Raw genomic sequence first — 144,179 nt, 5'->3', positions numbered from 1 at the left:
TTGTTGTTTTTCAGTCTGTAAATCAAATCTATGAAATGTTTCATTATGCCTTTGAAGAAGCTTGGTAGTTCAAGTTATAGACTGGGACAAGGTGATGATTCAGGGCTTATTCTCCCCTCTGCTAGATCTAAACCTTCACTGCCATCTTTTTTTAAATTGGTTTGACAAATTACATGATGGTTATGAGCTTCTGTCAGCTACTTGGATGATTTTCTGTCTTTAGAAACACCTTGGTTCACATTCATTCATTAACTCACATCTAGATATAGTTGTTTTTTGTTGTTTTGTTTTAATACTAGTCTATGAGTTTAACAGTCAAATGTTGGCATCTAAAATGCTCTACTGGGGTACATTTTGGTTCACACCCAATTTGACCAAGATTCACCAAATCTTCACTCACTATTTAATTTCCCCAGCTACTGAGATGCTGTCAACAGCAATACCTGCAATACCTTAGAGTCAGCATATCAGCCTGAGTACCTGGAGGTATAAAACTTCATGTAAAAGGAGATACTAAGCTCAGATGGTCTTCTGATTCAGTGTGTGCTAAATATTTATATTTTGTTGTCACCTGTGTGGACATTGCTCAAAACCTTGATTCATTTAGTCCTTCTCAAATTATGTCAACAAATGTCGCTGAGGCATAACATATGTTGTGTACCTCTAATTCACTGTAGTAGTTGCCTGTACTTGGTTCTACCTTGGCAGTGCTTCTTATGTTAGTCCTATTAGCACAGGGCTAGTATAATGCAGGGATCTCATTTGATTAATGAATTACTTTCCAACCTCTGGGTTTTGTGAAACACTGTGTGATAATGTAATCCGGTGCCATTCCTTGAGTGCCTCCATTTATAAAGACGGTGGAGAGGTACAAATGAGGTGTCCATGAGAGGAAGTGAAACTGTGAGACGTTTGTCAAGAGATGTTTGTCTTTGCCAAAATTAAATAGGTAACGTGAGTTCGAATTACAGGCAAAGCTGATTTGGACTGGATTAAAACCTCCAACAATCTCAATAGTCATTAGAAATCGCCACATGATTCCAGGTACTTCGTAATTGGTCCCGTGTGATTAGAGCTTATGTCAGATAAGCCAACAGTAGCTGAAGTCTCCAAATATCCCTGCTGCCAACTCCTGGATTCAGTCACTCACTCCCTTGGCGTGGCCAAATATTCGCTGAGCTGCAGCATTGGCCCTGCCTTGCAATGTCAACAAGTTCTTTACCAGGATAAGCAAGAGACTTTCCCACAGTAGGAAGCTAAAGAGACGGGGGAATGAAATCGAGATTTCATCACTACAACATAATTTCTGACTAGTATGCTGTCAAAAATGTTCGATTCTCAGATTTTTCCTTTAGCATAATAAATACATCAATACAAAAAAAATCTGATTATCTTGGAGCAAGTCCTCTGATTAGTGTGTTAAAAAATAAAGACCCAAGGCACTCTGACAATCTAGTAACAAGGCTCAATTTCCTTTTCCTGATTTTAACATGATTATGTAAAACCAAATAGAATAAAGGCTTTCAACACATTTCTCGAGAGCCTTGAATTTATTTTTTTATTCACAGAAACCTCAATGACTTGTTAATATCTCTCTGTACAGAAACAGACATATGCATGTTCCATTTGAATAACCAATTGGCAGAACTCTGTGTGTACTCACTCAAGTTTAAAGGAAAGCCTGCCAGTGTAAAGCAGATTGCAGGACTTTTAACACTGACTCGGGCTTTGGTGAAACATGTCACAGAGCCTACAGCAATGTCCAACCTGAAACTAATATGGATGGTGAACTCATCCTGCTTGTTAGATGGAGCTTTGGATGTTGGAAAATCATATAAGGAGACAGTGACCAGGGGTACTGACAGAGATAACGATAGATGGGATACCTTGCTCTCCGTGCATGTGTGTGTCCGTATGCCCTAACCCTAACCCTATGTTTGAGTTTCTTGCAGAAAGATCAGGAAGAGAGTTTTACTTGGCTGGACTTATAAGTAAGGGGTTTCGCACCAAAGCACTGGGCTAATTCTTTTGGGTGTTTAGGTCACATATTTACTATATTTCATAGTTAGGAAGGCCTTCACTACATGAAACCTAAATGCCTTCAAAATGTTTCATCCAAATTCAATTGCACATGTCAAAAGATCCTTTGGCTTGGATCTGCCCACTATCTGGTGTGTTTAACTTTGTGCAGAGAACACTATTCCTTAAAAAAGAAAAAATACCACCTACAGAACCCAGATCTCAGAGCTCTTATACTTTTTATGTTAAGAATGGATACAATTACTATGTGTATGTGAAAGGTCTTGCTAGTATTGAAAAATCTATAGATCAATATTGAGTCAGGTTACCTTGCAATGAGCCCTTCATATCTATATAGGGAGCGTGTCCCCTTCCACAGAGCCTGCCATGTTGCATCATCATGTTTCTACAGTAACTCAGAACAAACAAACCAAACACTGGCTTTAGAGAGGACCACCATATGTTCTTCTATGTTCTTGGAAGGAAGGTGCGGGGTGGATTGTCAGCTTGTTGCAATATGCAACCTCACTGATAGATGCCAAATCCTACACACTGTATCTTAAAAGTATTCTTCAAAATAAACAGAATCAATGCTTGAAAATGCCAGAAAACGCTAGAAAAGTAATGGATGCCTCATTTGCCCCACCAATTCATCTAGCAATGACTCTGCAGACATTCAACAACGTCACATTTCCATCTCCTGGGCCAGTAGTCAGCACATTCAGCTTTGAGAGGCATAAAAAACAACACAAGCAGACAGAAAGCAACATGTTGCCACAGCAGGGCTCCATCTAGAAAAGGAACTGTTGAAAGCACTATTGCCCTCATTCTGTTATAAACAGTGAGAGATACATGCTGTTGGCATTTGAATGTGATTTCATATCCAAAGAGCATGGATATCTCTGCCATGTCTGTGCCGAGCCACCCTTTGATGGTAATCATTTGCATCTTTTTATACTGTTGTTTTTATCATGAGATTACATTTCCCTGTGCTGCGGAACATCTGTGTGGTAGACAAACCTGAGATGAATATTGTACAACGACTTGCTAAATGTCACAGTTGGCACTCTGATAGCCTTAACACACCAAACCTATTGCGGCTAGGGCCCTGTGCTGTAGCTGTCATATATGGCGCATTGGACAAACGACGCCATTTATGAAATGACAGTGGAGATAGAAGAAATCAGAGGCATTTAAAGGGTACTCTATCAGCGAGTTACCGATCTGGGGCGATCATAATGTTCTTCTCTTTTCCTACTTTCCACGTTGAGATGACAATAAGATCATGTTAATTAATTCCTCCTATGTGTAGCTATAATGTGGTGTCATCTGTTCAGTGATATTGCCTCTCTGACAGCGGGGCTATCAGGCCGTGGACAAATCTCTCTGACGTACCACAAGGAACTAATGATGTTCCTCTTTCTAACTAGCTGTCATATCCTATTCTCTTGCTCACCACATGACTGATTTTATCCTTTTTCACAGGTTCAATTGAGTATTTAAAGGTTGAACTGTATTTTCTGAAGAATAGGAATAGGAGAAATCATTGGTAAATGTCAAAGTCAAGCTATCAGATTTTCTAATCAGCCAATACTGATCTTGATAGTGTTACTCATTGTTCGGGCCTAATGAAATGTTTTCGGTCAAATCCTGCCTTCACTCTACCCTGCTTATCATTTCATCTGACTGTCTTATATATATGCTGTATGATATCCTTATCTATTATAGATATCAGCTACATCCATATTTCATTAAAAGTGATGAAATGGAAACAGTGAACTACTTTGGTAAGCCATCTAAGTGTAGTCATTCAGTTGAAACAGGTTAGGGCTGAACAATCTGGTCTCTTAATTGAGGAATTGCATCAGTCATAACCAAAACTCTTTTCTGAAGTATTTTACTCTTCTGTGATAGAAAGACATGGCTCTGTTTGGTACAGAAGTGAGATTAGTTTCACTACTTGAAGCAGAGGATTAAAGGAAGCCTGGTCATAACCAATAACCTGAATACACTTGTTTACCATAACAGTTTCAAAATACTGTCACTTATGAATCATGTCAGTGCAGTTCATGGGTATTAGGACAGTAATTCATTTCAGTGCTTCCTCTTTGGGATGTCCTGGTGGCTTAGGGGTTTGAGGCCCTCATATGTCTTGTTTGAATCTGGCTGTGGACCTTTGGTGTATTTTTTGTTTATCTCTCATCCCTGAATTACTTTCAACCACATTCACTGTACCATTTACTTTTAATGCCCCCAAAATACCTTGAAAAAGACTTAAGTAAGTGTTCTGGTATTGGGTGCACTTTCTCCAAAACTCAATGAGCCTACACTTCCCATTTTTCATTGTCGTTAGGTTGTTATCGCTATGTTGTGTTCAGACAGAGATGGAAGCTGTTTGTGGACTCCAAGTTTGTTCACCACAAATAGCCAATGTACTAACTGTACTAACAGATGTTAGCTGTAAGCTAACGAGACACAGAAACTGTGTGTGGTAGCTCAGCCTCTAACTGGTCTCAGAACTCACCTGAAACTCCTGTTTTCTGTTATTTCCCTCCAGTCTCTCTCCTCTTTCCTCTTGTCTTTGGACGCTATTGAAAAAGATTCACAAAGTCTCTAGATAAATGTACTTTATTTGCTCATTTTGAAAGGTTTTTACTTCACTCAGATGTGTTTTCGCCACAGTTTGTGATGTCTGGCTGAATTTGTGTCACACTTGCATCTTTCCATGGACTGTATGTAATTATGCTGCCTCAAAAATTGACCTCATGCTCTGTCTCAACACATCTTCAACCTACACAACCTTGTAAATGCCCATATATTTCCAACTCAAAACCAAAAATGTGAAAAATTGTGTAACCTCACTGAAAATATTCATGCACAAATTTGAATAACACATACACAAAATATTTCTACAGCTAGAAAAACTTTATTATACATTCACAAACCATTTCACAAGCTCAAAATATTACTGGTCGTTATTGATTTTTTAAAAAAGAGCAAGAGGCTGGCCGCAGTCCTTTGGTATCAAATGTGTGTATGTCTGAGAGTCAGATTTCAAACAGTTGTTAACTACTAGTACTTTGAATATACATTTATTAATTTGTCAAGTTACTGTACTTACGGCACACTTTTTTGGGGGGAATAGGATTAGGGTTAGGGGGAATACAAAATTACTGTAATGTTCACCCATATGAATAAAAAAAAAAACCCAAATAAAACTTCTGCACTTTTACTTCATAATCATTATTCCAATTTATATTAAATGTGGTGGAGAACAGATCCAACTCAACAACATGTATCACTGTCCAAATACTCCACTATATGATGTGATTATGCCAGAACATCAGGCAGCTCACGGGCTGCTATGCTATGCATGTTGTTATATTGCACTTTCATGACAAGATAGCTAGGCACACACTCTCATTAAACATTCCTTCCAGCACAAAGAGCATCAACATTTTACCCATTAAAACTTTTGAATAGTTCAACTAACCACATATTACATCACAAATCACAGATTAAAATGCCACACACAGTTCCTACTCTTGAAGTCGGAAAAGTCTGCTAGGTATATTTTCATTTAATTTAAAGAATGAAAGGGAGAGAGAGAGAGACTGCTGCAGTCTCATAAATGCAGATGGGAGCTAGACAGTAGAAAAGCGTTGCTGTTAGCCTGTGGAAAACCCTGAGAACAAAAGCATGAGCATCCATCAGGCTGCCGTTGAATAGAGCTCCCTCTGGGGAGCCAGGGCAAACAGGCCTCTCTTCTCTCTGTCTCTGCTGCTGCAGCGCTCGCTACATAATAAGGATAAGCCCTCCTAGCTATCCGACTGTGCACGCAGAGTAAACAATTACGTCTCTTTTTCATGCTAGGCAAAGAGCTGGAAAGCTTCAGTTGGTATTCAGCTCCCACCTGGTATTGCTGTATTAAGAGAGAGAGAGGGAGAGAGAGTACTGGCATGTCACCCTGACCTTGCTGGCAGAGATCTCTGGAGCTCTTTCATGTCTCACGACAGAGAGAGTAACTATATCCATGTCACACAGTCATAGGCTAATTGTAGATTTGAATCTTGAGCCTGACCAAATGACACTCGGAGCTAGGAATACCAATTAAGTGTGCAGTGAGGACTGCAAAGGGAGGTGGAGCAGGAAGTGTTTGAGGAGCATTTGCTGAGCAGCTGTTAGGAATTGTGTTTGTTTATGCAATGAATAAGTCATGAATGATTACAGTGCAAAAAACAATGTGGAGGCGGATGGTGTGTTTGAGTCCTGACGACTTCTCGCCCCTAATAATAAATGAGCCGGTGAATGAGATTAGGACATAAGTTTGACATGCACACGAGCCTCAGCATGAGATGCATGCGTGAAAGATGGGAATAATATAAAAGGTTGAGTGAAGGTGGTTTAGTTATAAGCCCTACTGCTTTTCTCTTCACTCTACAGGGTGCTTCAGTGTTCAGAAAGAACATCTTATAAGCAAAAGGTCACAGGATCATTCTCTGTAGGAGCCAAAAAAGGCCTGTCACCAGCCAGTCATCAACAATGTGCTTGAGCAAAATGTTGAACCCCTACTTACTCTCTCTAATTGTAATTCTCTCAGGATAAGAACACTATCTAAGTGCTTAAAAGGAAAATCCACCCCTGGATACCCTTACACTCTTATAGTAGGCTTAGTGAAAGTTCAATCAGGAAAACGACTTCATTGATGAATTATACCTCTTCTGCTTTAATTCGCAAAAAGAACACAGGACTCCTCTGGCTTGCATCATCCAATCAGCTAAGCTTAGGCATATCCACTTCTTCTCCCTCACCCACTGGGGAATTAATCACAAATCAATGCACTCTTTATTACTTTAAACACACTAGTTCAATGCTTTGCCATCATTCAAGTTGTTTTCTATGACCTTAACCACATCATTGTGTTTGATCAAATTTTGGGGGATTTTTCAGCTGAGCAGTGCCTTTCATTTGAGTCTGGCACATTTTGATGATTTTGAATTAATAAGACTTCTTAAGGTTATAAATATTGTCCTACTGGATTGAACTAACTCTCAATCTTCAGCATTTTTTTTGAAGGGAATGAGTGTTTAGAAGTTATTTATAACCAAAAAGTTCAAATATATTGCTTTGTTTCTAAGATAAAATGCTACCTTGCATTGCTGTATTGTACTGAGGTCTTCAGAGGTTAGTTTTGACAAAAAATATGATCTCTTCCTCTTTGAACATACATATAGGCCTTTCCTTTGCTCTTTAACAGAATGTTTGACATTTGCAGTTGATGTTTTTCGACAGATAAAACATGGTTATAGCTGCAGTACAAATGTCTGTTAGGTCGGATAATTTAAGGTAGCTACCAAGGGATTTTAGGAAAATACATCATCAAACAATAAACTGAGCAAGGCAAAAGACCAAATATTGCTGTTAGCCGCTTTGTACTTTAGTTGCTCAGAGTGATTTTTACCTTGAAATATCAGCACATGTCTGTGTCATATTTGATTCCTTAGATAGATAAAAGATAAAATACTAGTGCCCTCTGTTCAGTTGCTCCCAAGATTTTATTTCAAGGTGGTGACAAATTGTTGTATCACTGTCTATGGTGTCTCTTTTCTGTTACTTCTGTTTGATGGCCTTGGTGTTCAGCTGAAAATATAACAGAACAGCACATGTGTGTTCTCATGAAAGGTTGACTTGTGAGGCACAGACTGTATTGTCTCCTGACTTCGGCAGGACTCCCATGGGTTTCCCATTATCTTCCCTAAGATGACGATTTCAAACCCAGTCAGTTCTGTAGCTCCAACTAGGCGGCTGACAATAAGACAAGAAACCAGGGGGGACGTGGGGGGTTGAAATGTGGTATCATCCAGAATCTCTCCTTTATTTCGTATTGAACTCAGTAACAACTCTGACCTTGTCAAAGACCAGTTATTTAAAATATTCTTTCCATGATTCTTGTGTGCTGTGGGAATGTGATGTTCTGTAGAGATGTTATTTTATTTGTGTGATGCTGAAAGAGAGAGAATTACCTCTTGCTCTTGTTGGCCATATACAAGTCAATAAATGACTGATTTATGGCTTTGGAAGTCATTTTGTGCACTCACACAAGCAAGGTTGGTTTAGTTCTGTCAAAATAACAAGGCCTTAGGCCCCAGGCTGCATGTTTCCCTGTTGAAAAAAAAACAAAGTCTGTGTTGAAGCTGTTTTTACCTAGATCTCAACATCAGAGTGTTGCACACAGGCCATGCTGAGAGACAGGGCATATTTCACCTTCGGCAATGAGGTAACTTGCCATCAGGAACATTTTCTTACAGGTATTATCGGAGATCTAACCACATGTCCGGGTTCATCCCAATGGAGTGAGGACCTGGGCATCCTCGGCTCTGTGCTGTATGAGTCATTATTCATTCAGCTGTACACTGTTATGAATGCTAACAGGTACTTAAGTTGATGCAGTGTCAAACAGGGTGGTGTTAAGTCAGACAAATTATTCTGCGTTATTAGTAAAAAAACCGAAGGATCTCAGGGATGAGAAGTGACCTTTACTGTTCTTTTTTTTTGAAACAGTTTGCCTGGACATGACTAGAGTTTCAAATAAAGTCTTCATGAGACAATTCACATCACCAAATTTACTTGCACCATGTCAAATGGCTCCAGATTTCATGGTTACACTATGGTGACGACTACGACTAATGCGAGTGTAGTCTTGCCAAGCACTCCCAACAAACCATCCTCACCAATAAAACAACAGCATTGGTCATTTGTTTAAACTAGGAATGAATTTAATATTTAGTTTGTTCTTTTGGCTGGAATTATGTGTTTTGATTTAACCACAGCATGGTGCTAAAATGTGTAAAGCACAGACAGACGACAATACAGGTGACACAAATGATAGATTGATTATTGACTGATATAATTATCCTATAGGATGCCTTGCAGAATTGTTTCTTTTTGGCTCCAGATGAGGGTGTATGTTAAAACATTTAGCATAGTGCTGTGCGATGCGATCAGCTAGAGAAAAGACTCATCACTCTGACAACAAAACTATTCACAATTGTACAGTGATGTTAGTCAGAGTTTCTTCCCTGACAAATGGTCTTTGGCCACTGGCTGCATGGAGCACTTTAATCAGACAATAGAAGAGTAATTCCAGCTGTCATGAAGTTACTCACAGAATTAACGCTAATTAGTGACAGCTGATATGATCTGCAGCTGGTGATGTTTGTCATTTTAACGAGAGGAAGCAACAGTCACTACCAGCTGAAATTGAAAAACTGCGACCTGAATATTGTGTATGCTTCTTTTTGCTAATAAAGAGAGGGGATATATGGAACTTGATCACAACCAATGATTTTCCTCCCTCTTTTCTTCCAGACATAGATTTTTTTAGTTTAAAAAAACAGATTACACCTGTTAGCCCTCACTAAATTACACTGTGGATTACAGGTAACTTAAATGGTAGCTATGCTGACTAAAGTTGCCTTTGTGTGATGGATGGAAATATATTGTATATGACTATAAAAATAAATAAATTAATGGTTACTTACTTTGATTATTTGTCTTGCAGAAAGCAGAAATCTGACAGCGGAGTCTTGTTTGAGCATTGCTCTCACGTGTACGTCATCAAGTCCATGACTGTCAATGTTCAATGTCACTGGCCTACATCCAGTCTCACGTTGGACAGTGAATACCACAATTGGATGATGAGATTGGAGTTCAGACCAATGATCCTGACCCAGTACAGCCTGTAAGGGATCACTGAAACACAGAGAACAAATTCACATTTTGTTGAGGAAAAATAGACCTGCCTAAAACAGAGCTTGTAGGTTGGAAATTCTTACATAGTTAGTGGCAGGAGATCTGGCAGAGCATGAGGATTTATAACATGTACAAAGTGTTTGAAGGAAGAAGGAATCTTTAAGTTTAAGAAACTGGAATGAGAGGAGACACACAGTCTGCAGAATGAACTGCAGTCAATGAGAGCATGACTGTGAATTCCTATCAATTAAGTTTTAGATCTGTTTAGAATTTTTTTCTGGTCTAAAAAAGTCTCTATTCTATCCTCTATCCTCTGATCATGACACACTGGTGAGACCTGAAAATGGCTGTAAAAGCCCACACTTTGAATTTAAATTGTTCCAAAAGTACAAAAGATAACACAACACAATCTGATAACTTTGAAAATTCAAAGAGTTGTGAGTGTTTTAAAATTTGAATGGGGTCTGTAGGCTAAGGGTAGTTGAGTCTCAAAGTGACAATTCCTCCCATATACTGCCATTATAAATTTAAATACTTATATAAAATAATTATATAATATTCAAAGCAACATGTTACAAACATGTCAAGAAATATACAAGCATACACATCCTGAAAGAGCTGCACAGTTTGACATTTAGTGGTTTTTATAGCACAAAGTATACAGCAGTTGAAAACGGCCTAATGTGCAGAATGTGCAATATGAAGAAGAATAAAGAGTGAGAAGAACAAAGTCTAATTGCTTTCAGCAATCTCAAAACTAAAGCACAGAAGAAAAACCAATGGCTCTGTAACATCCACCCAAGCTGATATCTCTGTCCCCACAGGAGTCTTACTTCTCATATTATGCAAATAGAGCAAAGCTCAAGGTCTTTTATTCGCAATCCTTTTGCATCAATCCTTTTGCACAATGTTGCATTGGTGCGGGGAAGTTTGGAGAATAAGCAAGAATGGTATTAAACAACAGAGCTCACTTGACCAAAGCTTCATCTCTGCAACTTTATCAACTCCAAGTATGCAGTTTGCATGCGCGGGTTTTGCAGCATTGTCAATAGAAGGATCATTGATCATAGCTTTGTCCCAAGAAGAGTCCCACTTCTTGCAAAAATTAAAGCAAAGCTCAAGGTCTTATTTAATTATAATTTAAATTGAGCTAAATCTAACTGTAGTTTGGTAAAGTGTGGTAAACATACATCGAATATGATTGGAATGATGATATGCACTAGGCTGTTATTATCCATGACCTATAGTTTATTGCATAATGTATCTTAAACCTGTGCTTAAACATTATTGGGCTGTAAGCCTTCTGTATCTTGGGCTAAAGGTTTAACAGCTGAGACTAAGGGAATGGTAATGAAGTCTTAACTTGTATTAATGGATACATATTTTCCTCATTTTATATGTACATAGCCACAGAGTAAACACATAGTAAAAACACAAAAAAAACCTGACACCCACACACAATATCCTGGCAAGTCAAAGTAACACTACAAACATACTTTTTTACCCAAAGATAACAATTCCCTTGTGTGGTTTGGTAAGTATCTGACTTGTCTGACTCATAAGACAATCTTTACACAGTATCATGACTCTAAAAACTAGATAAGGAATTGAGAGCGTCACAGGTATTAGACAAGTCAGACAAGTTGCGTTTGCCTTCAGGTTTGAATCTGATCAAAATGTATTTGTTGTTGAAGATAAGTTCTACAGCAGTTGTTTCCAAAGAGGCAAGGCTTACATAATTGGTTTACATAATTTTGTTTACATTATTATAATAAAGGCATCAGAGAGGAAAGAGAGTGCGAGAGAGAGAGGATGTGTCAGTTCCATAAACATACACATAATGAGGCAACAATTATTTAACTGTGAAGCAAATTAATCACATCAAAATAAATGGTTATTTCACAATTGAAGTGAGCGTAGACGTTGTTGCAAGAAGCAAATACCTGTCTGCAGGGTTACAGTTTAACGGTAGTCTGGCTTTTCTACCAGGCCTGAAAGAAGACATCAGTGGGAGACCAGAGAAAGACAAAACTAAGAGCATTAGCCTGTTGTCATGTTTTTGTTTCAGATAACAGGCTTACAAGCATGTTATTAGTAGTAGATAATTAGTGTAATACAACTGTAGTAACATGCCGGCTCTTTTTAATACATACAGTTTGCAGCTGCCTTCAAATAAAGATTCATACCTGAAAAAATTACAGGACTGTGCCATTTGTTGGACTTTATGGACTCACTGCCATTGCAGGACTCCGCTTATTTATAAATGTTGGTATTTGTAGCATTACTACATTAGTTATTTGCTCCATTTCAGGCAATGCTCAATCCGGTTTCAGTCACCTACAGTAACAGTAATATACTTGATGGCAGCCATTGTTAAGAAATGTCAGTCTTTCCATCAAGCCGTCTGAAAATACACAGGACTGCTTAGGGATCGTTGGGAATATTATTATGAATTGCTTATTTAAGGGCATTGAAATTAACAGGCTTTTAATTAAAAATTGGAAGCTGTTAAGTTATAGTATCCCTCTGATCTGCTGTTTAGCAATGAGCATAGTCTCGACAAAACAAAACAGCACATTTTGGACTATTAGACTGGAAAATGATGATTTGAATTGCTGTTCAGACTTCCACTATGAAGAGGAGGCAAGATTACAGCAAGTATAAATCCAAGATAGACTTCAGAAAATGAAAAATATCCTTTAATCTCAAGGGCAGGGCTTGAAATATATTGCAAAGAGAGACCAAATAGACCAAACAGAACTTCAACATTAGAGAATCTAAATACAAGGTTACCAGCCTGATTAATATTGTGATGGGTATCATATCAGTGTGTACAGAGGAACAAAAAAGGGACAGTGATTTATTTATATGTCCATGTGTATGTAAAATGATCTAGTTAAAGTGAAAGGACATTTAGTACAAGTTCTTGTTGCAGTGACTGTGAATACAATGTTAAATTTGACATGAAAACAAATACAAGATTGTCAAATGCATGTTTTTGTCATTTCAATATGATACTGATCTATTTTAAATCAGTGGTACCACAATTTCACATCACAGTCTTTGATGCCTCACAAATCAAACACTACATAACTTGTGCATGGGCTGAGGTATGTAAGCCAGTGGGAAATACACCCTCAAAACAAAGCAATTTCAGGGAGATCACATACAGGCAGCCAATTCCTTCGCACTAAATCTATTCAAGATGAATAGTTTGTGTTCGCCCAATTGGAAACATTGTGTAAGCTGATATAGTTTCAATGAAAGCAGGAAACAATGAATTTCTTTGGTTATTCTACCAAACAAACTCCTTTCCCGGCCTTCATTGATTGCCCATGCTGTACCAATCCAACTGAAATGTTTCCCTCTTGAATTTGGCTGCTCTGCTGAGTTGTTTTTGACCAATATTTTAGCTGGCCTGTATTTTAACATCCTAACAGCTGTGATTTTGTTTTCTCTGAAGGGGGAAAAAACAACAAGAGAAATTCCACCCACCGATGTAGGGCCTTATAATATAGTTAGGATATATCATCTCTTATATTAATGCACTACCATGTCAGCTGTATTAGAATGCTAGCCTGTTCTCATCATCATAATTACTCTGCTGTGGATAATATATGTGTCCTTTGCCCTTTTACTTTAGAGGAAGATAATATCATGCTTGATGCTCTGACTTTATTGGATCATGAATTTTGAGCTCTAATTGTGCATGGCCTTTTTTAATTAGCAAGTTATTATAGTAGGTCGCATTGCAGATGTGCATTGCACTCCTAGCCAGGCCACATAGTTAATGTATTTAGCACAGGGAATGACACCTCACACCTCCAGCTCGAGTGCCTATTTTGGTAGGCCAGCAATGACGACATACCTCTCTCCCCCATCCATGCACAGCCACTATGACAGGTCTGCTAATGTTCTGGCTGTGAGTGATGGGGTTTTTGTTAAGCAGATGAAAGACCATTTGACTGCAGTGGCTCACTAGCCTGCTAACTCACATAAAAACTCTGCTATGATCTCTGCCCAGTTAGCTTTACCTCACTTAAAAAAAATTCAAAAAAATAATAATATTTTTTTGGATTTTGGATATTTATGATTTTTCTTACAATTCACATGTATATTCCTTAAAACGTAATTTCACAAGCAACTCAGCTCCTAAAACATTTATTAAAATGAGCATAAACTCTAAAACAGCTTATGTGTGGGTGCAATTTGAATATGATAAGGCTCTACCAAGAAAGGGTTTTATGAGAATTGCATGAATTATACACAAGGTTAAGTTTCGGCAGTAATTACAGAGAAATCTTCATTCCACCCTTTAACAATTAACAAGCAAGTGAACTTGAGAAGAAAATGCATAAGAAACACCCCAACATACATAGTTCAAGTAGCCTAATAATGCTTACTGTACATTCATTTTTGAATAAAACATTTTCTTATGGCTTCTGTAGCATCTCAGAGGTTTTTTTTCTTCTTTTTTTTCTTTTATGCCCTATAGTGTTGTAGAGTACCTGAGGAGAGAGGAGTGCAGTCTGTCCACAGTAGTATTCAACCAAAAGTAGCACTTTTTAGCTGGGAATTACAGGCAAAATAATTCACTTTTTAACTCAATGTGGCCATTATTACTTCCCTCATTGACAGACAAAACCATTGATATTATACAATTCTGCGAAATTCAGATTCAATCCAAGAAGTTTATTATATAAATCCATTATACCAAAATCCTTGCTTTCCACAATATGTACATGTGGCAAATGCAGTACGGTTAGGGTTAGGCAGCTAAACCACTTGGATAAAGTCAGACACCTTTACTCTTATCTACAACATTGACCTCAGCACTCTCACTTTCCTTCCTTCCTTCCTTTCTCTCCTTCCTTCCTTCCTTCCTTCATTTCTAGGTGCACTTCTTTCTGCATTGACAGAGAACATAAATCGTAAGGTGTGGAATCATCCAATATAAATGCAAGTCTTATGGAAGCTGGGCTGCAGTGCTGATATGTGCACTGGCATTTACATTTTCCTGATACTCAGCAGTTCACTTACTTGCAGTGTATGTTGTATGTATGTAAGAATAGATATCATCCTACAGTGATTAAAAGTCACAAAGGCAAGCATTCACAAAGGCAAGTTTCCAAACCAGTGCAACTTTGACTGTGAGTATGCCTGGTTCTTAATATCCTCCATACTGAATCCATCTGATGAAGTGTTTCTATTTGCAGGACAAACGTGCAAAAGCAGCAGGCAAACAGATCTGCTAACCATCTGCTAATACCATGGTTAGCAATTAATACTACAGCAATCAGTGGTAATTTTAAGAACTTTTCAGGCACAAACAGTTCCTCCCTCTCATCCAATCACAGCATTGCATGTCATTGTAGCATGAGGGCGCAGAGATACTTGACTTCCAGCAGTTCAGTCTTTATAGTGAAAGCTAGCAGTGCTGCTGATGTTCAGTTTCAATCTAATTATTGTTTCAAGTAACATTAAATCCTCTTATGGTGAGAAGATGTGCTTGGATAGAGCCTTAAGATAACACAGGATATTGTAGACATAATTGGTGTTACAATCTAAAAGTGGGAGAGAATTATCAGATTGTGTTCTCATTTAAAATTCATGTTATGTTCCGCATGGCTGAACTCGTTTTGCATTCCTGTTAACCAGACGCGTTCAAATAGTAGTGATGTTAACACAAGGGATGCTGTTGTGCAGACAGACTCACATCAAGCAAACACCCCATGACACCTCAGAAACATGAGTACAAATGCTGCAGTGGCCTTTTTCCAGCTGAAAACCTGTGGAGAAGAGGCCTGTCACACTGTTTTTTTGGAGTCACCGGAATGAAGGGACACACACTCATGTTTGAAGAAAGCCAAAAAAGCAAATTTTTGGGCGGTCCTTTTGTGTTGTTTTTTTAAAAAATGTTTTTCTTTTCACTTTTTTAAAATGTGTTTCCTGAATTCACTGTTCTAAAAGCATTTTCATTTCTCAATCACATTAAACTTCACAATACATGAATGTCTGCCAAAAAGACTGAGACAACATACAACACTTTTTTTTTTTTTTAATTTAAAACTATTATCTATTTATTTAAGTGTTAGTGGGCATGTGTGTGTCTGTTTTTTTTTTCTTAACAGAGTTACTTCGATCTGGGTTCTCCACCCCCAATTATCACAGTCTTAATTGAATTGTCTCAACCTGTGACACACACAGATTAACACCTGTTATATCATATGTGATTGTGAAGACTGGTGGCAAAATCATGGCTGCTGATTAACTTGTCATCGCACATTATTTTTTAATCAATTGTTCTTTTTATAATTTCAGTCTTTAATTTACTACAAAGAGCAGTTTTTTTTATTTTATTGGTTTAACTTGTACCTGGTGATACAAATCCATCACAACAAACTGTTTATTGTTGTGACAGTGTTTACATGAACACATTGTACTTTTTCATTGCCCTTTAAATCCCGTCAGATGTGCAGCAGGGAGACGGATCCCTCTGATGGATAAATTAATCTCGACAACTCCCACATCAAAATGTCTCGATCTGACCAGCTTGTTGGCTCCCTAAAGAACAGCGCGCATGGCTTACATGAAAGCCTGGTGCTTCTTAATTCATGTGAAGGAATGAACCAAAGCTAAGAAAACACAGCGCATTAATTATTCAGACATGCTTAATTGGTTAATCATGATGGCAGACACCCGCATCTGCCTTAATAACCTTTTATATAGCGCTGCAGTGTGTTATAATGAAAGTATTAAGCAAATGACTCCTTATAAATCAACATCACCACTTTGCTGTTTCTATCCTTGATTGTGAAATATTCGAATCAACTTGACTTACGTGTTTAAATTGTTTGAATGAAACACCTGTTTCTCCTTGAATTAGCTTCGGTAGTTGCATCTGCTTGCAGGCTCAGCACTGGGCTGCAGTTTCAACAGTGCAATGCTGAAGGCATCCTAATTATATATTACACCCCGGCCAGGCTATTGCAAGTAACAAGCAGTCTGCAATTCAACATGATGAACATCAGAGCATTTCTCTCATTTACCAACACACAACATTTAATGCCTACTATCCCATGTATTATTTAAATGGTTGTGTGCTTGTGCTGGGCAATATTCCCAGTCATTAATTGTCATGCAGCTGTTCAGTCAAAACTAATGATAAAGTCAGTTCCTGTTAAGATCTCTCAGGGTGCGTTCACACCTACCTGACTGACTGTGGTTCAGACAAACCGTGCTGCTTTCGTCTAGTTGGTTCAGTTTTGTCAGCTGGTGTGAAGCTGTAATTCAGCCTCTGGTGCAGGCAAACACAGTGAGACCAGAGCCAGTCTGTTGCCAAGCAAAGTCTGGCATGGTTAATTTGTAGTTTGAAAACAGAGCGAACCAACCACAGGACTATTATAGAGTAGGTGTGTAATGATAATAATTTAGATTTTAAAACCATGTTATTACATTGACATGATCCATGATCAGGTAACATGCATGTCAGTACATGTGTATGGTATTGCATTTTCCCCAATAAGAAAATGGTTTAAAAATAGAAGTGTATTTTGGCTGTTTCTCATTAAAAAAGTTAGCTAAAGTGGTCACATTCTATTTGCAATAATGTATCCCCCATAATATTTTATTGTTCATACTTTATATTTATATGATTTATTAATGTATATTATTTTTGACATCATACTTTATATATACAGTAGATATTTATTAAATATGCAGCTCATACAATATCTGAATGTAGTCATGTATTTACATACATGCATTACATTTATGCACAGTGGTTTATGGTACTGTATATTGCTTTCCAACTTTAATATATTTGTCATGTGAATATATATTCATAAGACTATGTTATATGCTTATAACCTGTATCCTCTGGTCTTTTTTTCCTGCTGCAGTACTAAATTATTTTATCTTACCTCGTCCCTTTTGGTCTTATTACTACCTGTCAATCATCATTTATGCTGATGCAGTTGCAGTCATGGCTAATTGTCCTCATAATCATCTTTCTGAGCTCTTATGTCTTCCCAAGCTTTTTGTGACCTCCAGAGGAGATACATAAACACATATGCCACAGTGACTTGCTGTATGTCACTGTTCGATTCCTCCCTGATGATGCAGGATATCAAGCTGTCTAATGATTGATTACTGGATGTCATGATTACTTTATTCAACTGTGACCGTTTTATTTCTCCTTTGGTCCAGACCAAATAAACCAAACAGGTGTGAAGGCAACCTTATTTGAAACACATAACGCAAATCCATATTACTTAAAAAAAAAAAAAAAAAAAATCTTACTTCACCACAGTTCAAATGTGTGGAAGATCATTTTTGGTTATTTTAGCAGCTGTTTTCATTTAGTGTCAACCTAGAGATAATTTATATCTGTGATGGTGTAAATTGTGCCTTCCCACAACTGGCTGTCTGATTTGTGATAACTGATATGTCAAGTGGGCAATTTTCATCACCAAAATTTTTGACTCTATATACAATAAAAGGGCTCAGCTGTAAATTCAAACACCATGCCAAACCCCCCACACTTCCAGCCTCCAATCAGTAGGACGACTGAGTTCAACGGGCCACTGATTTTCTGGACTCTTGAGACTTACAGTTAGCCTCTCTGCCTCTTGACTCGATCTCTGCCACGGCTTCATTACCCAGTGACTACAAAGGATTTCTTCTCTCTGGTGACTCACAGTGTATGATCACCAGCCCCTGGTAGTCAATGTCTGTGTGTGTGTGTGTGTGTGTGTGTGTGCGTGTGTACGTGTCATGGCTTTATTGTCCTCACTGCTCATTAAAGCTCTCCTCTGAGGGATGCAATGGCAATAAACGCAGCAGCAGCAACAGCAGGCAAAACGCTGTCTTCCCTCTGCCGACCACCACAACGCCAGGATCGATGGTCTCCGTGGTCGGGGTGACGACCACAGGGTCACTCATCACATCAGGCAGGCGATAATGTGGGAGGATGCAATTGTGGTCGCCTGAATGGGTTTTTAATTCAAGCTTTTTATTGGAAACAGCACTGTGGCCCTCTGCAAAGTACCACTCAGCCTGTTTTAGATTGACCTTGGCGAACGGAGGTTGAAGTTTCTTCGTTGATTCTTTTCCAATTCCCACAGAGAAGCTCAGGATGTACAGTAATTGTTCGCCTCAAGTGCTATGACTCACATTTACAGAATTTTAATTTCAGCTGCCAGATCCACAGGGACATTGAGACGGTGTGAGTGAACTTGTAAACACATGCACAACAACTTTTGATAGAAAGAAAGCTCTTCAAATGTTATACAAGAAAATAGAAAAAAGTACTTATGATTAAATATGCAGGTCATTTTTTCCAGTATTTTGCAAGTTTCTTGATAGATCTCCATCATAAAATTGGATATAGATATGGACATGATTAACTGAATATGATTGTGTTGTTTGTGCATATCCAGGATGATTAGTGTGTCAGTAGGTACATTAAAGTGCAACTGTGACAATTTTTATTCATTGAGTTACTGTATATTTTTCTCAAACAAGAAACTGTCTTCATCAATAAGATATTTCATGGCAGTCCCAAAAAAATAAGGGTAAACAATGTTATGACATGTTGGCATTTTCCTGATCTTGATATATACTTTACCTCTCATTTTTTTGTATCCAACACAGTGCTTAAGGTGTAAAGTTGGAGGGAAGGCACAACTAGATTGGAATTGCATGCTAGTAAGGCAGCAGCACAAGGAAAGGTATTGATTTTTAGGTGAAAATTGGGTTTTTGACATTATGCTGAGGAGATGCCTGAAAACCAGGGTCACTACAGTCTACAGCCCAGGTTTTGGCTCTGTAGGCCTATAGTTAGACATAGCAGTGCTTCTCTAACATGCTCATGTTTAGCAGGTAAAATGTTAGGCATGTTCACTGTTTAGTTAACATTTACTAGCACTAATCACAAAGTCTAGCAGAGATCACTGGTCACTGGTGTTGTGATATACCGGTAATGACAATAACCATGATATGAAAATGAAATATTGATATCATGTTGATATAACACATATGTCATGTAAATAATCCAACACCTTAAATTATTTCTGTGTCTTTCCATTCATCTGGCACTCATTATCTCTTAGGTAAAAAAGTTTTCTTATTGTACACTAATTATACAGTTATGGTTACAGACTCTCTCTTTACCTCCCCACACTAGGTTTGAGTGTAATTCATTCCCCAGACAATAGACAAAACACATAATAAACAAAGTTAAAGATGATTCCATTTTATAATTAATTCTATAGATATCATGATAATATTGTTATCAATATCAATCCAATAGATTTTGAGATATTTCAGTCAGGTGGATCAACTGGCCGACAGATTCACATTGCTATCCTTAGAGCCAAACCGCCAATCTGGCAAAAAAGCTTCTTAAGGCAATGATGATCTTATTCCTGCTAGAATATAGTATAAGATTATTGAAGCTTTAAAAGATTTTGGGAAACAGGGCATATATCTGTTTTCAGCACAATTTCACCACTCTTCAACCAGCAAGCACAAAATGGAATAAGTGATGGAAATGTGAAGCAATTACATAATAATACAAAATGATCTGAATAAACACTTCCATTACCTATAGCTTTCTTTCCAGGGCCATTTGAAAAACATTGAAACAAAGCACATCACATCATTAGGCATAGTGGCACATGAAATCATACGGATCCAGAATATGCAGAGTACCACACAAATGATAATTTTCCACTGAAATAATAAAACACATTTTTAAAAACCTGCACTGTACTCTGTTGGGACAGCCAGGTTTAGAAACACAGTCAGCCATTCACTGTCACTGCTTACCATGAGCAGAGGACATCCTGTGAAAGAAAGAAGACATTTTGAACTTGAGGGCATATGTGTTATGTCACCTGAAAGCCCAGCTTAAGATGGTTATGCATAAAAAATGGCAGGCTAATCATTTCTACAGAAAGAACTGCATGTTTCTATGACACAGACTGGCTTTTATATGGAATCAGCCAATGATTAATTAATAAGTGGTTCAGCTTTTTCACCCATCAGCAGAGAACTCACAAGAAGAGGCACACAAAGAAACATATTTTAAATTACCCAATAATGTGTTTGGGCATAATCTTAAAATTGTATCTTTTCTTCTGTATCACAGAAGCTGTACACAGCAGTCCGCAACACGTTCTAATTCATCAGACAACAAGACAATAAATGAAAAGAAAGTTGCTTCCAACACTTTCAGTGACAAGACAAAATGTATGCACATAACAAATGTTGGAAATCAGTGAATGGTGATAGTAAATAATTATCTTGTGATTATACAGGCATATGAACAATGTTCCTGGGTGAACACATGTACCTCACATGTACTAAAGTGGAAATTGTTTGTACAGTGTTAGGAAATGGCTATTATTCCATCTCAATTATTTTTAAAGTTTCATGTGCAAAACTTTGAATATAGGGGAGAACATTTTCCAAGGGACGATGAAAACTTTGTAAAAGCACTGTACATAGGATTTATACATTATGAAGTAATTTATAGGTAAAGTAACAATCTTTTCCAAGACCTCTGGTCTAATGTCTTTGCTGTAACCATTGAATAGTCTGTCTGTACATTTAAATGGTCTTAATTATTCAAGGTGATTAAGCACTGTGAAAGGCTTTCCAAATGCAGTCATTATGGCACCTTCATCTCTACCACACATTCAGCCTACCAGCAAGCAGAGGCTATTATAGCCAGCATGGATTTTTATTACTGATTATATGCTTTGATGACTTCAAACCTCTCTCCTGCACCTTACTTCATGCATCTGGAAGGACGAAAAAAACACCTTTCATACCAATTCATTTATTGTTACTTCTCTCTTTTCATGTGCTGGATCAAATATCTCCTGTCAATCTAAGACTTTGTGGTAATGAACTGCATGGGGTTGTGCTTATTTTCTGCCAAGCAGAGCAGTCGTAATGTGTTGTGTCTATGATCTGGAGGAATACAAGGTGCAACTGGACATAATTTGCCAGCACAAGTGCCTGACTGTGAAAAAGAAAAATGGTAACATGAACCACAGGAGGAATGCGACCAAGTGTCATGCTGGACTCATCAGGATCGACCATTGCTATTCACATATAATGAATATTGACCTTGTTACTTTCGATATTGGTGTGAAGCCGATATAAGCACGGCATGGAAAGCCATCACAGGAAGAAAGTCATGGTCAGCCATAAGTGGTTTTCATGGTCCAGCAGAGTGCGATTTAGATAACTCTCCAGAAGTAATTCTATCAAAATACCTCATCTGAGGCAAGGCTGATTTTCACCTCACAGTTTTTACTGTATTTGATGAAACCAGCATGTAATACATTATTCCCATGTTAAAAGATCAAACTTTTACAATTGCAAACTGTGTCAATTACCTTCTGATCTAATCAAGAAAGATGTTAGAGGCTACCTTTCATATGGCACGATAACCTTCTTGGAAGGATAGACAAAGACACAGCTCTTATCAGTCACAGATACTTCAAGCCTTTATCTCTGTAACTCAGAAGCCCTGGTCGTCTAGATAGATTTGTAATAAAGGAATTTCATGCCAATTTAAAATTACTCTTGTCCTCATCTGCAGCATGTGAAGGTTATTTAGGTCTGACCGTGATAGAACAGCAGAAAAGAAGGACAATGTCAGTGTGCTGTGTGCTCCTCTGTAGATGTAGGCTAGCAACACACCGGGGCTCCAGCTGTGATAATGCAGCCTAAGCATAAAAGTGACCTAACATTATAGCCATTTTCTCCTGTCAGGACACACAGTTTCTGAATAGCACTTGTATAAGATACAATAAAGTGCAGTGACAAAGAGCTTGAGGAATCTATTCAAAAAATAGTGGGTGGTAATTATTTGCAAAAATGTGTGTGTCCTAATCTTATGTAATCTATGCTGCACTGCTACACAGCAGTTTGCTTTATCCCTGGCTTTAGTAGGCCCATATCGTGTTGTCGGAATCACATGGAAACAGGGAATGGAGTACACTGCGCTAATCCCATTTTTGCATTTAATTACCCACTACTTGAGAATGCTCCCTGCACCCTGGTTGCAGAAGTGTTTGCAAAAAACTAGGAAGTTGAAAACCACTCCGCAGCACACTCTCCCCAAGGGAGAAGGGCTTGGCTGGGCAATTGTTCATACTCCTCACATACACGTCACATTAGCATATCTGGCTGCCTGCACAGACATTAAATGCAGGTGAAGCACAACCAGGGTATTATCACTTTGTTTATAACACAAAAGGCAGTGTGTGCGTGTTCTTCCGCTCACTTCATTTCCCACAGACAACATCAGGCAGCATGCTTTGCATACTCGTGCTTTTAATTGCTTGGTAGTATTCAGGATTCTGACCCATAATCTCTATTCTCAGCTGCTTGTAAGCCATTTTTCTTTTGTGCCGTCCTTTATATAGATGTGTAGCTTTCCTTTTGCCCGTCAAAGCAGTCGCAGAACACCGTCTGCACGATGAACACAGATGTTTATATGCGTATCATGTTAATTTCAATGCTTAGTCAATTAAATTGAATGACTGATGAGTGAATAGTCTAAATGCTTTTGTGTATTCATTCTGAAGACTATATCTGATACAGTCTTTCATCACAAGCACAAAACCTATACCAGAGACATTATTCACATCCTGCATTTGTATCCTGTGAAAATAAGTAATTCACCTCCATGAAAAGTGTTTTTATGGATTTTGTGATTCCTTTGATTGTAAGAATTATCATGATTGTGCTGAAAACACAAAGGCGTGGAAATAATACAGAAAAGATACAGAAAGTATATTGACTCTAAAAGCAAATGGCTAATTTGACATTTGGAAAATTACCTCTTAGGACAACAAGGAGACCAAGAACTGGGATTCAATAACACATCAAATATGCACAGAAGTGATAGTTGCATTATAAATACCATTCTCATATCATACTCCAATTATATAGCCAACCAAGTGAGGAAGAGCAGTCACCTTGGGGCAATTATTAATTCAGGACAACATTTGAGAGAAAACTATGCCCCCTTTTCACACTGCATGTGTAAACACCAACTAATACCCATCTTTGCCAAAAAGAAGAGAGAAATGTTTTCTCTGCCTCCTTAAAACCAAAAGAAATTCACAACATTAGCAGTGTGATTAGGTTATTTACAATTCACAGCAGCAGCAGAATATACCAACAATTGAAGCTGGGAACATCTAATTAGCGGTGACACCTCTAAACACGGGCTGTGTGATAGCATGCTGATTACCAAACCATCAACATAGTTCAGTCAGGCTTCTCTCCTCCTGCTGTGTTACCTCTTTGACACTTACTTGATAATGCGATGAGTCATTCATTCATTCATAGTCTCTTCTAACACATGTAAACATCACAACATTGCCTCATGCTCCTTCCTCCTTACTTAGTCTGGTTTCACTCAGGTTAATCCATGAAGGCTTTTTTGTTGTGAAGCTACAAGCTTGTAATAGGATCTGTGAGAGTATCTGAATCTGCAGTAACACTGTGAGCTGTTACCTTGGATGAAACAGGGCGTACCTCGGCAAATCGTCTTAATGTGTAATGCTGGATGAAGAAAGACATTTTCATGTAAGGCTTCTACTGAAGGAAAATTGAATTTGACGGCGTGTGTTTTTCAACCCTTGGATTCTTTTAAAAAATGTATACTTGGATCTGTAATGTTCAGTGATAATCCAGGAGTTATGCGTTTTGTGATAAAGTGTTGTACTACTACAAATCCCAGAGACAAGCTGTGTATTGTATGTAGGCATGGGATAAGTTAATTCTAGGTGTATGAAGTGTATGATATGTATTTCATATACTTATTCAAACAGTAGCTGCCTTGCATTATGATCTTCTGAGGTTAGTGTATATTGGACAGACCGCTCTCCTCCTATTCCTCTCACTCAATCATCAATCTTCTTCCGTCTTTCTTCTCATCCTTTTGTTGGATAAATAACAAAGAATAAAAGAAAATTATTTTAAAGTAAATCCAATGTGTTTTATCTCACAGTCCAACTGAATGAATTCTGTCATAGCCTTGCTATTTTAGAAAGGGGGCATTGTACGGTGTACGTATCTATAATCTCAAAATGAAACAGTGAGTCATGTCACTGTGAAGTCCGTCTAAGCACATTAGCAGCATTTCTTTTTTTTTCATGACCAAAAGAAAAGGCTGTAGTCCAGGTGAAAGGTCCTATTGCACATGAACATTTTTCACTTGATGCATATAATCTCATCCTTTGTGTATGTAGGACTGGAGGCCCTGTTGCCATGGATTCTTGCATGGCAATATGTAAAGGACATCAAGGTAAACATTGCTCTCTGCCTGACCTAGCTCTCTCTCACACACTCACACACACATGGACACATACACAAGGATGACCCAATCAAATATACACACCGATAAATGGGTGGAAAAAACACGGGAAAAAAACACAGGAAAAAAATGTAAGCATTATAAACTCCATATTAAAACAAAAGTGAATTGCTCAATGATTTTATTTTTCAGTTCTGAAATTAGTATTGTTTGGAAATATACTGTATATGTGTAGAATAGTATTGCCATGGCTGAAGCCTTGCACAATACACATGTTCACACACAAGCACACCCAGAGTCACACATACATTTCTACCCCTCCCCATCTTGACTGCATAACATCATTGATCATTGGCGCCTGTACCTTGAGGCGTAGATTTCTCACCTTGCTTGCTTGTGCAACCTCTGCATCCGCCAGCCTTTGTACATTGTATGGTTTGCTAGGTTTATCAGTTAGGTTCAAATAAATGTCTAGACGAGGCCAGAAAGGCTCTGCAACATACCGACATTAATGACGTAATTATGCCTTAGATGGATAATGGCTTATGTACAAAACCCAGTCACTGGTGGGGTCACGTTCATTCCAGATAAAGCAATTTGCTTTGATAGACCCTCGGAAGCTGCTTGTGCATGCAAATGGCAGCACTCATTAATGTGTGACTGCTCTCTGCGTGGCATAGAGAGGCTATTACCACCAGACTTTGGGTGCCATTACCAGACAGAAGAAAGTGAGATAGATAGACCTTTCTCTTCACACTTTCCATGGTTGATATTAATTTAGGTCCTTGCCTGTGGGAGTGGTGTGTTTTTCTAACAACCCCCTCCTAGTTGGTAATTGGCAGGGACATGTAGTGCAGACAGGTTCTTCCGCTGAACTGTGATGTTTGGACTGTGCAGCCAGCATAGACGGGGCAGTCGTGAGCGATGTGTGATGGAGTGCTAGGAGTGCAAGCACACACAGTCAGTGTCGTTGACATGAGCTGAGATGGCCCCCAAGTTTCAATGACTCATTAATCACGGAGTGTGCTGAAAGTGGGATGACAGGCAGCTAAGAGTGTACACATGCAGAATCAACAGCATAATGACATAGAGTCCACAGGAAAGCCTTACCACTATGTGTTGTGGTTCATAATTTGGCAGCTGAAGTGCAAACAAGCTCACATCTACTGGATAACATCAGTGTCACCCTGGGGTTGACACCAGTGTCAGGACACACTCTCACTAATGATCTGATTTTCTTCACATATTCTGAAGTTGAGATACTGCATCATACTTGGTGTTCTGCTGTTGACAAGCTTCAAATGTTGTGATATGCTGTAATCAACATTCAGATAATGATCTGCGTGCAAAGGACTGTATATGCGCTCAGGTGAAGGTTAATTGACTTGGCAAAACAATAAACATGTCGGCCAACAAGGACTTAGAGACAGTCACTTCATGGTGAAGAATAGAAAATGTCAAAGAGATAGTGAATTCATTGAGTATAGTATAGTATTTCAGTAATAACAGTCAGGTGTAGAATCATCTAGTGACATTAGATTAGGGAGATGTACTGTATATATACCATATATCACAAACATGTTTTTGGCCGAGGTGGAAAAGTTGTATCAATAGCCATAAAATGCAATAAAGAGCCATGGAAACAGACTCAGTGAATAAACCATGACATACAGTACATGAAGCATGTGACTGAAATATCACTCAAGCTTTAACTTCACTGAAGAGACAAAATCATCAGTGTAGACTGATTACAAACCTGTAACGTTTCTCAAACAAATGCATGAAACAAACAGATGCCATATTTCCATTTCATTAGTTTTCCATCGTGTGAGATTTTAACTTCAGTCCTCTAATTAGCATCAATGACTGCTTCTCAAAAGCACATTCATTTGCATTTTCTTTTGTAAATTCTGTTAATATTTGCACCATATTTGGACTGTTGGCTGCAGCTTCAAGAGCAGAGTAAGTACCATGGACAGCTCCCTTGCCACTTGCAGATGTAGGAGCAGGACCTCGGTCAGCGCCACAGTGTGTGGTCCTGACAGTTACATTTTCGTACAAAACTCAGGCAAAATTGTATCCTTCCTTTACTTTAAACTTTCTCTCTCTGGAACTGTTCTGCCTTCTGGCTGTTCACCCTTTTGCCAGTTTATGTCTCTTGAATAATGAATAATGGCAAAGTATAAATGTTGCGTGTTAAGAAAAGGTTGGGACTATGTGCACTTTTTTTACACTGTCTTTCATCTCTGTTGTCTTTAGAAAATCATGCTCAGACTGACATTAGCAATGCATGTTACTTCTTCACTCATTTTAAATAAACTACTGAGCCATTTGAAATGCAGTTTTGGTCAGTAAATTATTTGAACCAGGCTCAACACAATGCAACCTTAATGGCAACACACGGCAGTGGCCAATTAAATAAGTAAAATTGCACAGACTGTAGGTGGATTACTTTGTAGTCTAGCTCCACTGTTTGCCACTGATATATTGAAACAAAGGATAAAGCTGTCTGTTACACACCCACACCATTGTAGCCCCTTGATTTTATTTCTTCCAAATATGGGTCTGAATGCCTACTAATTCTGTTACCACTGAATGCACATGGTAATTTATTGACTCTATGATTTATTGTTGTCATATTAAGGTCATGTTTTTCTCATTAGTTACAGTAATATCCATGCTACTTTCGAGGGAGTCCTTGGTACTGTAAAACAAACAAGAATAAAACAATATTTCACATCAGATAGGTAATGTTTGGATTCTAAAGCCTGTAGACATGTTTGGCTGCAGGGATTTTCCAGGAGATGTGGATCCCAACACTTCAAACCATATTGTTGTTTTTAAGTCATCCCATATGATGCACACTCCAGATTTGCCTGCATCATGACTGTCTCGGTGTTGTCATACTCACAGTGTCATCCGTGCCATTCCAGAAACTTGGACGATTATTTTGCAAATGAAGCGGGGCTTGTGAACACAAAACTCACTGTTGTTTGTTACTTTTAGTCCTGGCAATCTGTCATCCTGCCAGGTTGCAGGTTTAGTCGGCAGGGGTGTGTCACAACAAATCTGATTGCAGTTCCTGTAACTTCAGCTTAATGTGATGGAGTGTCTGTGCTCTTTGCTATAATTTACTTTCTCTGTGTTCATGCCAATTAAGAACACATTAATCAAAACTATGTTTGACCTTGGTTGATTTTGTTATGGAGACTTTACAGTCATGAGCAGCTGTTCAGTCATAAGATGTTCACATTTACTGTATATTAACCCTAAAACTCCTTCATGAATTTCATTTAGAAAATAAAAACACACATTTTGACATGTTGTCGAACATATAATGGAAAAAACTTTCTCTCCTGACATTTTCCTTACTTATTAAAATCAGTTGCTTATCAAACAAAAAAAAAAACATTCTCAAGATGAAATGAATGCCACTCAACACTTGGGCTTGCAATACATAATAATAACATATAATGATTGCTGATTCTTCATAAGCTGCTAAATAAAATATCAGAGGACAATGATGTTAGTGGTGGCCTGGTATTTTTACACTTGTTTCATCTGACAGTTAACACATGGAAAAAGTGCAACATTGCTACTGCCCTTTCCTACTCTTGTATAAAAAGCATTGTTCCATGTCTAAACATACTGTACTGTAGAAGTCAGCTTTCTCCAAGGACTGTGCAGGTGGGGAGCCAGACAGCTTTAGCTTTGCAGTCAGGGTGATAGAGGAGACAGAGGAGGAAGAGGTGTATGTGTATGTGAGAAATGGGTTGGAGGGGTGTACTTAAGAGAAAATGAGAGACACTCTTGCATGGGAGAAGATGGAAAAGACGGGTATCTGCAGACGGCAAGACCAAGAATGGATTGGGGTAGAACAGTAAAGAGGCAAAAAATAAGAGCCTACAAAACCAGAGGGGATATATAAAGGTGGTCAAGGGGAAAAAATAATAATGGGGAAAACTGTTGAGTAATTTCAAGAAAGGTCGGTGAAGCAGTAGTTATATATAGCCTTATCTTTGGCTGGTGAGAGGGAGAAAAAAAAGAAAGGAGAGACATGAGAATGGAGAAGAGAGCAGAGAGAGAGAGTTAAGAGAGGCAGGTGGGACAGAAAAATATACCTGTTTTGGAAAAGATCACAGCGCCAGACCTTGTCACTGGCAGCTAGTGTGCAGATGTTACAATGTACAAAAGGTCCCAGTCGCCCATGATCTCGAACAGCTTGACAATGGCTGCCAGGGCTCTCTATGGAATGGTCAGGTGGGCAAGAGACAGATATAATAAGATGGGCTATTGTGTTTGGATGGGACTGAGGCGAGCCAGGTCACTAAAGGTCTAATGAGACATCGTGTTCCTACAATCACACATAAATACAATACAATGCGGCCACCTGATCGCTGCAATTGCGCGCCCTGTCGAAATTAAACAGCCTGTCGGAAATAATGGAGCGTGGAAACCTCTGCCCTCTGATATAAATAACGATAGCATAAAAATAATATACAAAACACTGACAGAAGTAAATACTCCTGCCTTGTGTGTGTGTTTCTTTCAGTGGGTGGTTTACATCCTGCAACAAGCTGTATTGTTACTGTCATTTGACTAACATGATTTTAAAAATAGCTTTATGAATATCTAAATGAAAAGAAAGTACATTTAACATATTTGTTTACCATCAAAGATATATGCAGTGTGTTTTGATGAGAAAAAAAATGAATGTAAAAAGGGTAAGATGTTAGACTAACATGGTAGAAGAATAGATGAAAAGTGATTGCAGATGAAACTGATGTAAAAGTGAAGAAGAATCAATAATTGGTTTGATCATTTTAGTCTAAGACTATGGATGTCAGATCACTGGTTTTGCCTCATCACTTTGTGTATTGTGGATTATTTTGTTATCTTAAGGAGGCCCATTGCTCGTCTTTTAACTTGGCCCATGTCCAAATGAGGTAGAAAGCGTAGGGGACCTCAAGTAAGGTGTCAAGAAAAAATGTATGACGGGATGCTTTGGGGTTGTATGAGTGTAGGATGTGCATATGCATGTATGTTCTGCTCCGTGGTCATCTTCTATTGGGTAAAATCATATAGGCTGATATGTTTGAGCATCACAGATGATTTCTTTGTTCTCTTAGAAACTATAATAGTTTAGGCGTACTGTACTCGTTGAGATTAACTGTTCTGTCTCCTTATTGTACAATACTAATTGTTTAATCTTCAACCCAGCAGTGTTTGTGTATTATTTCATATTTGTGGTAAGTGTTGAGACAATTTCCACGACACTGACTTATATGTTCACATGTTGTATTGGTTTTTTTTTTTTCAATTAGCTTTTTAAACTCTTGAAAATGGACATGCAGTTTTTGTGTATGTTGTGTCTTTTATGTACTGCTTTGTACTGTTTTTACAGCTATGGCTGGGTTATTTAATCTGCTCTGTACTGTGTTTTTCGTTAGTTGTTTTCTATTACCTTTTATCTTATACTGTATAAGATTCTAGTGTCCCATTTCATTTTAAAATACGCATTATGATCTCTAGTTTACAACACAGACTGTGCAGCTCTTGGATGCAGGTGATCTGTCATGTGATGATGAGAGCAGGGCTCAAATGATTTATGCTCCTCCCATACCTCTCATCATAGCAGCACCATTAAGATGCTACATGTCACAAAGTGTGACCATAGGCCTTTTTCCATTTAAGTGCCTGGCTAGGAGTCACTGCCGGTATTTTCAATCTTGCTGCAATGAGGGCCCATGGGTATTTGAACACATTAGTGCTTTAGAGGGTAGCTCTAAGCTGTTACCATGCCACTATGTTTGAACTCAACAGAAGTAAGGTATTTCTTTCTTTGGTCATTATTGGGTCCATTTTCTTTATAGATATGGTAATACTTCAGGACCACACTGAGCTGTGGTGACTTCAAAGAGATATGATGGAATGTAAGGGTCAGGTTCAATGTCACAGTTATATCTCCAAGGATATAAAACAACACTTTGCATTGATGTCTCTTCAAGATCTCACTGCCACTTCCAGGAACAGCCATTTATGTTAAAGCTAAGTATTTACCACTTTATCCAATGTGCTTCTCTTGAGAGACTTACAATAAATAACTAGTTGAGTCTGTACTTCCACAGGACATTGCTGGAGGACTCATGACTAAGAGCTTCAGCCCACACACAGGTTATTTAAAAAAGCACAAGTGTTGTGCCAAAATGTTTAATTGTATTTTCTTTCCGTTATACATTAAAAATATGACAGGACAAGTTTGAAGGGAAAAAGTTCAAAAGCATTGGGCAAATAGCAGGTGAGCAGGCTGTTCTTTATTGCAGTACATTTTACCTGTGACAAATAACTGTGTTTTCTCAAATCATTTTCTAGTAACACGACAAAGCAAATAACTTGGTGAGGTTGACAAGGTAGTCTGGTTCAGAAGCTAAATTAAAAGGCTTTGGATAAGCTTCAATATCATCAGATGATACAACTGAAAAGATCAGCTTTATATTTTAAGAAAATATCAAGTACAATCACAAAACTCAATCATAGCAGTATTTTAAGACAAAAATAAAGAAAATGAACATACGTATAGTGGTGTTGATCATTTGAAAACATAAACACATCCAAACATTACAAAAGATTTAAAAACATGAATGAAATAGTAGTTTGAAATAGTTTTTTTATATTGTCATATGACATCCATTTAAATTCCCTCTACCAGCGGGCACTTTGTATTGACTGCTTTGTTACTTTTTATCATAGTATGTAATCTCTTTTTTCTGACAATGTATCAAGTCATAATTTCATCCCTCCTCATCTGCCCTTGTGTACATTGCCTCTGACATCTTGACCTGACCTCATCACCCGCTGCCTATAGCTGCTCCCCATTTGCTGTTAGTCTTAGTAATAGGTAAGACTACTCGCTCTCACTCTTGTCTCTGCTACTGTTGAATTCCAGCGTTCTTCATTAAATTCAGCCTCTGCCTGATTTTTGCCTCTTCTGACAACCTTCATAATATGTTAGGACTACATTGCAAAATCTGCTTTCGCCTGCATTTGAGTCTTAGCTAGTATTCAAAAATGTTGAATGTTGACCTTCATGCATTAAATGACTTAGGCGATGTGGTTTTGCTTTACATTTAGTCAACTATGATGGATAATGAATGCAGAAACTTTTAACACAAGTATAACTGTTGAGGTTGTTTTAATCCAAAGTTACTTATAGCACCATGCCATATGTTAAAAATTATGTACTTTTGTTTGAAGATCAAACCAAAAACCTTGACAGTTCTCACATCAAAACCAGAGAAGTACCAAACTATGGATATAAGGTGGGAACTGTATAGAAGCTGGGTGCAGTGTTGTACATCCAGATTTGTAGTTCAACATAAACCACCACTGAAATATTTCTGCACTGTTGTTGGATGAAATACAGCTTTAGTGTTTCTTGGTTTGTTTGTTTCTGGGATGCATTCACCCAACCATACATACAGTGTAGCTGTCACCACTGAACACCAGCTGTGAAATGTGGATGGTATTCATATAGCACAGATGGCAAGGTGTAGAACGCTCCCAGTCTTACTTAATGAATGTTGGCAGTAATAGATGAATCAGTTCTTTACATTTTCAGCCAGTGAAAATGTGTCAATATTCAAAAGAAACTGACATGTGGCCATCAACATGAGAAAAATAATGCATATATATACACACACTGTATATATGTATATCTTAGCATATAGATTGCTATAAATCCATTGTGTGATGGTAAAAGGGTCAACTTATTTGCTGATCATTACAGAGAAATATAACCATCAGTATGGATTACATCATAAAGACCTTGAACAGACTCTTATCCAATACAGCTGTCTGCAACTTCTGTGACCTTTCAACAGATAATGTCCATTTTCTGCTCAATAATAAATCAGATAAAACATTGTAAAACATAATAAAGCATCATATCACTGTTCCACCAGGACTTCATATTATGGATACAAAGGAAAGTATGGATTGTGATTGTTTCACTCCTTGTTGATATTTTCCTGCAGCATTGTGCTAAAAGATGTCATGTCCATTTTAACCTGGAGATCAGCTTCATGCTGCTACTTCTCTGTCATCCCTCTCTGTTGCATAAAACCCCGCTGTGAGCATGAAGACCAAGGCTCAGTTTATTTATTTTTTTAGGGACATGATTGAGGTTTTTTATATGCCCTTTGTGTTTTGACTGCTAGAGTGTTTACTGTCTAACAGGTTGTAATAGATTTTAAGGGATTCATGACAATAATTAAAGATGAATAAACAGATTTTAGAAGCTTAAAAAACAGACTTTAGAAGGTTTTTACAGACTTCTACTTGATAGACATGGCCAAAAGTATGTTGACGACCAAATGAAGTGTGTGGACACCTGAACATTGCAAAATCATTGGCATTAAAATGCCTCTATAACAGCCTCTACTCTTAGGGGAAGGCTTTTCACAATATTTTGGACCCGGGCTGCAGGAATTTGCTCCCATTCAGCCAAAAAAGCAATAGTGAAGTGGGTGATTTGTTGGATGGTGTTGAGGTCAGGACGCAGGCCAGTCAAGTTCTTCCACACCAAACTGGGAAAACCATTTCTTCATGGACCTGGCTTTGTGGTCATTGTCTTGTTGAAACAGAAAAGGGCCTTCACTAAACTGATAGAAAAGTAAAGTTAGAGGCACATTAAAGTGTATAATCTCATTGTATGCTGTAAAATTCAGATATTTTTTAATTGGAGCTAAGGAGTCACTCACATTATGAAAAAACAACAACACTTCTTCCAAAAAAAGTGGTTTTGTTTGCACATTTTTCACGGTTTTACTCCAGCATTGAAAAAACACATTGATTCAAACATATAGGGCATTTAATTCATGTTTTAAAATGTTCTTACAGTTAAAAAAAACAACTTATCTTACACTGGCTCTTTATGCAACCCCTCATTTCAGCATCTGTCTGTTTTTGATAATCTCTAATATTTTAGGTGCTCTTCTAATGAGTCCACCCTGTTGTGATTGGCTGCAGATCTCTGGCAGTTCAGAAAGGACTACTGTTTGTGAGCATGCATGAACAATCTAAGATCATCATGAAGAGGAAGTACAGTTATCACTGTGTACAAATTGTTCAGGAAAACCCTGTCTTTTGCAACTCAGAGAGTATTTTACACACAGTCACTCAAAGTTATAGAACTTTGGTCATGTTTAATACTGAAATGCAACAACATAACAATATAAAAATAACAGAACACCACAAAAAAATCCCTGTCACATGTAGCCCTCTGTGATGAATACAACAAATTACTTTTATGCAGATTTATTTTAGCTTTGTCAAGTGTCGAGAAACTATTGAGGAAACTGTCAAAGAAAGTATTTACGAGCCACCATTTTCCTGTTGGTGATACTGAATATCGTTTATTTCTCCACTGAATTAACTGATGAAGGCTGCACAGTGCTAAACAGGTTCATTCTAAATACTATGCAGATGTAGCTCAATCATATTTTCAGACATGGTATTTCAATTTTTGCACATGTTAAAACCCTTTCTCTGGCATCTGAATAGAGCTGAATGCGCTGCCTCAGCACATGTATTTGAGCGAGCTCAATGACAAATTTGTTTCTCAGACATGTAGAATTGTGAAGGATTCTGATTGGGAGGCTTCCATCCAGAAGTAGAGGTATCATCCAGCAGAGGAAATAGCTTTGCCTCCTAATGAAGTAATCAGACCAGGGAAAGATGTTTATCACTCAAGCAATCACACAATCTGAAATCCACTGAAAGACAGAAAGTTTCAGATGGTATGCCTGGCTGTTTCATGTAATTCATCTGACTTGAATAAGCTTTTTTATCAGTCAGGATTCATCAGTGTTTTTTTCTTGTAGCTTCCTTTTGATGTTATGCTTGCTTTAAAAAAAAACAACTGTAGTCAAGATTTTATAACTCGGAATGCAGGCCTTGAATTTTACATTGAAAATGATGAAATAAGAAAGTTAACAGTTGCACTGCAGATTCTTTTTCAACAAAAGAAATCATAAAATATACACTCAATGACAATTTCCAGAAGACATTACAACAAGTAAAAGTCATAGGCAAATCATATTATCTCAGGTTTTGTTTTTTTTCAAAGAAGGTCTTCAATGACCAATGTGAATCACTTACTTGATCGTTCTCCAGCTTTCTACTGACTCACGCTCAATTACTTTGTCTCTTTTGACAGGTTTGGGTCTGATGTTGGCTGTTCCCAGTGTTCATTCAGTCTCTTGTCTAGGATAATGTACTGGTCCCCACAGCTGTCACATGTGATATCATACACCACTCCAGTTTTCTTCTTTAGGGTAGCTCCATCTTTAAAGGGTGTGCCAGCAGAAATCTTAAGTAGATGAATGTTTTCAGTGAAGCCTTCCTGTTGTCGTAAGGCCAACTTAACTTGCTACATCTCCCTTTCTCTGTCTTCCTCTCATTAATAATTAGTTCTGCTCTTTTAAGTTATAAATGTTCTGCTCTTTTAAGTTATACATGTTGGTTAGAGTTCAAATTGAGGTACTGTACTGTCTATCAGATTTGCTGAATAAAGATCAAGAGATGCAGTTGAAAGCTCCACAAGCTAATGAATTCACCTTTGAGCTTAGGGTCATTTTCTTTTCAATACCATTTGAGAGGTCATGTTTATATTTTCAGTTTGCTGTCGAGCCAAACTTCCAAACTGTCGGCATACACATACCATTTTTTTTCAATGAGCCAAAAGTTAAACGATCACATTAAAGTGACTTTACTCTGTGAAATATTTGGTTTTTTGGCGAGAATATCAAAGGCAATCTGGAGATTCTGGTTGCTCTCATCATCACTTGACTTTTTGTCCTTAATTTTTGTTGTTGTTCTTGTTTTGGTTGCAAACATTGCCATCACTGAGGGAATAGAGTGAGAATCATATTAAAGTGTTGTGGAGCAGGGTTTCATTTATTTGTTTATTCCTTTTACAACATCATATTAGATAAACTTCCCTTTGAGATTTGCCTAGTCAGCTGGGACATGATTGTGCTATGAGGCAACCGCTGTGCAGGATCCACATATTAGCTTGTGAGTAACTGGGACAAGATTCAACATTGCCGTATTATTTCAATATGTCATCCACACATGTGGGTTGGAAACATTTCCCCAGAGTCCTGGGATTGGAGTCTGGAGAACCAATTGTGTTCCTCACACAACACACATTATAATGACAATGATTTTGCCCAGTTCTCCACAGGGAAATCTTCCTGCACTAGAAAAACTAGTAATTCTTGGTCCATGTCTCTTTGCCTTTGTACATCTTTTAGTCTTTTATTACAAGTTTGTGCAAAATAACATATACGATATAAGCACTTAAAGTTGAAGTGAGCATTGTTCCCCTGCTAGATGCCTCCACCAAAAAAAAAGGATAAAGCTTATCAAACAATTCCTCAAATCAGTTTTGTAAACAATTCCTTAAAGCTCAAGAACAATCACCACCCAATTTCTCCCTGTTTGATTTTCCTTGTTAATCTCTGTTTATTTTGCACTTTTCATTTCTTGAGGTTCTTGCTCATTTTAGAGGCAGTAATAAGTTACTGAGCTCCAAGCTGGACTGTGTGAGCGCTGTTCTTAGCCTCAGTTAAACATGCAAACACCACAAGAAACATGGACAGCAGCGGCAGAAGCACATCTCCCGAGATTTCTTTCAGGCTGTCCTTTTATCTCCGGATCAAGAATACAGGATAGTAATGAGACCCCCACATGTGTTCCACATAAATATGCATAATCACGAGATTGCAAACAGTGATGAACATGGGTCCTTTGCATTGCCCATGGCATGTTGTTGTTGTTTCTCCCAGCAGGTTTTCACAGATTTCTGTGCATGTCCATGCTACTCTTCTCAACGTCACCACAGTGCAAACATTGCTTACGGGGAACTTATCTGTCACCCAAAGGAATTGTCTCATGATTTTTTATTCTTTTTTCTTCAAATGGTGCTACTGGAGTTAGGCTGAAATTGTCCATTTTATTACAGTTTTGTTGGCCAATCAGTGCAGTGTTCTTTTTTTTTTACTACAACTGCAAAGATAGTCGATTAATCTATTACTTGATCAAAAGAAAATTAGCAATTTTAATAAATGAAAAATTGCTTTAATCATTTTTTAAAAATAAAATACCAAACATTTGCTGGTGCCAGCCTCTCTAATGTGGTGGACTAGTGGTTTATCATGGCTGGTATGCTCCTTGGACACCAGGTGAAAGCAATTAACTGTTAACAAGATGGTAGCAGCAGGAGCAGCAGCCCTGACAGTTACTGCTCACAAGCTCTGCCATCAATAAAATCTTGGGAAGAAACAGAGGAATGTCATTTTGACTGACATGCTGTGAGCTCAAATTTTAAAAGTAAAAAAAATACAGAACATAACTGCTTTTCTTTTTAACATTAAAGCACTTAAAATTGATTTCTCCACTGAGCTGCTGTAATACATTCATATCTATTACCATCTATTATTATTATTAGAGATAACGCACTACACACTACTACACTGCATTACTTTCACAATTATCGGTTTGAGAAAACTAAACGGTCTTGGTCTCAGTTTTGGCAAATCAAAGTGTTTTATATATTCTGTCCCTCATTCAGCTGACTGTCAGAAACACTAATCAGTTTCTCCCCAAAGACCTCATTATCCTCTTAATTTCCAATTATTTCAAAGACAAATGACTACACCTGGCATCCGAAGCAAGCCTGTCAATGATGAACAAGGGAGTTGGTGCCATCCTCACTACTCTCACTTGAGATAAACGAGCTGATGATCAAGCCTTTTATATATAGTTTTTTTGTGCTAGAATTCAAGTGGCACATCCTTCTCATGGCAACAATTTTCGTTTCATTCAAATTCTTGAGAAGGTTTTTGTACTGTCAGCCATGTCCTGCCATGCTGTTATGATGCAGCTGACTTGTGGATGTCACTGAATAACATGTCCCAAGTGTCTCCTAACATGTGAGTGGTATAAGCATCTTTGTGGCTGAGCTGTTTAGGGAAAATTATAACGTCTTCAACTTTGGCATCAGACCTATTTCGTAAACACTTGAAACAATTTGGTATGAGCAAAACCAATATGGTGCTCTAGACTTATTTGCATGGAAGTATTAATCACTTACTTCCAAGAAATTATGTATTTTGGCCATTGCTTTTGGCCTGAGAACATAAATATGCTGCATTTTAAATGTGAGAGATTGAATGCCAAGACAAGTTCTCCCATACTACTTATGATACTAAATTTAGCTTAATGCCTTTTAGGATCTCTCATTTTTTATTATTATTTTTTAAATAATATTAAAGCTGATAATGTGTGAATTTGAAGTAACTCCTCTAAAATAATTTATTTGTACAACTGTAGTAATATTTACATTAGGCAAGCTTACTTTAAGTTTGGTCATTTATTTAAAGGTTCTAGGATGTGTTTTAGCAAATAATGGGCCCGATATCCACCTAGTATTAGCATGGTCATTGGCATGCCTATATTCAGGAGTCACCTGACACTAATTTTGTTTTTTGCAGGGTGAGATTGTTCAGCTGAGGTCAATATTTCTGTATTGCTGTGTGTAGTCACTAATGCTATGCTAATGCTAATTGTTGGATAGTCAGACAATCCTTCCAAACTGTATTCTGCCTGCTAGTTAAACCACAAACGTGTCATTTTTCTATCCCTATATGTGTTAAACACAAAACATGCAGAGTGTGAGGAGGACTTTGAACTGTTTAATGGCAACTTTGATTAAGCTGATGGCTGAATAAGGAACATAATAGTACTGTACTGTAACATGTGCTTTTGGTACCGAGTAATGTGATTACTTTTACAATGAGTAATGTGTAATCAGTAATTGATCACAATTTAAGTAATTTGCCAAACAGTGAGTCCAACAAGCTCTGATTTGAGACACTGTTCATATTTCATTTTCTAGTTTTGATTTGTTACCACCTGTGGGGCAGAGGAGTGAGAAGCCCTGCAGGTACTGAGGGTTACATTTTTGATCATACCTGCACACAAATTAGTAATTCATTCCCTCAAATTAATAATTCCTGGCTGAACCCCAGGCTTCAGAAAGTCTTTCAGAGACCTGGGAGTGATGTCACAGATTACTTACTGCGTGAATTACTTTTTGCATAATTTACTGCGTACATAATTTATTTGGCAATTCACATTAAAGGCTATTTTCGTAAGAATCAGAAATTCCTTCTCATTAGAGACATCAGTTGCTGTTAAGTGAGCTGCAGTCCACATCCTGTTGCATAATTTGGATTTCATTTTATTGCTAAAATAGAGTTAGGGTTAGGATTAGGGTTAGGGTCCAAAACCCTAATCCTAACCCTAACTCTATTTTAGCAATAAAATGAGTCCAAAAGCTGTTACAGACAACCGAGAAAGTAGGGGAAGGTCTCTCTCTCTTTTTTTTTTTTTTTTTTTTACATTACATTACAATCCATTCACTCATTGACTATAAAAAAACAATTGATACATGCAATTTGCAATTCTTACATATAAATCCTTTTACATTTTACTTAATGTAGCTTTTAAGGAATTTGAAGGGCTGGGTGAGAGCTTTTATTTACACTCGTGGGTATCAAGTGGAAAAATCCCATCACAGTTAAGCCCATGAACACTGAGCAGACCTTGACTCGCTCATACTGTGCTGACACTGCACCAGTTTACATGAAGCCTGCAAGAGCCTGGTCTTATCAAGTTAAAAACACATCTCATTTGAAATGGGTGCAGTAAAGCGTGATTCTTCCTACTGAGCACTGGGAATAGTGTTGTAATACATTTGTGTTTCCATATATGGAGTACATGTGGTTTACCTCACACTTAATCATTTAAACTGTTACGATTTCTGACTGTCAGAACAGCGGGGATTACCACAGCACCTAGATGAATTGTTAATGTTTGTAATATCTCTCGAGAAATAATTTGTTTTGTTTACAGGGAGGAAGGGAAGGTATCACCACACTTGTATTAGTGAAGAGCTGTGAAAATTGCTTGCAGCTGCCATTGCTCATGTATTAGCAGCCTTCATCAAACTCATGCAATAACTCAAGAACAATATTTGTATTTTAAACACAGGTTTGCACTATTGAACAGGGGATCTGATTAGATTTTGGAGCATCTTCATGCATAAACTCACATATTTATGAGAAAAATAATGATTTTTAAATAGACTTAACTGAACAAAGCATATCTTCCCATGTAGCAAAAAGACAGAAAAAAAAGACTGCAGCCTAAAAAGAGTAGCACAAACTACTTCTTCAATGACAAAACCCCCCACTGTTGAGCATTGAAAGAAAGCGTTTTTTGTAGATGAATCGAAGTTTGAACTTCCCATTTTCAATGAGAGAGATTATGTGAGGTGACATCCACATGAAGGTCCAAGGAAGAGCAACTGGTGTGCCTTGTTTTGTTTTCTTATTGAATGTATTTAGGAGCATTTTGCAAAGGAAACAGGTAAAATACATGTATAATATTTAGAATAAGGTAGTAAAGCCAAAGCACTTCACCACCACAGTGAACTGGATTCAATCACCAGTCATCAAGCTTTGAGCTTAGTGCTCGATCGTATCAGAGAGGAAAACCAGCAAGGACCCTTGTTAGAGCCTTAGCAATTCCTACTGGTTTAGCAGGGCCCTTTAATGTTGAGGAATGGCAACAAGAGCGGTGAAACAAAGACATTTCTTTTTTTCTTTTTTGACTAAAGGTGTGTTCAGACTAAATAAAAACACATTTTAGAGGTGGTTTGATTACATATAACAATGCAAAGAGAGACTCAAGCACAAAATTGCTTTGATTGGTTTGAATTGAAATAAATACATTTCTGTTCAAAAGCACTAGCTCTTATCAAGGGTTTGTATTCAAATCATCCATGAATGCACAGGCACAACAAGAAGGGAACAAAGTCTGAAGGTAAATTAATTGTTGTTGTTGTCGGTTTCTAACTTCGATATTGCTCACAGTGAGATGCAGACCAGTGGTAATCTTCAAGGCAAATCCATACATTTTAAAACACAATTATTGTCACAACAGCTGCCTCAGTGGTTTATTATTACCAATAATCCTTCCGTGACTCTGTCCCTGTCACTCTCACTTTTTCCATTACTTGCCATTCATCCACTCTTTCCCATCTTTCCCAGTCACCTGATTTCCACACCCACCAGTTCATCTACGTGTCATTCTCTAATCATCCTACACCTGTCTTAGTCATCACCTGATCATCATCTGCCTGCACACCTGCTGCTCATTTCCCCAATCACTCAGTTTTTAACAGGTACCTGCTCACTTACTACCCGATTGTCAATAGTTCGAACTTGTTTGGACTTCCTTCCCCTTTCTGCTAGTAGTTCTGCCTCAGTGTTTGCATTTGGCTCTTTTATCCTGTTGCCCAGTACATACCCCAGACACTTTTTCAGCACACCATGTTTTAGTCACACATTCTTGGCTATTTTCCCCTCAGTGGGGAGGTGTGAATTGGAGAACATTCCAAGGCTGAGCTGTCACACAAACTTCTCTAGTTGGATACGGCTAATTTCTGGATTGCAAAAGTACTCCACTCGTCAAATTTCTGTGAAATACAAGGGGCAAAAATGTGTGTTCTCATATTGGACCCCTCATTCAAGCATTGAAAATAATTGGTTGTATCTAATACTGGTGATTATGTTGAGGCATGTATGTGTTTAACCAACACCCTTGGTAGGAACAGATTTTTCTCATTCATGACATTTTTAGGTTTCCCCTAATCAGTTGTTACTGTGAAATTCTGGAACCAAATGCATCCTTATTCTTACCGAGATACCGACTCAATTACATTTTAAAACAGAATTTGGAGTTCATTCCTTGTGCATTAACCAGCACATGAGTCTGTCCTGTATTTTTGAAGAGGGGTTTCAATTTCATGATGTAGCTTTATTTTAGTCACACACTAGTGAAGGAAGTCAGCAGCAGCAGCCTGTCCCCACTCCTCCCTGCATAACTTTTCAAGGCTATGTAGGTCAGCTGCCTGACTGATGATGCTGTTTTGAACCATGATTTTTAAATTCTTCATTGTTTATTCTCTCATGTCATTGGAAATTATGCATTTCTGCAGCGGTGAAGTGGTAGGGAGACAAATGCTAATCAACACATTTTCAGCTATTTCACCTTTTTTACCTGACAGCAGTGCAGGCATGTAATTATTTCAAAAAAGATCAATTATAAAATGTGCTGAAATGCTATTCTCTAAATAAACTTATCTTCAAAGCTTGAATTCATAGGTATGAAATTCTCCCATAATGGTCTCTCAACTTTGAGAAACATCAGTGAAAGAAGATGTGACACTGACAAGTCACTCTACATCTTAAAGTTGAAATTCCAAGTTTTACAAAGTACACTTTTGAAACAGAAAACAAACCTTTACAGCCTCGCAAACTTTTGGGTAAAACAACTTTAATGATTGCGAGCTTGAATTTGAAAGGATTTTTAGTCTCTTTGATCTTTTATTTCCAATTCACCTTCACATACTCCAGAGTCATGAACATTTATAATATGCAAAGCCCTCCTCCATTAAATCATACTCTATGTGAAAGCTTCAAACCTTCTTAGAAGCGTCTGACCTCAAACAGTATGAAAAGTAACACTCACTGGCTCTGCAGGCCCTGAGGTCTTAGCTAACACAACCCACTAAAAAAAAAAAAAAAAATGTAAAAAGTTACACAACACACACCTTACCTCTCAGGCAGTCAGATACACAAACACAAGTCCACATCCATCCTTGACCTGATATGCAAAATGCAATTTAAGCTGTTTGGTATGCCAACATTCTCTGTAAACAAACACAACTGTATGATGCATGGTTGCTCTTCCAGAAGATATGATGATGTTAAGGGTGAAAGAAGCAGTAAAACATCATGAGAACCATCACAGCTTGCAATAGGACTAGTATTTTCTTAGATAATGCATTTTGCTACTTTTGACAAAACATAAAACCTTGGGAGCTCTTACCCCGACACATATCCTCATACGGCCTGTGAGATATTACCCCTGCCTTATCTTGGAAACATATGGGCAGAGCTTTGATAGATTGTGGCTCTATAAGGAAGAAATCTTTATTCAGGGAGTGACTGTTTAATCCATGTAAACGTGTCTCGGTGTCGAACACTTATCTTAGCATTTATTTTCAGTACAATAGCGCAATTTGGCACTCGTATGGAAACTTTACGCCACTTTTTAATTAACATTTGAGTTCATTTTTCACTAAAACTTGCTCCTTAAGTGTCATGTATGCTTAATTACCTAACAAGTAACTAATTGCCTCAAGATTAGTTTTTCCAGTCATGGATGAGAAATCCCACCGTCCCCCCTCTTTTAAAAAAGCTTTATTCTCCAAGATTTATCTTCTACACAGATTGCATGTCTATGCATCTGATAAGAACATGCTGTGTACAATAGACCCGCACTGCATCAGCTGAAGAAATTATGTTGATTTTTGTGTCATTAGTCTGCTAAGGAGAGACTGCAGTCTAGTGTTGTTATGATCCTGAGGTCATTAGAGCATTTTCTAACCTTTTGTTATATGTGATTTTGATTCTGTGCGTGTGTTGTGGATTTCTCTCTCCCTCTCTCTGTTGATCCTGCTTTGGTGCTTTTGTGTGACGGGCTGCAGGTGAGCTAGGCTAATTGAATGATTGTGACGGTGTGAGTGCGTAGGTTGTTCCAGGAAGGTGATTGGTTCCAGCCTTCAAGCTTGCAGTTTAAAGGCCTGTTTCCTCCAGCTCCCCTGGGCTCTCCTCTTTCTTCTTCCAACCATCCTGCCAGCCAACATGTTTCTGTGTGAAATGTTGCAAATAGACTTGCTAAATGACAGCCCAGGTTCACTATGGGTGGCAGGGATTTTTGTTTAATCCTTTATTTCCCCCCGTTTGTATTAAAAGTATAGTCTCGAGAAAGATTATTCAATATACTTAGTCAAATTCAAATATCTATTCACGGTCTACTAGGTGTCTGTTGTGTATATGCACTGAAGGAAAAACATTTGGTGTCCATACACAGCCCTGGGTCTGTAAATGAGGAAATAAATGCATGGCTTGGACTGAGACGCACAACACTACTTTGGCCAATCAGCAGGGGGTATTCGTCCTCATGCACAGGATAGGGGTAAGTCATCAGAGCAGCTGTCTGTGTGAGGATATGACAACATCATGTCCCCAGCACCATTTGAATAGTAAGGGAGGGCTGAGAGAAGGCTTGTGGCCAATTCACAGAAGGTGTTTTCTCAATGAACAGAAGCTTCCATTTCATTACATGTATCAATCCACACTGAATCTGAAACAGTCTTAGTGGACAAAGACACTAAATGTAGGTCGAGTGAGAAGAGGGGAGGCCACAGAGAGATGGAGAGTGTGGATGGACTAGTTGTGCTCACATGAGGCAAAATCTTTTTCCCCGCTTGTGTAAAAGTGTGTGAAGAATAGAATCACTCACAGTTAAAATATAAACAATCTTTCTCCAGTATGACTGGTTCTACGATATGAGTTAGGTTAGTGACTTGTATTCTTGTTGCATTTTATTTTGTTTAGGGTCATTTTAGGTCGCTCAGCTTTAGTTCCCTTTTATTTGCTGTTGAAAATCTCTTTTTAAATACACCTTTTAGAGGGCTGCAAATCATATTTTGCTGGTGGTTTTTGAGAGCTGGGAAGAGGGGAGTCTCATATTTCATGATGCACCAGCGTTTCCCCTAGGCTGGGTCATAACAAGTGTGCAGACCAAAACATCTGTCAGGGGTCAAACTCAATGCTTCAAATTTACTTGGACCCTTGATTACACATAGTAAAATTGGCTAAATGTGCAACTAAATCATTTATAAGTCGCAAATGATGTTCTGCTTAGGGGCTTTTTTATTGACTTGACCATCATCAAATGTATTAAAGTCAGACTGTCAGGTTTTGTGAGTGTCAATGCTGACATTGCTGTTGAATGCTTTATCTTTTGTTTAACCTTTTCACTGCAGAGTATACTGTAATGTTAAAGTATATTTTCAGTGAGAAATCATTCATTTATGTACTTGCGGAAATCAAGCACCAGTGATTTAGCATTGCACTTAATGTTGGAGAGTTTGAGAGGAATTAATTTTAAAAACGAAAAATTGGTGCAGATATTCTGAAATACGAGTTAAATTCCAACATTGAATCTTACAATTTTGTATAATGCCACTCATCCCAACTAGGCACTTTTGCAAGACCCTTCCTTCCTAGAAAAATATCCAACATCTTTTAGATTCCATACCTCTGGTTTTGTAATCTAGGATTTCTATTAAAATGTGTGTCCTGTTAAAAGTTTCCAATCCCAAACTGAGGAAACCATAATAAGAGACTCGCCCAGAGCAACATAAAAATAGCACTCTAATTTTCAAAAGGGCTGAGTCCTGTAAAATTGGTGAACTGCCCTTTTTTAATGTTACTTGGGTTTGAGACCAGTGTACAAAATTAGTTTTTTTAGTTTTTTTTTTAATCAAAGTAACCTAGGGCAATTTAAGAATTTCCCAACAAATGAATGACAGTGCTTTGATGACAGAGAGTGTTGAAAGTGTTTATGTATTTTCTACCATTTTGGAGCACTTTACTACTGTATGGATGAAAGTATCCATCTTCCAGAACAAAGCTACCATTTCCAAAATTACCTTAACCATCTTTACACAGTACTTTTTTGCATTTTTTTGACATTTTACGTGCCTGGGAGTCATCAAAAAGTTGCAGTTTTGTAGACTGTTTCCCTTGTCAACCACACTAAGAGACTGATTTTGAAATGCATGAATGAGAAGAGAATGGTAGATTGAGAGACAGTCTTTGATATTTGCTGAGCTCATCTAATAAGTTATAAAGCAAACACAAACCTTACACTTTATAAATGTAAATGCAGTGACTGAAATAGACACATAAGCAAAGAAATAACCACAGAATGTCAATTTTGGGAACTTCTACACTTGCCTTTGGCTACCTTTTTCATGACCTTTGCCTTGGGCCAGCCCTCGGGCTCCTCACCAGTGTTAAAAGAATTTCTATGCTTATCTCCTTGTTTCAAATTGTGAAAAAAGACAAAAACATAGTCATTCTGTGGGCAGGAAGAAATAATGAGCAAGAGAACAAGGAAGAAGAATGAGACAGGGCTGTTTATAAAGAGAAAGGAGTCAAGATATCAAGAGGTATGAGTGGAGGGTCTAAAATATTCATCATCTTCCCTTCGTCTCTCTTAAGAACATCGTCAGCATTTCTGAAGAAACCAACACTGAGGTAGAGCACGACAGGAGAGAAGAGTCAGGGCTGGGTGGAGATAACTAATCAGCATGTAGAAGTGATACAATTTCTGTAAGTTCTGATGTTAGGGCCCCAGTGCTTTGTTTCGTGTCATCATTATAGAGAGAAACACTGAAGAGTTTAGTTGCAAAATGAGAACAATCTCCATTTTTGGAAGCTATTTGAACTTTTCAGACATGACCCCATTTTTACAAAATGCTTAATGGCACAAAATGAAAGCAAATTGTTCCTTTTTGGAGGTGAGCTAGATGCTTTATCCCTCCGGCTGACAAAATGACACCACTTTTAAAATTGAGTTTTCTTTTTCTCTTCGACATATTAAGTGGTAAATGTGAGATGATTCTTTGTTCCCCTAATAGATCCACATGATTTACTTGGCAGAAACCATTAAATTGATTAAACTGAACCCACGAATGTAGCATCAACCTCAAATATATTGGTCAAGCTAAATTATATTTTCATGAAGTAAACACAAAATGGAATCGTTGGCATGTTGTTTTGGTAGATGGTGCACAGGAAATGAATTAACTCTGTTTTCTATTAACAAGTGTGCACTGAAGGATGCCTACTAAACTGGGACTTTGGAAAACTGCGAATATACATTTGAAAAACAGGTAATGTTAATTTTGATAAGGTAACAAAGCTAAAACTGTGTTCAGCTAATTAAACTGCCAGCAATCATATTTTTCATTTGCATTGCAATGAGGGGCAAACTAAAGATCGGTGACACATTTAAAAAATTTTTTTTTTTTTTTTTTTTTCATACTAAAGTCCCTGTTTTCCCACATTTTCACACCAATAGTTTGTTTGCTCTGGTCTGAAGCAGGTGGTGACATTGTTGAGTTTTTCTCTTGGTTTGGTTTCTGTTCACACCGAGAAAAGAGTGAGCCGAAATGTATCTCTACAAGCCACATGAGATTGTTCACTCCACTCATTGGTCAGATGTGTCTGGGGGCAGGAGCAAGAATGAAAGTTACAATATTATAACCTTCGTTAGGTTCTGCATGACCCTCTATAAGCCCAGGAGGATCAAACTACTATCTCACACAGGCTCCACCCTCTACTACGGGACTCTATGGGTACAGGGGGCAGAGTGCAATGAATGTTCGCTTTGCTGCAACATATCAGACTGCCTCACTGAATCTGACTGGATATATGTTAGTCACTGAAGCCCTCCTACTACTTTATAATCCAAACTGCTTCAGTGGAGCAATAGGGGGCCAAACCCAGCCCAGTTAACATGAACATGAAACTGACTAGGCACTTCATGGATAGGACTTTCCTGGTCACTCCTTCTCCAAAGCACATGAACAGCTCTTCAGTGTGCCAAAAAAGTGCTCTTCTGGGTGCCACTAGCTGAATAGTCCTTAACCCAATTGACGCCTTGTCTTCTTGGGAACAAAGGGGGGTTTCAGTCGAAGAGTAGCACTGCTGTGGTCACTATGAAGCAGCAGACAGCTGCGGTGAACCAACGGGTCATAGAGCTCACTCGCTCTCTTAGTTGAGGTCAGTGCAAGCAGCAAAGCTGTCTGAATGACAACGCCTTCATAGAGGAGCTCTCCAGAGGCTCATAGGAATCACACAGGGCACCAATGGTAGTTCCCACTGGGGTGGCGGAGACACGCATCACTGGGCGTTGTCTTTTCACGCCCTGTAAGAAATGTTTGACAAGGAGGAGGGCAAAGACAGGTCTGTGGCCAAAACCCTCAAGACAGGAGGGAATAACTGATGCAGAGCAGGTTTGCTAAAATGAGAAAGACCAGCAGTAAGACGCTACCTTAGATAATGTGTAAAACATATGTAATTGGTAGGCACATCCTGATTGGCTGACTATGTATGTGCAAATTTCAGTGGGCAATTGCATGCATTGGATTGGAGGAGAATATCACCTGTAGAGGGCAGAGCCTGTGTGAAATAGAACTTAAACACAGGATCAAGGTCCTGAAGGAGGTCCACTGGCCAAATAACAAACATACTATGTTGTGCCAGTCCTGGTTAGACCTTGATTTATTCTCTGGCTAGTTGTTAGCAACTGTTATGTTCGTTCATCCTCATCCCACTATACAAAGGTCACCTGGCTACATTTTGCTCAAACTTGCCAAGTACACTTAGCAGTTGGGTTGAATGACATTCTCACTACAAACAAACCGCTTCAGTTTGGGACTGGATCAAGACCATCTCTTCTAAAGGGTCGCAGTGCAGTTGTTTTGGTCCGCGTAAGAGTAAGGATACTGTATTCATACATGACCAATCAAATCGCATCAAGGGATAGAACAAACCAGATTTTGATTTAACTGGACTAAAAAGGTCAGTTGTAAAAACACCCTTTTAGTATGTACAATATGGTGGGAAACAGCATGTACATCTGCAACATCCAAAGAGAACATACCCCTTTTTCCGTAAGCAATCCCATTGCAAAAAAGTGTCACGCACAAACAAACTAATGAACCAACACAGAGAGTCTGGCTGCTATAGAAAAGCTCCCAAACATCTAATAAATTGGAAAGTTGACCATGAGCAGACCCTGGGGAAACTTCAGGATGCCAAGGTTGTGTTTTTTTTCCTGTTCACTCCAATGCAGAAAAACTGGCTCAAATATTTTATAACTAAAACGTCATCACAGTTTTTGCAATACGAAAACTGAATAGATAAGATTAACTATGTGAGTTGCTATACAATGTTCCATTGAAACTGCATTTTATAAGGTTCTGCATGACCTTGTCTTACTTAACAACCTTATAATAGTTTATGGTTTATTTCAGTGACTGTTTAAAAGATAATGGCCACATCTATCTACTAAAAGAAGGAATCTCTGTCTGTCTGTACGCATGTCCTTTGCACATCTGTTGAAGTGTTCTTCCGATCGATTCCACAATCGGTGGGTGTATGGCTGGGGAGCAAAGGGTGGTGCAATTTAGACACGTGACACATTTAATATTAAACCTGTAATAAACCTGTGATCAGCACTCAGCTCTATCCTGGGGCAGGACGGCGCATCAGGGCTGCACTGGCTGACTCCAGCTTGTCAGGGAGAGACTAGAGATGAGGCGTGACACGAGTCAGAGAGAAGTGCTCTTAAAAAGACAAAAGTAGACAGCAAAAACAGAGCTTTTAATCTTACCCTGTGTCTAGACGGAAAGCGTGGCGTTACCAACACATTTAGCACATCGGCAGCAACAGTGACTGACTACAAAGAGTTGTTCAGGTACACTGTTGAGAGTAGGTCACCCGTATAATTTTTGTTTCTTTGTCGTTGGGTGTGTATATAGCCTAATAAATCATGAACAGTATAAACTTTTCAATGTGTCAAAATAGTGGCCAAGCAATCAGCCCATTCCTAATAGGCAATGGGCGCTGCACCAGTGGAAGAATAAATTACATTAAACATAAGCTCATTTGATCAGCTCTGTCATTATTGTGCATATGGTTGGTTCAGAACCATCTTCTGTGTGGTGAATCATGAACACCTTTTGAGTAATGCCTCCCACCATGATATTCTTAACTGCATGCTGTATATCCATTCTGGAGGAAGAAGACAAGTGTACACTCTCTCTCACATATCCACTCATATGGATTTCAGGACTTTATTGAGCAATAAAAAATATACACCAAGGAAAATATCATTTTCCTTTTTCCCCATATTGTTGTTCCATCTCAAAATTTGATTTAATACTTTCAGATGAACGACCCATGATCGAAAGCGACAAAATGAAGAAAAAAAAAGAAAACAAAAAAGGGCAGTTTTTTCAGTTCAACAGAGAAAGTTAAAAACCACTGGAACAGTTTGACAGCATCTCTGTTTGTTAACTTGTTCACTGAAATTTTGAAAAACGGATTTCAAACAGATTTGGTTTAACAAGAGTGGAATCACAGACTAAGTCGTCACATCTGAATCTGCCTCTCCGTAGAGTTTTGCCAGTTTCTGGAACTCGGGCCCCCAGTCATCCAGGTAGTTATAATCCTGCTCCGATTGTGTACCAGGAGAGTCTAAAGGGCTGATGGATCCTGTGGGTGAGCCCTGGCCCTCGTAAGCGTAGGTCTGGAGGGAGTCGTAGGGTGGCACAGTTGTGTCCATGTCAGCCTCCACCAGTCTCTGCTTGATGAACTCGTGCACATCCACCTCATCCAGCTCCACTGACGGGCTCCGATGGCTGCGGGGAGGAGCACAATGTTGTCTTGCTTCTGGGCGAACGTCTCGCCGGAACTTGAGCTCCTCGGCTGCAGCTGGGTTACGAAGGGCGATGATGTCGAAGGCCTCGGTGTCCTCCTCGCCTCCACCCTCATCGTCGTAGGTGACTACATTCTCACGGATATCCTCTTCGGAGATGATGAGGGGCTCTTTTTTGCTCCGCCTCAGTGTGATGAAGAGAACCACGATGGCTGCAAGAGAGAAGAAGCTTTGTGAATCATAATGAAACTGACAACAGACAGTTAACATAGACAAAAGGAAGTAGCAATTTGACATAGATTGAGAAGTGATGAGAATAATACCAAAACATCTGCAATAACGTAACAGTATAATTGTGGAAAACTTCATTACAACAAAATAACAGACTTCACAGTTGTGGGAGAAAGATGAATTGGAAAATACTTCTTTAACAATGAAATTAACAAGCCACTTAGCAGAACATCATCACATAAGAACAGCTGAATGTGGTTACAATGCTAAACCATGTTATTTTATGCTAATACCAATCCCTGTGTGTGCCTGCGTTAGTTATTAATTCATAGCTCATGACAGAAAAACATGTTGTACTTCGTAAACAGCCAACCAAATGAACACAAGCCGATTTTATGTGCATATTTATCTGTTTTTCCATCAGGACACTAAAACTGGCCAAGCGTTGCAGAGTTGTAAATCAATAATACGCTTCAGCCGACATTAGTATGGCTGTGATGATTTTTTGAATGCAAGCTGTTGAGTTGATGACAATATTCACATTACCATCATCTGTGGAAAACATTTAACCACATGTCAAGCCAAAATGTAAAATGATAAACTAGGGGAAGGTGAACATGCGTCAGCAAATGGAGTTGTGTCTCATGTCTTCATCTGCTAGTTTTAGGTGAGGCTAGTAATGGAAAGAATGAGTCAGTTTTACCACATCAAATAAAATATACCATGATGTTGCAGAATATGTCTGTAGATAAGTAGCTTACAGTGTAAAAAAAAAAAAAATAAATCATTGCCAATGGTTAATGAAGTCAAGAAGCCAAGTAATATTTGATGACATGCTACATCTTGGAACTTGTTCCTACAACTAATGAGAGTCATGCTTCTTTGGGTTAATGATGACCTCCCTGCAAGATGTTAACAGTAACATCTATTTAATAAAATAGCGTCAGCAAGGGAAGTAGATTTTTACAGCAGTGCAATATCTAAAAGGAGTTCATTATGCTACATTACAGGGATGAGCGAGATAGATCATTCCCGCAGTAGCGTCTTTTCTGAACATTCAAATTGGATTTCAGGAAGAAGAAGAACATCTACGTTCAAACAACAAAAAGGGAGATTTTTTAAAGGTGGTATAAATGTTTTCTGCATCTAAGCATTGCACATTTTTGTGTGCTATAATTATCCAAATGGCAACACACTACTATGTTACATCAGTCTCACTGGAATAGACACCATATAACACATAACGTGAGAGCTAGACAGAGAGACAGGAAGGTGCAAGTGGTGGTGGTGTATTAACAGGAGGTAGAGGTTTTTTAGCTTTCATAACATCAAGGATGCAATGATGTGTTTAGCTAATCTGCTGTATTTACGCATTCTGTGAATGGTTTATGGAACAGTTTCAAGCTAGATTGAAGGTGTGATGCCATCAAGCTTGAGCAGTCTAGTCAAACACTGGAACCTTTACTCTTTCAGTTCTCGTAAGAATAATGGCACTGCATTAGTGGACTGAACAGACTGAAGATGCCAGACTAAGTCATCTATCAGCTTTTGTCAACATGAAATGACCTCTTAACGCAAGGTATTATCGGTCTAAGCACGGACAGAATAGCCTGGTAGCACACTGGGTAAAAAGTTGAAGGAAGTGTCTGCGTTCATTTGGCTAATAAAGTTATTTACACACATTATTTTGACAATGGATTTTTGTACAAGACAAGAAGACAAAACAGGCAATTATCATTCACTTGATATTGTGAATTAGTAATCCTAAACAAATGAGCTGCCCAAATTCTGTCCTAGGATGGTCCAAAAATTAATCTGTATATGGCTGCAGGCCAAAAAGAAATATTGATGTTATATGAAATGTCATTACATTATGTATGAATGTATTATATTTTATGGAAAATTAACACTTTACATCTAAAATAACAATTAAAAGTAAGAAAAACAATAGTCTTTAATCTGTTAAGCAATCATGTTATTGATTTGCAGAGATAATTTGTTAAACATAAAATATCCATATGCTTCTTTTTGGGAGCATAAACACATTAAAAAGACAAAGTGCATGCAACTCATGCAATGCTTTAGTTGTATTGTCCACCTTTTAATCAAGAGTGAAAGTTTGACTTCAGCTTAAAAAATGACAAAATTAGTACACATCATAGTGACAACACTGAATAACAAATCAATAGTGGATATTGAGTTTACATTGAGAAATGTTAAAGTTACACATCACAAAATGCCCCCATAGTATAGACCTTGTATTATGTTCTTCAATGCCCTGTATAGTTATACAGTGGGAGACTGATGTCATAGGGGCGAGAGTCAGTGAGTTTATCAGCTTGCGCTTGTTTAGATTCAACAAACTAAAAGCCTGCTCAAAAAAAGTAAGTACTTCCAAACAAGGAAGAGCATACCTATCTGCTTGAACTGTGGAAGTACAACAAGGGAAGAGCAGAACTTATTTTGGAGTTGTGAGAATCAGGCTCCTTTAAATAAGCTCCCGACTAAATATGTCCACATTAACAGAAAACTGCTGTGCAAATAACTCAAAGACTGTTGCATTGCCTCTGAAATATTAAAAGTGCCAGTCAAACTCCAGCATAAGATTGCTGAGAATGTCCATGTGCTTGGGTACATTCCCTTCCATCAAGTCTACCTCTCTAAAATCGGGGAAATGGGCCAAATTTCATGAAAGTGGAGACGAGAGAAAAAGAGAATAACTAAGAATCTGGGCATAAAAACAGGCATGCAAAACCTGAAGGGGGACAATTGGCCAAGAGGAAATGAAACTATAGTAATTTAATATAAATAATTAAAAGCTTGATTAACAAAAATAAAAAGGCCCCATGACTGAATGCATACTAAACTTTACATTATATTTTTTTGTCATCATGTCACCTGCTGAGAGATGTCTGATGAGCAGTAGTATTTCTGCTTGAAGGCTCTGATGTGATCAAACAGATGGCTGATTATCTGGTTCCCTGGAGCTGAAGATTCAAAATGTTGAGCAGCTCTGTGACGTCCACCAGAAAAGCCAGGTCGCGAATCCAATGCTTATCCGTGGCCACTTGAACGTTACTGTCCTTTCTTGCTTGAAACATCCTGATCTCATCACGCAGCTCAAAAAAATTGGCAGAGACCTTTCCCTTGGCTCAGCCATCTCACCTCCTGGTGGTTCAGCACATCACCATACTGCACATCTGTCTCATCCAGGTCAGACAGCACTTTGGAGAATTTATTGTTGACAATAGAGTAAACTTTGAGTATTACATTGTTGGGCCCAATTGATTTGGCACACAGCTGTTCTTGGTATAAAATACAATGGCATTTTAAAATTTTCCCCTCGCACTCATGGACTTTTTCCGATACGAGCACAGTGGCCAGATTTCTTCATTACTATTGCGATGCATCCATCAGTGTGCAGTCTTTTTTTTCTCTTTTGGGGCCTCCGTCAGTTGTAAAGCCAGCCAGATTTCCCACTTCATATTGTTCTTTTCCAGAACTCTGTCCACTGCCAAAATATCGACTTTTTTTTGTTGTACATGAAAATGCCAGCCAGGTCCTGTGAGACTTCACAATTTTCGCTGACTCCACGCAAAAACACCACCAAATGAGTAGACTCAGATAAATCAGCGCTCATGTCAAAATTGATGGAAAAGGTCGAAAATTCTGTTTTTTAATCCATGATTTGCTCACGTACGTATGTCTTGAGTCATGTCCTTGATGCGGTGGATAATGGTGTTCTGGGACAAGCTGATTTTGAAGAAAGCCCGCTTGATTAGGGCACACAGTCTCAGCAGCTACATTATACAGAATACCATAAGTCTTCGTAGATAAAACATATGTAATGTTAATAGGGAAGTTTAACAGCACTGTGCTGTGCATTGTCATAAAATTCAAATTATGTACTTTTTTTTACTGCACAACATTTACGTTTCAGGAAAAGCACTATAAAATAAGAGGAGAATAAGCATAAGCTTGTAAAATGCCTTGGTCGGCCAAAACAAAGGGAGCACATGCCATATCTGGCCCATGGGCCCCAAATTGGGCAGCAGTGACCTAAACCAATTGGCCCACAATAAATCTAGGGGGTTTAAGGGGCACTTGAGGGTTTATAACCTTGGGGCATAGATCACTAAAATTTGAGTCCAGTAACTCTACTGTACTGTGTCATTTTTCAATCCCTGGTTGAGTTGTAATTTGATGGTTTCAGACTAAATGTAATGTAGACTGCTAAACCTTTCCATTAAGGTCTGAAATAGAACTTTAAGATGAATCTATCTACATGTACAGTATTTCATTATTAAGTGTATTTCCTCACCTGTGTTTTTAATAATATTGTCACCCCACCTGCATTCATTAATAAAATGAATGTTGGCCATTTTTATTTATTTATTTTCGCAGAAAGAAACTTGAAACGTCACATTTCAGTACATGCCTGATAACAGGCCTTCTGCACCTACTGGGCTCCACCAACATTGGCTCACTGAAATAAACTGGATATAAAATAAAATCTAACAATTCACATAAATTTTAAGTTTAAATTCATTACGTGGTACATTATGCATACATTGTAGAAATACCACTAATTGTGATTGTGTGCTTTAATCTTATTACTCATTTAATGTAATCAGTACTGCAATATTGTATAATTTTCTTAAAATGTATAAAGGCCATTACAAATTGGAGTCAGCCCTGAGATAATTTGTATCCCTTTCTGACTCGCTCAGGGCTTAATTAGGATGGCTTATTAGAGGACATGGAGATAAAACACGGACATTTATCAGACAGACAGAAAACAATCAGACACAAACAAACCACACACTGACAAGAAAAGACGAGACAAAATTGAATGTTTGAACCATATGTGATACAGACATTGATGTCCCGTCCGAACCCCTTTTGTATACCTTTTTGACCAATTGTCTGTGACTGACTGACAGATTTGCTGAATAATGAAGTTATTCCATTGGTCTGCCAAAGACAGCCAAATCCGGCAAAAGCTAAATATCCCAGAATGCACTTCACATCATCTGACAGCAATACGATGGCAGAGATTAAGCTGTTGTAACTTACTGTTAATGTCACTTTATTAAGTTTTAATGTTTTCTCAGGTGAGAAAGTAACCATTTAGATTCCCAATATGTGGTCAGTTTATCCAAATAACACCTATTTGAGAAGCAGTGACTAATGTCATTTATTGTCAACCTGCATCTAGTGTTGTTTTAAAAAAAAATTAAGTTTGTCTTACACACAACACATATTGTATTGGGCTCATGTACAAGTAGCATTTATGATTAACTTGTTAGTTAATGCATTAAAAACATTTTTTTGGGTTGTTGATAAGTGAAATAATATAAAGAGCATACTAAAAAATAGCCTAAAACTTAACCCTTCTTATAACAGCATCATATAGTCTACACCTAAAATCTGGTGCAATGTATAAAGTATCTTTAATGTTTTTCTTATGTGTACAGCACTTTGACTTACAACTACTGCATGACAGGTGCTATACAAATAAATGGTTGAACTGTCATCTTAAAAATGCTATATTTAACCAGGCAACAAATTAAAGCCCTGTAACATTTCATATACAGCCCAGCCATATACTAGGTTTTGATGTTTGTCAAGTAATCAGCTTTGGTCTAAAACCAGCTCTGCACTCTTTGGCTACACCCTTGAATCTGACCAAGGTTTTGTGGTTGCAAGGACATATATTTGTGCATGTGATAGCCAGGAAGTGTTAGAGATGATACTGTAGCTCAAATTCATTCATATTTTATAAGGTTATTTTTGGGGATAAAACATGTGACAAATGACTCAATGTATCAGTATTAGATAAAAAAACAACAACCCCCAAACAAACAAAAAAACAACCCTTTGACTCAGTACAATGTTGTCTAATATTATGAAAGTTTAAGAAAGATAAGAAATATCTGGTCCATAGATTCAATTATAAAATACAATTTTTAAAAAATGGGTTAAATGGGCTGGAAATTGATTAATTAAACTGTGACCCACTGACAAAATACAGTGCCCCGTGGAATGATATGTTACAAAATGTCTGTCCAGTAATTGAGCTGTGTGCAAGACACTTCATGCATAGTTCAAACTAAAACAAAAAACCATGTGTGTAATCAGTTCTTCCTCTCTTTTTGTCCTATCCTAACTAGAGTCTGCTTTGCGCTGATGATTAGTGATTCAGTGTGTGTGTCTCTCACTCAAGCGTTTGCTCCAAACAGTGGTGATGGCCTTTTGTTCGCCTCAGCCAGAGGCTCTGGCATAGACGAGAGAGACAGCCAGTATGAATATGCATAACCTTCACGCACTAATGTCCACAGACAATCACTGACAAGAGGAGGGGAGAGCAGCAACAGTGAAGCCGTGTTATTAGACAGCTTTGTCTAATCATGTCCGAATGCAGGTTGCTTTGCAAACATAGAAACTAGTCTGCGACATATCACACAACGGCTGTGAGATGCTGCAGTTAAGCTGATGTTAGATTGTTTACTTTTGTAAATGTAATATGTTCCTTTTGATTTTCCATGCCTAATATTATGTTTTATTAGATTTATTTTTAAATTTATTCTGTAAAGCTACCTGTCCAGATTCCTAATCTAAAGTGACAAGATCATATTTGCAAGTTCATATATTATCAATTGCTGTCACTGCAAAGACAGGTTGCCATAGTAACAAGGCACGCACACATGTTTTCTGGGTGCTGCGACAAGCTGCTAACATGGAAGTATCCTTGTTTATTTTCACTGTTTTTCTGATGGTGCTTTGTATGCATGCTGCAGAACGGATCCGTCACACATGAAATCAACGAGAGTGGTATCTACGTTGTTGGCTGTCACCACATTCCGCCATGCTTGTCCTCTGCTCTCCTAGTCACAACATGTGGTGTCAAATATGTGCCAGGCAGAGAGTGATGGGGGGAAAAAAGAAGACTCATTTGTATAGTAAGAAAGCACATTTGAATTGAATTTCAGATCGTCAACAAATGTGATTTAGGTCTAATCTGATTTTTTGATTGGAGCTGAACATGAATCCTCATTGCTCTTAGCCTCAAGTTTACCTCTTCAACCGCAATAGGGTTATTCTCAGTATTCTTTCAGCTGTATATGCCTCCTCCCTGAATTACATTGACCCTGCTATCTCCATTCCCCTCCTCTTTGCTGTCTTTGTCCTCACCATCTCCTTTCTAGTCATCTCTTCTCCAGCCTCCTCTTGCTGTGTACTCCTTTTCTTCTGTCCTTCATATTCTCTTTTTTTATATCACCCTTGCCCTCTCTAACTCTTTCTACCCTCATTCTGAATTCTACCTGTGTCTTCACATGTCTATTCATCCCTCTCTCCTCTGTCCTTGTCAAACCCTTCCACCCTTCTCTGCTCTTCTATGGTCCATCTCTTCTATCCAAGCTCCCCCCTGCTGTAGTTCCCGCAGCGGCTGTCCCAACTTACCCAGCAGGATGACGATGCAAAGCAGGATGGCGATCAGAGCCCCCGTGCTGAGACCTGCTGAGGAGAGGAACGCTTCGCCCTGGCACATTCGGATCCTACCGTGGCGCTGGCATGGGCAAACACGCAGGGTCAAGGTGCTGGTGCCGCTCAACGATGGCTCCCCGCTGTCCCACACCACAATAGGCAGCTCATACAGTTCCTGGGTCAGATGGTTGAAACGACGCCGTCTTGCAATGATGCTGGCTGTGCTATCTGTAATGATAAAAAATGTTGAGGAAGATTAGATCCCTTGGTTAAAAAGACAAATTGATAGCTTCATGTTTCTACTTCGATGCATTGTGCTCTCAGAGAGGCCTTCAATTACCTATTTATACGGACACACATTTAGATTACATGTAGGAATTGTCAGCTATACAGAAGGAATTCCAATCTATATTTGCTGTTGGATATTGTGTGTGGATGTTTGCTTTTGAATGATCTCAAGCTCTTACATTTCTTACTGTGTCTGCTGCTTCCCTGTATGCCAAAGCTAATTAATTTCAAAGGTGTTTGTTTACTATTTTAGTGTGCTGCAAAATAACAGTTCACCTTGGCCACTGCAGAAACTCTTCTGTTTATCTACATGTTCCATTCACATAAGTGAAAAGGGTGAATTTATAGAGATGAAAAGCAAACGAGAGAGCTTGAGAGGAAGGTTTTATGGCAAGATTTCCTCAAAGAAAGAGATTCATGTAAACACACAGATGCAACACTAAAATAAACATGACAAAAATGTAGCTTGTTTTTCTCATTATGTCACTTGTCCCTCTCCATTGGACTATATCCTTTTACCTGAATGCACGATCTGTATCGTATTGCAACAATGACTGTGACCAATTACTTGCTTTTATTAATTGCAGACAGGTTGTGTAAAACCATAGTTCATACCATATACCATAGTTAAAAGCATAGTTCACTTCAACATTCTTGATAAAGATATTATTAATTCTTGAAAATGAATGTATCTCAGTTATCTGGTACATCCCTATTTATGTGTGTTCGACATTAAAGCAGGATGTTTACTGTATAATATGCCAAGCAGGCTACTTGCCAATGTCCTCTATATAGCTGTAGCCAGCTATAGCAGCCTAGTTTACTTTAACCTAGTTTATTGTGTTGGAGTCCACTGCTGAAGAAACAAAAAAATGAGAGGAAAATAGATACCGCTGACAAAGCTGCCATTAGACATTTGGTGGTCATTATTTCCCACAAATTACAACTAAATTAAGTTATTTCACTTCACTGATTTGTACCATGGATTTTTTTCTATCATATTTGTTCAGGGGAATGCTTGTTTATGTGCTATCAGACTGCTAAATACCTTCTTCATAGATAAACAAAAGAGCAAAAAGAGAGACTTTAGGTGCATCTGTAACCTATACCTATGTTACTGCACATGGACAGTTATGAAATAATATATTATAGGATTTGGTATTCAACTTTTGAAGGGGATTTTGACATAAAGAGGACTTACTTTATATTGTGAGAAAACATATATTTGATGATACTGATATTGGACATTACTAATGATGGATGGCAATGGGATAATTTACAGTGACCTTAAATCTTATGAGGAGCTACTTTACACTATTCATGGTTCTTGTAGCTGTACGTGAGTACTCCACATTATAGAGTGAAAAGAGAAGTAATGTGTCAACTTGAAGGCTTTTGTCAGAGTTGTATTTATGTTTGCTGAGACCAGTAAAAAGATAAAACCCTAGAATCTCTCCCTGAAGTTAATTGTACAGCTCTGTAGAACCCAATCATAGATGGTAGTGCATACGCTGTGTCCGAAATCACTCCCTGTTTACTATCGTATATATGTCTACTGCTTACTACTGGGTAAACTACTCAGTGTCTATTATGTAGGGAGAAGTGAATGAATGAACAGGGGAATGCTTTCAGACCATAGACTGTATATAAAATGGACGTAATTTCCGGTGCATGCCGGGTAAAAAAACCCCCACGGATTCTACTTATATGAGCAAAAGGCGCCCTCTGAACCTGTGAACCAAATAAAACCTGTCAATCACGACATAGCCACGCCCCAATGCATACCCTGCTTTATCGTCAAATATAAAATCAGGGAGGCCAAAATTTCACAAATGAACATCATACTGCATTGAAGAAGGCTTTAAACTAGCGATTGAGACCATAAACACATTTTGAAAACGTTTACTGAGGTTATAAATCAAGTGAGAAGTTGGTGAATTCTCCATTGACTTAGAGACTATAGAGACGGAAGTCCTTTTGACACCAAAACGGTCACCCCCTGGTGGCCTTTTGATATAATGCAGTTTCAAGTTACTTCCACGTTCGCATCATTTCAGAGGACCGGAACTCCCCGCCTGTTTCAGACACAGTTCTTTTGTTAGAGTAAGATGGACAAACATAGGATGACATTTACCTTGACTTTAGTAAATAGTTTCCTGTTTCCTATTGTAACAATACAACTACTTCCTTTCAGAAGGCATGCATGTTAAGAAGCTTACATTAACATGAAGGCTAATGCACTACACACGCTGGGCTATTATGAAGGTTTATCATTAAGAACCTAACACGCCATGCTTATTGGTACATGTAGGCTGTGTGAGAAAGGTTTGTCTGAACAGGAGAAGACCAGATAATCTATCAACATGGTGTCCAAATATGTAGGATCCCTGTTCATTGAAACTATATGGCTGGGTGGGTCAGGTACTTGGATGACTAACTTGGTCCTGACATGACTGATATATATTCATGGGATATTTTAAGGGCGAAAATGCTGAATCGTGCACAGGACAACCTTTTTCTTTCCACCCAGTGAAAACACCTCCGCCGTGCAGTACTATCATGCTGCTGCTCTGAGACCTTGCCTCCCACTCCAATCTCTGCTCCATCTATGAATAATTATAATGATCGACATTTGGAATGACAACACGTACTTCAAGCTTTATTAAGTCAGGCTCACAGTATCACCGAATCAGCAAGCAGATGGGTGGGGGGTTTGAGAGAGTGGAGTGGGAGAGATTCAAATAACAAGGAAGCGAGATGGGGAGTTGGAAGATGAGAGGGGAAGAGGGGGAGGCGAGTGGGGTGAATGGAGGAAGTGTGTTTGTGTGTATGTGTGAGCCAAAGAGGGAGCAGAGAGGACAAATAAGAAGGCTGAAGCAGAGAGACACAAACAAGCTGTGTGTATGTGGTCTCTGCCGTCATAGTCTTTACACTGAAGCACAGAGCACAACAGCGAGGGTCCTTTTACAGACCATGAAAAGGAATTGCTTCAAGTCATGCTAATTTCACATTAAACCACCTCTCATCGCAGGTGGGAGGAGGAGAGCACTGTGTGCTTGTTGATTAACGCCACAGTGTGATGGGCCATCTGCAGCCACACGGCATCCGCATAAGAGAAGAGACAGCATGAGTTAGTACAGTCACAGTTTAAACGTGTTGTGACAGCTGCAACAGTAACCTGCAGCGCGGGGCAGGTGACCACCCAATAAATGGGGGAAAACATTCTTTTAAGAGCATTTGACACTTCACTGAGAATTATACTGAATGTTTTGATCCATGCTATTTTGCAGATCACTGGCATTCAATTTTACTCTTTCTTCTGGTGTGCACACATAGAAAGTGCACACATACATGTATATGCATGTGTGTGAGGCTTTACTCGACCCTGTGGAAATCCCCTTACACTGGGTTCATTAAGTCAGAGTATGAACTGGCAAATGGCCTATTTTTTTCCACTTTTCCAGAAGCAATAGCATGATAGGTGAAGTATTACTTGCATAACTGTCACTCATGCATTCTCCATCTCAAGATATAAAAGAAAAACCTTATTGGCAGAGATGCAGAAATGAGGTGGGTCTGCCCTATCAGACTCAATTCTGATTCCTTTGGTCACACTCAGCTCTCTCTAGCTCTCAAAGTTAAAAAAAAATAAAGAACATTATGAATGTTATATACAATATAATGAAGCATTTTAAACTGTAACCTTGTATGTCTGAAGTAAAAACCTCAGCAGTTTAATATTGAATTACTGAAACAGAGTGTAAAAACAGAAAATCCATGATTTACAGTATCATCTGATAGACTAAAAGATGCACAATATATTTGAACTGAAATATTGAAGGTATTTACCATATAATATCTTTGTAGAGCTGAGCAACTGTAAAATATACAGAGTGTGATATGGACCAAAAATATACCAACAATAGACACATGCGACGCAACCACATCTCGACAGACTTCACACTTGCCTACACATGCACTTAGCTGGATTCCTTGTGAACTTTGGTGGGTGTGTGTAGGTGCCGCTGATGGGATTTAGCACAAACCTTCTCTCTAGTTGCCACTTGTAGCTTAACATATAGTTCTATGGTGGCACTCTGGGGAGAATACATTGGGTAACATTCTGATGGTGGGTACTTAATGTTGGGGATGGCTCAGATTTATACCGGCTGAATATATTGAAAAAAGTGTGTGTATACATAATGTAGGTATTACAGATATTGAAATCCACACCCATATTCTTTCTGCTTACAGAAGCATCAACTGTCTGTACGGTCTGTGTTGTGTAAGTGAACCCACCATTATCTACAAAATCAATGTAAATCTCAAGATATAGGTTGTTATCTGACTGTATTAGACTACTTAGACTAGAGCCGCAGTGATTAGTTGATCAGTATCTTAGTTGATGGGCAGAAAAAATAATCAGCAACTGTTTTGATAATCAAATAATCATGTCATTTTTTAAGCAAAAATGCTAAACATTTGCTGTAGCTTCTTGAATGTGATGATTAACTCTGTATCATACATGCTAGTAAAGTGAATAATTTATATTGTTGACTGTTGATCAGATAAAATGAGAGTTGAAAATGTCACTGTGAGCTCTAAGAAATTATAAATGTCATTTTCCACTATTACATTTTGTAGAAAAAAATGATTAATTGACTGGTATGCCCTTTCAACCAAATAATTACAAACTGTTGCACATCAAACTGAATATCCTGTATCAATCAGGACTTGGCAAATTCATATACTGCAACACCCTTTGTATTATTGAGAGTCAGTTCTGCATATTCATGATTCAGTGTTGTTCAAACACTAATATCATTTTGTGTAGAAATAGCCTTTCATACAGAACAATACACAACACATCTCCTTTTAAAGGAATCCCCTTGCATTCAATAGGGATTAGTTTGAAGGCTTAGTTTACCAAAACATGCCCAGCAGTGACAACAGATAGCAGTTAGTGATCAAGCTGCTTGGAAAAAACAATATGTTTTGCCCATTGCATTGGTTTCAGCATATACACAGTGCCACAGTATAGTTTGTGTCTACATAAGGTTGTGTTTTGTGTATTACAGGTAATTACTGGTTGGCCAGTATTCTGTATTCTTCTGTAGTAACAATCAAACAGGACTGCAGTGTACTATTATGTTCCTCTGTTACACAGGAACAATTTGGTTTAGTGCTCCAAAGCAATACTAAAGGCTACTGATGCCTTACTGCATACATATGAGTTTTATGCAAAATGATATTGGTTAATTTAAAAAACAAAAAAGAACAAAACAAAAAAACAAACACTGCATTGCTTTTACTTAACACGTCATTATCCAGTAATTCATTCGATGTGACTTAGAATAGGAAATCTCATCAAATACTCAAATGTGAGATTGTGACAATTTTCAGCTGTTTGTTGTGCAAGTTTGACAAAACTAGCAAGAGACAGGCTGCTCTGCCCCTTTTGCACAAATCATGCTGTTTCAGCAGATAATGGGTGTTTTGGAATCTAGAAGTGTAACACCCATTGCAAGTGAAGTGTGAATGACATAAAAGCTAATTAAACGCCCCACATATCAATGGCTTGACAGCACTTCTTTCAACACAGCTGATTAACTGTAATATTATAAGGTCTTCTGTATGCACACTGGAAGAAGATGCCTTCAGAAATCAATTGATCTATTTAAGTATGTGGGTTATTTAGAGATCATAGCCCCCATTTAATTGCCTTTTTAGAAGCAAATGTCATCACAATGTGACAGATAAGGAGATCAAAGAGGCATTCAATTTTCAGTCATTGTAAAGTAGACATAGTCAAGTTGAATATATTTAAAGGGCTTTTAACAGAACAGGTTTGTCATAAAGTGCTTTCCTAGAGCAGCTGAACAAAGGCATCTACCTTATTTTCCAGCTTTAATGGTGCCTAATATGCTGTAAGAGTTTGACCTGCATTTATTGTAGCACATCCAGCACTTAAACTGCATCAACATATCTGAATGAATACTCAGTCTTTAAGGAGCCGTGGCTTCATCTCCTCGCATGCAAGCATCGTAAGTCCACAGTCTTGATCTGAATCTAAGACTGAATCTGTGCTCTCCTTTCTGCCAAAAATCAACACTCAGTGGCTATACTGATCTGGTTTTGTTTAACAGAGCTGGAGCTGTTACAGGTCTCCAAAGGAATAGCACCAAATTACTTAGATAATAGTTTTTAACAAATCTCATATTGTTGTAAGTAGATAGAAAATAGCTTCCTGAAAAAGCCATACTGTTTAGGCAATGGGTTCTTTTTAAAACTCCTGATTGTTGAAATGAGTGAAAAGGAGGAATCGATTATAGATATCACTAGCTGTTTAACTAAAGATGTAGTTATTAAACATATCAGAGTGTCTTAAAACCAATCCCCTTTTTTCCTCATGCAAAGAAAGAGCACAGCCACAAAAAATATCACGTTTCATAAGGATCCATTGTGAGCAAACTGTAACTGAGAAGGAAAGCAGGTCATGAGAGAGTTAGTTGTGTGAGTGACTGAGAGGGATTTTCGTCAGTTTCACAACAACAGAGGGAGGTATTAGACCCTGGCATAGGGCAGCTACCAACTGTTGGTCTGCTACAACAGACATGAAAGAAGCTGCTTTGAGTGTGAAGAGCTTACTTGAATTATCAGACACAGGAGTCAACAGCATGGTGCATTGTGCCTCTCTCTCACCCGGATATTGTGAACACAGCAAATAACTTCTGATCCACAGTGGCAGTAGACCACTATACAACTTTGACACCTCTTTTGAGTGCTAGTGCAAATGAGGACTCCAAGTAACTTGAGATGACTGGAGCAGCTTGAATTCTGGGTGCAGCGGCTTAACTTTAAGAGGGCGGCTGGTGTTTAAATACTTTGGATGAGCTAGACAGAACTCAGAGAGAAAAGTAAGTGATATGAATCCTTTTATAGGTGGACAGGAATTCTAACAAAAGGTGTGAAGGTGTGTGTGTGTTTAAAAGTTGGAAGTTATTAAAACTAGAACCACTCTCCTTGTCTAAAAGCTGGTTTAAGTGTGCGCTTTATCAAGGTATTTAACTGCTTTAGTGGAGCTTCTCTGCAGTCAACAGATCAAGTTGGAGGCTTTGTTGGGTACCTGCCTCTCCTTCTTCTGGTCAACTAATAGTCCAGGTTGTAGCACTAAATCAGAACATCTGAGTTAAAGAAATGACTTCTCTATAAAGGAAATATTTCTACCGTATACAGTTTGTCTTACATAAAGAAAATAAGTAACAATTTAGTGTTTCCATGCAGTGACACACAGTAGGCCCATCCCACATAGGATTATATCACATATAGTTTGAGACAAACAAGAGCCTGTGGGATGGTATGCAGCAGGCACCATTACTCAAACAGCATGAACCAAAAAACGACTATCAATCCTTCATGAAAGAACAGTTTCCCTCCTGAATGGTTAGGGAATATTTTGCTGCAGATGGCTCTGTTTTTTTTAAATCTCACAACTTTTGTGAGAATCATTTTATAAGCGTGGGAAAGTTTTTTCAAATGGCTAGTATTTGCATCAGAAATGTGTTATTTCAATAGTTTAACTTCCACTGTACTTCTCAAAAGAAGACATAGTCCCCTTGGGTACACCTGCCCACCAGGCACTTACTGAGGTCTGGCTCCGACAGGGTGCCCTGGTTTCCCTGATCAAATTAGTCCTTTCCAAAGACACTGATGTATAGAGCGCTTTGAATTGCTTTTTACTGAGGTCCCTCATCTGAGACCAGTTTGATCTGGAAGACCCTACCAGGAGGTATTGCCCACACAGTTACCCTTGCACACTTTAGCTATACATTTACCTCAGTATACATAGCAGTGTCAGAGGCTGTGGAAGTCATCAATATGACAACTTTGTCACATAATTACATATTTCTACACAGAAAGTAAAACTAGTAGCAACATTGGCAGAGAATGGCTGCATCTCTGTGGCCGACTTGTTGTTGGTTAACGAGTGATTAGCTTTCCTTCATACCCACAGTGTGATTTCCTAACACAGCATATGGCAAATCAGCAAGAGATGTTTAGCAGACAGTTGTGGAGGTGTTTTATCTCCATGTATTCCACAGTAATACCCCAAAGTATGACGTGACAAAGACAAGAAATATATTTAACAAGTGTCACAACACATAAAACATATTCATAACTAAAGGCCAAAATACCAATCCTTAACTAGCTGGGATGAAAAGGGAATCATTGTAGATCCTTTGTGGAATTAGCTCTGCTGCATATAGCAAAATATATTCCCAATGACAAATTATTCATCATCAAGGATGGTATAATACAAAATAAAAAAATAAAAAAATAAATTAAAAAAACGATAATCTTCTCATGCATATTATTTATACTGTCATCTGTTATCCTTAATAATATAGGTATTTGGACCAGTCAATCCTTGCCTTGTTGAAATCATTTGCCCCTCAGAAGTGGAAATGGATGGGAGGTGAGGGAGGGCGTCTTTAAGTGCCACTTACATGAATGCAGCTAAACTTGTGTCTGAACCTCAGTGTACTTGAAGTAGGAAGGGGAATGCTTGTGGTGGGAAGCAACTGGACCAAGGGCTAAACAGACTTATCTCCTATTATCACATCGATTTTTTTCCCCTTTTCTTTCTTCTTTTTTTTTTTTTTTTTTTACCTCTCTCGCACTCTTTCCCTCTCTGTTTTTTGCCTCTCTCTGGCACAGATATTCTCCTGGAGTGCTGTGAACTCCTCTTCTCAGTGGGAAACTGTGAGATCTTCTGGCTGAGAGCTTTTAAAAGCCCTGTGATTGCAGACCAACCTAGGGCTAGGTATTCACCTGAGACTGAGATGGTTGCCATGGTAACACCTACTGTTGGCTCTACGCCGGCACAAAATAATGCGCGCAGGAGGGGAAAGTGAAAGCGCCTGAGCGGGTAATCCATTTGACAACACTATGTGCAAACATGCCAAACCACTATAACTACGATGTTTCATGAAGATCTGACTCTGAGTAAATCCCAGTGGCATTTTGGTCTCCAGATGACGACGATACCTAGTTGACAGAGCACATATTTTTATTGCACCTCCAAGCTAAGAGAAAATCGGTAGCTTATTGGATCTCGCAATGTGAGCATTGTGGATGGAGTCCTGCCCTGAGGGCCAACTGCAAAACTCATAAGAAATGCAAACAAACATATTGATCATTTTAATTACCTTCATTGTCCTTCAGGGTGAAGTTGGGATTTACTGGGAGCAGGCTTGGCAAAGCAAAGGAAAACCGCTGTCCATTGGCAAAGTCATCCTTATCCACTGCTGTGACGGTCTGGATCACCTGTTGTTCAGAATACATAGTACAAATTACTTTTCAATGACAACACCTGCAACTGTTTAATTAGCTGATGCACCACTTAGAATCACATATTACTATAATTGAATGGAAGATAAAGTGTAGATTCAGATTTTGATTCATGTCTCACTCAACTGTCTGTTGACCATAATTGTTCAGAGCCAGAGTTCCTTTGACCTACAAAACACTGGCCTTGTAACATTTTCTCCTCTACCTGTGTATACTGCTTGAAAGTGAATGACTTTTTGTAACTTTTAGACTTAAAAGCATTTGGTTTGTGCCAGGAGGGAGGTAGCATCTAACAATGACAAGAGTGCTCTCACAGCAACCTCACTGCTACTTTTGTCAGTTTGTTACCCTTAATTGGTAAAAGACACTGTGAGAGCGTGGAGACAGCCAGCCTTGAGAGAAAGAACGACCTGATAGCCCCTGTCACCACAGGGAATTCTTATCTTCAATGTGATTTTTGGGGTGTTGTTGTACTTCTAGTGTACTTGGACACAACTTTGTTTTAAACTCGGCTGTATTAGGATGTATTTTGTGAGTGCTTCAGTGTACTTATGTGGAGGTCATAGCCGTGAGAACGTATTCTGACCAGGGGATGATGGATAAAAAAAGAAAGAGAGGGGAGCATGACTTAAATGAACTGGGCCTGGCAGGACATGTTATTAGTGTGCATATGGAGTGCTTGTATGCTGTCTTTGGTGCTGAACTCCATGGCAACAGTAAACAGTGTGTTAAAGCAGAAAAGTACATTTTTGGGCATCCATTTTTCCTTTCTAGGTTAGCAATGAGAAAACTGTTTGTTTTTGTATAACCGGAAGTTGTATGTTAATCTTTCTGGCCCCTCTCTGTAAAGACTTTGTCATAAAATGTGTATAAACAAATACACACTTTCCCTGGCACCGTGCTTTACAGAGAGGGACCAATAAGATTCAAAATGCAACTTTCTATATTGGTAACTTGCTCATTGCCAACCTGGATACAAAAAAACTGATATCCAAAGGATATACAGACCAGACTGAAATAGGCATTGTTTAATGAGGTTTTGAGCTTCTTTGACATTAGCCCTCATTTGTGGATGGTGTTTAGACATACATGCTGCAACAACTTTTACAATGTTACAGGGAGAATCACAGAAGTATTCTACAATCATTTTCAGCTGAAAGGTGCAGAGAATGCATTCACCCTTATTGGCCTTAATAACCACCCCCTCTTTGAGAGCTGCTGTTTCATGCCATCTTGGTCAACTCTCCTCTTTAGTTCCTCTGAAACCAAATCAAGTGCTTCATAAAACTCGTCGGGAGTGTAGCTCTTGTGCCTCTGGTTCTGTTGTGTGCTAATAAATACACTTGGGTTTTTGGTGCCCTGTGCTCACCTGGCATTTTCAGTCCCACTGTGGATACAACGTGTAGTATGTTCACCACCACTGCATCATCTCAGTTGCTTTATAAGCAATTCAATACACCCAAGGACACCCAGTGCACTGGCTTTGGTGTGCTATCCACCGACTTGCATGGCTCAAAAAGTGCTTCACAACAAAAGAGGCCAAAGTAGGTTTTGGCTTTAATTGCTAGCTTACACAGGCCTCTGAATCTGGTCACTCTCCTCACACTTTAGTCATCCTTAAGTAGCTCATAGTGCAAATAATTTATCTTAGGCACTAAATACAAGCTTGGTAGCTATTGCTAGTATGCTGCATCTTGTTGGACATATGGAAAGTTGCAGCCAGTGGACAAACAGAGACTCTGAGCATATCTCTTTCAGTTGCATGAGAACATTTGAAAACCACCTTGACATATTACTAGCGCCATCAAAACAGAATCCCAATAGATGTTCAGTTGGGATGTTAAGCCTGAGAAATACATCGGATGCACCTGAACAGGGTCTCTCCACTGCTGTCAGAAGCATCGTACAATCCAAGGAAATCAGAGTGAATCTCCATGGTTTCGTCTACATATTGCAATGTCAATGAAAACTGCTCTATTGTACTGTCATCCATGGTACCATGGTCCAAGGTACAGACTATTTACAGCATGGGATACAATCTCACTGTGAATAGTGCAGGTGAATGACTTCATTTTGAATTTTGTCCAAGTGTCAGTTATCTCTCCTAAGAATCATTCTCTCTCTCTTTTGGGAGGTTGTAGGTACGTTCCAGCATAAGTTCATACAAAATGCCATCATGGCTGCTGTCACCCTGAAAAACCCTTCTTTCCCAGGAAGAGCACTGACCTGAACATCAGTTCTTGTGTGCTTTGCTGTATTCTGAGCTTAGTAGGCAGCATGGATAAAGGGGGCATCACTGTATAGCTTATACTTCTCACACTTGAATTTTTCAGTGGCCTTCCACCAGTCTGTGAAGCCTCCCTTGACAAAACTCCCTTACACTATCTTTATTAAATAGACCTTTCTGCACCTCTTTGACACAATTAAAACAGGCAATGTAATAACTGTCCTCAATATAATGCAGCCATCTCCATTTGTTGAACCAGGTTGCATTAAATGAATGACAAAACATTTATTTTCCAAATGGCTTGGCACTGGTTGGAGCTTTTGGCTGAGAAGATCAGTTATCTCCCTCTACTACAGTCCAAAGACCTGTTGTCATTATTTTGTTTCCCATCAGTGTGATAAACCAGTTAATTCCCTTTTAGGAATTATCATAAAAATCTAATTACATTTTTGGAAATACAGGGGATGTGATTTCATTGGTCATTAGTTTGAAAATGGCTTTTGGATTGGTACAAACACGTTTATACAAGATTGTCTAATGTGTATCTTCACTTTTTGTGGCATATGTTTTTTATATCTGGCATCCATCATTGTAACAATACTATATTGTATAATTCAGTACAAATCTCTCAGTTCAATATGCTTGTTGTGCAGTTCACATTTTTTTTAAATTGGCTGAGCTGTAAAGATTCCTCCTCTCACTGTTATCACATCAGGTTTTTTTTACCACACATCAGAAAATCAGATTCAAAATCTGTTAATTCCATTATTTATTGACAGTTGTGTTTTAGCACCTGTTGTTCTCAACAACATTCATACATATTAAAATATTTCTGATTTGTGACTTTGAGAAGGTGGCAGGTGTCAAACTATTTGAGTGAATTGTGTGAATTTGTCTACATATTGCGTAAGCATTAGACATGACAAGATATCCTGATGTTATTTTTTAAGATCAGTACACCTCAGGGTGTACTATCATGTCTGTGGCCACTAATCACAAGCAAAGAGGAGCTTTGTTCAAATTGTCAACCAGTGCTTTTCATAGCGTGTTAGTAATCATTGCCATTCATAGACAGAGCTTTAACAAAGAAAGCTCAGAAGCTAAGGAAAGCTAAGAAAAAGCTAAGAAAACTAACATTTAAAAAATCTGATCAACTTCAAAACACTCAAATCATGTACAAAGCAATAAATCAGTTATTGCCTAATAATATTAAAGGAGTTAATGTATTGAACAACTGTAATGAGGAAATGAAAACATATAGAACATTTAATACATTTAAATCAATGTTTAAAAATAACAGTGAATGGATATCGGATGGATGATCACAGAGGGAAACTGGCAGAGTAAGACAGAGTGCAGGTGGTGTAGGTTGTTTGGTGAACACTGGAGCGGAAAGTTGGAATATTCATGTTTAACATTAAATGTATTGATATAAAATAAAAAGGAGTAGGAGTGATTATGTATTCACGTCTTCCTACTCCTACTCGGGCATGAAATATTTATAATATTTATTTATTACTTTATATTAGCAAGTTTTAAATCTAATCTATTAAGCATGTTATGAGAATTGAAATGCAAACAGGTTCTAAAACATGAATTAGCAGTTATGTTCTTTCAAGTTTTGTCATGTTATGCTGAATGGTGGTGTGCAACTGTCTCATTGAACACATTGTAATACTTCCCACTTAACCTCCTTGGCAAATAGGCCTAGGGCAATGATGCAAGTTTAATTCAAATTTAATGCAAACCTTAATTTTAAACTTTTTTTCCGCAAGCTAGAAACTATTAAAAATGTATTTAGTTGTGTGTTCCCAGTTTTTACTTCATCATCCTTCTGCAAAACCACTCTTTCAGTCATTTCCATGCTGCTGATTGCTCTATATCTCAAAAACCTTCTTAATTTGAATGAATCAAAGACTACTGAGAGCAAATTGGAATGAGCTTCGATTTGGAGCTGTCATGGTTTGCTGCTGAAATACTTATTTTGAATGTGGGATGATTAAGAAGCTCTCTTCAATGTCTTTATAGTCTCTCCCAGTGAGTGAGCAACTCAAACTGCTGAGGGAAACAATTGTTCAGTGCAAAATGCATGCAGACAGAATGGATGGATGACTGAAGTTAATGCACAGTTCTCAATTTTGTGTTCAGGTGTTTGTGGCATAGAACGTTTGGAAAACAGAAATAGAGACATAGATAGTTGTAAAGGATTTTTCTAGGTGAATCCTAAACACTCACCTGTCCTGGCCTTGAGCTCTCACATACAATGACCTCCTCGTCTGTAGCTATTTCTGGCGGATTGTCATTCATGTCCAAGACCTGGACGGTAACAGGAACGTGACTGAGAAGGCTGGGGTTGTCTGTGCCAGAGAAAGAACAAGTGACAAAGAAGATGAAAGTCAAATGTAAGGCTTAATAACTAAGTAGAGCGGCTACACTGTAATTTTAAACTGGGGCACTCTGTGCTCTTCTTGTTAGACTGCTTATAAGTGTTGTCTTAGGCTTTGTCGCTATAAAAGTACTGAGGGATGCAATGTTGCAGAAGGAAATTGTGTGTATAAAAGCACATCTGATTATCTTTGTGCAGTGTTTTCTTGTACCAGCTGGTGTGCTTGGTTGTGATGCATTAATCTCTCCTATACTGCAGGAGCAACTAATTTACCACATAGAACATATGCCGTTCCTCATCTGATGTTAATACCAGGTAACAGTCTAAATGGCGACACAATAGCCACCTACACCCTTGATATACATGAAAATATATGTTTCTTTCTGGTGAAACAATTACATATTTATTGCAGACATATTGCAATATAATGGTATGTGGCGAACACTTTCTGTATATCCAGTGAACATTAATGTGCTGCAGAAATGCCAGGCTTAAGTGCCCCTAATATTAATACTGGTGAAGACTGTCTGAAGCATCAACAATACTGAACGATGGTGACTCATTTGTTAACATTTACACAAAATGAGGCTCAGTGATTGAGGCTTAGATTTCTGTTTAATAATAGAGGGGCTGGGCCAGTCTCCTTGAAGACATAACCTAAAAACATATGGAGTAGCACACGTTTCCTTGAATTTTCCCTAATTCCTAAAATATTATTAAAGTAACCTTGATCAAGGCAGTTAACCCTCAACCCACAGTCACCAACAGCAGAATTTTTTTTTTTTTACGAGGAAGTATCCAGATGCAAGTGTGTAGCAGGACTGTGCTAAAAAATAGCATGCACTGTAAGCAAAACCTTCTCTGGATAGAAATGTAGTTAAGCAGGTGCAGCAGTCTTTGCATTAAATTGATGTTTTTAGAATTGTATTTGATTAATCTTGTGGAAAGACTTCCATCCTTGGCGTTTTTTTTTCAGCAACGTCAACAGAAGGTTCAACATTCCAACACAAAGGGGCATTGACATTTCTTTATGCTGTTTAGAGGTGAAGCACTTCACCGATCCAGAAAACACTCAATGATAATAGGGCCCCTATAGAGTCTCAGGGGCCATTACAAGGGGTTGTAGGGTGGCTCACAGTAAATATGTCTTTGCTCATTTAAAGTGGTAAAATTGTATCCTTCTGCCTTTCTGACTGAGTCTTGGCTAAGTAATTGTATCCTTGAATACTAAGAAGAGGTGAAGAGATAACAAAAAAAAACATTAGCATGCAGCACCTCTGTCAGTCAGCAAGAGATTTGCCTAATTGTGATTACAAATTGCACAAGTTACCTGATAGCAATTCTTGAAGTTAGCAGGGCCTGCATTGATTTAATTAATTTTAAATGTAAGAAAGGACATTGAAACAATTGGGACTAATTTGATTTGGTAGTTAATTATAAGGAAAATACACTTTAACCTATTTGAATATATTCTAATCAATATGCAAATGATCTTTGTCATTCTTGTTTTCTTCAGGCTTTAATTGTTAATTCCACTATTAAGGCACCTGGAACTGGACTATTTTTAAATACTGTTGGTGACTGTGATATAACTGTTAATAAAGCTATTAAAACATCATACTGCATTGGAACCTCAATATATAGCACTGTATAGCAGTGTACTGCATCCTCATTGGTTGAGTATTGACAAGGGTTGGAACCATGTTATTGATTTATTAGAGGTGCTTTGTCTTACACGCCCTATTACTATACTTCTATTTTTCAGTGTGCATTTTGTGACTTGTTGACTCAAAATGTGCACACCATTTGCATCAACACATTATCTTGTAATTGTATGACCATTCATATTAATGTTTTTACTCTTCTTGTGATGGCATATTGACACAAATGAATGTGATTAGATGGTATTAGTGTCATTCATCATTTGACCATATATATATATATATATATATATATATATATATATATATATATATATAGTTTTATGCTTTTAAAATCATTCTGTTGAGGCACATAACTGTGCTCTAATTCATTCATAATTCATTTAATTATTTATAATATATGTTATTAGCTTGAGGCTAAACAGGATACGTGTGGAAAGAAAGAGCAATCTCTTCTAACTGCCTTTTTCATGCATAATAGTATATCATGTGTTTACTACAGTTCCCAAAGGTGTCAAACACAGGATATATACATATAAAATGGTTATTAAATGATTTATACATCGGCAGGTGGAGAAAATAATATTTACAGTGTGTACAGTGCATGTACTGCATATATAGTACCAGTCAAAAGTTTGGACACACTTTCTCATTGATGTGAATGGGAAAGTGTGTCCAAACTTTTGACTGGTATTGATATTGACATATGCATTATATGTATGTATCTCCATATCTACTTATGAACCAATTACAAACTTTTACACTCTTTTTGGTATATGAATGCAAATATTGCAAGACAAAGCAATTCTAAGTATGTAGCTACTAATATAAAATGTCATTTTTGCACAGATAGAATCAGAATATCTTCAAGTTTTCTGAATTTCTTGAACTTCCCAAGACAATAATTAACAATAAATTAATTTGATTAGATTATTAAACTTTCTAGAAGTAGAAATGTCAATATGGCAAGAACCAGAAAAAGAGAAAAAAAAAACACTTAGATAAACATGGCTGACTTCATCTACATCTGCTCATTCATTAACACTCACATAAAAGCAAACAAACACAGCAGGTGCATTACATGTGCTTGCCCACTTGTAAACATTTGGTTTATGGAAAGCAACCTGGGTACCTACCAACCTCCGAGGCCATCACAGTAATGTTGTGCCAAGGCATGTCTTCTCTGTCCAGAGGCTGCGTCGTCTTGATAACTCCACTGCTCTCATCAATTCTGAAGTAGCGTACATCCTCCTCTTTGCTGTCCAAGAAATATCTGTTGGGAAAGGAAAAACAAAAAAAAAACATAATCTTGTATAGCCATTGAAGATGCATTATAAAACAACTGATGAGGTATCACAATTCATGGAGATGGCAGTGGATAATCTGCAGGCTATAGAGCAAAGCTAGGTGTTGGTGCCCAGTAAGCATTGTTTTCTTGTTCTCCAAAAGATGTCCAAAAGTGTTTTAGGTGTGTAGATTCATCATAACTATTGTTTAAACTATTGTTTAAACTATTGTATTTAATAGCTGCTTTATGTTGAAATATATTCATTGCTATGCTGTTGAAACCACGGTTAGATGTAACATTACCACCACATTCAGTCCAGCTCCTGTCTAACTGTCTTCTGACCACTCAATCCAAATGGTAAGGATAGAATCTGCATTAAAAATACTCAATGAAAAAAGTATTGAGTTAAATGCCTTATAAGACTACATAAGCACATGAAGTGTGTTTTTGTGCCCTGGCTTTAGTTTATTAGATCCATTGAAGTCTTAGAAAAAGCTCATTTATTTACTTACTTAGTAACAAAATGTATGAATACCAGAAAAACAAAAACTTGAGGCAATGATAACAGATTCAGTCAAACTAAATCATGCAGCCAAATGAATGAGAGTGCAGAAACAACAAAAGCCAAAGGGGATGTTCTTATGCCTCTTTGGTTTTCTAAGTCTAGTACCACCTCTGACGCATATGAATAGAAGAATCCCTACTGCTTTTAAAAGGACTTAAGGTCTTAGCAGAATGTTCTGAAAACATATATTTCTGAGTCAAGAGCAATTATCTTCAATATTTAATAATGACAAAAGGCGATGTTCTGCTGGCAATGTTTACACTGTTGTAATGGCTTACTAGCAACGCTGTTATCAAACTAGAAGCAAAGCAGTCTGTGGAATACAAAGCAGAAACAGGCTCAGCTGTTACTCTCATGAGTTGAAGCACAAAATGAGCATTAACTATGCATTCCCTAATTTATCCTTAATGACCTATTAACACCTTTAATCCAGCATTCATTCTCCTGAGCATTAAAGAGTAACTCAACAGTTTTCAGTTCACATAGAAGATGGAAATAGTATAGGAATAATAATGGCAGGATTGCACTTGTTTGAAATAATTAACTCTTTATTTATTTTCTTTTTAGCTTGATTTGCTTACAAGTGTACCGAGCAACCTCAGTAGGAATGTTTTCATGATTTATTAAATGCTTAGGCTCATACGAGCATGACAGCTTTTCAGCTGTAAAAAAAAAGAGTTTGGTGCTAAGGGTTTGCTTTGTCACAAAGAAAGGCATATTACTGTATGGCTTGTAGGGAAAATCCATTGAAACACATCTTCAGCACTCTTAATTACAGCTAGTGGTGATGAATCTTGAGTAGTTGTGTAAATAGTCTCTAGTTTATTTATCTTACTCCTGCAGATAACTAGCAAAAGTACAAGCTGTTACAGCATGTATAATGACTATTTTCTACAAAACTTTAATAGTGATAAAACAACACTTTGGTAAACATCTGGTTTTGGTATCAGATGATCTGAATCTGAACAACAAGAACTACACACATACCTACATATCTCCATATCTAAAAATAGCCTTCTCTGGCTAGAAATGTAGGAAATTATTCTGAATCAAAGTGAAATACAATAAATAAGGGACGATTAAGAACCACACATTGCACAAAGACCTTGGCATGCACTACACATCAGAAAAACTGCATGTGTACAGCCATGCTACAGTAGTAGCCACATGAAGCAGCAATGCTTATTGCAAAACAAAATCATTGGATGGAGAGTAAATCGTTGTTATTCTGACACCATTATTGCAAGTGAGACTAAAGCGAGTTCAAAAGTTAAAAGTATGGTGTGATCAGGCATTATTTTTATGGTCTCTCCTGACATTTCATTATTGTCTATTCAAATTGTATGAGTTAATTTGATAATGCAGCTGCTTACAACCTAAGAAACACAATCTAACAACAAATTAGTCAGTTAATGCAATTTCATTCACAGGACTGATTTGATTTCATGCAAGGCTTGACAGTTACCAGGTCAGGAAGTTTTCCAAACTATTCCTGATGATTATAATAATGCTTTTAATGAGAGCAAACAGAGGTAATGCACCATCAAGTTCAGACCAACATTTGATATGTCACTTCAATAACATGTTTATTTCATTGCATGCATGGGCAGACTTCTGATGATCAAAGGAAGCCAAATACTAATCCCTGCTGTATTCTGCATTCTGATGCCAACACAGGGAATGGTGGCACGGTTGTTTAGCTTTTTTCTGGGTTCAAGTGGATGTCATTGAAACATTTCCTGCTACCTACGTCTTTATGTGGTGAACATTGGGAGTGATGTACTATAGGAAAGGAAGAGGAGGAGGTATCCCACAAGGAAAGCAAGGAAACTCTTTCATATGTAGATTACCTTCTTGTTTACTAATGATCCTTCACAAAGTCTTAAGTTACTGAAACAAATCAAAGAATCACTTTTACTTTACCCCATTTCAAATTGTACGTCATTCATCAAGAATCACAGAGCTCACCTCTTAAAAACCCGGAGGACAGCAGAGTAATCATGATTCTCACTGCCCACTGCTGTTTAAAAAAGCCCAGGGCTTCGTGGCCTATGGCAAGGCTTTAAACTATGATCCTATAACATGTAATCACTACAGAAAATAGCTTCTTATTGATATATCAGCAATACTCTATCTCATGAGAACTTTCATGTTTACAGATACTCTATCATTTACTATAATTATCTGATTATCCCCCAAATGAGATGGCTTCACTATGTTGCTGATATAATGAGTGGATATGAACCATTTAGTGCATGTTTAATAACAGGAGCATACATAAAGCTATTTAACTTAATGTTGTACATCCATCCATTTAACATAATGCTGTTACATAGTATAGTCACACTATGCTACACATAGTATGGCCTGAAAAAGGTTCAAAACCATTTGGAAAGTCTCAGATTTGGTGGACCCCAGTTAAAGGTTACAATAACAAATTCAAGCTTAAAATTTGCATCTATAAAAAAGTACAATTATATGCGGCAGAGATATGACATGCAAATTGGGGTTGCACAAACATTTCTTTGAGGCAAAAATAATCTTATTAGTTGTCTTAAACCTCAATGGGCAAAGCCAAAACACCTCAACTCTGATTAAAAGATAAATAAGTAATTCATAATAAGCATATGACAAAAACAGACTCTGTCATGATTAAAACTCTTGCATATGCATAACGAATGCCCTACTAAGATAATCCGAAAAGATATGGTAACCAGGATTATAACATTTTTATAAATCCATCTGGCAAAGGCTGGTTTCTATATATAAAAATGTTTTTGGCTACCAATTAGTTGACAAAGTGACAGTCATATTGGCTGTTAGTCACAGCTGAAAGAATGCTCAGCCTCCAAATAAGCCTCATAATATTAGCTACCTCCTCTCTCACCATTTACTTTTGCAGTGGGATGATCTAGTCTGTGTTTCTTAACAATAAAAACCTCAATCCAATGCACAAACAATAAGACAGAATGCCAGCAGACGAGCTCTGCATCTGAATATTTTGTAATCATTTCTGCAGATTGTACATGTAAATATAGGAGTTAGAGTGTCTTACCTGACAGGGCTGTTCCTGCTGTCAGGATCTCGAGCCATTACAGCGCCCACCTCTGTGCCACTGCGTGCGTTCTCATATACATCCATGATATAATAATCCATAGAAAACACAGGTGCTTCGTCCACATCCCCAACTGTGATTTTAAGTGTGGCAGTGTCTTTGAAAGTACCAAGATAGGAAAAACGAGGATCCATGTGCGTATTCATCCCCTCAATATGGAGAGTATAGGTCTTCTTCCTCTCATAGTTCAGAGGCTGTTGGTTAAAGAGAGAAAGGTTGAAATGATTAGCATACTCATTATACAATACCGTAATTACACTTTACAATACAAATACGCAGGTGGTTGTTCAGGTGACACACGTGAATGTTGAACAAGGTTATCTGAATATGCTGCATGTCTACGCATTAAACTCAGAGAAAATTGTAATCTTTTTACGTTTGTGCCACTCAGTTCAGTTATTACTCTGCCTTTTTTGTGTTTCTTATTACATTAAGACCACGAAAAGGACCAATGTTAACTAAACAAAATGATATGCACTGTAATTAAAGAGTAAATAAGTACTTTGAATGAATTTCATAACATGTACGTTTACGACATGATTTAGTTCACTCTGGTTTTTATGGCATATACTGTATAGGAAATTAAAGGTATCCTGTGTTGTTTTCATTGCAAACAAAAAAGGTTTTGCTTACATTCAACACTGCTGACCAATAAGTTGTGTCTGTCCCACATTTTGAATGTTTTTTCCTTTATTATTCAAAGGATAATTGGAATAAAAATTAGCTTTTTATTACCTTTTTACAGTTGTAATTCATAAAGTTTTAATTAAATCAAACCCCATTTTTGATACTATTTATGGTCAGCATTGTTTCCTCAACAGCCATTTAATGTATTTCCGATCTGTAATTATCTCTCTATTTAATAGTTTTTATTGATAGTGGCGGAGTCCATCATTCCCGCACTAGAATCAGATTGCCTAGGCACAAGGGATTTGCCGGAAAATGATGCAAGCATGTAACCCAGCACAATTTTATCTCATTGCTGTTTACTGTTCACTTTCTCTAAACAGTGTCAGAGTTGTATTAAATGACTGCTAATGCAACAGGAACAGCCTGTTTAGTTGCTTTAAAGCACCCTCAGGGGTCAAAACCCATAGTGCATAGGTCTGCTTTCAAACAGCAAAAAACTCTTACATAGGTACATTTCCTGATATCATTTCCTAAGGACTCTCCAAAAGATCACATTTATGTGTTGCAAACAAGATGTTCTTACCTTTTTGAGACTCAAGATTCCCTCTCTTGTATCCCTCTCCGTGGATATGGAGAACGTGTTGACCCCCTCTGAGTTAATGATGCTGTACTTGATGTCTGCATTGATGCCAAGGTCCTCATCATTGGCTTTGATCTTCCCTACCGGTTTCCCTACTTGAGCTGATTCAGGGACGTACAGCTGGTAATTTTCTGTGGATGAACATTGATGTGTACCCATTTAAAGACAGGGGGAAACAATGTTTTAAAGAGGGTCTGATCTGCCACACATCGCTGTCTGAATGTTCTCCTTAAAGGGCTTGGCTAAGCAATTTGATTCTGTCACCATTTGTTCCTGAGGGAATGTCATTAAAAATACTCTGCAGTGCTTCAATTGACATTAAATGCTAAACCGAGGTTGATGGCACTGCAATGGAGCAGCTCGAACTCTGAGGCAGACGATTATTCAGAAAATGTTGATGGTTTTGAAATAGTTTTTCATTACAGCACAAATTGAAAAACTCAGAACCAAAGGGGATTGTGCTCCATGAGGCACTTTCAAAGACAAGGAATCACAACTTCATCATTGCTTAATTACTAAGTCGCACAATGATGACACCTAATACATCATTGTAAAAAATGGTAAATGTTTTGTAAGGGAAAACCTTAATAATCCATGATTTGCTCTCTAAAATATCAAAAGTTGATATATAGTTAATCAATGTGTGCATTAAAAATCAAAAGAAAGTTGTGTTGTCTCTGCCAAAACTGAAAGACATATGTTTTCTTTTTGCATTCAAGCAGAAAATGAAAAAAATACACTCAAACAGATAATTAGCCTGACTAATTTGCAAACATTATAAGAACACTTTTCCAACGAAAATACAGTATAGAGCTCTTATAAATTCTTTTCAGGTAATGTACCTGCCCCAGGCAGCCATAGTGGAGGTCTTTTGCCGAAGGCCAAAAATATAGTGAGAGTACTGAGAGTACAGCTTATTGAATTTGCAGCTACAGCTTGGCCGTTTAATGTAACGCTTGCTAATGCATTTAGTTGAACATTGGCAGCAGTTAGTTGTTAACATTAAAATTGGTTACTTTGCTAAAATAGCCTTCTTGCCAGCAAAGAAAGCCAAAAGGCAACCATTTTCTCAGAGTATAGCTGAGTTTTTGTATGGAGGCAATGGCCAAACATAATGAACTGGCTTCCAGTTTCCTAAATGTAATATGCTTTATTTCTACAAGCCATAACTATTTTTATATTGATGCAATTTTCCAACAAAGTTGTTATACGTTTAACTATTTTCTTCAATTATTCTGAAAAGTACATCCTTGATGGTGCTGAGGGTCTGATATAAACTGAAAAGCTTGTATTTTGTTTTTGGAACGTGTCTTCAGATGTGTTGTGTACGTACTTTGGGGAAACTGGGGGGGGTTGTCGTTGACGTCTGTCAGAGTGATGTTGATGGTGGTAGAGCCAGAGAGACCTCCGACCTGGCCTGCCATGTCTTTGGCTTGGATAACAACTGTGTAGTGTTCTCTGGCTTCCCGGTCCATGTCGGCTAAGGCAGTCCTGATGATTCCTGCATGGTGAGAGTAAACAAGATAATATGAGATTAAATGAAAATAATATTTATAAGCTCTCATGGTACAAGACATTTATTTATAACTGCATGTTACAAGATGTTATGGCCATTTTCTTCCACCAAAACCTTTTTTTTAATTCAGTTTTTGGACTACACATACTGCACCATATCACTCTTTCCTTTAAATAATAACCCCGTAAAAGTGTGACTCTTTCATCTTTGATTATCCCAGCCTCTCATTGTCAAGGTTAGCCTTTCCTCACTTTTCATTATATTTAAAATGACTGTGCAACCTTGGATCAGGGCAGAATGAAATAACACAGCAAACATAGCCGTGAACTTTCACAATGCTAAATAATTGATATATGACTGCACCTCTGTCCACTACAGAGAAAGTGTACACAGGTAAAATGCAACATCGTAATAAACTAACAGAGGCAAAGAGTTTGCTTCCTGTGTTGCTGTGTGGTAGGTGATTTACTGAATGTAATAGGTACATGTCTTGCACGTATATGTGTCTGTGAGTGTGTCTGTGTGCACAGTCTTAACATTTCTGTTTGTCTATATTAGGTTTTTTTGTGCACATATCTTTGCTTGAGGGTAAATTCACCATCTTAGCTCCTGAAACCACATCACCACATGGAGCCTGATTCAATATGTTCTACCAGTTACATCAGTTTTCAATGTAACTCTGGCTATTCTCCAGTGCCAAGCCCCTCTGGCAACCATTGAACTTATGTTCTTGTGAACTTGTGAACCCTGCAATTATACACAATGGTTGACCAGGAGCAGTGAGGAAATAACATGGTGTTGGTCACAATGGAAAATTGACATTGTCCCTCTTGACCCCTGTTGTGAGTGGAAATCACAACAAGCAACATTTGATGAGATGGCTTTTGAAAATGAATCAAGGAATCACAAACATCACTGATGCCTGGTGAAAGTGTCTTATTTTGGGAAGTGGTTTACTTTTTAATTAGAAAGTGCCAGTCACATGTTTTGCATGAGCCATACAATGCATAATCTAATTCTACTAATTACATTATACTTGCATTATACTATTTGTACCCTTTTTTGTTTGGAGGGGGGCTTTTGGGAAGAAGCCAAGAACACCAAATTTGTTCAATGTCACTCCTGCTTTTTTTCATTCTACTCAAACGAGATGAATGCAATTAACTGTAATTAGCGCTTATCACAAACATGGCTGATGTACTGTATGTTTGCTTTATGTTGGCAGGCAACAGATCATTCTCACCATTTCTTAGAAGATCAACCTTTATGTCTCTGTCAAACGTTTTCAAACTCATTTAGTTTTAGTTTAGCTGACAGCAAATCCTGGGCTGTCAGTGTCTTAGGAATAAATACAACTGAACTTTTCATTTTGGAGGCAACATCATTAAGGAAGCTCTGTGGAAATCAGTTTTACTTGATTTCCATGCGAGGGGGTTAATGCACTATTACTGTATATCATAACCACAATTATAAAGCAATATAGCTAAGCTTTCTTTAATAAAAGTAGTGGCGTTAATGCATACAGTTTCATCTGCAGCTTTACATTTGCAACAGGATGTGAAATTCTTTTTTTGATAAACAAATGAAGGGAAAAAGTGACCAGAAAATTAAGATTATTATATTACCTATTGCGATTGTTATATATAACCGTATGAAACTCTCTTTATTATGTATTAATTATTATTTACATAGGAAAATCATTATGGGCATGGTCTTTCAAATACTTTAGTTTCATACATTTATATGATATATTTCAGTAGTTTCTTAGAAACTACATTGGACAAAATCTTTAAAATACTGAATATTGCACATTTTAAAATATGTCTGAAAGAGATCTTTAGGAATTGACCCGAATTAATAATGAAATAAATGATCATTTGCACCAATTATTCTGTTCAGTTGCTGATTTAAACTGTAGCAGGTCGAATTTCATACAAAATCACCACTCTGGACTTAACTGAAACAGTTTTATGATTTCTTAATTTTACAAGAGGGGGCTAAAGCTGTGTTACACAATCATTTTCCTCCTTCTTTCTTCAGGACTCTATAGACAGAAACTAATCCACTCGCCTCTGGCAGAATAATCATTAAAAGTGGGTCAAGGAGCAAGGCAGCCAACAGTATTAAGATCCAGGGGATCTTAGGTCACATATCATCTGTCACTCTGAGTTGTGGCTAAAGTGCACAGACTGCCTGTGAACCTGGATTTGCCAGCAATGAATCTTCAAAAGGAAAATTATACTATTAAAAGCATTATTAAATGAGTTAAATAGTTATATCCATCAATGGCAATAGAAATAAAGTAATAGTTATTTGAGCAGAGGGTGTTTCTGAATTATAACCTTCTGCTGCAAAGTGTATTCAACACTTGACCTGAACTATTTTGTAACAGCCAAAATGTAACCATTAAAAACATACAATTGACAAGGTGATGATGTTTCTATGGGTGTATTATATTCCAAACTACGTTCACACTGCTATGAATACACTCTCACCTAATGATTCACTCAAACCATGTTAATATTCCTCATATGATGTAGACTTTCTTCCATGAAAGGACAGAATCAATTGACTGGTGATGAAAGAGTTTTTAAGCATACAATGTCATAGTCGACTGTATATCCTCAAAATCATCTTCACAGTTACACAGAGGCACAACTTGTAAAATCTTTTGAGATAAATCAAAAGATTGAGCTTCTTTTTTGTAAGGTGCTTTCAAACATATCATGGTAGTTCGAGAATGTTTTATATATCAACTCTCAGTGTCTACTGTTTGTATGGTGTCATTTTGTGTGTATTATTTCTGCTTTCAAAAGAACAGCTGTTAAGTAGGGCAACAAGCTAGGAAGACACTAATGTGTTGCAGGGCTTTATTCCAAAGGATATCAAAGCAAATATATGTACTCTGACTGCCAGGTAGGTTCCTCTCTGACATGATATGAAACACTCTGTAAGAGCAGCAAATTCATTTCATTCACCCTGCACATTTATTTAATTAATTCTTCAATATTATTTCTGTGGAATAGTTCTTAATTTAAAAGTAATAATGCTGGTTAGGTATTATGACTCTCGTTCTAGGTGAATAAATACCCTAATTAAATGTGAGCTGATTGACCTGTGAGCCGGTGGTGAATTTGCACAAATATTTGTCTGCTTTTCCTTTGGAGTAGCTGTGGCTCAGGTAGGAGAGCAGGTTGTCCACTAATTAGAAGATGTGTGGTTCGATTCCCAGCTCCTTCAGTCCACATGACTTTGGGATACTGAACCCCAAATTGCCCCTGATGGCTGTGCCAGCACCCCACATGGTATCTTGCCACTATGGGTGTGTAAGTGTGTGTGAATGGGTGAATGTGGCTTTTAGTTTAAATGTGCTTTGAGTGGTCTGAAGACTATAAATGCACTATGTAAGTGCAGTCCATTTACCATTTACTTTCAAATGCCAAGCAGACAGTGACAGAGTGTTCTGTTTGAACTGTGCCCTCACACCCCTTTTGAAAATGCCAGAAATATATGTAAAATACTGTGTGAGAACTGTTGAGATTTGTTATGATGTCTACTTCAATAATATGTTAATATTATACAAGAGAGAATAACATTCAAGCTACATTGCAACAGAGACATTAGTGTGACAATAAATAAATACTGCTAAGTAGTGCTAAGTAGTGCTAAGTAGTTGTAAGTTAAGAGTGCTAAGTAATTGTAAGTTAAGAGAGAAGGTACTCTCTGAAGAGCTGGGCCTTCAAGTGCTTCTTAAAGACAGAGAGGAAGGCCCCTGCTATGGTGGTTTTCGGCAGCTCATTCCACCAACGTGGAAATACAAATGAGAATAACCTGGATTGCCGTGGTTGTACGGCCGGCAGAGCCAGGCGACGCTCATTTGATGAACGTAGCATCCGGGGGGTAACATGTGCTCTTACAAGAGCATTCAAATAGGTGGGAACATTCCCAACAATCACTCTGTAGGCAAGCATAAGAGAGTTGAACTTGATGCGAGCAGCTACAGGTAACCAGTGGAGCTCGATAAGCAGCGGAGTGACGTGTGCCCTCTTTGGCTGGTTGAACACCAGTTGCACCGCCGCATTCTGTATCATCTGCAGTGGCTTCACCGCGCAGGCCGGCAAGCCTGTTAAGAGAGCATTGCAGTAGTCGAGACGGGACATCACCAAGGTTTGTACCAGCAGTTGAGTGGCATATTGGGTCAGGTACGGCCTGACTTTTCGGAGGTTGAATAGGGCGAAGCGGCATGACTGGGAGACGGCGGCAACATGGTCCAAGAATGTCAGGTAGGAATTACACTGGCTTGTCATTCATGCTTCAACATCATTAGTTCATTCATCAGCTTATTCTACTGATGCCTCCACCATCCCAACATTTATTTTAAAATGTCTAAGTTTTCATATTGTTTTTTTAACTAAAATCAATTATTCATCTGTTTAAGAAGTGGTTATTTGTTCTTTAAGCAAAATTATTGTTGCTGTATTCTTTGAGATCACCCTAAAACAGCAAAGCTTTTTCTGCCAAATCTAACTGTATAACCATTTTCTGTAAGTTGTCAGTTCCTTGACTTATATGATATATCTCTAACTGTAGTACAGTACATTTGAATACACAGATGATCATGATCGTCAGCCCACGCCTTTTCCCATGCAGCTGACGGCTTTATATTTTTGGTACTTGCAGCATATAGGCTAAAAGTTTCCTTACAAAACTGACTTATTACAAATAAAAAAAGTTGATTAGACTGAGTGGAAACTTGGTGTAAAATAATAAAAAATTATATTTTACTCTCACATAGCAGAAGTACAAATATGTAACACTGAACACTGTACAAGTTCAACTGCACAACACACTGTTCTTTTCAAATGCCAGGTCTCAGCATGGATTCGCTGCTTTTCTTGGTTTTAAAACTAATCAAAGTGCTTTCAGACACTTTCCTGTAATGATGTGGCCTCTGAAAACTCTATTGGTGGTCTGTTATTAACTGTCTTAGCATTCCTTAACATGAGGTCTTTGAGACACATAGACCTTGGCAAGTGGCCACACTTTCCATTAAAACAACACCAAGACAGACGATCTGACCTTTCAAGTCTCTTATTACCCCTTTACTCTTGAAGGTGCATCGCTCCTGAACAATATTTCACAGCAGTGGGTTTGGGAAAAATGAACACACAAAATAGTATGAGGTTTTCTTTTTTTGACAAGGGAATTCCACAGCAGTGAGTTTCTGCTGTCAATCAAACAAACAAATAAGAAGCTTTGCTGTTTATGACCATTCAGATACTAAGTTTCCTTCTCAATTGGTAGGAAGATATGTGACCTCAAAGAAATGCGTGGCTACACATTCTCCGCTGGTGCAACGCAGCTTTATTACAAATGTTCAATCACTGAGTGGCATTCATTTTTAAATGAAATTCTTTAACAATACAAAAAGGCCAAAGGGGTATTCTTTGGAAAGAAAGAGTAGCTGAAAGGTATGTCAGTACTTTGACATGAAGATCACACCCCTGAACTCCCTTTCCTGACCATTTCGAAGCCGTAATACCTCAGATAGTCTCCGCTAAATCTCTATGGAACTCGTCAAGTTAATTTAGAAAATAATTGAGAAAGAGCTGACTTCCGTGAACCTAGGCCCATTTGACACAGTGAGGTGGTTAGCCTTTTCCTCAACCTCCCCAGTCTATTAGAGTTGATACCATCACACTATCCACCTCTTTGTCTGGCTGGAAACTTCTAAAGGAGGACAATCTCCTGGGTGAACAAAAAGGATTATAGGAGATTACTAAAGCGCTCTTCAATCTTCAGCTTCAGGAATCTTGGTTTTTGGCCCACTCCAATTCAGTGTTACTCCTGTGTGTCTACAATCTGGAGAAAATGGAAATGGATAATATCACCAATAGTAGAACTAATAACAACAGAAATCATAATAGCACACCTCTTATTTTTACTTTACAAACTAGATCATATGTCTGATTAAGAATACTTAGTTGGATTCTCAAGGCTAAAGCATGTCTGACTGACAAAGTGACAGCTTTGCCATGATCCAACCAGAGGTAGGACTTAATCCATGAACTGCAACATGGATTAAGTCTTGATCTGTGTCAGCTCCTTCAATAAACTTGAACACTCCCAAATCCCAGATCAGCAGAGAAATTAGCCTATTTAGGATGCAAAAGGGACTTGGGAGTTCTGCAGTGTGGTGTGTGTGCGAGTACAGATGTGAGGTGGGGTTGGGTGTTGGGGGAGGAGGGGCATTCGAACTATGAGACTCAAGAAGAACAACCTTGATGTCTCTGCGGGTGAGTGAAAGATGCACAGTAGTGATGGGAAAGACAGGAGTTACGACCTGACTATAAAAAGGATAAATGCAGCCACGGTCTGAAGATGTTCTTTTGCTGATATATAGAAAGCTCTTATTAAAACTGCTAGCTGGCAGTTTTGAGATTTGCATACCATGTAATCATGTCATTCCATTGCAGCTAATGTTCCTAATATAGTTAGCATGCAACTTAGCTTGCTACATTACAAGATTAGTTATATTTCTTAATATTGTTAGAGCATTCCTTGGCATTGCAAGATAAAAACTGACAAAGCTTTCCGAAGGTAGACCTGTCATAAGTTCAGGTATCACTTTCACCCCGTGCAATTTACATTCAGTGAGCAGATAGAGGTCTGTCCATCTAAGACTCAGTTGTCCTTGTGCATCTGATCTTGTTTTTAACGAAAGAAAACAAAAAAACAACAAAAAAAACCAACCCAGACAAGTCACAACATGAGCAGCAGGTAGGGGGTTCAAGGTCTTTCTAATCATGGCTATTGTTGGAAACTATCGCTGGAGAAACCCGGGCCACCCAAGTAGCTGTTTTGTGAAAGGCAACAGGTGTTGAAATTTTAGAGGAATAGTTAGACATTTTGAAAAAAATATGTATTTGTTCTTGAGCCCAGAGAAATCCGAAGATTGATATCAATTTGAGGCTAAAGCCAGCAGTGAGTTATGCTTATGTTTATCTTGGCATGACGACTTGTAAATGGGGCAAAAAAGCTAGCTTGGATGTGTCAGAAGTCTGTCTACCAATACCTCTAAAGTTCACTAATTAGCATGTGTAACACATGATACAGCTCCTTGCTAAGAAATGCCTTCAGCACATAATTTCCTGCAAAATCATGAATTGTAATAGCTACAAAAAACTTTGTTTTTTGCACAGATTAAGCAAACCAGATAAAATGTGTTAGTAGTCAGAGGTGCATGTAAGCAGATTTGCTTCATATTTAGTATATATCTCATTCAACAAAGCAACAAAGCCAAAAAGTCAATTTGAACATTAGAACTGTTCCTTTAGAGTATAAGAAACCCACAAATTATTTGATTGTTATTTTGGTGAGGAATATTAAAAAACTGGCTGCTCCACATGTAGTAACTGCAGGAAGACAAGGTCTGCAGGACATTATACATGATTAGGTTTTCACTCCAGCCACACACTGCACCAGGTGATTTCACTGATTAGTCTCACCACACACATACACACCTTCAGTTTCACTGTTCTTTATATAGAGTGAGGGACATCATCCAATTTCGAAACTGCACAAATCTGCCCACGATTATAGCTCACCCCTAATGTGTTACCATTTTGTGTGGCAAGTCTATATTATGTGGCATGCATGCTGTATATGATTATGGACTCATTTATTCAATAGATCTTAACAATTAATCAAAATTAGACTCAGATTTTGACAGAAGTCTTGACTATCTTTCCCTGACTGAAGACACCTGTTTCAGAATATGTCTAATGAAGGACGTGCATGACACCTTATCTCAACACTGATGAAAGGTGAAAGGTTGCTACTACTTTATTTTAATGCATTCATTAGCACGTATACTTGACATGTGGTCTTCATTTGCTTTTTTTATGAATTAATCACTTTGTCAAGAATTGCATCAACAACAAAAATTGACTGCTGAAATGATCATTAAATTTGGTGACTTTTACTTATGATGACCCGACAATGAGTGGTCAGTTAGAGTAGTTATGATAGAAATGCAAACATCTAGCAGCACACACAATCTGGAATGCCACACTGGATCACTTGAATTAACACCTTATATTGCTAGAATGATTATAATTATAGTCACACCTAACTTTTACAGAATGTTGTGTACTTGCTGACAGTTCCATCATTTTATGTATACACAAATAATGAGGAAATTACTTTTGTTCTCCATGAAAGATAATTGTATGGTCATGCAAAGTATTTTGGAAATACCAAATTATTATAAAGCGGTGCAAAAGCTGCCATCATTTGTTTTCTTCTGCATACATTCTTTCCCCCAGGCTTTCCATCATTATCAGTTGCATCTGTTATTATATTATTGTCTTGACAAAGTCTGAATGCTCATTTATTTCTCCAGTGAAGTAAATCTAATCCTAAATTTGTATCTCCCCTTTTTTGCATTTTGTATGACACCATCATTGTGCATCAATTATCATTTTGCATCCATGACTGAATCTTATTTCCAGTGGAAACACGCAGCTGCCTTAATGGCGTTCTCTGAGTTAATAAGTCAGTTAATAGAAGTATGAACTGTGTGTCATTTTAAGCTGTGGAACAGCCTACCTATCCAGGTCAGAGCTGCACAGTCTGTTGAGCACTTTAAAACACTGCTGAAAACCCATCTTTTCTCCTTGACGTTCAGCCACAGCTAGGCGAGAATCCTTGGCTTTTATTTTATTTTATTACTTACTTTTACTTTACTTTTTTAAATTGAGCTCTTATTATTCCTTTACTGTTTTATTTATTATTATATTTGTGTATGATTCTATTGTATTTTAACAACTGTACAGCACATTGGTTCAACTGAGGTTGTTTTTAAATGTGCTTTATAAATAAAGTTTGACTTGACATGACTTGACTTGACTTGTATTGAACTATTTACATGCTGTTCTTAGTTATCTGATCGTTGAAATGCAAAATGTTGAATGCAGTTCAAAACAGTTATCTAAAATATCAAAGAGAAACCAACCTTTTGAAGCTTGTTTGAGCATTTGATTATCTATTTAGTTACTTAATTATGATTATTTTTATTGTGTTGTATTTTTCCAGTGTATAATTTTAAATACTGAGCAGGTGTCACTATCCATATACTGTATGTATTTTGGGTTTTTGTTTTTGTAATTGTGTCCATATACCTCCTTGAGGGGTAATTGTGGAGTTAAATCAAACTGAAGTCCTAAATTAACCTTTTATTAATATAGTAATAAAATAATAAAACATATGTTACTATGTTATATTATTAAGTCTAACTCCATTTGGAAAGTGAGTCTTAATAAACACTATACATGTTTGTGATTTATTCCAGATTGTGTACAGAAGGAAACAATGTAAGTTTTCTTTAAATAGTATTAAACGGGTAACTGCACCAAGGCTTACAACCTAACCATTTAGAAACAGTAAGATAATCAAATCACTCACTTTGCATTATTATTTACAATAAACACACCATACCCCAATTCAGTTATGTAGTGGCATTACAGCCATGCAGTATTTTCCATTGACTGAAAGACAAGATATACATACATACATACATTCTTAATCTATAACAGCAGATGCTCTTTATTAAAATAAAGAACAATATTTTAGTTTTGAAAGCTACAGGGTACAAAGCATCACACATACTTCATGGGGTATATTGTTAAAGTTTCATGAGCTAAACCACAAGTTTGTGATTGCTTTGCCAAGGCTACCTGTTATATCAGCACTTTGTTCTGCTACAGAGTTGAAATGTGTTATACACTATAACTGCAGTTCCATTACAGTACCATTCAATTAATTTGCCAAAAGGTTGGACAGGTCTGTTGTTTCATTTTCTGCTAGATTTGAGATCATTACAACCACTAAGCCAGGGGAAAGAAGCCGGTAAAACAGTTCACTTTGTTGCTTGCTGAAGATTTGGGTCAAGTCAGAGACAGTCCTTTGGGGATTCCTTCAACACCATATGTGCCGACCAAATGCTATCATTACCCTTTGTCCTTAAATGACCTTTCCTCTTACCTCATGGGTCTTGTAAAATCTGCCACTGCTGCATCAGGCCACAAGAACAAGGTCATATGGGGAAAGGTGGATTTGTCCGTGTGTGTAATGCATGTGTGTATTTTTAATCCTCCTAATATTATATGAATTCCCCATGACGGTGCCTCTGCAGTTTAAGCATTATGGGAGCAAGGTACATGTGGATAGAAGGAGGTGTAAGCAAGTTAATACACTGTGAGACAGATGCAGAAGCAGCTTTACCTCCCCAGTGCGGTGCTCACATTTGGCAGCATGCCAACACAACTGCTTTAAGACTTAGCATATTAAAGATCACATGCAGGTACAACTCCCTCCATGTGCACGTTTTCCACTGACCACTGGAGTTCCATGTCCTAATTTGAGTGAGTAGCGTTGATTGCCAGTGGCAAAAACAACAGCCGACTTGTATAAATTAATATGTGTGGGTGGAATAGTGCTGTGCGGAGAGTGCAGCTGGCTAGGTCTTCGATCACGTACTCACTCCTCTGCATGCCCCAGGCTGAATTACAATGCAGACAAGATGCCGAGTCAGCTCAAGCAAAACAAGCCATCTAATGTGTCCGAAAACATTGCATATGGAGAGGGCAAGTACAGTCAAAACGTGATTTAAGACAGTTTACAACTAAAGTAACATGCTGTATAGTTGACAAAATATATGGTGTTGCATGAGAAAGCCCTGTTTTTAAAAATAGACAATACTTGTGCCTTACCACACCGCTGTAAAATTGCTACATCAATCCCCATTGCATTTTCCTTCGAGCTAAAGTCAAAATATTCAGCAATTCATTTGTGTTGCTCATTCAACAAAGAATTTGTGTTTTACATGGGTGGTATAGTCTCAAAGGGGCCAATAGTTGTTCCAGACAGCAATGAATCAATTCATACAAGTAGATTGTTGTTCATGTTAACCGACAGCAGCAGCAGTAGCAAAGACAAGCATGAAAAAACTTCCAAAATAGTGTGCACTCACACACTCACTTTGTGAGACAAAGAGATATCAGACGTAAACAGACAGGCACTCTCTCACAGCAACACATTTTTCACATCATATAAAAGTTATATGTCTTGCACTTTAGAAGGTTTATTAACATTTAATAGATTCTAGTAGAGGCTTCTCAGACAAAAGATGGATTTTGAAAACACTGAGTACTACCTGTTGTGGCCTTCCCTGCTTTCAGTAGGTAAGAAACAATGGCTTTTTGAATGCACCTCTACAAATGTCTCCTTTGACCCCTGAGGAGTTAGTTATGGCCCACAAAGAATGGATTGCATGCTCAACAATATAGCAGTTGTATGAGTAGTCCATAACTCTACTGTGGCTGCTTTAGCTTTTATGATGTCAGACGTGCTGCAATAACAGAGCAGGATGTTCACTGCAAGAAGCGTATGGTGCAAGGATTTCACAGCATGATATACACATCGCTTTAGGAGATAAACAATGAAGATTATAACAAAGTTATTACTCTCATTTATAGTTATAGTTACCACACTTGCCAGAGAGACGGTGCTTGCTTTGTCTAAGCATTTATCTCAAGCATGCACATTTATACCACACCTGTTTTGGGGTCAACGGAGAAATATGGCTGTCCTTGTAGAATACTGTAGACTATTCTGGCACTGTTTCCATAGGTGGGATCGTCTGCATCCGTCGCTGTGACTTGCAACACAGATGTTCCTAAAACATGAACACAGTAAAATTATTTCCCCATGATTATTATTATTATGTTTTTAATATTAACACAAGTATATTGATGTGCTTTACTATATAGTAGTTTTATGTTGAAAATCTCCTAGCAACCTTGTTTGAGGCCATCAGATCCAATGAGCATTACTGTGCATAAAATCTGAATATATGATAGCACAGATAGAAAGAGAGAGATACTTAAAATGCTAGACATGTCCCAAATAGAAAAAACACAGAGTTGCAGTTTCAGGAAGTCGCCCAAAGAAACTGCTTGCTACACGTTGACTTAGCATGCTTGACATAGTAATAACTCAGTGTTTCACATAATGTGATTTTTTTTTTTTAAACAGAAAATCTGATATCTGAAAGAACAAAATGGTAACTCATTAAACCAGTAAATCCCAGTTTCCATTGTCACAAACGCTGCTGTATTTTTGATTGAAGATATTTCTGTAAATGTATCCTAACTCCAAACTTTTCATGATGGCTTCACTTTCCATAAGGCAAGGTCAGGAAAGGCAGCTTTATTTATATAGCGCATTTCATACACAATGGCAACTCAATGTACTTTACATAAAACAAACATTTAACAGTAAGAATTGGAAATTACAAAACATAAAAACATGCAATTTGAGAAATAAAAATAAAACCCAATAATAGTAAAAACATGGACTACTAGAATAGAGCATTACATAGAAGGTTGCAGCATAAAATAATGATTTGATTTAATCATTAAAAGGACATACAGTGCAAATGGAAGATTAAAATTTTAAGTGCTTTGAAAGAGCTCAATCGTAAGCACAGGAGAAGACAAGTGTTTTTAACCTGGATTTAAAAATGTTCACAGTTGGGGCTGATTTCAGTTCTGCTGGTAGTTTGTTCCAGTTGTGTGCAGCATAACAGCTAAAAGCTGTTTCACCATGTTTCGTCTGAACTCTGGGCTCCACTATCTGACCTGAGTCAGTAGATCTCAGAGTCCTACTGGGTTTATATTCTACTAACATGTCATTCATGTATTTTGGACCTAAACCATTCAGTGATTTGTAGACCAGTAGCACAACTTTAAAATCTATTCTATAGCTGACTGGGAGCCAGTGTAAAGACTTTAGAACTGGAGTAATGTGCTCTGATCTCTTTGTTCTGGTTAAAACTCGAGCTGCAGCGTTCTGAATGAGCTGTGCTGTTTAATGCGTTTTTTGTGGGAGTCCAGTCAGAAGACTGTTGCAGTAGTGGAGTGTACCTGAGATGAAAGCATGAATCAACTTCTCCTGGTCTGTTTGAGACATAAAACCCTTCACTCTGGATATGTTCTTAATCTGAGTCTATCAGCATTTAGAAGCGGAGAGTTGTTGTTGACTGCTTAATTGGGAGCAGGTTGCTGGTTGTTAACTGGTTTCATTGCAACTGTGTTTCAATTCATGTTGGGTACTACATTTCACCTCTGGGCACAGAAATTAAAATGGATACATTTGTAATTAATTTCAATATAACTAGCCTGCAGTCAAGACACATTTCAATGAGAAATAAATACATTTATTACATATTTTTTATCTTTTGATAATTACAGTTTTCTATGACAGTTGTAATAAATAAAACTACAATTTGTATCTCTTATTTTATTGCCATGGACATGAAATGGTAATGGATGTGTTAGTTAAGGCTAGTGAAAAATGGCTGAGCAGAGCTTGTGCCTTTTCCAATTTCCCCTTTGGGAGTGTTGGCTGGTATGAGACATCTGATATCTACATTTAACTTGTTTGTATGGCATTGCCGCCTTTATTTAGAGATATTAAATCTAAACTCAAACACATGAACACTAAATCTGCATTTGAATTATCCTTAGTTGTTGAACAGTAACGTATGATTATTCTACATTCTACAGCTAACCGAATATATGAAATAAGTCAATTTGATTTGCTTATTTAAATAGCGTTGTCATAATAGCCAGCTTTGTGTGACTAGTTTTCCAAGATCATCAATCTTTGTGGAGCCAGTTAGAGCAAAGAAACCTTATGCTGAACTTCCATGTGACCGGTCTCTGGCTGTTATTTTTATTGCTATGTGTTATTTTTTATTGCCACCTGCGGTTCTATTGAAGGGTCCAGGGCCACGGTTCAACACTGTAAAAATTGATGTTATCTGGTCGAATGCTGTGGTTAGCTTGCTAACAGCCATTATGTGAATACAAAATCTCTCAGGTTTAACAGTGACAAAATGACCACTTTCACAATGACCTTGTGATAGAACATGATCATATAAAAATATAGTGTAATGATACAGAAATACAATTGCTCACAATCGCTGTTGCACACACCTGCAATGTGTGTTACATCACCTGAAAATCACTGGACATTTTTTAGCCCTCAAATGGAAAAATGGTATCAGAACAAGCATCTGTCTTTGTTTTCATGATATTCGTATTACAAAACATGACTTTAGACATAAAATGATTTACAAACTTGGAAGAATGGCTCATTATTTACAAATTTAAAACTGTGTGTAAGGCACTGTGGTTTAATTTAACACTTGAAGTGTTGCTCAAATAGCATTACAGGCTTCATTAACCTATTATAATTGCATGATGAGTGCATTATAATTGCACTACAAGCTTTATATAATGCATTCATTTATGTAAAGATCATAGTATGATTGTGTTAGGAGACATCTAATATGAGCTATATACATCAAAGGACCTGTAAATCGTCTGGACACTAGCTCTGTTGTTTTCCTTTGGGAATTAAATAAAACAAGTGAAACTCACTCCACTGTGTCCCAAAAGATATGAGTGAAATGCCAGCCATAATGAACCATGTACTCCACAGCATGCTTGGGCACTCTGTCAACCTTGCAATGAAAATTGCAGTGGGAATTATTTTGACTTAATCGATTCTGGGATTGCTTTGGAAGCTCAGTCAGTTCCCATCTATCTAAGGAAATGCATTAGTTATAATGCATTAGTACATCATTTAATTGATAAACTTTTAATCAGTCTGGGTTAATGGCTTTAGTAAAGAACATCTTCATCTGTAACCTTTTGTATGATTCATATTTTTGTACAGTTTTGTTTAGGATGCTTAAGAACCAGATCACAAAATGTTGTGTATGAATAAAAAAATATTTCATAAAACAAAAATCTTTGTTTCATGTGGTAACTGTGGTAACAGTGAAATGATTGCATATTTGCCTGATAATGTAGACATTATTCACTACTAATCGACTGCTCAGTGTGCTTCCAGTTGCTCACAAATCACTTCAACTTAGGTGTGTTCAAGTACTGCTCTGTATATTTGGTACTATTAAGGTGACAAATGTTACATTAAAAAAGGTGTGACTTGACTCATTAAAGTGAACACTCAAAACTCAGCATGTACTTGTTTGAGGAAAAAACTGCTTCACTCATGCAGTACAACTCTGCTGGAAATTTGGTTTTAAAGACTTTTAAGGTCACAGTCCCCTTTCTTCTTGTTACAGACTTCAAGGAGAGTAAAGACAATTTATAATACTACCACAATTATAATTTTGTAGTCTGTCTTATAGGGTGAAATCTCTCTGTTAGTGCTAACTTATAAAAACTCAAACGATTAATACTTTGCAGAGGTCATTTGGGAGTTTTTGGACCCACAGTTAAACACAAAACTCCTTTTGAGGGTGGTACGCCTTGATACATTTAGGTATGGGAGACACCTTCTCTTCAAAGAACTCTGATTTTAGATAGCAAAGTCTGTTTAAAGGTCTTGGGGAGTACTACTCATCTGTGAAAAGCTTTCTGAGGCTCCAGAGGGAGCAGCAAAACATCTGATAAAATGGCTGTTAGTACTACAGAATGTTACATGAATATGAAACATCACAATCTCACTTGAGGTGTTTTTTCAGCTGTTTTGCAGCTCCCTTCATGTCACATGTTCGTATTTATTTAATGTTCTATAGTACTAAAACTGTGGGAAAGTTATAATACAGGATCATTTCTGCTTTACTGTTGGCCCGGGCGATGGCATCATTATGTATAAGTTATTATAAAATATAAAATATGACATTTTAACTTGGCTTAACATATACTGATAAACATTTCCCTTAAAAACCTATTCTCATACTTTGTCCCATTTTACACTTTGATCACCTTCTTTAGGTTTAAATCCATACATCTCCACCGACCTGGCTGGACTCATTGCCGCAACCACAAAACATACAGTAATACACTTTTAAAAAATCAAGGTTGGTCTCTGGAAATGGATTACAGCTAAAATGTACTACATTCTTCCTCAATCTGAGCCAAGGTTTTTGTGCTTCATCAGCACTTTCATTTGGGCAGGACATGAACAAATCTCATTTCATAAATCTGTACCATAACAAGTCTCATGGCCATTTGTGAAATAGTCACAAAACTTTATCAATTGATTTGTGTTCATTGACACACATTTTCCAATTTTTTTGTGACACTCAGCACAACTTTCAAACTAATGTATTTGACTAGGAAGTATATTTCATTCCTGATCATGTTTGAGTGACTGATGCCATCTGTAACATCTATATAAGCTACAAATTTCCATGTTTGGAGGCGGCAGGTTGTGTGGCAAAGAAAGGACTTTACTGCAGGATACTGCTGTTTGCCTCCACTTCTTTAATGTATCTTGATGCAGTTGTCAAATGTGACTTTTTGGATAGGCCTGCCATCAGATATGAATTCTGATTAGAAAGTGTGCAAGAAGTACATCTCATAAAACATGAAGTGCATGGAGGTTTAAAGCAACATTGAAAATTGTGTTTTAGAATTGCAGCTTCTACTGGTCAATGCATCTACTTTAAACCACAGTTGAAAGAGGCAATTAGTGGATAAATCAAAACTATGTGTTCAGTCCTGTAAGGAAATCCTGAATTTCTATTTTGTTTTGTTTATAAAATGTTAGATATTCACCCATGTGTGCCATCCTGCTTAATATGCCAACATTCATTTAATCATAACTGTTTATCTCAACAAGCTATCGCCTCTACCTCCGAGGTTTAATACCACTATTAAACTGTGATTTTCCCAGAAGTGATATGGTTGACAGGAAACACTGATATGGTTACTGATTCAATTTAGAATCATTTCAACTGGGAGAGATACAGTAGTAGGAAATTGATACTCCTTTAATCTGGCTTTCAAAAATATGATTGTACAATTGGATGGGAAGTATGAAATAGAAATGTTGGACTACCTGGCTCATGCCCAGCTAATCAATTTAGACAAAAAAAAAGAACATTGCAACCAATTAGCCGCCACACTCCCAGACAGCCCCTTCCTGCACTTGGGAGCGCCCGTATTGACAAATGCTGGGGGATTAGTGCTCTGGAGTGTGAGGACAGTTGATTGTTACAGCCGATTTGACGCTGCAGACGCCGAACCAAAGAGGGATTACTTTAATGTACATGAGGAAAAGAGGGGGCGTAAAAAAAAAAAAAAAGGGTAATTATTTTCCCCTTCACAGTCCTTGATTTCCTCCCTCGGGTCATCAATGTCGATTGATTCTTTTTGTGCAACCGATGATGAAGTTTTCAGCGAACATTGAAACTTTGAAATGAGTAGTCTTGTTAGAACTAAATGAAGGATGCCAATACACCGATTAATGATTTAGGCATATTTTCATTTCCCTATTATGCGCTCATTTACAGCTAAAGATTATTGCTACTGATTTATCAAATATTCAAAATCATTTAAAGAAAGCGCTAACATACTCTGCCAGTAGCAACAGCACCTTTATATACAGTACAAACCTAAAAATAAAATAGTGGATGATCCCTCAATAAACATTATTCCACACATAACACACCGGAAAATACAGTGCAGCACTCTCAGAAGAGATTAAGACATGTACTTGACACATCCGACTTACAAACAAATACTGACTGGCAAAGTTGTATGTGTGTCAGCCCTGTCTGTTCATGAATATTCATGCATGCAACTAGGGAGATATTGACTGTTTATAAAGAGGGCGCCTACAGGTCTATTGGGGTTTGCATATTTAATCGGTTTTGCACATTTCCATCTTCTTGCTGCAAGAAGCCGATGAAGCTGTTCATTTTCTCTGAGGTATTTTCTAGTATTTCAACTTCTTTTCAGCGAGTGAAAGGATTATTTTGGACAGACAGATATAAATGGAATGTTTTTTGACAAACTCGCCACCACAAATGTACTATCTTATAGTATATTAGAAGCACGATTGCCCTGACAGCAGTTTGGCCACCATTTGGACAACCTACATATGTTTTGAAGGAGTGCTGTGAAATATTTGAGCACCATACTTTTGAGCTATTGTGCTGTGAGGCAGAATCCACTGGACTGAGAAAAGGGTGGCTTTTGTTCACTTGAGCTAAAAACAGAACAGTAGGATAAAGAAATAAAAAATAGATGTTTGCCACATGATGCTTGGTATAGCGAAGAGCAACTGTCTCAGAGGAGGTGGATAGAGGCTTTTCATTCTTCCATGATGTGGAGGATTCCACAGTCTCGATGGCGGGGATTGCTGTGGAGGCACTATTGAGTGCTTTATAAAGACCTGCCCACCCGGGAAAGCATCACAACAACCAGAAAACAAAGATGAAAAAGAGGACTCCACTGGCTTACAGAAGATCAAACATTTTGGAGAACATTATCACAGAGAGGAGAAACTAGAATGCTGCACAGGGCAATAACATGTCCATGATCCTACAGCAGCACATAGTCATGAGCCTATTTGAAACATACACAGGACTTAAAATCAATGATCTTGTCATAAGAGGTTAGTCTTTCTCTAAGAATATAATGGATAGAAGAATATCTCAAAGCAACAAAAATAAAAATCAACTTCAATTTTTTTGTTTTTGTTTGCTTGTTTGTAGATGTGTAACAGTGCACACAATTCACAGTTCAGTAAAATGTAGGTACTGCAGAAAATAACATGTTGGCCTTTTATAGTGAAAAATTAAACATCTAATAATGGCTCAATGGCTAAAACTATAACTGAAACACTTGAGTTTTGCTGCAGTGGAAAAAACAAAACAGGTTTTCTGTTTCCTGCAAGGAGTCAGGACACCTGCTGACAGCTGTTTTATGATGATTTATGGTCTAGCTGTATATAAAGTAGTTGAAACTAGCTCCACCTTCAGCAGCAACAGTAACATGCTGCTTACTTACTGATGCTTCAGTAGTAATCTAATGATGCCATATAGTAGATCAGTAAGAGAGACGAAACCACTACTTTTACTTTAATACCTTTTTACTACACTTTTCTCTCTCAGAACTGGTTGTTACGATGTGCTGCCTGACCACATATATGAGATGCTGTATGTTTTCGCTATGGATATAATGGAGCATATATTGCATTCGATCAGTGTTTTGGGTCTTTAGTTTGTAATTCTGACGGAAGTGACAGTTCAAGGTTATCGGGCTACCTTGGTTAAGCCGGCTGACATACACTCATGAGCTACAGCTAAGTAGTGCAGTGCCAAAACATTCTAGGTGGATCTCACGCTCTAGATTTATCGTTCTGCACGTCAAATTAAGTGGATTATTAAACAATTCTGACAATAATTGTTTTGGTCATAGAGCGTATTCATCGGACAACCACTTGCAACTAATTGCAATATCCATACCATGACGGTTCGGGTGGGTACACGTACCATTACACCCTTGTTTTTTCTTGTCTTTCAACCAATTCAAACACAGGTAAAAAGTAAGGCTCAATCATTTGAAGCTCCAGTTTATTATGTGTCACTACTCACCCACTTCAGACATCTCAGGCACAGTCGCTACAAAGGGTCCATCTGGAAATTTGGGTGCATTGTCATTGATGTCTTGCACTTTGATGATGAATTCCGACTTTGGTTCCAGGGCCTCCTCTGTGTTGCGGTCCAAGGCTTGTGCATGCAGGACATAGTGCGTTTTCCTTTCCCGATCCAGGCTCTTAGCGGCATGAATATCTCCTGTCACTTCGTCGATGAGAAATATAGTCCCAGCTCCTTCCCCGCTCAGAATGTACCTGACAGATCCATCGCCTTTATCTGAGTTTGAGTGAAGCTGCAAGGGAAACCAGACAGAGGGTGAGAATACAGTGAATGGAATGTTGCCAAAATCACTTCTTAGGGTTGTTTTTGATTCATTGCTTCAAAATATGATTTGTGGTTGTAAAATCTACAATGGCCACAGTGCACTGCTGCACAATGGCTGCAGGATAAATGCATGCTATGCCCACATTAGTGCTAAAACCGGCGACTGATTCATTGATTAGTCAGTTGACAGAAAGTTGATCCTACATTTTGGTAAATTGTTAATTGCTTTCAGGGAAAAATAACAGACTTTTGATGGTTCCAGCTTCTCAAATGTGAATATTTGATAGAGAAAAAAATCAATGGATCAATGGATTAATTATCAAAATTAAGACAATCATGTTAAAAAAAGAAGAAAAAAAGATGTATGGATCTGTTCTGTAGAAGAATAATCTGTAATTCCAATCTACTACATTTTCATGCAATCTGTACTATACTGTAGCCATTTACTGTTAAAACATCTGCATTTTACATAGCAATAACCTCTGCAGCATCACTGCACTGCATAGTGGCTCTTTGCCCATTTTTCTGCTGAAGAATATTCCCAACATCTACCTAAGACATCACACTGTTCAATATTCCTCTCTAAGGCTTAGCTGTACCCGACCATTGCTGAAGACATGCATCTTCAGAGATTAAAGTTTTGGGGGAACTCCTTACAAGACTGTTAAAGATGGAATAGTGCTGTCTCTTTCCTAACAGGAGAGAGAGAAAGAAAGGGAAAATGAAGCCACTTGTTCAGCTATAATTGATACCAAGAGGATTAAGACTTTCATGCCAATTGCTCAGCTGGGTTGTAGTTTTAAACTTCATGACTATATTTTACAATACCACTGAATTTCCAAAGCAAGGCACCATGGTATCATCAATTAAACTATTTAATTTTCATCCATGAATAAAACATGTTATGAAACATAGATTTTTTTGTTCTTTCTTCCTTGAGGGAAATCTAAGCTGAACATAACATAACTATCCATTTTCATTGAACAATGGAAATGCTTTACATAATAGTGATACTGGTGGCATTTTTGTATTGCGTATGTGTGGATGCACAACAATGAGCTCTGAAACCAATCTTTGAATTCCAAAACACATCTCAGTCTAGTCTCAAACAAGATTTATGCAAGTCTTTGAAAAACATAAGATACACATTCTTGCAGTGAATAAATAATGCATGCTGTGTTTGTATGGTGATAATATGTTATTCTGTTTCCCATTATAATCTACACACAGTCAGGTAAAGTGTGGATTTTATAAAACCTCTTTGTACCAAAATGTAGAGGGGAAGACATGTAAAAAGGGGATGAAAAGGAATTAAATTTGAAGTAATAAACCATAACTACAACCTTTACCACAATGGTGGGTCATTTTCTGTTAAACGCCAATTAGCAGCATCTGCCAGATAAAAGAGGTTGAACCTCAGCACTTTAATATGTTGAGTTTTTAAAACAACACAGAGCTCCACATCACCTGTGCCCGAACTGCAGGTGCATCAGTTAAAAAAACATAATAATTAAAAAAAATATGTCTGACTTTATGTCAAAGTGATTATGTGAGTCAGATTATGTCAAAATTATAACAACAAAGATAAACAGGAAACCAGGGATATGACTCAATGGACTGTACTGGTGTAGTGATCTGGGGAAGTTGCAGAAAGTTCAACTTTCATTTTTCAACTGAAAAATGAAATGTGCTGCTTATATTATACAGTACAACCATGCTAGGCACAATAAAAGGCTTTTAGAAGTTGTAACACATTCTCCAAAAGTCTTTCTAATGATTCTAGTTTCTGAGCCTTGAGAGTGGGTGTTTTACATCTAACGTCTACAATTTCTAAATAGCCAACCCTAGATGTCTCAATATAATGTATGTCTAAGCTAAGAGTATTATGTAGTGTCTGCAATGTCTTTGATTGGGAACAGCGTTGATACATTTGATCAGAGCTGGGAGATATAAACGACAGAAAATGTCCTCTAAGAAAATTAGAGACATCAATCTGTTAAGTTTTGTCAGTTCTTGACAATATACGTACAGTACAACCAATCAGATCACAGAGACAAAGCTTTTTTCTAACCAATCATATGCTTTCCCAAAACACACAAAGCATAGCTGGTTGAGTTAAAAAAATGATAGCTATTGCAAGCTATTGTGTAGTAACAAAAGTCAGACAGTTATATGGGAGATATGAGCGCTCCCTGTGAGGAAACATTTTTGTGCCAGCAAGGACAGAAAATACCACAAACTTAGTGTATCACCTGAAGCATCATCACCCAATAAAGCATGCAGAGTGCAAGTACACAGCCTCTTACACCAGCAATTAGACCTAGAATAAGCAGCAAAGCTCTAAGAGAAACACCCCTAAGCAACATAACTATTTGCTTCATATTGTGTTGGTTGTTCTAATGCCAAAAGACAGGGTGCCAACAGTGTCTTTGAAGGCAGAATTTTAACTGATAGAGATATAATTGAACTAAAATTATCTGGCTGTAAACATGTCACAAAGCAGGAATAAATGTGAGAGGACTTTGATTGACAAATTGAAGATTATTTGATCAATGAATCTACTACATGGGGATTTTAGTTAATTTGATTTTATATTGTGGTACACAGCATATTAATACTAACTCATATTTTTTAAAATATTGAGCCAAGCAATTTAGCCATATGACTCATCTGATGACACAGAATGATTTACATATGTAAATTGGCAAAGCTTACAAAAAAAACTGGTCAGCAATCTGCAATGATCTTGTTGTAAACACATCTGACTGATGCAGTCACTGAAGTGGGACACATCTCAAGTGTTTTGGAGTACAGACTACAGCTGAAAAACAAGACACTCTACTTTCATAGTAACCTAAATTTAGAAACAATTTATCATCACACTGTTCAATTGTATTTAGAGCACTAAAAACTGCACCCATTACTGACCAAACCACACTCTTCATACTGTCTGTTTGTTACGTAATTGATTACTATATCAGGGAATTCTCCACTTGGTATTCATCAGATCTCTACTGTGTGATATGACATAATTGGAAAGCCTGTATACTGTAGTTAGACCAAAATTCAATGAATGTGTATGAGTTGCATCACTGACCATGAAACCCAGCTCTGACTCACCCAGTTGTGTTTTCCAATCACTTTGACAATGAGTACAACGCCGGAAATACAAATCAATACTTAAAAAAGCAAAGGACTTCAACATTACTCATGATAAAGATGCACAAATGCTCACATGCTTAGAGACAAGTTATTTAACAAGTTGAACAGTGGAGGTCCTCAGGCCACATCTAATCAAAACCTGGACTAGCAAATAAATTACTAATTAGAAAGCTGCTGTTGATTGCAGGCCTGACTCTTGATGAGAGTCGACTGTCCTTTCCGTGGTAAATATCATGCCTGTAATTAGATAAGGAGTCAAAGATCCTGTTGAATCAGGTAATTAATCAGTAGCTCGGTTGTACTAATGTGAAACACAGTCTCCAAAGCAAGGAATCAGAATGTGTTTACACATCAGTGGCAGTGTAGACAAGTTTTTGTTGACATGGTTTGACACCATTCTGCACTCTTTAAATGTTGAATGTAATGAAAGACATTTAGAGATACTAGATTCGTGTGTTTGCTATAGTATAGTTTGATAATCAATTCTCACCTAAACAATTGATCATTTAAATACAAATATTCAGAGTTATTACATAAGAATATTCCACCTCCATTCTGTCCAGCAGCACTCTACAACAATAAATGTAATTTTGCCTCCAGTCAAAGTACTAATTTAGCCATTGACTTCTTTTGCAGGAGCCAATAAATCATGCTCGGCAGAGTGTGAACCAATGATGCATATGGTGACTACTGCCTTCCAAAATCTATGGGTGATAAAAGTGTCAACAGGTTGCGGGCCATTACACTAACATCAAAGGCTGAAAGTACTGCAGTGTAAGGCCGGCTGAGAGTGAAACAATGTGAGGATACTGAACATTCAAGTCAGAAAAGAGTTATTGAGAAATACCTGATTAAATATGCATATTTTCAGGTGATCATGGTTAGTTTTAAAATTATCCTAATCTTACTTAATATCACTATGTTGGCTATTTGTGAATATATAACATTTTCAGGTATTTTGGGTGGCTCATATGGTTTCTAAAAACAAAAAAGTAATAAAAAAAGGTACATGCATTCACCATTTTTCGCTCAAGACTGTCAAGTAATTTCCATCTGTAACTAACCATCTGTGACTGCTTGATGCCAAAGGAAAACAAAGAGATGAGAAGAGGCAAGTTGTATCCAACTTTCTCTGAACAGAATACCCCCCTCACAATTTATTTTTCACATCTTTCCCTCCCGTCAAAGCTGATTGTACAAAAAAGGGCCTGGGGCAAATTTCTGTCTTATGATTTAAAATAGAAGGCTCCATTTCTCTGCACAGGGTGCCTCTACTGCATTCAGCTTCAGCGGTGGGATATTTTATTTATACTTCATTAATTTTGATCACAGAGAAAATTTCATGAGTACCCGCCTTAATGCAATTAGCGTCAATTTTGTTAAACCACAGAGCAGGCCTGATATGAGCTTAACATACATCAGCTCTATGTGTGGCAATCCAGTAGAGGTGGTGATAGCTGCAATGTCCAGTCCTTGCAATAAATAATGACTAGAAATGTATGAAAATATCTCATACAGGCTGATCAGTAATGCCTGGGGAGACATCAAGAGGAAGCGGAAATTACAACCTCTGCAACCTTGTTGTTTTGTCATCTCCCCACAAAGACTTAGAGGAATCTTTTCCTCCACAGGGCATCAAAACAAGGGATTGCGTTTATCTCTCTGTCTCTATGGGTGACTTTATTAAAGACTAGTGGAATAGATGACTGGCATGTGGTTGGCGGCTGGCAGCTGGCAATGCATTTCTGAGGAGTTTAAAGAGATCAACAGTCTCGGGCTCTAAAGTCGCTGGTGAAAACACTTCAATCTCTTGGAGAACCTCACTTATTATTTCATCATATGCCCAGAGGAGCAACCCGAGAGAAAGCGTGTCTGCTTTTGTTAACAAGCAATGTGTTTTCACTGTTTGGGCTCTGTAAACTCATTGTCAAGAATAGCCTTAAATTGTTTGTGTTCGCAAGCTAATTGGTGCTCACAGACAAACAGTTTACCTTTGGCTCTGTCGTACCACTTGTCAGGTGTCTAAGTCCTCTAAAAATGTTATTCTGCAACATTAAATAGTATTGTTATTGGGGAATGATGCTGGGTAATGTAATACACTTAATGGGTCTCAAATGTAATCAAACCAGAGCTGTAATTTCTGATTACAGTTGTTCAGTCACTTATTTAGTTTGTTAACATTGATGACAAATGAAAAGTCACAAATCATGACTTATAAGAGCACACTATGAAAATTACACTGAATAAAAGAGAAAATGGGAAGCAGTAAGCAGCAAATATTGGTATTTATCAAAGATGTAAGCAGTTATTTTTGTTTTTTGATTATCAGCTAATTATTTCCCCCCCAAAACAGATACAAATATAACAAACTGACAGTTATGTAGTGTAAATTATTATATTAACCAGCATTTCTTATAGTCACTATCACAGAAATTATTTCAACTGGTTTAATTAACTTAATAACAACACAGACTTAATTCAAAATAACCAGATGAATTATCTAAGAACGTAATCCATTGTTAATTAATAATAATTATCTCAAAAAAATGTATTGAAAACGATGGCTGGATGATACAATCAGTACATGCCATACATTTTACTGCACTGGCTTATATTTTATGTTTGTCTAGATTAATCGCAATATGATTAGATTATGGACTTCCAGACTGGCCTTTTGGCTTAATGGATTGGTCAAACATCTGGTTATGATATCGGTCTGTTTGCTCTCAGTTTAATTGAATTCAGACTGTTTATTCATCAAAGTTTGAGCTGGTAAGAGATTGGAAATGTCAGAAATTTGATACATTTGATCATCTAGGGCTGCTGCATAATGTAATAATATGATCTGTAACTGCTTTTCTTCCTTTCTGTCTTTCAGTCTAACCAAATAAATCAATAATTCATTGTTTGCATTCTTTACATGTTTATCATTTTAAAAACATCATCCATCAGCTATTTACTCCACCCTTTGTTGTCTGTTTTGAGCAGGATCTCTGACAAACACTTATGAATGGATAAGCACAGACTTTTATGGAGTGAATGGCCAAACTGTGGCACTTAAAGCGTGTAATCTCTGCACCGTTGTAACAACCTAAAAACTCCCCATTTCTGTAAAAACAGAACAGCACGCACCATTGCAGCATTTAGTCTTGGTTTAGACATTACCATCATGCCAATTATTCTATTCCTGCCAACTTTTCTGCTGAACAAATATAGAGCTGACTAGCCACATGGTGCTGTGATAATCTGCCAAAATGCTAAGAAGTGGCAGCTATTAAAACAGACAAAAATCCTTTCTGCTTTCAGGTAGAGTCGAGAAAATGACTTCATCTCCTCCAATGGAGCTTGAGGAATATCAACTTTTTGTAAAAGATGTACATGACATATAACACAGTTTTAACAATTACACACTGCTGCTGAAGGACACGCTCTATTGAGTGCTATCCAGATACATTATTAATTGCTACACAGCTTGACCTTCATCTATTTTGATCCTCCACTTATTTTCTCTTCTTCAATGGCTTTGTCCTTTTCATTTTACAGATCCTGATAATGTATGTGACTGGTTGGATTGCATTATTGGTAAATGCCCTTTGTAACAGCCTGGTTGTATTCAATGTACTAGATCCACATAATGTATGTGCATCGCTAGCCGTGTTTGCCGTCTGGTTGTATATGAGGATATTGGCTTACTGGTATGATGTATGATGAAGCTGTGTGGAAAGGGAACAAAAAAGTGAAGAAGAAAACTCTACCCGTGGTAGTAAATGAATATATTCGACATAAAACTGTAGATGTGACAATTACAAGAAAGGATCAAATTTTATATCAGTGAGAGGACATAAATTACGCCACAGTGGCTACATTTCAGCTGATTGATCCCATGCTGATTTATAATCGATCTTCCAGTAAGATGAAATTTCAGTGAGACATCAAATTCATGGCATATCTAAATGGGACTCCAGGCGACATTTGTATGGAAGCGTCCAGGCTTGAAATAGCCATACATGCACCGCTGAGAGCTCAATATCTTTGTTTATCTGTGTGTTCTAGGTTATGATTTCACAACTCTTGTAATCAGACAAATACTGGACTAACAGTATAGTGACATTTGCCTTGGGTTGGTTGTGAGACATTCATTTAAACTGCACGGCTTTGACACTGAAAGCAGACCTTGCTGATGCAGAATTGGGAGTTGAAGGTGGGAGTCAGGATATGGAGCATTTATTCCATCAACAATGTGCATGGTGAGGGGAGGGGTGAAGCGGGAGGGGGTGGTTGAAGAGAAGGAGAAATGAGCAGGCTACGTGTCCTAGCTGATGATCAGTGCCTTGGCTTCATATTTGCAATTAGTGAAGGAGGGTGGGTTCGTTTTTGATTAAATCTCGGCTCTTATACTTCACTCAAGAGGACTTAATCACTTTTTATGTGGGCGTGCTTGATTGTCTGATTATCACCACATTTTGACCATGCTCCCTCCCAATCAACTCCTCTGAGCGCCCCCTTCTCTTCAATTGATTTGTAACAGTCACAGTAAACCCTGATGATGGAGCACACCACTAATGACCATACATCAAGAGACAGTGATGTGGGATGTGCTGAAGACGTGCCGTTGATGCACATCATGGAGATCCGCCCTAATAGTTGTCCTCTATTTTGACATCTGCCTGGAGAAACAGAATGAATCGTTGTCTTCCCAGCAGGATGGTCGACTTCATGATGAACGGTAATGAGATTATTAGAGTCCCAGAAGCATTTCTGACACTCATTTAATGGCTCTGCCTCTAACTGCTGCTAAAATTTGATGTTTGAATGAGACAGAAATACAACCATCAGCACATCTGCTTTAAGAAACATGACATTTCTGCCTTATGCTATTGCAGTGAGTGAAGGCAAATAGTTTTAGTCTGAAGTGTCTAAATGGTGCTAATATGTTTGAACATGTCAGCCAGTTGACAGGAAATTATACATATCTGCACAGACAGCAGACATGAACTTCAAGGGCCGTATTTTCATGAAGGCTCAACAACTAGCACAACTGGTATGTTCCTTTGCCCATCTATGTGGTATTTTGGTGACCAGCGCAGAGTGCACAGTGCACAGGTAGGAGGACTGGCACAGACTGGTGGGAGGGGGATTCAAATGAAGCAGCGCTAAAACAGTTGTTGTATTTTGGTAAACATTTGGTCCTAGATGTTGCAATAAAAACAGAAATCTCAGAACCAGTTTGATCCTGTTGATAAAATCACCAAAGCAGCAGTAGATTGATGCTACGTTAGAAACTAAATACTGCAACAATGGAATAATGCTTAAATTACAAATAATTGATGTGTATTAAATACTAAATCTGTACAGAGAATAACGTTTAATGTGGTTACAGCAAGAAAGTCAGTCAATCAGTCTGCACTGATCTATAAATGAATGTGGGTGATTCTTAAAGTATTTGCTTTCCACAGCTCCTTTATACTGTATGAAAAGCTTCTCCTTCAGTTCATTAACTCCCTGCAGCATCTTAAAGCAGCAGGACAGATATGTTGATAAACCTGCAGCCTTTGAGAAGAGCCAGAGCGCAGTGCCGTTATGCATGGCTATTCACTGTGTTTACCTTCATTAAATCACCTGAAAATGAAACCAGGCGGCTACAGTATAACCACACAATTTGATCTTCTGCTTTAAAAAAAAAATATATAATTAAAGGACGTATCAGGTTAGGAGGGTTCATCAGCCTCTTTTCAGACTTTCTTTTCATCAAAAGAAGCATCTCATGTTTTATCATTGAAACACATTGCAGTGCAAACACTATTGGTAAGATTAATTACTAAATTATTAGACCATGTATGAGGTGAGATACATGCATAGGTCTGGTATAATGATTAAAATGACTTCACCAAATCTTTTTTATCAGTATTATTATTATTTTATGATCAACAATACATTTGTTTTTTAAACAGACATAACCCTAAATAATAGGTAATTGTAGAATTAATATAATGCATTAAAACGATGAAAAATGTGACTCCATCTGTGATGTGTGTCGCTCTGAACCAACCATTCCTGTAAAAAAGCTTTCTGTTTGCTGTGCTGTCTTTAACACGTTTGACTGTGATTGACATAACTGTTTCATTACGAGAGAGCAGTGATGTGACCCTCACAGTGACCTTATTCATCTTCACTCATGCCTTTTGCATGTGGCACTGCTGCACATATATGAACCAAAATAGCAAGTGCACATGGAGATGCCCACACAGTCCACCACCTTACACTTGATGAGGGGTTAAAATAGGGCCAATGTTATTTTCTATTCGCTTGGTTTTCTTTGTTTGGATTTTTATTTAATTTTTTTTCCATCTTGGTCTGTGAAAGTGTGACCGTATCAAGGACACGGCATAACAGGTACATTTCTATCTATGACTGGATGATGAGCCTTTTCAAAGACTGTTGATCTGAACTCCCTCTAAAACAGGTGAGAAAAAAAAAAATCAATGAATCTTTTTCAAAGAACTCTGAATGTACACTTTATGTACTGAAACAATCATTAAATGAAACTTATTTTATATAATCAGTAACTGTTTAAAACTCTACTAATCTCTGATTCCAATTTATTCAGTATCAGACTTCACTTCTTTTCTTTGTTTTTTCATATTGTGGATTGAATATCTAAAAGTTTTGGACTGTTAGTTAAACAATTTAAGCAATCTGAAGACATCTTCCTTAGTGCTGAATACAGTAAGTAATTTCTGCCATTTCCAGAGTGTTTCTATTCCCATCAATGCAATGTAACAACACAGGCTGTGAAATGTTCTTGTTATTTCATATAACACTTCGCTGGTTTAACACTGAAAACATTCCAATCTACATGCACTCGTTTCTTGCATGGCAAAGCGTGGGTGAAAAGCAAATTTATGTAAAAAATCTCACATCACTTTTTTTCTTTCCTGCTGTTGAGCTATTACTGTACATACAAGAAGACAGTTGCCTGATTCTGTCACAGCACAATCCATTTTAGACTTATGAATAAAACATTTAGGCACCTTTCTTAGAGGTTGCCACTATGCTCAGCAAATAAACACAGGATAAAATAAGGGGTATTCCTCATGGTCTGGGTTGAAGCACCCATTCTGTCAAATCTCACATTATTTATGGTATACTTTAGCAGCAGCTAGACGCCCAATGGCAGTTTCATTCAAGGTTTTCTGACCAAGGATTGAGGGTTTTTTTGTTTAATCCAACAACTGCACAACTAAGTTACAGCAGACAGTTCACTTCTGTTCATATTCATTCAGGGTTTAGGGATTTGCATTGTATTCTAAAAATTACCATCCAGTCTGTAACCACTTCTTCAAAGCACCACGCTGAGCTGATTGACATGAAGACATTCACACCTCCCTTTGGAAGAGTGGTTTGTCTCCTGTCTCATATCTGGACAAGGCCTGTCCCCTACCAAGCATTTGTGTCTCACTCATGCACAAAGCTGTCATTGCCCAAATGCATCAGCCCCCCCAGAAAGGTGTCACTGGGGATTACGGCATACCTCAAGGGGATTAAAAATGTTCTTGACAGACTGGCCGCTTCACTTATTCCCAGAAGTCACTCTGTGCTGTCCTTCACGTGAGAACATTGGCAAACAAGTACACAAAACAAAACCAACTGCCAAGGCTAAGTCTGACACAGTGGTATGTGTTATGTTTGACGTTGCAGGTTTCTTAGCAGACGGCCGATTTTTTTGTTGACCACACAATAATTAGAATTCCACTTCTCTGTGCACTATTCACCACATATCTTATCATTTAACACCTATTTCAAAACGTGACATTTTTTTGATGAAAGCAATTATCGACAAAGAAAGTGTTGGCAATTCCCCGTAGCAGAACTGCTCATTTGCTGCTTGCTAATTTCCAGAGTTTTTAATCAGCCAAAGGGAGGGAGAAAAAAAAAGACAACAGCAACAAAAAAAACAATACAGAGCTGTAGATGCCCAGTCCCTTAATCCTCCCCCTCCTCCTCCCCCTCCTCCTCTCCTGTCTTTGTCTAATTAAGGGTCATTCTGTCTCCTAGCCACATTAGGACACTGCACACCAGTCCCAACCCACATAATTAAATGTTTTTCTGTGCTAACCATCTGGAGACCTCATCTCTTTAAACACGCATGTCAAATTGATTCCTTAATAATGTTTATGTTTCTTCTCAGTGGTTTATTATCATCCAGGATTAGCTGTTTATGTTTGTTTTGCTTTCATCAGCAGCATCCACCACACACATACACACACACACACACACACACACACACACACACACACACACACACACATACACACACACACACACACACACACACACACACACACACACACACACACACACACACTTACACGCATGCATGCACACATTCACACACACACACACACACACACACACACACACACACACACACACACACACACACACACACACACAGAACAACAGCGCCCTGAAGGTAGGAGTGGAGCCAGTAATCAGTGAGCAAACAATCATGAACTTCAAAGCAGTGGATGAATTTAATGTTAGAGAAACCATGTCTTCCTGCTGTTAGTGCATCCACAAAACTGACACTTTGAATATGCAGCAAATGTTTTTTGGTATCATATGGTCTAGTTCCCAGGACAAAATGCCTCATACATGCTGAGGGATTGTTTTTGTTGGCACTGTGGGATTTCATGGTTCATTCATGCATCAAATAATATTAGCGAAAACATGTTTCACCAACAAATAACCTTTTTTCTCTGCTTTGTCAGCCTGGTAAGGACATTTGTGATTAAAACCCCAGGTTTATTCAATAAACAGACTTTTGAGGTGGAAAGTGGTATTTACTGTTGCTGTTTCCCCCCCCCCCCCACCCTCACACCCTTTTTGAAGCATGTCATCCCCATTTTCTTTCTTTTTCCCTTCAAATCGTACCGTTGGTGAAATACAGACATATGTGCAGTCAGAGAAGCGTTCTGCTTTTCTCATTCTCTTTCTCTCGGAGTGCAGTTGAGGGGATTAGTCTGTGCCTGAGTGCCTAGAATAATGATCACTGCAGCGGAGAAACACATTTTCACATTTCAGGAGATAAGGGCAGGCAATCTGCAAGCAGAGGACTTAACCAGCTCCCTGTGGCTTATTGTGGAGCTAACAGAAAAGTCGCCACCAACCACCAACAACTGAGCCGCAGTGTACCCTCAGCAAGAAGAACACCCACTACTATTAGTACTATTACAACTACCCTACACGTCCCCCTCGACCTGTACCCCATCACTGCCAAGAACACTGTGTCACAACAGACTGACTATCAAACCGCTCTAAGTGTAAACTCTGTCATTCCTGTCAGGATCACTTCCTGACTAAACAAACAATGTTTGACATGTTCTGTAAATACACCAAACCTAACAGCCCACTGTGTCCCTATTCTCTGTCACTACAACCATTAAAGCACTACTACATATTCTCAGATCATTATCTGAAAGTCTTTCCTAATTAGTGACCTGATTATTAGTCATACATTGGATTTAATGTTTCTTACTAAACATTGATTTGATTTGAATAGCAGAGCAGCTGTTATTACTGAATCAGCACCCCCAAATTGTAACTTTATTGATGCTCCCAGAGTTGATAAGAAAGAGGGAGGAGTAGCTGTTGTATTTTCTGACTTATTTCAATGTAGGTAGGTGTTGTTTAGAGACTTTTCATCGTTTGAATATCTTGCTGCTGTACTAAAATGTTTCTCTCGAGTTTTACTTTTGACTGTAAAAGAAAAGAAGAGTGCTGGAAAGCTGAGCATAAATGGTGAAAAACTAAGCTCCACATTCACAATGACATCTATAAAGAGATCTAGTGCTGAAAAAGTGCTTGACAATCACTCTTCTCTGACAACATCAACAAAAACATTAATAATGAACACCATTTATTTGCCACTGATGATAGGCTGACCAACCCCCTGCATAAATAGCTCCTGAACTCCTATCTGCCAATAAATGTACTGTGTTTTCCTCCTTCTTCAGGGATAAAATTAAAAACATTAGACAAATTATCAATAGCTCCCAGTTTTATGCCAGTAACTACAGAACTCTTGAGGAAACTGTACAACATCTTAAGCTTTGAACATGCTGCCTTGAAACCCTGCCAATGAGCTTCCTTAAAAATGTTTTATAGCTGCTTGGCGACAGACTTTGTGCAAATAGTTAACAACTCCCTCCTATCAGTCATTCCTCCAAAGGCCTTAAAAACTGCAGTCATTAAACCTCTACTAAAAAGAGCAGCCTGGACACTACAGACCCATATCAAATATTCCCTTCATAGATAAAATAATCAAAAAGGTTGTGTACCAACAACCTAACCACTTTTTTAATCTCAACTTGTATCCTAGATGAATTCTGATCAGGTTTTTGACCCTGTCACAGCCCCAAAACTGTTCTTTTATTAAGGTTCTAAACAACATTTGCATGAACACATTGTGTTATCAGATCTTAGTACTGCTTTTGACACTGGTGACCATTCAATACTAATAGGCAGACTGGAAAACTGGGTTGGACTCTCTGCCACGGTCTTAGATTGGTTCAGGTCATATCTGCAAGTCAGGGACTATTTTATTTCCATTGGTAACCATATATTTGAGTGAAGTAGCATGACATTTGAGATACTCAAGGTTTAATTGTAGGGATTATATTAATTTATTAGCTTCCACTATGTTATGCAAAAGAAGAAAATCGTTATGACACTCAGTTATACACAATCTCACCAATTGATTATTCTGCTCTAAACTCACTAGGTCTATGTATTGACCAAAATCAATTACTGAATGTGCCAGAAATTCCTCCAACTTAATAAAAAACACAAAATCAAAGTTTAGCTAATTTCTCTGGTTCTAAAGTAAAAAGACTGAAAATTGTCGCTCGTGTTATTTTCCTTTCTTTGAAGTAAATGAATCAGAGCTCTCAGTAATTGTGGTGTCATGATTGAATCAGATCTAAATTTTAACACCCACTCAAGTCAATAACATAATTGGCCTATTATCATCTTAAAAATATAGCAAGTATTAGAGGATACATATCTAGACAAGACCTTCAAAACTAATTAAGGCTTTTATTTCTAGAAGGTAAGACTGATAACGGTACCAGCATCTTCATAGACCTTCCCAATAAGCACTTAAGAAGCAACATCTCATTAATAATGCTACTAATAGAGTTCTAACAAAAAACTAAAAAGATTTTTATATTCACATTTGCCTTTTATTGTTGCTAATAATTGCACTATGACTTTGAAAATTGCACAGTGACTATTATTCTTTGTTGTCTTTTATACTTTTTCTAAACCTTTTTATCATTCTATGCTATCTTATTTGTATTTATGTAAACAAATAAAATTGTTTTGTCCACTGTGAAGGACATCAGTCTCTCTGAAGTGACGATGAAATGATCCATCATAAAATTATCTAACTATGAAGCCAGACATGCTGAGAGGCACCCCCCTTAATCACAGAGAATAAAACATATTTTTGGACATTATCATGAGAGGAATTTCGTCAGACATTGTAATGAGGGGAAAAAAATGCACCTTCACAAATTAGACCTGAATTTCTCCATCAGAAGCGTGTACAATGCTGATGTGGCAATCAACCAGTGGCGGCTGGTCAATGCGGGGCGCCGCCCCATCCAATAATCTAGAGAAAGTCTACTTAAACATATTAAATATAAATTAATTAGATAATGCTAAATCATTATGAAATAAAAAGTATTTGCTTGTAAAATGCGCCTGTTAGTCTCTCAGCACCATTATAAATCATTCATTATAAATCGATTCCAAATTGTATTTTATTCATTTCTATATGTACTTCCTGTATGTGGGGCGCCGGCCTAATGGGAGTCAATGCAAGCCCTCAAACTTTTGACAAGCACATGACCTGAGGCTGCTCTCTCATTGGCCTGCGTCACGTTTCCCAGCTCAGCGCAGCTCAGTGCGCCCCGGACACGCCCACTTTTATTGGCAGCGAATTGTTGTTGTTTTATGTTTTTTAATCTACTGTGATTGGACAGTTCCGGCTGTCATTCACGCCCTCCCGTCCGCTGCTGTCACCCAAACTCCTGCTGACGGTAGGTTCAGGAGATGACGTTAAAGTGGAGCCGCGGAAATTAAAGAAGATTATTTTGTAATTTCTCTACAAAAACATAATTTCACAAGACTTTCAGAGGATAAAGCAGCAGCAGGTGATGGAGGAGCTGAGAGTTTCTCCCGCTGCTGTTATGATAAACGGAGCTGGCTAGCTGGATGCAGTGTGAGTTATTCCTTTTATTGCTTTATCTGATTGCTGTTTCAAAGTGTCAGCACCGAAGCGTTGTGGACAACGACAGGGGAACGAGACCTAAAACATCTCTCTGAAAAAAATCAAACAGAAAGCTGCAGCCATCGAGACAATAGTATGGAGCTAAGTTGTTTTTAGCAGACTTAGCATTGCTGAGCCCTTTCTGCAGCTGTTTCACCACATCTGGCCACATGTGGACCTCTGCTATGCCAAGCTCCAGAAGAGGAACATAGATTCAGTCAGTGGCTGCATCCAGCAGCTCCAACAGGACATATAAAAGATCAGGTAGTAGCTGCATTCCTGTTATTAATATTATAAAGTGTTAAAAAATACTTTATAAAAGACATAACTATGAAGTGTAAAAAACTAAAATGCATAAATGCAGGATAAGAAATGATGGAAGTAATTTTGACTATTATAGTTGATTTGGGGTACATGCCATTATTAAAATAAGTTAAATAAGTTATGCTTAATCACAGCAGTCTATAGTGCTTAATGTGCCATCTATTGTCATGTTTAGGTATTGCAACAACTAACAGATTACAGTGAAATCAGGACTGAAGACACAATAACTAAAATATAGGTGGTGTCTCTTTTTAAGCATATTACCTTATTGGTAACTCTGCTTTAACTGCTGGTATCTTTAGGTGATGTGAGTGAATTTTATCATGTCTAATTATCATTTTTCATTCCTCTCTCTGTGGGTCAGAGATACCATACTGGGACAAACATTATAGTGTGTTGTGTTATTTTTAGATTAGTTTTCCTCTCTTATTTTTATTTTTTTGCTGCGGTATGAAGTGGTGCTACGGCTTGTTTGAAATGGCATCAAACTGCGCCCCCCCAAACATTTTTGTCACCAGCCGCCACTGCAATCAACCTTAATAGAACAGCTTGCTTCAGCTGTAAACCATTTCTCAATAAGCAAGAGGAGAGAGAAAAATTCTAAGTAAGCTTTTCAGAAGCAAGTTGCCTGGGATCAAAAGATTTTATTTTTTACAGGTGCAGTCATTTCAATGAAATCCTACCTTTCCCACATACTGCGCATCTGGTCCCATGTGTTCTTCTAAAACAAAGAATTGGTTCCAGATCCAGCCACGCTTAGGCCTGTGGTGCACCTCCGTCTTCCCGTTGGCCAGTTTGGTCTGGTTCTTGGAGGGAACTTTGGCGGGAACATGGTGGCTTGCTCCATAGCACCTCTGGATGAAGCAGAGGCAGACCAGAAAGGGACAGATACAGGAGGTGGTGGATATCCTCATGGTGGCACGCGTGTCTGTAAAGTTATCCCTGTGTTCCAAGGTGGCAAGCTCCTCCCACCACAGCCGCCACTCCTCCCACCACTAGCCACCGCTGCAGGTCCGTGAAGTAGTCCAGGCAAAAGAGAAATCTAAATCCAGACTAAGGAAATAGTGGTCCCGGTAAATCCTCTAAGGTTCATGGTCCAAAGCCGAAGGTTTAATAAAAAAAGAGCAAGATACATTTACATTATGGAATTTCGCAGGCTGTGAGATGTGTAAATGGACGTGAACTTCAGGGTAGTTCTACTAAGGGCAGAGGTTAATCCCAGAAGCCATTCTGGATTTCCTGGGAAAGAGAGGAGAGGAAACAGAAAAAGAGATTAATTTGATGGATATTAGAAGCTAAATGTCCACTAATTCCCTCCAATTAAATTGCAACTCATAAATCCTTATAGATGAGGACATGCACTTCAAACTGGTTGACTGTGATAAAGTACAAAAAGGCAACAAGAAATCTCTGTTCAGTATTCAAGACATTTTTAGCAATTATGCAAATGATACAAACAAGTTTAGACTTGAGGAGTTACAGTGCTATTAAAAGGATGTCCATGCCTATAAGGTCAAAGCACTGTTTGGTGACTGATACTGCCCTGTGAGGTCAGAGTCATGTATCAGAGCAGTGCAGCACTGGCTGTATGACTCAAAGGTTGAGTTTGCTTTATTAAAAAATATCTAAAAAAAGGTTTGATTTGGGTCTTTTAACATGGCCAGGGCATGCTGCGAGGCTTAGTGTGCGCCTCAGCGTGGTGAATAATAAATATGGAGAAAGAAATACATTTCCTATGATAAGGAGAGACATCAAGTCACTGAAACGTAAGGCACGGGGTGATTTTTAGAAGGTAGTGGAACGGAAATGTCAGAAGGAAACTGTTTTTAAATCAAAATTACATATATACACATATCGAAGATGGCATTGAATTGGTAGAAATAACTGCAAGCACTGTTAAATCTCTATAGTTAGTGAGCATTTCAGATAAAGTCCTGCATACCCCTTCAAAACAAATACCCCTGCATGTGCAACTCTGTGGTCCTTAAAGAGAAGCTATTAAGGAGAATTGTCTTGACTTCAGGTGGATTTGACAGTAAAATGTGTGAGTGCTGGCTTTTGCACTGCCCATTCATCTATGTTATAACTGAAAAGATACTGGAAAGTAGTAACTTTTTTGAATTGAGGATCTCATTTCGGTTTTCTATTAAATGAGATATGCCTGTCTCAATGTAGCATATGCCTAGTTGAAACTTGTGTTCTTGGGAATAGATCCAACAAATACATTGATTTAATCTGGCAATTTTATACAGATAAATCTGTATTGTTAAAAATTAATTTGTTAGCAGTGTTGCTACTATAGTTTGTTCACTGGAGGGCAAGGAACACACTGATCATGCTGAGTTACCTGAAAGCCTCACACATCTCACAGAGCAGAATGGAATCTGCATTTGTGAGTTTGTTATGTTTCTTCATGGCAAGGTGCTTATTTGCCTGTGAAATACATGATTTGAATGATCATAAACCATGCCCCTCATTTGTCCTTTCTGTATAATGTGAATAAGCCTGAAATCAACCTGTTTAGTCAGCCATTACAGTCAGTCACCTTGTCTCATACAACAACAGCACAGTTGTTGGATGTTGTAAAGCCAGTAGACAAACTGCAATTTACATGTATTTATTAAACAGTTCTAATGAGTAAATGAGCATCAGCCCTATCATTTTCACCCATATCAGTACAATGCTGACAGCCACTATTAAAACAAACAAAAAAATGCACATGCTTGCACTTTATCTATTGTTGCTAAATTAGTTCCCTAGTTTGTCACAACACTAGAAAATACCATAGCTTGGCAGTTGAGTGAAAGATAGGTGGAATAGTTGTTAATATAAAGTGTCATTCTGCCTGGATGACATAATAGTAAATACCTTATATTTGTGCCCTTCATGTCAGTGCGTGTAGTTTCAGTCTGTGCATTGGACAAAGACATCTGATCGTCTGATTTTCACTGTTTATATTAAACAGGTAGTTTAAAAGAAAATACACATGTGCCATGCCAGCCATTCCTCTCAGACAGACATGAAGAGCCTATTGACTATTTTCAGCAGTATGACCATGGACACTGACTAACAGCTCTCAAAATACTAACTTGACCACAATTGAAAACTAAATGGTTGATGTCTTGCATGAAAGAACAAACTGCTTTAGCTGACACAATGACAGATGGTATGGCACTGTCACTAATAATTTACTTCTGTTGGGAAATATATCATTAATGCACTACACAGACAATCAGTGATATTGCCAATGTGTCACAAAAATAAGAAACATAACATTAATAAGAAAACCAATTAACTGCATTAACAAGTGCAGCTAGAGTGATTCATGTGAAAAATGTAAGTCAAAACTGTAAAAAATGTAAAAAGTTTCACATTTTCTATAGTAATAATAATAATAATATATAATAACAATAACAATAAGAATAATAAGAATAAGATTAATAGGAAGAAGAAGAAGACCTACAGTCTGTAATACTATTTGACTTACAGCAGGAGAGTTGGTCCAACATTCAAAGTGCTACAGCAGAATAGCAGCTTCATGGGGATTATGGAGAGGACAAACACATGTATTTGATATTTAATAGGATATAGGAGCTGACAGACTTCAAAGGCTGCTGCTCTCTATCTCTCACAATGCATGTGACAACATAAGAGAGAAAAGCTGAAACGAGACATTAATGCAACTTACGACTGTCACATACTTTGAAGGATAGTCACTGAATTATTTTTTTATAAATATACATATTTTACATATATATATGGATTAAGATGTGCTTAGAACCCATCACTAATCCCCATGTTTCTAGTATCTCTACATTAAAATTATGCAGCTCATCTATAGTTGTTGGTGATGTTGACGAATTGCAGCAGTTGTAATGTGTAATACCTACTCCCAGCCACACCACTAAGAGGGAGGGTAAAGTCTGTTCCACATCAACTTGGATTAAACCAGCAGAGGATAAATATTCAGCTACACACTAAACATGTGTAATCTGGGACAAGATTCTCATCTGCATAGGTAAAGCGACGCCCAAAACCTGCTTTCCCTTCACTCTTTCTATAACTGCACAGTCAATGCATCAGCAAGACAATTGTGGTACCTGGGTGAGTCAGACTCTGTGTCAGAATGAGAATATCTTTTCCAGTGGTTTCACTTTCGCCTCCTGGGGCTCTCTTCAATCAGTCTCCTAATTGTCTGATTATCATGCTGATTCTAAGCAAAATACTTTCAGAGAGCCATGAAATCAACAGCATCTGGCTCTGTCAATGGAAATAATTTCCCCTTTTTATGATGATGATGTTGTTTTGAGCCGCCTTCTGCCCATGGCATGTTTATATACAGTATGTGCAGAATGTAACTGGATGGGTTTCGCATAGTGGGAGCCACACATATTTTGGCAAGATGCATGCAAAAGTGGATACATTTACATGCACATTAAAATTCATTTTTGGTTCATTTGTAAATGCTTTAACTTTATTTAAATATATAGTTTGAGACAGATGTGGTAAAACTGCTTGTTGTAATCAAATGTTAAAATATATTGTTTTTCCTTATTCTCAGTGAATCTTATTGAACTGCAAGCCGTTTGAGGATGTCTGGTTGGGCTCTGGTATTGTATAGACAACATTTTTGATCAATTAATAAAACTGAACACATCAATAATGAAAATATGAAGTAGTAGCGCCCACAGTGGTACAATGAATCTTTTCTTACTTTTTTTTTGGTAATGGTCTGTGGCTAGGACAACATAGGCAGACAAAAATACTGTGTTTCCATCTCCTGTTTTATTCATGGCCACAGGAAAACTCAATTGCAGGGAATCAACTAGTCATGTAAACAACTTAAATTGAATGAGACCTTCGCTGGAGAACAGCCAACACTTATTGCACGTAACCACAGCCAGTGATGACACTGCAGGATGTGAAACACTTAAAAAAGTAGAAAGATAAAATAAAATGGAAGACAACAAGAGAGGGAGAGATGTTGATAAAGCAACAGAGATGCACCTCAGTTCGGTCCGACAAAGACGGAGAAGAGGCTGCTGTCGCCTGCCGCTAATAGCTAATGTTTTGGGCTCCTGCTGAGAGCTCACCCACTGCACTCAATTTCACAGCATCAGCTTTCTGCGGATGTCAAACACCAGATAGCAGAAGACTGGGGTGGGTCAAAACACATGTCACTGTTCTATCCTCAGAACAAAGACAGACAGCCAGAGAGACACAACCACAGCCAAAGAGACTCTTGACTTTTCACCTGACCTGTAAGTGTATAAAACATGTTCCACTCATTTACAGGAGCTGTTTGTTGCCTGTAGTGTTAGGCAATGTTCACTGAGCTGAGGTAAGTAAACGAGAGGGTTCAAGTACAGGAAGACATAAACAACAGAGAAGAAAATTAGGGACACAGCAATAAGCATTCATGTGAAATAGGACTGTTAACACTGCTGTGAAGGGATCCTGAATTTATTTATTTTCCATTGTTGTTTCTGCTGAATCTGAATGTGCTCTCCATGAACCTGTTTTAATAAATGCTAAAATGGAAGCCAACTATAAAAAACTTATTAGGCACAACAGATGCAATATGTCATTTAGTGTCTCGTCAAAAACCATCATTATGATTTTATGTTTTATAGCATGTAGCTTTATAAATATGTTTTTTTGTGGAGAATGTAAAAGAGGCAGGCTACAGAATTGGATTTATTGTTTATATTTAGTTGTTTCAGTTCATCTAACTCTAACTTTGTGTTAACTGAGTGTCAATGTTTAATATTTATTTCAAGTTGTCTCCTTGGACTTTTTTTCAATTTTTACAAATTTGACTCTTAAAATAAACTGTTAAACTACTATCTCAATAATCTGTGTTACACTATGATTATAAGCACTTGTAGACTGCATTACTTTGTTTCAAACTGCTGTTATCACTGTCACTGAATATACAGCAGTTTGAAACAAAGTAATGCGGTCTACAAGTCAGAACTGCAAAAAAACACCCTTCATTGATCTGTACCTGTTCTAAAAATAAGTGTGTTTTGCCAGAAGTCTATTGGGTGATTTGACCTAGCTCATTGTTTGTGAAAGGAAGCAGATTAGTCTGATCAGCTTCACAAGTGGGGCAATCCTCTGAATGTGCGGCACACCCTGGAGGTTCCACGAAATTGGAGGAGACAAATAGGTTGGAGAGAGGTGCCAGCAATTCAGAGGTTTAGCCAAGCAGACTAGTATTTCCACAAAACTATCTTACTACAAAACACACAGGGAAGCAGGACTGAGTGAATTGTTTTAGTTGTATGTTTTCTACATAAACCATCTGAGGTTGTGAACACTTTTCCATGCAGATCCATATTAGGTTTTGTGAGATACATTATATGGTAATATACTTTTTATACAATTCTGTTTGTCAGTAGCCCTCACTCCTGATGTGATGAAGATTCTGTCCACATAAAATAGCTTTTCTACAGGCGTAAACCGTTCTAAAATTTCAAAGTGGTCTCCTACTGGCCAAAGAGCAGCTCTGAATACTTTTTGAGGCAGGAAAGTATGCTGATATTTAGACGAGCGACCCCACATAGCCACACATTTACTTCAATAACCTTCATGCTGCTCAAGCCCAAAGTTAATTGCACTCATCTTCACAAACCTCGTTTCCAGCTCTTTCACACTACAATAATACTGCTCTTATTGAAAAGTCACAAAAAGTCTATATCAATTTGGGTAGATTTTCATGAGAAAACGATTTACTTTTTTTCCTCCTCTCCTAGCTGACTCAAGCACATGTTCCAACACCTGCACGAATATGACTTTGATCACATTATGTAACCCAGGGATGGTCTGCAGAACACAACCTCCAACATCATCTAATAATCATGACCCAGCTCTATAGATAACACTTCCCTCGAATCTTCTTCTTGTCAAACCGAGATCTGAAGATCTGAGAATTGGCTCTCGTTTTTCTTGCCTGGTGATGAGGGTAAGAGTAATTTAGTTTTCTGGCTACAGACAGTACAACTGTCCACGTAACATTTTTAAATCAAGGTGTAGCCATGAAGTAAAGAAAAAAAAAACGTGGTTGTCAGACACACTTGTGCTGTGGAATATAAGGATATTTAAAGCCCACTTTGTAAACAGTCTAGAAATTAAAGAACACTCTGAAGCTTGAAAATATGACATACTGTAACAATTAATTCACCCATTTTCTTTCTCTCATATACATACAAAATGCAGACACATAACAGACAAATGCTCCAACCTTGCATTTCAATCTATTTCCAAAACTTGTGGGTAATTAAAAGCAATAAGCAGCAGGTTTTTTAAACACAGATTAGGCCTGAAGGTAATTAGGCCCATTGCCGTAATGACTCCCACTGAGTCAAATGGGCAGGATGGTGTGTCAGTCACCCCCTCCTACCATGTCTCCCAAAGTCAACAGTGACTTCTCCTTCCAGTAAACTACCCTCCAACCACCATCTGTCCTAACCCTCATCTGTGATTACCTCAAACCCAAAACCCACCATCGTCTTCACATTGCTCAGCGAGGCAAAGGTTGCTGAGATGATAGCGGGAAACCTCTGATAGTCTCATCTCCTCATGTTTACATGCCAAGTTAAACAACCTTAATTATCTTTGAAGGATTTCTTTCTTCTCTTTTTTCTCTTGGTTTCAAATTAGAAAACATGCCTGCACTCGTCAACCCCACTATATGTTATTTGGCTACTTAATGAGAGCTGGGTGGAAGATGGAAAATGTCCCATCTGCTGTGTGTTTAATGGCAGGATTCTTGAGCTCTCCTCATACAGTGGGAGTGCCAGGATGGAGCAGACAGCACCCATCTGCTGGCCACTGCAGAGAAAAAACACACAGTCTTTCAACTCGCATCATCATCATCTCTCTTCACTCTCACTGCAGCGCTGCTGCACAACATCAAGACAAGGATAGTAGATGTAGCCCTACATACAAGCATTTGCCATGAGACTGAAATGCTGAAATGTGTGATTGTTTTCAGTGTCAGCTAATCTGTTGATTATTTTTTCTAATTAACCTATTCATCGTTTAGTCTATAAAAAGTTAGGGAATACTAAAAAAAAAAAAAGCCCAAAGAGCCAAAGGCGTCATCTACAAATGGCTGTTTTGCTCAACCAACGTTCCAAAACCCAAAGATATAGTTTCGACATTTGGGCTATTTAAATGACTAAAGAAATTATCAAAATTGTTGGTTCTTAATTTTGCTCAGAATCATTAATTGGACAGCAAATCTGAAGAATGATTACGTGAAATGATCAATATCAGTCAAGACACCATCATGTTGAATGTCCAACACGACTTTTCAAATTTCTTTCAAGGCTTCCTTGACCAATAGTGATGCAATCGAGCAATGTTTGTAAGACTAAGTCACATTTTTGTTGGTGTCTCATATTCAAGTCCTGCTAATAGTTTCATGCTCTTTTGCTGATCAACAATATAAAAAATTGCTATTGCTTAAATTCCTGTCCATTGACTAAGCATTTCAGAAATATTAGGATGAGCTTGTAATGCTTTTGGGATTTAAGTCATCCTATGGCAAACAGAACAAGAGAAGAAGACACAAAGTGGATTCAGAATGGAAATGTATTCATATCACCTACAGCACTCTTCATGTCTGAGAAGTCTAAATTCAGGTTGAGGCTACCAGAGTTTGGCGAGCTTCACCATTTCACACATGCTAAAACACACAAAGCAGGTGGGTTTTACAACCAGGAGAGGGGCTTCTGTGCTCTCATCCACAACGTAGAGCTCAGGCTATTCACATTAGCATTTCATACACAGATAAGCTTGCTTTCTCGCTGCCAGGTAGATTCCCTCATGAGAGGATGAAGTGTGAGAGATTTGGGGGTTTCGCAGATGCTCACCATACTGCTTTTCAAGTGCCCACAGAGACTTGTGTGTGGGGGGGGGGCAGCAACAGACTAATATGCCACATCATAGTCCAAAAAAATAATCAGCTGGTGATGTAGACAGCAGAGTCAAAGATAAGGAGGAATAGTTGGAGTGTTTACAGTATGCTGGTGAGACTGGTGTTTTCACGCTGATGCTTTTTTCTTTTTTACATCATTAGTGTGAAGGCTTGCATTCACACCTCTTCAAAGCTTTAGTTATTATTCTCCTGTACATTTTTTGATCTCCAACTACTTCTGTAACCATTCAAATATCAAAATTGTCAGCTTTTTAAGGACATGTATGCCACAACGTGTCTTTTTTAGCAGATTCTAGTGTTTTTATACATTTTGTAAATGTATAATACACAGTATAATGTACAGTATAAGTACAGTATACAGTACAGTATAATGTAAAGTCTATGAGAGGAATGTTTGAAAGTTGATATCTCAAAAACTAAAAGTGCTGAACTATTCATACTTCATGGACAGGTGTCCCGTGTGGAAATGCTTAACATATTAAAACATGATGCAGATAGCACTACCATGTGTTCTGCTATTACAAGTTTTACATTTTGGGTTATATGTCATGAACTGTGAGGAAGAGCAGAACAATATTTGCACAGCATGTTCATGCTGATTTGACTGATTTAGACCAATTCCATTTGCACCCGAGAAAAAATTCCACCATTTTGGATTTTCTTTGTAAACACACGTTTTGTTTCTGAGGGCACATATTTCATCTAATCTGGTACTTCCCATTTTTAGATGACCCAGAATAAAACGTATGAGTTATTTTTTGGATATCACTTACTATTTGTCTATAATTGATTGACGATTTTAAAGTTGTAGCCTGATTCCCTTAACATATCATTACTTTTCAATGCTAAATTCAATTGCAACCAAATTTGGGAATGTTGTACATACAGCCACACTGCACAAGTGTGTAAAATTGGATACACCCACCGGGGACGCTACTATCATATCATAACATATTTCTCCAATTCTCTTGGCTTCAGTAAAATGAAACTGGTACATAAGTTATCCATGAGAATGTGCACGGCATATGGAAGCATGGTACCAACAGCCCCACCTTGTGGCCATTAGGGAAACAACCCCAATTACTTATTAAACGCCATATTTCTTAAATGTAATATCTCAGCAAATTTGTACAGATGGGGATGCTGAACAAGCCTGAAACATTTGATGCAATTTCACATATACTGTAGGTGGCACTAACATTTTAAAAGACGGCTGGTGGAGCAACAGCATTAATGTGTATTGCGTTAAAGGCTCATTCAACCCAAATACTACTTTCTGTCCAAATACTTATAATTTCAAAGGTTCTTTCCACCCAAACACTATTCTCTACATTTTCAGTGATGCTTTGCAGCTCTCATTTGTCTGACGTCAATACAAATAATTTCTTTGTTCAGCCTTTTAAGGCAATTTGTGTAAAATTTCAGCTTTTACAGTATTACAGTTTAGCTTTCAGCTTTTCTTACACCGTATATAAACTCTCAGCTTCTTTAGGTAATATACTTCAGCTTCCAATTCTGCAAGTTTTACATTATTCAGCTTCCAGGTTTTTAAGCAGTGCAATGCAATGTATTTGAGCTTTCAGCTTTTTCAAGCAAAACTTATTTCAGATTTCTGCATTTTCAGCAGTGCTTTGTAATTTATTCCAGCTGTCAGCATTCACATGCATTTTTCACAGGAAATGCATTTTCTAGTTACAAATGCTTTTATCCACACCAAGATATAAGCAAGGCATTTATTAAAATACCACATTTCTGGAAAAATGAAAATCATGACTTTTTCACACAGAACTGAGATTATGATTTTTCTCAGATTCATTCCACCATCACCGGTGGGACTTCCTTGATTCTGACTCACTTTGTTCTATTTTTTGTTGTTCCATTGAGGCTTTTCATGCACCGTGTTTGTTCTCAAATTCACATCACAAGACACTGATTTGGGATATTTCTGCCTGTATAGTATCACATGTTCACTTAAAGAATGAACTTAGCACTAAGTCCACTTCTTTGAGATAAATTAGCGTTTCTGTCAATTCTGTATGGTTCATTACAATGGCAGGTTTTTAAAAAATGTTTCAAGAGTAAAATATAATAATGTTGCCCTCCTCCTCTGGAACTATCTTTTATTTTCTAATCATTCAATCAGTTTGTTAATTTAAAAAAAAAGAAAAAAGAGGTAAACTTGCTCTGCAAATAGGAAAAATACTCATTCTAGAGCCTGTACTGATACCTTTAAATATGTTGGTGGTTTTTTTCCAACCAGCAGTCCAAAACCCAAGGAAATTCATACTTCATGCTAAAACGGGAAGTTTGGTTTATCTTCAAGAGAAACTATGAGCATTTTGTTTCATGTAAATACTACACTACAGTATTGTTGTCTTGTGATCAGCTTGTATGGTACATGAATTCAAAATCAAAATGTATTCTTACTGATATAAACTAAACATTAGTTTTGGTATCAATTGGTTGTCAAGCTTGAAATTAGGCTCTTGGCATGGCTTCTTGACTTGTTTCAATGCATTGAGATTCATTTCATTACATGGAGAGCTGTTTGACACTTTGGCACATGGTTTGACAGTTTGGCAACAGTGCACAAGCTCACGAGCAGAGTCCTTGGGCGAGGAAGCAGGCAGATGCTGCTACAAAGTGAATGGTTCAATCACAGTTCTGGAGACTGTTCTAAGAAAACCTACTTACACACTACCCAGCTTAGCTGGAACAATAGCAACGATGGTGACAGTAGAGTACAGTCATTATGGACTGACTGTATGAATGGCAGGACATGGCAGGGACATATTTTTCTTGAAAATGTGAAATAGAGAAAAGTTTCTTGTTCACACTATTCTTTTTCCTTTTTTAATACAAACGCCATCTACATGTCTATACACCTTTTAGATGGGACATTGCAACAACATTTCAACTTTAAGAGTCTATAAAGCTTAACTATTGCTTATTTATAAAATTCAAAAGTATCAAATTCAACCTGAGGTATTGAAGCGGTATTAAAATTCTAGTTGTCATCGTAAGTCTAGTGGACAACCTCCCGCGGCTCGCCTCTCATCCACCTCAGATCTGTGAATCAGTAGGGACGCTCATCCATCCCCCTCTCTCTCAGTCTCATAAAGCGTTGGCATGGTCCAATTAACATCTCTCTCACATTTTCACGACTCGCCGTTGCACGTGAAGGGTGAGCAGGTCTGACAGGCACACAGCACACTAATGTTTTATCAGTGCCATACATCAGGTTTTCTCTTTGCACTGTGACACTGACGGCTAACTAACGTGACTCCCCTTTCCTCTCTGTCAGGATACTACATAGCTGTGGGGTTATAAAACACTGAGAGCAATATCTTAAAAAGGTAGTAAATGTAATGTCTCTTAACAATGAACATGATAAACAATATATACAGGGCTTCACTTGAAAATGCTGTACATTACTTATACAAAACCCATTTGGTTCTGTTAAAATTAAGAGAAATGTAATATTTTCTCATTAGCCCAGGTTGTTAATTTGTTTTTTATTCTATCAAATATGTATCACCAGGGTGCTTTTTCAAATCTTTTTGTAACAGTCTGGACTAAAACTGATGTCATAATGACAAAGTTGTTAGAGAAACTGCCTTGTCTCCAGACGTTTAATCTCAGCAGTGTCCATCATCAGCCTCATATTCTGCTTGAACGCTCCTTGAGCATGATGCCGAAGGTCTAGCAGTTTATTCTGTGTACATTGTTGAGTACGAAAGTGTTAGTAAAATGCCTCAAGCTTAGAATGTAAATCAAGAGGGGAATAATATGATAAAGGCTGTGCCCAGGTGAATAAAACAGGCTTTCCCTTGGAGAAACTGAAACCTTCTGAATGAGACCAAAAGGCATACCCAAAACCCTGATGCTTTTAAACAGAGAACAAAATAAAATACTCGCAGGCAGCCCCCAGGATCCCAAATGAAACACGCAGCGATTACATAATGACAGTTCATCCTTAAGAGCTACTAAAAAAAGGGAAAGTCTCCGAGCAAACACTCAAAAATGTGAGATGGAAATCCAACTCTCCCTAATAGTGCATTAACTATTCATGCAGCATATTGGCAATCAATTGGTTCTGTTTTCATGGGTTGCAAAGACATTCTTCCCATAAAACACTGGACAAATATGAGAGAGAATATACTCATATGCATCCCACTGCAGTAGAAGATTTTTCTCTCTTACATCACACTTTGAAGCATGGGCACTTTTTATTACCTACTTTAAATGCACTGAAAATCAGTTCCCTATCAAACCTGATTTGCAGTGTTCATTTATTGGTTTGTATTTTACAATGTTTATTACGTTGCATTTTTTGTTTTACATACTTTGCTAATTGTGACTAAGCCCAAAGCGATGTTTCAATTCAGTCATTTGATGTCCATGTGTTTTTCATATTGCGATGAGATAACGTGCTTTGTGCAAATTATGATTTTTGTAAGTGTTGAGCAAATTTCAAAACTTTCGGGGTTTTTATGAGACAGCCAGTGCATTCATTTATTTCTTCTAACCATTTAGGGACAATTTCACTATATTTTCTTGAAGTCAAAGCCACAATGCCTTAATGCACTGGCCTTTAAAAGGCTTTGCCATAATAAGACATACGCTTCCTTTCATAGTGCTGTGTGTTCTTTAAAGAAATGCTTTTCTGTCCAGTTTTCCACTAACAGTGAGAGCAGAAGATGAATCATTCTAATGTTGCTTTCACCCATACTGAAGAAACCAAAAGTGTAATAATATCAACGTGATGCAGACTTCTTTGTTTGCTACTATAAGCAATGGATGTCTAAATCACAAAAAGTAAAGGCCAGGTGACACAATATCAGGAACTGTGTTAGTAGAACAGTCCCTGATACTTTCTCTTCCTAATGATAGTGCTAAAGTTGGTCTATTTGGTTTTAATCAAGACAACTCCCTTTTTCCTGATTGACTTCACCTCAGAGCAAGATAAGCCAAATGTCTACACCCAACTAGCTGATTACTTCATGGAAAACAGCTTCTGCCTCTTAATACCTGTCTCCTAATTGGCTATTGGCCACTGCCTTTGTCTGGTAGCCTATTTAAGTCTCTAAAACTCCATGGTATGTAAGTTGTGCTGATAGTAGTCCAATGACCAAGGCTCAGACTTTTATTTCACTTATAGTCCATCTGTCTTTCTTTAACACCGGCACATTTTTTTTAAAGGGGATTGACAATATGGGGCTTTTGTCTTTATAATGGGATTGAGTAGCAACAGTGCAAAATTACCAACTGGAATAATGTTGTAATGAAAATAAAAAGTTGAGGATCAAATCGTCCAATATTTAGGTTTAATTTGACCAACGAATGAAATGTCACCATTGGCAGACAATGCTGTGTGTAGAATATATGTCAATAATATCTACAGTATTTAGATGAATAATATTGTGACAAGTCCACTTTATTGAGAACTGGATAACGGTCAACAACAGCAGCAGAAAGGATTTGTCAAAGCATGATCATTGTACGTTTTTCTCTAGAATTAATTTAATTGGACACTAGGTCATATATATATACAAAATAATAACGTAAATGATGGCTACGTTTCCAACTGACATGAATGACAATACCATTCAATATTTAAAGGACCAGTGTGTAGGAATTAGTGGTATCAGGGGAGTTTGCAGACTGCAACCAACTGTATAGCCCTCCCCCTTCATAGAGTGTAGGTTTGTCCATTCTGGGCTACTGTAGAAACAAGCCCTAAGGAAGAGCACCCAAGTCTTTAATGGCAAGGCACAATTATTCTAAAACTATTCCCTCAGATATACTCTAAGATAGATACAGATTTTCTTTCAGGATGCAATTGATGAACATTAATTCAGTGTGTCACTGACATTACCAGCTCTATTTTGTCAGTGAAGATGATTAATTTTAGATTGGAGAGGCCTTGACAAAGTAGCAACAGGCAGATTCAAGTGGCAATCAGATTTATTTGGGATTGTTGTAAAAGTGGTGCAACTTTTCTTTTTCTTTTTCTTTTTTTTGTTGTTGAAATAACTACTGTAATTTATCAAACAGTAAAGGTGTCCTATGGATTTCTGTTTCTTTAAAGTTTTACTGGGTGGAGCTATTTATTTTTTCCCAGTCAGCTCTGCTCACGCAAGCTATCTTTTTCCTCTTCAACCTCCAATTGAGTGACTGCTGCTGTCAGGGGTACAATCTTTGTTTAATGTTCAATGTAAGAACTCATTTTGTGTGTCTGTGTACATATTCCCATCAGGGCAGAATGACTGATAAGACATTTAATGACAAAATTCAATGCCTCATTTATCTCTTGAATCCACACAAAAACATCACAGCGCAGCATTTGAAACAGAGGATTATTTTACCTTGTCGAGCCCTTGATTTAGCAGATTGCAACACTGACAGCACTGATCAGCACACTTGCCTTTTCAGAGCTATCATTCTTACTTTCAAAACCTCTACATTGCCAGTCTTGTTTGGCAGACAGACTCAGTGAATGACCACTTTCTGTTTGCTATCTGTGAAGAGACCGAATGTTTGGAGGAAAGCATGATTCATCCTTTGAATAGCCCTTTGACTGTGCTGTTGGAACTATAGTCCACTGTTCTCTTTTTTCCTGTCTGGTCTGCTCATGATATGACTGAGAACATTATGGTGGCCATCACACTAGCTACATGGGGTGAGGCATTTCTGGATGGATCATGAATCCTTGATGCACCTTGCTTGCTTTTTGACATGGTACAATCTGGAGACATCTTTATAAGGGATACTCCTGCAATATAGTGCTGTACTTCCATAAAGTTTGGGGACAGATTTTTTTTTTTTTTTTTGGGGGGGTGGGGGTTTGTGTTTGAGATATCCTTACTTGTAATCTCTACTATAGGTCAAGTTTCAAAAAACGCTGCACACTTCAAATCAGTAGCATTTTATTAGATCCTCCCTGCCAAGTACATCTTTTTAACAGTACACGTCTAGCTTCTAAAAGAGACATTCAATTACCAATTTTATGTTTCCAAGCCCATGATGAGATAAGGGTTATTTTGTCAGACTTTGGAAACGTCACTATAGAGCCAGAAAATGCATTATATAGCACAATTATTTTCCCAGACTAAGTAGAATTCATGTTGAGTATACATTTTTAAATTTGTGTTAACATGATCCTGGGCATTCATTTTTCGTAGTGGTAGTCCACTTGTTAAACTTTATTGATCAAAAGCAGTTCAAAACTGAGCCTTAGCAGAGTGTTGTGTGGGCAGCAGTGGAATTATAAGTGGCACATTAAGCTGAAGTACTGTAAGCACATACGATACAAAATACTTTATTAATCCCCCAGAGGGGAAGCTGTGTGCCACCATACACATAGGACAAGTAGGACAGTGGGAAAAAGGCAAACACATTTCAAGGCAGTACACACACACATTTGCATCAGCTCATATCGATGAGTTAAGCTCAAACATAATCTATTTCAGTTTCTGAAGGAACAATGACATGATCTATGATTGGTCAAACATATCAGCTTATATGATTAAAACCAATGGCAAATAACCACAAGACATGCATTTGCATACAAATGTATGTTACATGACAGTAATACATCCCCAAGACATGGGAAAATGAGGGCCTAAAGCCATAAATGACTCTTGACACCATACCATGTTCTGCATAACTCACTAATATACTACATTAGATATAATATGCAGAAGTGACTAAATACTGAACATTTTTACAATGTTTTTTTAGCATGTGATCTAAAATTGAGCACAGTTTAACAAATTATTATTTTTATGGTGTTGCAACTTGTCACCATGCTGAGCAATATGCACTGTTTAAGATGTCTGCTGTAAGCACTCTGTAATGAATGACTGATAATTGCGCAATTGTTCACACTTCAGTTGACTCAACACTTCAGGGTATGGTTTGTGTAACTGGTGTCAAATCAGAAATTTCAGTGATTAACATGTGTAGCTTGGCCTTTTATACAGATATGTTGTCTGCATCCTTCACTCAGCATACTTTTCAAATACCAGTAAAGTAAAATGGATATTTTACTGAGTCACTGTCTTCAGTGAGATTAATAAGGGTGTAATTAGCTCGGTGCCCTTTTCAAACAAGGAAACATCCATGCGGCTGGGCAAACATGCATACTATTATATAAACAAAGAATTATAAAGGGTAATAGGGCTGCCTTTGTCTTTTCGGAGCTATCATCTTTTTGTTCCTTTTTTTTCTATAAGGAAAGCCTACAATTCACTGATGGGAGGAGAAACTGGAAATCATAACTTCCCACATAGATTCAAAGATCATTAGTTTTGATTATTATCACTATGACAGTATGGATTTGTTCAGCCATATTGTGGTGTTGAGTAAATCCAATTCATTGCAGATCTGAGATCATCGATACATTTTTTGATACTGTAGAAAATGAGCTGTCACAATTTTGATTATTTAAAATTTAAGCCATTTATCGATTTTAAAAGTGAGTTTTTCCTCACTTTGGAGTTTGTTTTCTTCTTTCTTTCAGTCAGACTGGCTAAGAAATTTCAGTACCTGACTTTCACCAATCACAAGTTAGGCAATTTCACTGCTTCACTTGTGATTGGCTGTCATAATATTTATCAAGAATAATTTGTCAACAGATAAAGCAATGAAGAAAACAATTCTGGTTTAAACCCCAAATTGCATATTCAGCCATCCATTTTTAAACAGTTTTGCTTTAGCAGTTGTGACCTTTTGTAAATTCACAGTTTAGGCCAGTGGTCATGTGGTGTTCCTTTTATAGTTTACAAGCCTACACATTTAAAATGTGGGAAAAGTAAGTGCTAATGGGTTGTACAATTACCAGAGAAAGAAAATATTGACATGATGGATGGATGTTGAGCAGCGGGCATTCTAAAGCTAATAACTTAAGTGCACAACATGCAGGCCTGTAATGCATATCACATATGGTACTGCATCTTTAATCACCAAATTCCTGTTGTCCAGCCTTGAGTGATCGATTAGGTGGTGGACAGGACCCAAATTAACGTCAAGTTCAATGTTTCAGTCATTTACAAAGCAAAAATGCAATAAACTCGCTTATTTCAGCTCCTCAAATATGAGAATTTTTTGTTTAATAAAACCAGTCACTTGTGATGGGACATTTCATGTTTTTCATGTTTTGTATTTTTCACCATATAGACTGAATATATGAAAACAAAAAGACAGAATAACAGACAGTGAAAATAATGTGATAATAAATTAAATAAATGTAGTAATAATTAATGCAATCATTTGTTGCAGCCCAGTTCTCAGTCCCCTCACCCGAATAAAAAAAATCTCCCTCAGCACAGTTTATCATAACTGTTTATAATATGTATGTTTCCTGCATCAATACCAGATAGTAGTATACAGCTACAGTTTATAAAAAACAACATCATCTACAGTTTTTATTTGTTTTTTCTTTACACAATATTCCACTGGCTCAAATTAGACTTGCCATCTTTTTCTTTCAACATTTGCAAACACACCAAAGAGGTGAGGCACCTTGTAAGAAAAAAATGCAGTGCTTAAAATTGGCAGCCATGCACTTCTCCCTGTGCTCACCAGAAGCCAATCAACGTAACATTAACAGGGACAGCTAAGCATCTGGCAGTTGGCTCACGCGTCTCCATACACACGACTGTCAAAGCATTTAGAGAATTTAGATGACTGGGGCATCTACTTAAAACGTGCGCGCGCGCGCGCGCGTGTGTGTGTGTGTGTGTGTGTGTGTGTGTTTCTCCCTATACATAGAGATTGGATCTGGTGCGGATAGAGAAGCCTCGACTCATGGAGAGGCTGCAGTCAATGAGTGGACTGTTTCCTGCAGTGCGCGTAAATGTCAGTCTGCCTACACTGGTGCGGCACACGCATCACAGGGATCGGATAGCATCCAACTCCCACTCTGTTATAGCAGCCTGTCTATCATTCATAACTCCACCGAGGCGCTGTGTGCAACAACACCCCAGGAGAAAACACCGGGACAGCGAGAGTCAAACACACTCATTATAGCGAAGATGACTGCAAGAAAGTCCGCGCTCTTCTCCTCCTCCTCCTTCTCCTTCTTCTTTTCCACTCATGTCTGTTTCTTTAGAGCCACATTTCACATTTCAAATGCGCACAGTCTCAAAAACTCATCGTTTATAAGTGCGTGCCCATGCTCTCGCTGCGTGTACGTGCGTGCGGACACAAAGACTCCTTATTAATTTACAGTTAATTCAAACATAACACGGTACAGGCAGGTGCACACGCCGATGCCACAGACAGTCACGCGCACGGGTGCAAATAAAAAACTTACACTGCTGGGTAACAGCGCAAAGACAGACAAACTTATTTTTCTCTCTTACCTGTTCGCGTGCTGCCCCTGAACACACATGACGGCTGATTAAAAATGAAAAAGTTTGTTCCTCATTTTCTCCTCTCCACCGTCTCTCTTTCAATTTCCACCCCCTACCGCTGCAATCCTCTCCAAGGCAGAGCTTGACTGCACGGCTTGTGGAGAGCCAATACTCTTCCTTTCTCCCCGTGTGTGTGTGTGTGTGTGTGTGTGTGTGTGTGTGTGTGTATGTGTGTGTGTGCGGGAGACGGGACGAGCGAGCAGAGCCGGTGCGCGTGTGCGCATCTTTCAGCCGAAGCATCCTCCAATCCTGCCCGGCTACTGCGGCAGCTCAGGCCGAGGAGGGCGTTTGATTGGTCGGTTTTCAGATCAATCCAAACTCGGAACGGCCTCTCTGTGCTTCCCCTTACCTCTCTCAACATCATCTCTCTCTCCTCCTCTGCTACTCTCTTTCAATGTTAACACGTGATTATATAAGATAGTGATCAGGAAGCGATACCTTATCTATCTCATTTTCTTGCACACAAATTTACGCACACACAATACCGGGGACAGCCTACTTCCCAGATTGTCCCAGTAGGATATAGAGAGTCAACAGTAAGGAAAACAGTGCAGAACAAGAGAAAGCTGCACTTTACAATTAAAAAAGAGGTGTTAAATAATTTATCTAAGTATAATTTTGCTGGAAATGTGTATAAAATAGTCACTACCAGTATATCAAAGAGAGCAAGTTTTGCTCTTCATTCTTAAACCTGCAGTTTCATTTTAAAAGCAGTAGAGATCAAACTCTGGCCAGCAAATTGCACTGACGTTCAGAAGAGTGGGTGCACACAAAATGTTGCACAGATTTTTCTAATTGTAGCAGAAAAAACTGGAGATAAGCACTTTCATGTGTTCAAAACCCTTACAGTCCAAGACAACCTTTCAGTGAACTCTTTGCAGTACACATGTTGTTGCAATGAGGAAAGGCAAGGAAAGGTTACAGCCAATGGTAGATATGTTAATAAGTTGACTAATACCAACATACACTGATATGCAGACATGAGGGCTTACAGGGCTAGACTGAAATATCCAAATGTATCATAATATGAAGAGTGACAGTATATTTTGATGTGTACATGCCTTGAACGCAGGAAAGACTATTTTCATGTAGTGGTGCTTCAAAAGTCAAGATCTAAAAATAATGAACATGTTTGACGCACACTCAAAAAATAAAAAATAAATAAAAACATTATAGGTTGTCATGTAATTTGCCAAAAACAACCTATAGTTATGTTTGAGTGACAAATGCCAGCTAGTGGCCATAGTTCAGATGACGCCTATATAAGGTGACAAATATATCCATATTCGGATGTGGCCAAACCCACAGGAATAGTGCAAAGCTAATTTGACATAGTGGCCAAACTGTGTAATTACAACTTCTGGGTCCAACAGGAACCCAAAAAGTATTGTTCCAACACATAATCATGGGAAAAGGAGTAGCTGTAAAATGATGGACACAATTTTTTGAGCGTCACAACCACCGCAATATTATTAATTTCAGAATTTATGATGATGCGGAAAATGTGTGGAAAATCTGGGTAATTGTATACCCGTATGTTTAACTTTTTTGGCTTCATGTGCATTTGAGCAACTTTCATAGGAATGAACGGGGCCCCACATCTAATGCTGTATCCAGTTGTCTTAATACATGCTAGGAAGAGGGTGGTTGGGTGGCGGGTTTGGGCTAAGTGGACTTTGCTGCAGGAGACTGCCGTCTTATTCATGCTTCCAAGTATAATTGTTTTTTTTACTGTTACTAAGACAAGAAAAAGGTTGCCTAATTTTAAGGAAGTAGTCATTTTAACCCACACCATGTTTCAAGTGATCATTTTAACCCAAACCATGGCCTTTACCTGATTCTAACCAAGTGGATTTTGTTCCTGAATCTAACCAGGCCTTAAATCACAGCATTGTCGCAGCATTAAAAAAATCATTATTTTTTAACTGTTATGTGTAATGGTTTTGGAAAGAACAGACAAATGATGTTGTCCTGCTGATAGAAGTGCTGGATACAAAAAACACTTATTTTTTTTCGTTCTGCATGGTCAAACGACCTAGGTGCTCATTTAATTTGAAGGACTTGTTGATTGATTTCCATCCTGTGACCCATTTTCCCCCAAAAACCTACACCTTCGGGGACAATGGAGTGACACTGTGCCTTCATTTGTGTTATTTTCCTAACAAAGATGGAGATTGGATGGTTTGAAGGTTTAAAATATTGACACACATTCAGGCATAAAACAGGATAGCACCGAAACATACAAAATAAAAAGTGCATTTTAGGTTCTTGTGGTTAAAATTGAAGGCATGAGTGTTACTTTCATCCTCCAGAATCTTAATGGTGCCATTAGCAAAACACCGCTACCAATTACTCCAGTGAATCTAGGAAAGTTGGGAGAGTGAGGTCAACATCTAAGTAATGAATTCAGGAAACACTGTATGAAGATTCATAAAGTTTGATTTGCACACCTGGTCTTGCCTAAGAAGAAAACAATCAGGGTAACTTTCAATGGAAATAGAAAATGTAGCTTACCATTTTAGATGTCCTAGAGAAAGGAATTACTTCATCAGAAAATGCTTTGGCCACAAAAGCTCTTTCTTTTCAGGAAACACTTAACACTCAGATGTACACTCATAAAGACACAATTCTTACACATATTACTATACTTAAACATAAGAACATATTGAATTACACTGAATAGAGTATTTAAAATCATAAGTCTGCTTCAATTAGATGTTGAATAGCTTTTGATTTTCATCTCCCTGTCATTGTAAAGTTATCTTTGTCTATTAACTTTATACATCAACTTTTATAGCTGTACAAAGCTATACATGACAAAAGATTAAACATTTCCTGAGTGAATCAATAAGCTTTGCTGAGGAGATAAAACAAATGTCCTCAGCTGTCCAGTTTTCCTGGCGCATGCAATATCCGTGCTACCACCCATCCCACTAAATTTACACCCCTGCCTACATAGCTTCTGTTTACAGACAACAGGGTGCATCGGTAGTTGGTTGATGCTTTAAGATGCATAAGTGATGCACAGAGGCGTTCAATAAAGGATGACGTTTTGTTTTGAACCATGTTTTGAAATGCTTTACACTGCTCTCTGAAATACAAAGCTGTATCTGCAACCATGTATGCATCTGTAAAAAACACTTTGCTGCTCGACTGTCTACACATCAGGATATAGTGACAGGCCGTCGGTCTGGGGTCTGTTCCCCTGGGGCATTTTGATGATGTGCAGTGTCTGGCCATAATCTGACCAGGGATTGAATGCACAGACTCACACTAATAGCAGAGACAAATCCCAGGGTGCCCAAACTTTGTTTTTGAGTCATATTATCAAGAAATGATAACTCATTGCTCTCTAAACCTCAAAATATTAATTATTAATATATTTATATTAAGAAAATTGTTAACTGAATTCATCCCCAATGCAGTTCAATAGTGTCCAGTTTACCAGCTTCTGTCATAGCATCTTATCACAGAATGAGCCAAATGTATGATATTCCAGCACAGAAACTTTTCAGTAGTTTGGAAAATATCTCACCCTGACAGTTGTCTCAGTGTCTTTACACAGGGCTCTCAACATTATCATCTACTGTTGTACCTGGCAGTAGAATATCTATTCCCAACTACACACCTCTGGCATTTTTACATTAACTTTTACATTAACTCTGCTGGTGAAACAAACCACTAAACTATTACGATGCAGTAACGATGCAATGATGGTATCGTTAACACTGATTCACAATAAATATGTCCTGATGGAGGGAACATATCAGGAAACCTAGTTTATTGCTTATATAATCTCCAATAAAAAAAAAAAAAACAACAAAAAAATTCAAGCACGACTCAAGTCATCTCTATTTCTCTTTGATGCACCAAAGGCAAACACTATTTTTTCCCCAAAACTGAAACTCAGACATGGAACATTTTGCTTGTCTTCCACAAAACATTATCAGTGTTCTTAAACACATTTTCTGTCGCAGCCCCTTTTTACCTTCAGATCTCCTGTGCATGACAATTCACATGTTGGCAACACTCTCTTGTTCATGATTTCAAAATACAATCATCTCCTGCAAACAGCATTTCTGAGCTTGGTGCATTGTGTTTCCTGGTTTCAAAGCCCAATTACACTGTTTTGAAACTGTATTTCGGTAGGGCATGCTCAGTTTTTGACTGTCACTCTTTCTCTCTTCCGCTCTTTTTGTTTCTGTCAATCAATTAGTCAGCCTGTCAGTCAGTCTGTCACTCTCTTTCTACCTCTCTCTCCTCTCTGCACAAACACGCATTCACATTGCTCAAGTAGCCTTGGGCCAGCTGTTGAGTCTGCCTATGAGTTAAGCCATGCGTTTGCTCTCTCTGGATCCAAAGGGAAACTTAATGAATAATGAACAGAGCAGTGAAAGGGGCAGGAGGAGGTGGGGGATGAGGCATGAGAGAGAGGGAGAGAGGCCCTTCAGGACCAGGACACGATGGAGAGATGGAGGGAGGGCAACTTGTTAGTGTTCACCCATCAATTAGGCCGCAGAGGAGACATCAAGAGAATGGAGGGTGATGCGTCATGGATGAGGGAAGGAATAGGGGGGCCGTAGGTCTATAAACTAAAGAGTGTGCTTGCTGAGGAGACAGATTAGACATTGGAGACGAGGAGATGAGGAGGCGAGCAGCGAGATGAGAGTCAGGAGGAAGTGGACATGGAGACGAAGGGGTCTCAAAGACGTCAGCGGCTCCTCAGCACACTGCCTCCAGCATCATCTATCATCCAGGCCTAGTTCTCCCTGCCAGCACAACTGTGTCTCTGGTTCACATCCAGGGTTGGCATACAGCTTCAAAAACACTCTAAAGTGGATGTGTTCTGTATATATTAACTTTAAAAAAAAAAGAAAAGCAATGACTCTCCTTGAAACTGCAGATAAGTGATTTAATTCTTAGCACTAAAAGCGGGAAAAACACACTTCCTGAGATGTTAAGTCATGTGATCTTTCTCAGAAATGAATTTGGCATGAGTACCTGGTTTAAGTGATAATAATGTGGTTTTCACTTTATGCCTGTAATCTAGTTTGTTTCTCCTCTTGAAATGATTGCTGGTGGTGTCTGCACAAAATCTGAAGATGTTGTTTCCTGCCATTCATTTTAGTACTTTATGAAAACTTATCCACATCTCAGCAATTTGGATGATTCTGCAATGAATCATTTACAGCATATCCCCCGGCAATGTTCAGTGCCAATATAGGTCAACCCTGCCTCTTAGAAATGTTTATATATACGTATATATATAGTTTAATTATACAGTTTATATAATTATCAACATAGTAAGCATATCAGAATGTTTGCTGGCAACATATTTTGTTTTCCTTCAATATTTACCTTTCAGATAGCCTATAAAATACCTGCTCAAAATGTCTACAGCGTTATTAGACTTTTTTATTTATTTAAACTTTCAAAAACATTTAATCTAACACAGGGCTTCAGAATCTAATCTATTATTATCAAAGTTCTGTATGGCAAATGTATTTTAAAATGAGCAATAGTTTTCACTTCATGTTCTAGTTTCGCCATCATATCCTTGTTTGTTCACTCTTTCTAAGATGAGTTTTCACACCAGTTCATGCTATCAGATATCTCTCTGACTCAGAACATATTGTAAGATCTTTGATTGGATGACCAAGTTTAAGGTGGCTTATTGTGGCTGATGCCGACTTATAAAGCGACCTGTATCCACTCTATCTGGGAAGTCCCCATCTTTGTGTAGTATTCTACTAGTTTCTGTGTAACAATTTCTTGCCTGTAGCAATGAGCATTAAAGTGACACACCAGCTGTGTATTTAGATTCAAAGTAGAGATATCTAATTGCCTGGAACCTCACATTATGGCATAAGGCCACAGCTCCATCATTATGCTGTATGTCGATAAGATCAAAAGGGGGCTTACCAGACTCTGGACTTCATCCAGGAACACTGCATTAGGGAGACTATGAAGATGTATGTGTCACAGTGGAAAAACCTCTACACGGTATAAAAAGGAGAAATTCACTAATGGCTGATATCCCTTTGTTACTGCATCCTGATCATCTCCCTGTAAATTACTTGACACTGTCACCTCACACACTTAAGTGTTCTCTTGGTTTTGTTGCATTAGCCAGAACAACATTTTGTTTTAATTTGGTGTTGATACTATTGATTTAATATAAAATGTAAATATATAGCATGAGTTTGAAAATGTAAATTTGTAGTAAACTGAATATGTCTGATGATGGTAGAACATGCATGCACTTCTTTGATTTATTAATGAGGGCCAGTAGAACTTCCAGGCACATATATGAGTGTGAAACTCTGTAAACACAAATGCTTCTCCCTAATGACAAGCTTCACAGTGCTTTAATGGTTACTTGAGTATCGATCCAAAGGACCATTTCTCCGCATGATGTCTATTTCCCTGACGGGTTTTTAATGACAGGTCTGTAAATCATTTCAGCAGGGGGGCTAATTGCTGAAGAGCCTTTAACAATACATTAAGATTACAATGTGTTCCTGGGACAAGTTTGCAAATGATTAACTTGCAAGGACATTTTTGTGTTTTACTTGAATGGCCAGTGTGAATTTTTAAATACACAATGGTGCAAGCTGGTTCTGTGGACCCTCCATATAAGAAACATTGGTCAATTAATCACAGCTAAGCAGAACTGAGGGATTATGCACTTGAGTGAATCTCATTTCAAGCTGCTGGTTCTGGTGGGTGTGTGCATGAGAACTGCTGGGGACACAGACAAATGGTGGAGGCAGCGGGCTCTGATGGAACTGGGAGACACATATCAGCAGGGTAGGACTGGGAACTTGTTTGCTTTTGCAACACATCTAATTTATATGTGGTTGACGAGCATCAAGGTTACACCATCGCCTGCCATTAAAAATCCATATACGACTCTTCCGTCTGTGGAGAATACTGTGAGTACTGTTACCCCTGAGCACTTACCCAGCCAAAACAAATTGCTGCTCAGGAATCAAACAAATAGTTGTTTTTGCTGCCAACTGTGAAAACATATTGTTTTCTTGTTAGAATGCATCAAATGTCTTCCTGAAGAATATGCAGACTCTCAAAGGCTGATATTCTGCCTCATGCACAATGGTTTATGCAGTATTTACACCTAGATATGAAGGCAAAAAGGTAGGGCAATATTTAAAAGGACACACAGC

General features: G+C 38.0%; 1 protein-coding gene across 1 annotated transcript; it reads right to left on the bottom strand.

Moving 5' to 3' along the window:
- Positions 1 to 50,243: 50,243 nt before the first annotated feature.
- On the bottom strand, positions 50,244 to 118,544 carry LOC134001951 (cadherin-18). The gene is made up of 11 exons (XM_062441157.1): positions 118,314 to 118,544; positions 101,484 to 101,778; positions 93,618 to 93,737; positions 81,818 to 81,985; positions 80,428 to 80,615; positions 79,155 to 79,408; positions 75,383 to 75,519; positions 72,435 to 72,556; positions 67,831 to 67,948; positions 58,310 to 58,561; positions 50,244 to 50,826 (listed from the first exon to the last, which is right to left on the bottom strand). The coding sequence occupies exons 1-11, from the start codon at positions 118,542 to 118,544 to the stop codon at positions 50,321 to 50,323; spliced, it is 2,391 nt and encodes a 796-aa protein (XP_062297141.1). The 3' UTR covers positions 50,244 to 50,320.
- Between the last annotated feature and the right edge of the window lie 25,635 nt (positions 118,545 to 144,179).

This window comes from Scomber scombrus, chromosome 20, assembly GCF_963691925.1.
Source record: "Scomber scombrus chromosome 20, fScoSco1.1, whole genome shotgun sequence".
Classification (NCBI taxonomy): domain Eukaryota; kingdom Metazoa; phylum Chordata; class Actinopteri; order Scombriformes; family Scombridae; genus Scomber; species Scomber scombrus.
Note: the sequence above shows the minus strand (reverse complement) of the source record. Positions and strands in the feature narration are given on the sequence as shown.

Coding starts and splice junctions, on each gene's coding strand:
- LOC134001951 (XM_062441157.1), bottom strand. CDS start 118,544: ATGAGGATATCCACCACCTCCTGTATCTGTCCCTTTCTGGTCTGCCTC. Junction 81,986..93,617: donor CTCCGTTGACCCCAAAACAG/GTGTGGTATAAA, acceptor CTCACCATGCAG/GAATCATCAGGACTGCCTTA. Junction 79,409..80,427: donor GAATCTTGAGTCTCAAAAAG/GTAAGAACATCT, acceptor TTTAACCAACAG/CCTCTGAACTATGAGAGGAA.